Raw genomic sequence first — 144179 nt, 5'->3', positions numbered from 1 at the left:
AAGGAGAGACAGCAGTATGGTTTAAAACACTATGGTTTGTACATACAAATAATACTATGCTCTTCTGTGAAACATCCCTTTTCCTGGGCCCATTTCTGAAAGAAAGAATTCCTACTAAAATGACTCACGTGTCCTCTTTTCCTACCCTTTTGCACATCCCTCCTTGACTGATCAGTTTCACTAAAAGGACATATATAATTCAACCAATGCTTCTCTTTACAAATCAAACCTGTCTTCTGAATGTATGTGTTCATTGTTCCTTCAAGTTATAAACTCATAGGACCAGACTATACCCCTGCAGACTCCAAGGATGGATTCCACAGTGGATCCATAATACAGTATTGGTAAACTTGCTTGGTCACCGATCTATTTACTTCTATCAGATTATCATCAGTAATAGAGGTAATATTTTTATCATTTTCTCTCAATCTTCCCCGTCTGCTCATCTCTCAATTATTTCTTTAGAAAGAAAGGAGTTGTTTCTCGTTTGTTTTGTTTTTATTGACTCAACTGAAATCTTAGTTTTTACCAACTAGGAACATTAAAAAGTAGACAAAAGCTGTAATTTGAATACCAAAGTACATTATGAAAATTGAGGTTTCTGGTTTTCTCAAAGCTTTAAATTTTTTACCTTGATTTGGTTTTAGTTTGGCAAAACTAAAACATATGTGGGACTTAACGAACTATTGTAAGAAAAATACACTTTTAACCACTACCCAGATCCTGCCCTGGCCTAGTTAATAAAACTTTGTCAGCCATCCCAAAAGTCATCCATGTGTCCTGTCCTAATGACAGATCTCTTCTGTGCATCAAAAGAAACAAACACCAATTTGTATAGTAATTATTTTCTTTCATTTATTTACTTTTATATTTGTCTAGGTATACATGCATAGGCATTAATAGTATAGTTTTGCCCATTGTTTTAATTTCATATGTCTTTTAACTTTTTATTAACATATAGATTCTTCTTTGTTCATTTCTCTTTTTTGACTTTTTTTTTTTTTTAGAGCAGTTTTAGGTTTATAGAAAATTTGAGTGGAAAATACAGAAATTTTCCATCTACACCCACTTACCACACACATATAGCCTCCCACATTATCAACATTCTCCACCAGAGTGGTACATTTGTTAGAACTGAACCTACATTAACACATCATTGTCATCCAAAGTCCACACTTTAAGGGTTATTCTGGTTGTACATTCTATGGGTTTGGATCACTGTCTAATGACATGTGTTCACTATTATAGTATCACAGGGAATAGTTTCATTGCTCAAAAAATCCTCTGTGTTCTGTTCCACTCACTGTCTCCTAGAAAACACTGATCTTTTTACTGTCTCCAAATTTGACTTTTCCAGAACATCATTTTGTTGGAATCTCACAATGTGTAGCTTTTACAGATAAACTTGCTAAGTAGTAATACGCATTTAAGCTTCTTCAGTGTCTTTTCATACCTTGACATTCATTTCTTTTTAATGCTGAGTAATATTCTATTGTCTAGATGGAATAATTTTTTAAAATATATTTACCTACTCACGGGCAATGAAATTTGTTTATTTATTTACCTATTCAAGCAAGCAAATTTATGTTTCCAAGTTTTGGCAATTCAACATAAAGTTGCTCTGAGTCATTTTGCTCAAGTTTTTGTGTGCACATGTTTTTAACTCCTTTGGGTAAGTTCAAAGGAGTGATTTCTGTATCACATGAATACAGTATCTTCCATTTTGTGAGAACATGACAAATGTCTTCCAATGTGTTTGCACTTTTTTCATTCTCATCAGCAATAAATGAGAATACCCCACCTCCTCGCCAGCATTTGGTTCTGTCAGTGTCCTGAATTTTGCCCATTCTAATAGGTATATAGTGGTATCTCATTGTCACTTTGGTTTACACTTCTCTGATAACATATCATGTGGAGTAAATTTTAACATGGTTATTTAGCATCTGTGTCTCTACTTTGATGAGCTCTGTTAATGTCTTTGACCCACTTTTTAATTGAATAGGTTTATTTTCTTATGGCTTAGTTTTAAGAGTTCTTAGGATATTTGTGATAATAGTTCTTTATAATGTATGTCTTTTGCAAATATTTTCTCTTAGTCTGTGGTTTGTTTCCTCTTTTTTTCCATTTTGTTGATAGTCCCCTTCACAAAGTGGATGTTTTTAATTTTAAAGAAGTCCAGCTTATCAATTTGTTTTATTCATTGTGTATTTGGTGTCCTATCAAGACAGTTATCACTAAGCCCCAAGATATATAGATTTTTTTCTATGTTATCTTTAAGGGGTTTTAGAGTTCCTTATTTTATGTCTTATTTATGATCCATTTTGAGTTAATGTTGTGAAGAGTGTAAGTCTATATCTGGATTCATTATTTTGGCATGTGCATATCTAGTTCTTACAGAACCATTTATTTAAAAGACTATCTCTATTGCATTGCCTATATTGCCTACACTGCATTGTCTATATTGCCCATATATTGGCTGTACTTTTTATGAATCTATTTCTGAGCTCTCTTTTCTGTTTCATTGATATATATTTTCCATCACCATCCTTTTTGATTACTGTATATTTATACTAAGTCTTTAAGTTAGAGTTAGTCCTTCAATACTGTTCTTCTTTAATATTCAGTTTGCTATTCTGTGTTGTCGACATTGCCACATAAACTTTAGAATCAGTTTGTAAATACCCACAAAATAACTTGCTGGGATTTCGGTTGGAATTACATTAAATCTGTATATTAAGTTGGGAAGAATTGACATTTTGACAACATGAGACTTATCCATAATCATTGAATATCTCCCACATATAGTTCTTCCTCGATTTCCCTCTTAAGTTTTGTAGTTTTCCTCAGATTCATGTTGTATGTATTTTGTTATATTTATATCCATTTCATTTTGGGGATTATAATGTAAGTGATACTGTGATTTTAACTGTAAATTACACTTGTTCGTTGCTGGTATATAGAAAAGCATTTGACTTTTATGTATTCAACTGGTATCCTGCAACCTTGCTGTAATCACTTATTATTCCAGGCTTTTGTTTTTGTTTTTGTTTGCTAGTTATTCTGGACTTTCTACATAGACAAGCATGTCAACTGCAAACAAAGAGAGTTTTATTTATTCCTTCCTGATTGAGATTCCTTTTATTTCCTTTTCTTGTCTTATTTAATTAGCTATGATTTCTAGTACAAGGTTGAAAAGAAGTGGCAAGAAGGGATGTTCTTATTTTTTTCCTGATTTTAGTGAAAAAGCTTCTAGTTTCTCGCCAGTAAGATGTTAACTGTAGTATTTCATAGATATTCTTAGCAAGGTGAGAAATATTTCTTCTATTCTTAGTTTATCATGTATGACTGTTGGATTTTTTCAAATGCTTTCCCTGCAACTCTTGATGTCATCATGTGATTTTTCTTCTCTAGCCTATTGATGTGTTGGTTTACATTAACTGATTTTTAAATAGTAAACCAGCCTTGCAAACCTGGGATAAATCCTGCTGGTCATAGTGTATATTTCTTTTTATTCACTGTTGAATTCAACATATTAATATTTTGTTGAAGATTTTTATACATTTATAAGAGATAGTGTTCTGCAGTTTGTTTGTTTTTTTCCTTGTCTGCTTTTGATGTTAAGATAATTCTGGTCTCACACAATGAGTTAGAAATTTTTCCTGCTACTTCTGTTTTCTGAGAGAGGTTATGGAGATTTGGTATATTTTTTCTTAAGTATTTGGTAGAATTCACCCATGAATTCATCTTGGCCTGGTGCTTCACTTCACGTTCACTTTTTTTTTGGAATGATGTTATTCAATTTCTTTAATAGATTTAGTTCTACTCAAATTATCTATGTATTTTTGTAGGAGTTTTGACAGAATGTATCTCAAAATGAATTAGTTCATTTTGTCAAGATTATCAAATGTGTGGGCATAGCATTCTTCATAGTGTTTTTTGATTACCTATTTAATATTCATGAGATCTGTAGTGTTGTCTTCTCATTTATTTCACATATTAGTAATATTTATCTTTTCTCTGCTTTGCTTAGTTAGCCTGGCTAAAGGACGATGTACTTTATTATTTTTTTCAATGAACAAGCCTTTAGTTTTTATTGATTTTCACTATTGGTTTTCTGTTTTCAGTTTCTTTAACATCTGCTCTAATTTTTTAAAACTTTCCTTTCTTATGCTTACTTTACATTTAATGTACTCTTATTTTTCTAGTTACATAAGGTGGAAGCTTAAAAGATCAACTTCAAATTTCTCTTCCTTTCTATTAGCTGCATTTAACGCTGTACATTTTCCTCTAAAAACTGCTTTCACTGCATTCTACAAATTTTGTTAAGTTGTGGTTTTATTTCATTCAGTTTAAAATATTTTTAAATGTCTCTTAAAATTTTTTGATTCATGCATTATTTAGAAGCACGTTGTTTAATTTTCAAATATTTTTAGGTTTTCTTAAGGTCTTTCAGTTATTGATTTCTAATGTAATTGCACTGAATTTTGCGAACAGATATTATATTATTTCTACTATTTTAAATTCATTAAGGTATGTTATATGGCCCAGAATGTGCTCTATCTTTGTGTATGTTCCATGCAAGCTTGAGAATAATGTATATTCTATTTTGTTGGGTTAAGTAGTCTATAGATGTTAATTATATCTAGCTGATTGATGGTATTGTTGAGTTTCACTATGTCCTTACTGACTTTCTACCATTCTGGTTCTATCCATTTCTGATAGAAACATGTTGAAGTCTCCAACTATGATAATATATTCATCTATTTCTCCTCGTGGTTTTATCAGTTTTGGCCTCACATAGTTTGATATTCTGTTATTAGGTACACGCACCTTAAGGGTTGTTGTGTCTTCTTAGAAAATTGACACCACACCTTTATCATTGTGCAATGCCCTTCCTTACTCCTGATAACTTTTCTTGCACCGAAGTCTATTCTGTCTGAAATTAATATAGCTATTTCTGCTTTTTAAACATGTGTTAGAAGAGTATATAATTTGTACCATCTATTTACTTTTATTTTATGTGTGTCTTTCTATTTAAAGTGGGTGTTTTGTAAACAGCATGTATTTGGTTCTTGTTTGTTGATCTACTCTGACAATTTTTGTTGTTTGTTGGTCCGTTTAGACCATGGTCATTCAAAGCAATTATTGACCTAGTTGTATTCATATCTACCATGTTTGTTTCTGTTTTCTATTTGAGGTTCTTTGTTCCTGTTTTTGTTGTCCACTCTTTTTCTGTCCTTTGTAGTTTTCATCGAGCATTTTATAGTATTCCATTTTTTCTTCTTTTAGTATGTCAATTACTTTTTCAAATTGTTGCCTTGAAGTTTACAATTACATTTACAATTAACTGAAGTCTACTTGAAGATACTATACTGCCTCATTATGAGTACCTTATAATTAAAAAATTATTAATTTCTCCCTTCCATCCCTTGTATTATTCCTGTCATTCATTTCATTTATATATCGTATTATCCCATTCTCACATTGCTATACAGAAACACCTGAGACTGGGTCATTTATCAAGAAAAGAGGTTTAATTGGCTTATGGTTCTATGGGCTATCCAGGAAGTATGGCAGCATCTGCTTGCCTTCTGGGGAGACCTCAAAAAACCTACAATTATAGCAGAAGCAAAGGGGGAAGCAGGCATGTCTTACGTGGCCAGAGGAGAAGGAAGAGACTGAGAGGGGGCGGTGGTACTACACACTTTTAAACAACCAGATCTCCCAGTAACTCACTCAATATCAGCACTGAGAACAGCATTGAGGGCATGGTGCAAACCCATTCATGAGAACTCTGCCCTCATTATCCAGTCACCTCCTACCAGTCCCCACCACCAACACAGGGGATTACAATTTGGCATGAGATTTGGTGAAGACACAGATTCAAACCATATCATTTATAATCATACATAAGCATATTTATATATGTTTCTATATATACCATACACATAATATTACACATAAGCATACAAAAATAAAATGCATTGTCATTATTATTTTAAACCATTATCTGTTGGATCAACAAAGAATAAGAACAAATAATAAAAGTTTTTATTTTATATTCTCTTATTCATTTTTTATATAGATTTGAGTTTCTGACTTGTTACTTTCCTTTTCTCTAAAGAACTTTTAACATTTTTTACAAGGCAAGACTACTGGCAACAAATTCCCTCAATTTTTGTTTATCTGAGAAAGTTGTAATGTCTCCCTCACTTTTGAAAGGTAATTTCACCTGGTGAATTTTAGATTGATGGTTTTGTTGTTGTTGTTGTGTGCTCTCAACATTTTAGGTATTTCACTCCACTCTCTTCTTGCTTGCAGACGTAATTATTATTCCTATCTTTGCTCTTCTATGGTTAAGGTGTTTCCCCTCACTCCAGCTTGTTTCGGGTTGTGTTCTTTACCTTTGATTTTTAGTAGTTTGAAAATGATATACCTATGTGTAGTTTTTTTTTGTTTGTTTGTTTGTTTTTTTTATGTTGTCATTTATACTGCTTGGTGTTCCCTGTGGTTTTGTGACGTTGATTTTTAAAACTTCTCAGTATTTATTGCTTCAAATATTTCATTTGTATTTTCTTTATTCCTTCTCCTTTTGGTATTATTGTGCAGTTTTACACCATATGTAGTTGTTTCTGTTATTCTCATTTTTTTCTCAGAATTGAGTCTTTATTCAACTATTCAAACAAGTAAGTAAAGGAAACTAAAGAATATACAATGTAAGAATCATTCCTGGAGGGATATTAAGTTAACTATGTACATTCTCCATGACTGGCTCTTTGGTGAATCATCAGGATTAAAATGAAAAATACACATTTAACAGACACTGCTCTTTTTCCTAAGAGAAAGAAAACCTCACTTTTCCTACTCACTTCAAGTATAAACTCCACATTACTAAAAAGTCTTTAGATCACAATTTTTGTTTTGATCCTATTCAATTTCTCTATAGGGTCTCTCAGTCTTTACATTACTTAGGCATTGCTGTGGGTCCCTGGCATTTACCAGTTTTTAGATTAGGCCAGTTCCTTTCCCAATTTCAGCAGCTGTTTTGAACTTGAGTGACTGTACTTTTCTATAAAAACTCATAGGTTATTTTGGAGTTCTCCTGTTGTCAGGTCTGTCAAATTCCCCTTCCTTTCCTCTGCTTTTTTGCATGCAGATGCCAATAACACACAGGTCTTATGGTTGTTGTGTATTCACTGACTTCAGTGTTTATGTTCACGAAGAAAACTTATCACCTAGGTGTTGGTTTTGTTATCTAATTCACTGCTTTTGAATGGGAATCTGAGGAGATTCAAAAATGATCCTGCTACTTCTTTCACTAACCTTCCAGGAGCACCTGCAGTTTTTCATGGCTTAGAAGTACAGCTTATGTGAAGTTTTGAATATAGTGAATTATAGCAGTTTGTTGAAGTTCTATTTACAGAGGTGTTAAAGTTTTACACAGTTGCACAGTTGAATTTTTACTGATATTTACTAAATACATGCCATAATTCTTAATAAGCAGGGATGTTAACCTCTTCTATGAAAAATAATTTTTGTTTTATCAGAAATGGCTGACACGAGGCTTTGATTAAAGGGAAATTACATGAATTTAGCCCCCTAAACCAGTGTATTATTGAAATTTGTGCCAAAAAAAAAAAAAAAAAAAAAAAGAGGCACTTAGATTTTATTACTGAACACATAAGAAAGAACAGCAGGTCTTTGAAATGAACAGAATAGTCCATCTTCTTAGTTTGAGCTATAAAAAATATTTCACTAAAATTATTTCAACCCAAACACTAAGATGTACCTTGAAAGAGATAAAAAATACAGAGTGTTTTAAAAATATACCTTAATCTCTACTGTAAGAAAAATAGAATTTGAGAATTTTTAAAAAGATAGGTTGATGAACTTGAACGAAGAAGAGATTTTCTCAAGACAAAGTCAAAACCTTCAACTTTGACCTCTGTGAAAGAGAAAAAGTGATATAACCTATTTGATTTTAAACATGATACTATAAAAACGGGATATATTTAGACATAACTAGAACAAAATTTACTATGTTCCAAAAACACTTAACAAAAGTACATAGGCAAGATCATAGAGAGCAGATGTGAATGACTTATTAGAGAAATCCGGGTTTTGATGAATTATTTAACTATATCCTCTTAAAACTTTATAATATCTACAGTAGCAATGTAATCTGGTATAATGTGACCCTTTCTATCTTGTCTATTCACCTTAGGTCCCCAAACTGAGAACAGCAAAAATCAAGTAATCTTTGTGTTATAAAAAGAGATAATAGGCAATCTACATGGGACTTCCAAAGAAGTGGACCCAAGGCAAATCCAGTCACCATTAACGCATCATCCACGTTTAAGCTAGAAATCCATTAAGAGGCCAAAACTGTGAATTCCTTTGGACAGATCAGGAAGACTGATCTTTCCCCTGTCCTCTGTGTAGAAGAAAAAAAGGGGAGTACGGCACCCCTTCAGCCACAGAACAAGGGGAAAAAAGTCGGAAAATCATTTGGAGACCTCAACATTTATGATCCCTGTAGTATTATAGAATTATGGACATAGGGACTGTTCCTGACTCATGCTCATTAAAAATCTAAAAAGGGAGTAGTTGGCTGGAGTGCTTAGTGATCATTATAATAGGACAGGACATCATTGGGAAGATCTTTTTGCCCTAAGAAAATTATCTAATCTTTCTCTCCCCTTGCCACACCTTAGAGAATCCAATCATAGAATAAAAAATAGCAGGGGACAGAGCAGTGTGTGGAGACTCACATCATGAACTTTTGCTCCAAGAACTACTACAGAAATATACCAGGAAAACCAAGAGAATCCACAGACCCTTTAGTGGAACTGGATCACTGTTACAGGCTCCCTGAGAGGCTGAAAAACTGTGAGTCTGCTTGCTTTCTCAGCAAGGAGGTTTGTGGTCTGGGGCAAGTTCTCAACCCTGGTCACCAGCTGCCTGGCAATAGATTTAGTGCTGTTGTGTGGGGCACAAGGGGAGTGAGACCAGCCTTTAGAGCTGTGGGCTGCATGGAAGCAGGGTGAGACCTGTGACTGCCACCTTTCCCCCACTTCCCTGGTGACCTGTATGACTCAGCAGAGGCAGCCATAATCCCACTGGGAATATGACTCCATTGGACTGGGAACCACACCCCCAGCCCCCCGAGCAGCTGCAATAAGCCCTGCCCAAGGAGAGGCTGAGCTCAGACATGCTTCCTGCCCCACCTGGTGGTCTTTATCTACCCACCCTGGTAGCTGAAGACAAAGGTCATAATCTCTTGGGAGACCTATAGCCTTGTCCACAACCTGAGAATCCTGAATACTTAACCAAGTGTCCCTAGGGCAAGTTTGCATCCTCCCTATAGCACTGCAGCTGATGCACTCTTGAAAGTGCCACCTTCTGGCTGGAGGCCAACCAACACAAAACCAGCACACTAAACTAAACACAACCAAGAACCTTCACAGAATCTACTCCTCTGTCATCTCCACAGGAGCAGGTGCTGGTATCCATGACTGCAAGACCTGAAGACAGATCACATCACAGGACTCTTGGTAGACACTCCCTAATACCAACTAAGAACCCAGTAGCTCCACTGGGCAGTTAGACCCAGAGGAGCAAAAGTAATCACTACACTTCAGCTTTCAGGAAGCTCTATTCCCAGGGGAAGGGGGAGAATAACACATCAAGGGAGCACCCCATGGGACAAAAGAATCTGAATAGCAGCCCAGATCTTCCCTCTGATATAGTCTACCCAAGTGAGAAGGAACCAGAAGAACAATTCTGGTAATATGACAAAACAACATTCCTTAACACCCCCAAATGATCATGCCACCTCACCAGCAATGTATCTAAACCAAGACAAAGTGTTGAATTGCCAAAAAGAGAATTCAGAAGATCGATTATTAAACTACTCAGGGAGTCACTGGAGGAAGGTGAAGTCCAACTTAAAGAAATCAAAAACACAATATTGGATATGAAAGGAAAATTCTTCAGTGAAATAGATACCATAAATAAAAAATAATCACAACTTCTGGAAATCAAGGACACATTTGAGAAATGCAAAATGCACCGAAAAGTCTCAGTAATAGAATCAAACAAGCAGAAGAAAGAACTTCTGAGCTCAAAGATAAGGCTTTTGAATTAACTCAATCCATCAAAGATGCAGAAAAAAGAATTTTTAAAAAGAATTTTTAAAATTTTTTCTGCAATAAGTTTGAGACTATGTTAAAAATCCAAACCTAAAATAATAGGTGTTCCCAAGGAAGAAGATAAATCTAAAAGTTTATAAAACATATTTGAGGGAATAATTAAGGAAAACTTCCCTGACCTTGCTAGAGAACTAGACATCCAAATAAAAGAAGTTAAAAGAACACCTGGAAAATTCATCACAAAAAGATCATCACCTATGCACGTAGTCATCAGGTTATCAAAAGTCAAGATGAAAGAAAGAATCTTAAGAGCTGTGAGGCAAAGCATCAGGTAACCTATAAAAATATCTCTATCAGATTAACAGCAGATTTCTCAGCAGAAACCCTACAAGCTAGAAGGGATTGGGATCCTATTTTAGCCTCCTTAAACAAAACAATTATCAGCCAAGAATTTTTTATCCAGTGAAACTGAGCTTCATCAATGAAGAAATGATATAGTTTTTTCCAGACCAAAAAATGCTGAGAGAATTCACCATTACCAAGCAAGTATTACAGGAACTACTAAAAGGAGCTCTAAATCTTGAAATCCATCCTTAAATAAACCAAAATAGAGTTTCCTTAAGGCATAAATCTCACAAGACTTATATGACAATAACACAAAGAAAAAAAAAGGTATTCAGGCAACAAATAGCAATATAAATATAATAGTAGCTCACATCTCAATACCAACATTAAATGTAAATGGCCTAACTGTTCCACTTAAAAGATATGGAATGGCAGAATGGATAAGAACTCACCAACCAAGTTTCTGCTGTCTTCAGGAGACTTACCTGACACATAAAGACTCACATAAACTTAAGGTAAAGAAGTGGAAAAAGATATTTTCATGCAAATAGACACCAAAAGCAAGCAGGAGTAGCTATTCTTGTATCAGATAAAACAAACTTTAAAGCAACAACAGTTTAAAAAGACAGAAAAACATTATATAGTAATAAAGAGACTCATTCAAAAGAAAAACATTATAATTCTAAATATATATGCACCTAACACTGAAGTTCCCAAATTTATAAGCTAATTACTACTAGACCTAAGAAATGAGATAAATGGCCTCATGTCCATTTGTTAATGTCCATTTGTTAACAAATATTAAGTCCATTTATGGGGGGGCTTTAATACTCCACTGACAGCACTAGACAGGCCATCAAGACAGAAAGTCAACAAAGAAGCAATGGACTTAAACAATACACCACAATAAATGGACTTGACATTTCTTAAGTCCATTAACAAATGGACTCAGATATTTACAGAACATATTCTACCCAACAACTGTAGAATATACATTCTATTCATCAGCACATGAAACATTCTCCAAGATAGACCATATGTTAGGTCACAAAACAAGTCTCAGTAAATTTACGAAAATCAAAATATCAAGTACTTGCTTAGATCACAGTGGAATTAAATTGGAAATTAACTCCAAAAGGAGCCCTCAAAACCAAGAAAAATACATGAAAATTAAATAACTTGCTCGCAAATTATCATTGAATCAACAACAAAATAAAGATGGAAACTTAAAAATTCTTTGAACTGTACAGTAATAGTGACACAACCTATCAAAAGCTCTGGGATACAGCAAAAATGGTGCTGAAATGAAAGTGCATAGCATTAAATAGCTACATCAAAAAGTCTGAAAAAGCACAAATTGACAATCTAAGGTTACAACTCACAGAACTGGAGAAACAAGAAAAATCCAAACCCAAACCCAGCAGAAGAAAAGAAGTAACAAAGATCAGAGCAGAATGACATGAAATTGAAACAAATTTTTAAAAAATTCAAAAGTTAAATGAAACAAAAAAAGCTGTTATTTTGAAAAGATAAATGAATGTGATAGACCATTAATGAGATTAAACAAGAAGAAAGAAGATCCAAATAAGTTCAATTACTTACAAATGAAACAGGAGATATTACAACTGATACCACAGAAATACCAAAGAGTATTCAATGCTACTATGAATATCTTTATGCACATAAACTAGAAAACCTAGAGGAGATGGATAAATTCCTGGAAATATACAACCTTCATATCTGAAACCAGGAAACTATAGAATCTCTGAACAGACTAATAACAAGCAGTGAGATTTAAATGGTAGCTAAAAAAAAAAAAAAAAAAAAAAAAAAAAAAAAAAAAAAAATGCCAACAAAAAAGAGTCCAGGACCAGACAGATTCAGAGCTAAATTAAATTAGAGATTCAAAGAAGAATTGGCACCAATCTTATTGACACTATTCCAAAAGATAAAGAAAAAGGGAATCCTCCCTAAACGATTCTATGAAGCCAGTGTCACCCTATTACCAGAATCAGGGAAGACATAACAGCAACAACAACAACAACAAAAGAACTACAGATAGATATCCCTGATAAATAGAGATGCAAAACTCCTCAACATCATACTAATGAACAAAATTCAACAGCTTATCAAAAGGATAATCCACCATAATCAAGTGGGTTTCATACCAGGGATTTAGGGATGATTTAACATACATAAGCCAATAAAGGTGAATCACTACATAAACAGAATTAAGAATAATAATCACATTATCATCTCAATAGATGCAGAGAAAGCATTTAACAAAATCCAGCATCCTTTATGATTAAAACCCTCAGCAAAATCAGCATAAAAGGGACATAACCTAAGGTAACACAAGCCATCTATAACAAACCTGCTCCAATATTATACTGAATGGGCAAAAGTTGCAATCATTCCCCTTGAGAACTGAAAGAAAACAAGGATGCCCACTTTTACCACTTCTATTTAACAAAATACCTGAAGTCTTAGCCAGAGCAATCAGACAAGAGAAGGAAATCAAGGGCATACAAATTGGTAAAGAGGAAGTCAAACTATCACTGTTTGATGATGACTGATTGTATACCTAGAAAACCCCTACAACTTCTCCAAAAAGCTCCTAGAACTGGTAAATGAATTCAGCAGAGTTCTAGGATACAGCATTAGTGTACACAAATCAGTAACTCTGATATATACCAGCAGTGGCCAAACTGAGAATCAAATCAAGAACTCAGCCCCTTTCACAATAGCTGCAAAAATAAATACAATACAATACAATACAATACAATACAATACAATACAATACAATACAATACAACACAACACAATACTTAAGAATATACCTAACCAAAGATGCAAAAGATCTCTATAAGGAAAATTACAAAACACTGATGAAAGAAATCAGAGTACAAAAACAAGTGGAATCATATCCCGTGCTTATGGATGGGTAGAGTCAATATTCTGAAAATGACCACACTGCCAAAAGCAATCTTCAAATTCAATCCAATTCCCATCAAAATACCATCATCATTCTTCAGAGAACTAGAAATAAAAAATCCTAAAATTCATATGGAACCAAAAGAGAAACTGCATAGCCAAAGCAAGACTAAGAGAAAAGAACAAACCTGAAGGCATCACATGACCTCATTTTAAACTATACTCTATGGCAATAGTCACACGAAAACAGCATGGTACTGGCATAAAAATAGGCACATAGACCATTGGAACAGAATAGATAACCCAGAAATAAAGCCAAATATGTACAGCCAACTGATCTTCGGCAAAGCAAAGAAAGACATAAAGTGAGGAAAGGACACCCTATGCAACCCATGGTGCTGGGATAATTGGCAAGCCACATGTCGAAGAGTGAAACTGGATTCTCATCTCTCACGTTATATAGAAATCAACTCAAGATGGATCAAAGACTTAAATCTAAGACACGAAACCATAAAGATTCTGAAAAATAACATCAGAAAAACCTTCTAGACTTTGGCTAAGGCAAAGAGTTCATGACCACACACCCAAAAGCAAGTGTGACAAAAACCAAGATAAATAGATTAAACTAAGAAGCTTCCACACAGTCAAAGAAATAATCAGCAGAGTTAACAGACAGCCTGCAGAGTGGGAGGAAATCTTCACAATCTATACATCCAACAAAGAACTAATATCCAGAATCTACAAATAACTCAAACAAATCAGTAAGAAAAAATAAAACAATCTCATCCAAAACTGGGCTAAGGACACAAACAGATGATTCTCAAAAGAAGGTATAATGAATGGCCAACAAGCATATGGAAAAATTCTCAACATCACTAATGGTCAGAGAAATGCAAATAAAAACCACAATGTGATACCACCTTACTCCTGCAAGACTGACCAGTATCAAAAAATCAAAAGATAATATATTTTGGCATAGATGTGGTGAAAAGGGAATACTTTTACACTGCAGGTGGGAATGTAAACTAGTACTACCACTGTGGAAAACCATGTAGATGTATCTTAAATAACTAAAAGTAGATCTACCGTTTGATCCAGCAATCTCACTGCTAGGTATCCCAGAAGAAAGAACAGTCATTATTCAAAAGAGATACTTGCATACATGTCTATGGCAGTATGATTTGCAAATATAAAATATGGGAGCAGCCCAAATGCCCATCCATCAATGAGTGGATAAATAAAATGTGGTATATATTTACAATGGAATACTACTCAGTCATAAAAGGAATGAAATAATGGCATTCACAGCAACCCAGAAGGAATTGGAGACCATTATTCTAAGTGAAGTAACTAAGGAATGGAAAACCAAATACTGTATGTTCTCACTCATATGTGGGAGCTAAGCTATAAGGACTCAAAGGCATAAGAATAATACATTGAACTTTGGGGACTTGGGGTAAAGATGGCGGGTGGCAAGGGATGAAAGACTACACATTCGGTACAGTGTATACTGCTCAGTGATGGATGCAACAAAATCTCATAAATCACCACTAAACAACTTATTCATGTAACCAAACATGTAAACAAACACCACCTGTTCCCCAAAACCTACTGATATAAAAAAATTAAAAAGAAACATTTACTAGTTATTAAATCTTTACTAGTAAAGATTTACAAAACAGAAAAAAATGCAGGGGAGGACTAGAAGGGAAAAATCAGCCGCTGCTCTCATTCACACTTCAGGCTTCCAAGCAAGAATAGAGCCCAAACTGTGAAAGGGTAGTTGATCCTTTGAAAGAAATGAGTGAGTAAAGCCGGGTCTGTCTCATTTCTTCTTTTTTTTTTTTTAATATACTTTAACTTCTAGGGTACATGTGCACAACGTGCAGGTTTGTTACATAGGTATACAAGGGTCATGTTGGTGTGCTGAACCCATTAACTAGTCATTTACATTAGGTGTATCTCCTAATACTACCCCTCCTCCCTCCCTCCACCCCATGACAGGCCCTGATGTGTGATGTTCCCCTTCCTGTGTCCAAGTGTTCTCATTGTTGAATTCCCACCTATGAGTGAGAACATGTGGTATTTGGTTTTTTGTCCTTGTGATAGTTTACTGAGAATGATGGTTTCCAGCTTCATCCATGTCCCTATAAAGGACATGAACTCATCCTTTTTTATGGCTGCATAGTATTCTATGGAGGTATATGTGCCACATTTTCTTAATCCAGTCTATCATTGATGGACATTTGGGTTGGTTCCAAGTCTTTGCTATTGTGAATAGTGCCGCAAGAAGACATTTATGCAGCCAACAGACACATGATACTCATCATCACTGGCCATCAGAGAAATGCAAATCCAAATGACAATGAGATACCATCTCACACCAGTTAGAATGGCAATCATTAAAAAACCAGGGAACAAAAGGTGCTGGAGAGGATGTGGAGAAATAGGAACATTTTTACACTGTAGGTAGGACTGTAAACTAGTTCAACCATTGTGGAAGACAGCGTGACGATTCCTCAAGGATCTAGAACTAGAAATACCATTTGACCCAGCCATCCCATTACTGGGTATATACCAAAGGATTATAAATCATGCTGCTATAAAGACACATGCACACGTATGTTTATTGTGGCACTATTCACAATATCAATTCTTAACATCTACAAACTGAGACTATTAACTACAAGAACAACTAGGGAAAGACACAATCAACTACTTGTAAGAATGTCAGTCTACCAGCCTAGGAAATATAGCAAGGCCCTATTTCTACAAAATCAAAAATTAGCTGGGTGTGGTGGCACTTGCCTGTGGTACCAGCTACTTTGGAGTCTGAGGGAGAAGGACTGCTTGAGCCCAGGAGGTCGAAGTTGCAGTAAACTGTGATCGTGCAACTGCACTCCAACCTGGGCACGAGCGTCAGATCCAGTCTCAAAAAAAAATTCATTTTAATCTTCTAATTTGGAGAATATTTTGTGGCTCTGCCTCTATTATTGAATTGTCTGTAAGCAATGACAGTTTGTTTTTCCCTTTTCCATTCCTTCTGTGTTTTCACTTCTTTTTATTGTCTTACTCTGCAAGGCAAAATCCTCTACAACAATTGGTAGGTGTGATGTTAATTGGCATTCTTATAGGTTTTCTGGAATCTAGGAATAATATTTCAATAAATTTCCCAGAAAGGATGATGTTTTTTGAAGGTATTGTGTAAATACTTTTAATCAAACTGAGGAAATTATTTTATTATGCTTTATTGAATAATTTTTATCAAAAATTTATGTTAAGTTGTGTCAAACAACTTTTACTATCATGTAGATAACCATATAGAATAGTATAGCATAATAAACAATCTGTTATGTGTATACAACCTGAAAACAGGTAGTGTGTGCATGTGCATGTGTGTATGTATATATATATATATAAACACACACATGAATTGTATTCATCTATTTTATATTGATTTCTAGTTTAGTTGCATTTTGGGCAAATATATATACACACACACACATACTACTATATGTACTACTATATATACTACTATACATACTATATATGCTCTACACATACTATATACATATACATATAGGTATATATATACACATATATATGCACACACATATGTATATAATCTCCAACTTCTTATATAAATATTTATGTGCATTCACTAATTATATGTATTATATAGAATATATAACAACATATACTCTAGGTATAATGTAGAGTATAATTGTATATAAGATAATATATAGTCTCTATGTAATATAAAATTGTAGAATATTATCGTTCATAATTATTGGGCAGTCATTTTTAAATTTATTTTAATTTTCTTGTTGAGTTTTAGAAGAAAAGTTATGAAAAAATTTATAAAGTGATTTCAGGGGTGTTTTTAATTTAACTTTACAACTATATTTTTTCTTAAATGTTCACTGGAACCTTCCAGTGAAGTCATTATGGGGCTGAAGTTTTATTTAAGAGAAGATGTTTACAATTTTTATCCTATGTTCATTATGCTGATAGGATAATTCAGGTGTTTTGGTTTTGTTTTGCTTTAGTCTGTTTTTCTACCTTATTTATTTTAGGAATATATTAACCTAATTTATGTTTCATACATACAGTATTTATTCACGGAAAATTTTGCTCTAAAAATGCATTGAGTATATCCCACCACATTTTATACTTAGTGTATTTTCTAAAGAATGTTATGATTTTGTTTTTTAGCTAATTTATTCATTAATTTAGAAATACATTGTTTAACTTACAAAAATGTAAGATTTTCTATTCATCTATTTTATATTGATTTCTAGCTCAGTTGCATTTTGGGTAAATAATGTGCTCAAAATAATTTATTTGAAATTTGTTGAGATTTGGTTTATAAAAAATTATTACGATTTTTGTAACTTTTATGGGCTCTTGGCAGTAATGTATACCCTGCGGTTTCTTGGTTTCAGTTTATAAACTATGTTTAAATCTTACGTATCCTAATAATGTATATGTTCACTTATTCTATCAGTTGTTGAGTGAGGGATATTAATTATACTAATTTGTGAGTTTTCCTATTTTTTCTGTAGTATTGTCAATTTTTCTTTCGTTGTTCTATGCATACAAATTTTAAAAAATTATATATTCCTCGTGATTTAAACATTTTAGCATCATGAAGCTACTCTTTATCTTTGGTGATTCGTTTGCTCTAAAGTTTATCTTGTCAACTTTTCTTTGATTATCATTTCTATGATAGATCTTTGTGACACTTTTACATAAGAACTTTTTTACTTATAGTTTACATTTGTTTATATTAAACAAAATGCAGTTTCTTGTTCACTTGTTCAATAATCTTTGATTTTGATCAGGAAGTTTAAATCTATTTTTATTCAAATAATCACTGTTATATCTGGAAGTAGGATTCTATCATCTTTTATGCCTTCTATTTATGCTGCCTGTTTCATACATTTTCTTCTTTCTTGACTTAATTTGGATTGATAAATTATTTTTCCACTTTATTAGCATACTAGTTGGAAATTCATATACTCTGTTAATTTCATGCATCTTTTTGTTTTGAATTACTGAAGTTTCACTATTATATATGTGATTATCTTTCATAGGTCATGCATGAGATTTTCTGCACTTCTTGAATGTGTAAATTGGTATCTGAAAATTCTCAGACAGTGTCTCTTTATATATTGCTTCTTTCTCATTCTTTTGCTCTCTGCAGGGAAGACTAATTAAACTATTGAAGCATCTCACTTTCCACACAGTTTCTTTGATCTGACATATGAAATTTATATCTTTTTTCAGTGATGCAATATAGATAATATTTTGTGTTCTATATCCCAGCCTAATAATTACACTTCCCCATTTATTTTTTATTTACAAATATAACAATAATAAAATATGCATATAAGTATACAGATAAGTAAATATTTATAAACCAAACACAAACATATCACAATCATTCAGATCAAGAGAAATATTAGCACAAATCTGTTCATGCTCTCATCTAGTCACAATGTCCTCCTCACGTATAACCACTAGAAAGGCTTCTACTAGCATATTTTAGGTTTTTTTACTTGTATAAATAAAATTATACAATTGTTTTCTATTGTATCTGACTTACTTCATTCATAACTCATATGAGATTCATCTATATTGCCAGATGCAATTGTTGATCATTTATTCTCACTTCTGTTGAGTATTCCATAATGAGAATATAACTTACGTGCTCTACTATTGGTGAACATTTTAGTAGGTTCAAGTGTTTTCCTATTATTAATAATGCTGCTGTTAACATTCTAGTACACATCTTGTGAAGCACACACATACACACAGTAGCAAATTCTTAAAATTTTATGTCGCTTCAGCATCCATTTTAAATATGACTTGGACTGTCTCTTTCCAGAAGGAGGGTTTGGTCACCTTTAACACAGTTTCTATTTCTCTGCCTCCCCTCAGTTTCTCAAAGTGGTCAATCCAAATTTTTCCTGTGCATCTGCTTCCTGGTGACCACTTCCCTATATGGAACAGGCTAGATACAACTCACTGGACTTGTCCCACTGATACTCGCTGCATGACCGCAAATACACCATAGTGACCACCTCTCAGTCAGAGCATGCTTCCATGGAGCACATGTCTCTTTGCTTTAAACATACCAATTAAAACTCCCTGCAAGAAGTCTGTTTGCATAATGCCCTGGACCCCTGAAAGGACTTTGGCTGACAGGACCCTCTCTCTCAGGTCCCTAATCACTGATTAATCATATGTGTCCAAGATGGCCTCCCACTTCCTGTTGACCCTGCAAAGTGTGCTACCCTTTTCTCTCAGGAGACCTGTATGTCATAAACTGCTTCTGTCATTTTACGTGTTTTATTGAGTTGTCTCCTGTGTAACTTATCTGACCCACGCAAAAAACCTAACTTCTTTCCTAGTCAACGTTGTCTTAGAGAGTGGCTATCTTGGTAGGAATAAACTAGACACAGGTCAAATGAGAGCCAAAAGGTCATCCACCAGTATAAACAAGCTTCCTGTGAGAGGTAACCCTGGCCATAAGATGGACACTTAAGCATTAGATTATTGCCAGGATAAAGAATATCCCATGAAAGATCATTGTAAGTAACCATGACCAAATCCCTGGAGCCCCATCAGGCCAGAATTAGAGATTACAACCACTCTTGTGAGGGAAACCTCAAGATCCAATTAGAGAAACTCACACACACACACACACACACACACACACTCTCACACACACACTCTCTCTCTTTCACACACACACACACACACACACACGCACACACATTTCCAGTTGAGTATATACTTAGTACTAGCATTGCTAGATCAAAGATTATTGGTAAATTCTGACCAGAAGTTTTCCTGCAGTGCAAGAGTTGAGGCTTGAAAGTCTCCACCCAAATTTCAGAGGATGTATGGAAAAGCCTGGATGTTTGGGCAGAAGCCAGCTGCAGAAGTAGAGTCCTCATGGAGAACCTCTACTAGGGCACTGCCAAGGGGATATGTGGGGTTGAAGCCCTCACAGAGAATTCCCATGGGGGAACTGCTTAGTGGAACTGTGAGAAGAGGGCCACCGTCCTCCAAACTCCAGAATGGTAGATCCACCAGTAGCTTTCACCATACATCTGTAAAAGCTATAGGTACTCAACCCCAGCCCATGAAAGCAAGCTGTGGCACTGTATTCTGCAAAGTCTCGGGGTAGAGCTGCCCAAGGCCTTAGGAACCCACCCCTTGCATCAATGTGTTGTGAATGTGAGACATAGAGTCAAATGAGATTACTTTGGAGCTTTAGGATTTAACGACTGCCCTGCTGGTTTTGGGACTTGCATGGGCCTATAGCCTCTTTCTTCTGGCTGATTTCTTCCTCTTGGAAGGGGAGTTTTTACCCCATTTGCCTATATATCCATTGTGTTTTGGAAGTAACTAACTTATTTTTAATTTTATAGGCTCATATAAAGAAGGTCTTGTCTCAGATGAGACTTTGGACTTTGGACTTTTGAGTTAATGCTGGAATGAGTTAAGACTTCAGGGGACTGTTGGGAAGGCATGAATAAATTTTGCAAATTATATGAGAAGGACATCAGGTTTGGGAGGGGCTGGAGCGGAATGATATGGTTTGGATCTGTGTCCCCACCCAAATCTTATGTCAAATTGTAATCCCCAGTGTTGGAGGTGGGGCCTAGTGGGAGCTGATTGGATCATGGGGGTGGATCCTTCATAAATGGTTTAGAACCACCACTTTGGTGCTGTTTGAGTGATAGTGAGTGAGTGAGTTATCATCATATCTGGTTGCAGCACCCTGCCACACTTCCTCCTGCTCCAGCCACGTAAAATGTGCCTGCTTCCCCTTCACCTTCCATATGACTGCAAGTTACCTGATGCCTCTTCCACCAGCTTTCTGTACAGCTTGCAGAACCATGAATAATCACACCCCTTTTCTTTATAAATTAACCAGTCTCAGCCATTTCTTTATAGCAATGCAAGAATGGACTAACACAGTACCTGTGTAAAATGGAGATGTTTCATAAGAAAGAATAATCTCCTTTTGGTATAAGTTATGTGACCGCAAGCATACTTGGATATCTTAATATTTAATCTGGGCCAGACACATCCTGATGTGTCAAGAAAGTGGCTGGAGAACTGTGTTGGTGGTCCTGGGGCTCTTCCTGCTTCTATTGTGACCCAAACTACTTTTATTATTTAAATTATTAGTAAATCTTGATTTGTGATAATATATTTTACTTGCATTAATTTGATTTGCCATTCTAATCTTTTATTGTATTTCAAGATTGTGGTAGAATCAAGATACTAGCAGTGGCAAGGTAAAGTAATAATTTGTATTAGACTGAAATACGAATGCATTTCACAAAACGAAATCCTAGTAATTTTTTATTGTTTTTAGGCAATGTATATTTAACAACCATAGAAAGTTCAGATCGCATATCTTCTAAAAAAAGGGATTCACTCTTTGTTTTGTTAGGCATAAAAGGGTAAGGTACTAATTGCATCAATCTATGCCATGGGTTCATTGGTCTAAAATGAGCTAATATATCCTATTTGGTAGCATAAGCCAACTAATTATTTTTTTCTGCTCTACCAAATTTACTGCCCATATTTTCAATGAGTTTTTTTTGTTGTTGTTGTTAAATTTAAACTTTAAATCTTTTATGACATTTACATAATTTTTAAACTTTTCTTTTTTTCTCTGTAGCAAGGTAAGCATGAATAATTAGAATATATAAAATATAAGCAATTATTTTTCTACTCTCTGCTTTTATCTGCTTGTTATAACTCTTGGTGATTTGTTTAATTATATGCCTTTTAATCTTTGACTGAATATTACATATGGAGTTTTCTGTTGCCTAGGATAAAAGTTCTTTCCTCGTGAGAATGCTCTTGTTTACTTCTGCCAGGTATTGCGGACACAACTGGTTTGGTACTAATTTCATTGCTTAAATTAATCATGATATCAGCCACTATTTCTGGGGTACAATTTTCTTTTCTTTAAAATTCTTTTATTTTTCCTTCTTTGCTCAATACCACAGAAATATTTTCTTCAGTCACATCTTTGGGTTCAGACTGTTTTGTAAGTTCTCCACTGTTATTTTAGCTCTTTGATACTTTCGAGGTTATTATAAAGTATTTTATTCAGCTTTGCTTATCTATTTCAACAGAAGTTTTGGAAAGACTTGCCTAGTCGTTGCATTAGAAATGGAAGCCTTTAGAATTTTTAAGACAACATATTATCTGAACATAAAAAATTTCTCCTTTACAAGAAAATATTTTTAAAAATACAGAACAATACCAATGAAAATTTGGAATTGTTTCTTTTTTTTCAGGCCAACCACACATTTCAGATAAACTTGACTGAAATCTTAATTTTAACCTCATCAACTTTTATGTTTCTACCTTTTTTCTATTTTTGTTTTATCATAGCAGTTTCACTCCTATTACTAATTTATGCATTTTAAATTTTATTTATTGCCTCTTCTTTCATGCAACAAGAGGACTTTTCTTTCTAAGTCATTTGGTTTTTCTCATACCTAAAACAGTGATTGATATATAGTAGATGCTCAAGTATCACACAGTGAAGACCAGGATAAATATTTATAAGTATTTTGACAAAATTTTCAATCAAGTAAGAAATCATGTCCCCATAAATAAATAAAGATTGTATTGGTTCATTAGAGATGATACAAATAATATAGATAATAAAACTTGTTATTAAGAACATTTATTCTTAAACGGGATGACTGAATTAACATTAACATTTTAATAAGAATAATACCCTTAAAATATGAATTACAGCACATAGTAATACAATAACAGTAGTATCATAAAACAAAATTTTTATCATTATTCTTGAGATGTTTATGTGTGCTTGCAGACCTCTAGAAAAATTATACCAATTAGTGTCAAAAAGCAAACCTATCCTGAAATAAGTATGTGAATAATTTCATGAGGGTTGGGTTAGAACAAAATTATGAAATTGTAAAATATCATCGTACCATAAATGTATTGTTAAAATTAATCACACTTACTTCATAGAAGGTATAAATATATGTTTTGTTCTTCTTGGTTTTATCCAAATACTCCATTAAAGCAAATAAGAGGAATTTATTGAGCAATTATGATAAATTACAAGCAATTATAGCAACAAGCCCAGTGTTAGGATCTAGGAATAGAATGGTGCCTACCCACATGATGACTACATGTCAATAGTTTGGTGACATATGAACCAAAAACAGCACAATATGTAGCTCTAAGTAAGTTAGCTGTGTTTTCACATACATTACATATCACATATATTACATAATATGTTTTCAGATATATTACAAGGCTATATGGAGAAAAACAGAAATACATTCAGAGATGATTTTCTAAATTAGCTTCATATTTCAATATGAAAAAATTAAGAAAATCCTCCAAAGTCTATCACCAAAAACTTTTTTCTACAAGGAGTACACTATAGTTTAATTTATAAGAAACTCCTTGGCAAACCATTTTAGAGGTTAATAAATCTTTATAATCCTAGTTTTAGTAATTAGTATCACATTCTAATAATATCACATCAAGGGAAATGATTATTTTATATTGGCATATTCATAATTGTACCTGAGGCTGCCTTTTGTGTCATTTCTCTTTTTCACCAACTTTATTTGACAATGCTTTTATTTGTGGCTTTTGATGACCACATTAGGTTTGTATTTTAACACAAAGGTCTTTGGAAAGCCTATGAGGATTGCTGTGATACAAGTAATTCAAGAGATGATGGACAATTTTTATTACACTTCATTTAATATTTAAAACCAAACAATTCCATCATATAACCTTTGTTTATCTAATGATATTTTAGTTCAAAAAAAGTAGTTAATGTTTATAATATGTATATCCAAATACTGATTGTCATCAGAGTCACACACAATGCCATTTCTATATGGTAACATACATTCTTAAAACATAAATAAATGTGTATATCAATATTAAAAATCCTAAGTGTAGTAAATTTTCTAAACATAGCTTCTAACATTTAAGAAAGCTTAGTAATCTATGTGGGCAAAATTTCATTAAGCAGTTGACACTTTCAAGTATTAATATTACCATGTTAGTACTTCCTAGGAAGGAGGAAAAATACCACCTTTCTGAACCAATTGTCAGTAGTCTTTTAAAACAGAAATTTATTATCATATCTGGCATTCATTTGTAGATCATTGTTTAGAGCAAATCATTGTTAAGTGTAATAGACTTTGCAGTCATCCATAAAAATGAGGCCAACTCTCATTAACGGTTCTGAACAGAATACCATCCAATGTCACTACAGTTCCCACTGTGGAAATTTGTGATATATGGTTCATGAGATCTCCCATAGTTGCTGTCTTCAGAGTACATTGATTTTTGACTGATATAGTAAAGTTGTGATTTGTAAAGCTGTTACTACAATTTCTTTGAGGGACAGCACATTGTCATTTGTTGAAGTTAAGTGAGTGTCTGAGGTTTACATTTTGATAATGTGGATATGACAAAAAGTAAATTGTCTAAAAAACCATTATAATGTGAGTTTAAGAAATTATTTTCTGAAAAGCTATTCGTTTCGATTATGGGAAAATTTATACATACAACCATTTCAGAATTGTACTTCTAAAGTTGCAAAAAATTAAAAACTTCAGTTTTCAGAATTTAGGTTGTAAATGATCAGCCCAGAGTAATAGTTTCTTCTTTACTTTGTTCAAAACCAGTCACAGCCTAACAAAAATATCCTACCTTGAGTATGTTAACATTTACCGAATTATTCAATGAATAAAGATGTTTTCCCTTCATAACTCATAATTAAATATTTCAAAAATAAATTTTGTTTAGAAAAAATATCCAAAGTTAAAGAGATACAGATATTCCTTTGTGATGCTAGGTTCAGATCATTTTGCAATAACTTTTCATACAATTAATTTTTATATAGTACTTAAAAACTCAAGAAACTTCCATGAGATAAGGTAAATCAAATCTACGATGCAAAGAATCTTTTTATCTCTAAAGCCTCAAGCAAACAATAATATTAAAATACATAATTTAGTAATATATTACCCTCTTCTTTATCTGATTGCCTAAAGGGGATTTTCTTCTTTCCAGAAGTTGTAGGATACTATAAATGAAATGTCCTGAATGAGCAAAGAAATAGAACTGGAAGAACTGTTTGGTTTAAATATTTGAATAACTAGTAATAAGAAATTCAACAACTTAAAATATCTTTCTTCTATAATTTAGGATATTTATCTATTCCTACCATGTGTGACATAGGTTTGTTTTTTTTTTTTTCACCTTGAGATAACTGAGATTTATAACATTTATATAACCTTTATAAGGTTACTAGCTCAAAAGAAATTGACTTAGTTTAACACTGTTTAGTCTTTTCTAGCCAATCCATTTGTCTTAGTCCATTTGAGACATTATAGCAAAATACCATAGACCAGGTTGTTCATAAAAAACAGAAATGCATTTCTCACAATTTTCTTGGCTGAGAAGTTCAAGACTATGTCACCAGCAGATTTTGTGTCTAGTGAGGGCCCACTTCCTGGTTCATAGAAAGCGTCTTCTCACTGCTTTTTCACATGAGGAAAGAGCAAAGAAACTCACTGGAGCTTCTTTTATAAGAACATTAATCTTATTCATGACCTAATTAACTCTTGAAGACCCTACCTTCTAAAACCATCACATTGGTAATTAGGTTTGGACATACGAATTTGGGGGAAGAAAAAAACATCCAGACCATAGCACCATTTGATTATCTCTCTGCCCTGTTCTTCATCCGAGGTTACAACATTTTCTAGTGCTGGTAGGCATTCTTACAAAAATGGCACATTTCAATCTATGCTTTAGTATGTCCTCTCTTCTGCAATACTGAAATGAAGTGATGCAGGATTTTTTGCTCTTTAGCTCAGCTAATCTTGGGTCTTAACCAGCTAATCTTGTCTCATGACCAGGGATAATTAGGCATGCAGACACATTAAAGGATAAGGATGGTGGAATTTATTAAATGAAAAGAAAACTCTTTAAAAAGCGAGGGGTCCTGCAAACAGATTTCCACCTCACAAATTGAATACCAGGGCCACCATACATGAGCCGAAGAGGCCACGCTCATTCCCTGCATGAAGTGCGAGTTCCTGGTGGCTCCACCCCATTCCCCCAGTGCACATGGGCCTCTATGTAGTCCGCTATCGACATGCCCCGGAAAGCCCCCTGGGCAGCTTCCCTTATCTGCACAAGACATTTGGTGTAAACATTTGTGGGGCAGGGTGGAGATTCTCCAGGACCTTTCCTATCTGCCTAGGCTGTTGACTGTCTCCTGCTTCTATCATTAATGTCATTTGTTTCATCAAGAAACCTTCCCCTTCCGTGAACTCTTTAGTCCCATATATGGACTTTGTTTATAGTAATTAAAGTTATTTTGCCCTGCCCAGTTTTAGAAGCTATAGTTCCAAATCCTAGATGTAGTGCCAAAAGATGCCTAGTCCACCACGCTAGCTAAAGCTGAATTCTCTCCAAAACAATCACTGCTACCTCTATTCACAACATTTTTTTTCTCATATCAAATACAGTTTTCACCCTGTATGATTTCTTACTCAACCAGTATCTAGAGAAGCTAGGGATCTCAAAAAGAACCTTCAGATAAATGTCTGGAGATCAGTATTAAGATTTCCATAAAAATGTCATTTGTTTATAGTCTCAATATATCCTTACAAAATAGCAATTGGAAATTACAGGCTGTCAGAGCTTTGGCTCTCAGATTCCAGTTGGCCCACTGAAATAAATTACTGACTCAGAAATTTTCTGTGACAATGTCAGAATTTAGATAACAATAAACCTTGCCTGTTTACCTATATTGCTTAAATTAGAGTTACAAATGCTCAGAACCAAACTAGAATCCTGGTTTGGAAACCACAATGCTCTAATGTTACCATAGAAGGGAGATTTCTATATTAGTTCTAGTTTCATGCAAAAAAATGTCCAAGTATGCCTTGGAAAGATTACTCCAGAGAAAAACCACAAGTCTAGTGTTCTGTAAAGTAGCATGCCCTTTTATAGCAGTGAAGTGAACATAAGAGCAAAGCTGTAGAGTGTTAGGATGGATTGTCTCCGTATAGTAACCTAGTGATCTTGGAATCTTCTAGTCTGTTTTGAGGTTTTAATATAATGATAAGACTAGCATATCTAGGTTATTTTAGGTCATCATTGCTGGAGAAATTTATAAAAATTTTAAGTGAAATTTTTCTTAAATTGCTCAGATGTCTCAATAGTTTCAGAATTCAAAGGACCCGAGGTTGGAAGCCTAAAATGCTTGTAGTCACAGAGTCCACATTTAAAACACTAATTATTTCTTTATTTAGCCTAAGGTCAGGGGCATGGAGTGAAAGCTATGTTTGCTATAGGAAAACACGTTCCAGGCCGGGCGCGGTGGCTCACACCTGCACTTTGGGAGGCGGAGACGGGCGGATCACGAGGTCAGCAGATGGAGACCATCCTGGCTAACACGGTGAAACCCTGTTTCTACTAAAAATACAAAAAATTAGCCGGGCGTGGTGGCCGGCGCCTGTAGTCCCAGCTACTCAGGAGGCTGAGGCAGGAGAATGGCGTGAACCCGGGAGGCGGAGCTTGCAGTGAGCCGAGATCGCGCCACTGCACTCCAGTCTGGGCGACAGAGCGAGATTCCGTCTCAAAAAAGAAAAAAAAAAAAAAAAAGAAAAAGAAAAAAGAAAAACACATTCCAGCTGGGCGCTGTGGTTCATGCCTATAATCCCAGTACTTTGGGAGGCTGAGGTGGGTGGATCACTTGAGCCCAAGAATTCGAGACCAGCCTGGGCAACACGACAAAACCCCTTCTCTACAAAGTATACAAAAATTAGCCAGGTATGGTGGCACGTGCCTGTGGTCCCAGCTACTTAGGAGGCTGAGGTGGAAGGATCACTTGAGCCTGGAAAATCAAAGCTACAGTGAGCTGTGATCACACCACTGCACCCCAGACCCGGTGATAGAAGTCAGACCCTTTTTCAAGAAAGAAAAGAACGTGTGATGGAATTCCGAATGTATTTGAGGGAGATTGAGTGTAATAATCCTTCAATTCCTCTAGGAAATTTCCTGGCCAGAGATTAGTTGTCATAGAGAGCAGATACCCAAAGATGTTTTTTCAGATAAGAGACAACCAAATTCCTGGTAGACTATATTCAGCATCTTAAATAACTTCCGTTGATTTGCTAGGATCTGGTTATAAGAAATACGACATTTTTTACTGTGGCTTGAGTAAGTCAGAAAATTGAACTTATCATCCTCACTGAGTTGGCCTGATGGTTAATGACGCCTTTGGAAAACATAATGAAGTGTTTTGTTTTAGTACAATTCAAGCTTCCTGGAAGCATACCTGTATTGCACCTGCCAGCCTGCAGTCAGGTTAATTAGCTGGCAGTGTGAATATGTTTCTCAGTCAGTTTAGCAATTCTGATAAGGAGGTGACAGGCACTTTCATGCCTCTATTTTCATACTAAGGTTTATTAAATCTAAAATGCTGAAGAGAGTGAAGGTTGATAGGGATGTTGATGTTTTGCTGAAAAGTTCCTCTTATAACCTTTGAATAATTTTCAAACCAGAATTTACATAAGGACTTTGAAATACTAAAGTAATAGAATGTCACAGTTTGATAGAAAGTGAGGTTTTGGAAGAAAAGCCAAATATTTTCATGGAATTAGCTATTGATTCCCATTATAGACTAAAGATGATACTTAACCACATTGGTCAGCTACTACCAAATTGAAGTACAAAAAAAATAAGCTGTTTAAAAACCACTTGATAACCTTGTATTCCCCCTTATATTACATCCCTTGGCAATGAGAGTGGGCTCAGTTATCAGTCTGTGCTTCCTGACAAGTATGAAAGAAAAATACATATATTCTTCTTCACTGTATAAAGCCTCAAGCCTCACTTTCACGTGTGTGTGTATATACATATATATCTATATGCGTCACCCTAAGCTATACAAAAGATGAGAACTCAGTATTTCTAGTATTTGTCAGCATAAGAAACATAGGATCCTTAAGGAATTTATTTAAAAACAAATTGTGAATGGCATTAGAAACGCTGATGCAAACTGGGTATCAGTCTGTGGCAGTCCTAAGTACAGGTCTTGGAATGCCACTCAAACTCTTGCCAATAATGTGCTAAGTGTTGAACACTGGAGGGAGCCATTGTGTTGGGAGATGTGGAGGCCAATAAATAGAGTGACACGTTCAGCCATTACTTGTTCCTGAGAGTATGTACATGGAAGAACTGTAACAACGTAGGAAGCACAGGTTTTTTGTTTTGTTTTGTTTTGTTTTGTTTTGTTTTCATTTGGGGGGTCAAATCTCTAATGGGAAACAGCTCAGCTAGCTGTTTCCAGGCTTATAAGTCCATGTACAGGATATGCCACTTTGTTCCTCTAGTTGCACAGAGTGGAACGTAAAATTGTAAGATGGTAGTAACTTGTCACAAATATTTACCGATTCAGTGAAAGGATTTTGGATATGTATTATTTTTAGGTGATCATCTAGATTTCAGGGCTCTATAGGCCCCTCTCTCACATATTCCGTGAATTCATTTTATGCATTTTATTAGACAGTGAAGTTTTGAAAAGGAGGGGACAATAATTTAAAGGCAGAAATGAGAAGAGCTAAAAGAAAACCAATACCTTCTATATGCCCTATCCCAGAATTGATAGGTGCTAGCAGATTAAAATTAGGCATGATTAATTTTAGGGGTTAAGCAGGTAATTAATGGGTCAGTACTAGATCGTCATGAATACATGATGGTTTCATTCATGCCTTGGGTGGCAGAGTCATGTTAAGATGGTAAAGGTTGATGGCAGATGATTGTGTGACAAGAGAAAATGTCAGTAAGTCAAAATCTTAGTAAGGAGCAGAGTATCCATAAAAGGGGCACTCTTTCAAATGTTTATAAATAGAAACTCAGGAGAATTATTTAATGTGACTTCCCAGTTCTACATAATGGCACCTGTCGCTCCTTTCTCTTACCTTTTTTTGGTTCATTTTACATAACAACAACAGAACAGCAACAACCAAAAAAGTGTTCTTGAAGTCTTAAAGGCTTTACTGTGTATATGACATTATGTAAATACATAATTAAAATACTTTGATAGCTTACTCATTCATTTATTCAAAAAGACTGACTAAGCAGCTAACAGATATGAGATGTTGTGCTAGGTGATTCAGGTGAAATTATGAACAAAATACCCCATGAATAATCCTTGAAAACTCCCTTTCATACATTTTTTTTTTTTTTTTTTTTTTTTTTTTTTGAGACGGAGTCTCGCTCTGTCGCCCAGGCTGGAGTGCAGTGGCTGGATCTCAGCTCACTGCAAGCTCCGCCTCCCGGGTTCCCGCCATTTTCCTGCCTCAGCCTCCCGAGTAGCTGGGACTACAGGCGCCCGCCACCTCGCCCGGCTAGTTTTTTGTATTTTTTAGTAGAGACGGGGTTTCACCGTGTTCGCCAGGATGGTCTCGATCTCTTGACCTCGTGATCCGCCCGTCTCGGCCTCCCAAAGTGCTGGGATTACAGGCTTGAGCCACCGTGCCCGGCCTCATTCATACTTTTAAAGTATACTTCCTAAATATCTCTCAAGGCCCCAAACACAATAGAATGAAAGCAAATTTAGAAAGAGCAAAAGCAAACATTTCAATACCACGTTCAAGTAAATAAAAGGGAAACGAACCTGGAAACTGGTAGGTAGCCACGGGCCAAGGTAAATAGCCATTTATTGTTCTTAAGGCATCTAGAAATTTCTAAATATGACCTCAGACACTAACTAGCTTGCCAAACCGAATATTAGACATAATCATGATGAAGAGGGTTGAATGGAAAACTGCTAAGCCATTTTGACAGACATCTTCAATAGCCACATAGAAAGAAACGTAAGTAAGTGCTTCTGAGAAACTGAGTTACATGTAATGAACAATATTTATAAAAATCTAAATTTTAGATGCTTTAAAGTATTAGAGTTAGTTAGCTTTTGTTATTGATGTTCCACTTACTGAATTACTAGTGAGAATACAAATAACATCGTGGCTTGAAAGTGTTTTTATTAGAAAAACACAAGTCCCTTAAGATCTTCAATTTCAAATAATTTTTCACAACCAATTTTGTTTCTATGTTATACCTAGGAATTTAATTCCTAATTGAGTTCCCTATTAGTTTGAAGGAATATCTTTCTACAAATATTTCTGTTTTGTTTCTTTAAGGATTTTTTTCGCTTTTCATTCATGACTGAATAGCCTTTCAGATATAGTTCTAAGGCAATATATCCATGTGATAAATCCTTTAAATTCCATAAGAAAATATACAATGAAAAATAAGAGCTGATTTATTCTATATTCATAATTCTCAACTTTGATCCCCAGAGAAAACAGTAGTCATCAGGTTCTTAGGTAGCTACTCTTTTATCTTTTCCTCAACAATATATTTAGAAAATTATTTATCATCAACCTTTAAGAAGTCACTTAAATTTGCATAAAATGTTATATGTTGCACCACTGAAAATGGATACATACTGATGAAGACTATGAGAGGCCAAAAATATTTAAAAGTCAGTTTTACTAAATAATAACATGGTCTTGTTAATAAATTGCCTCACTCTTTTGCTGCTTATTTGATGTTCTGTTTATTGGTTAAGTGGACTGAATACATAGTTTCTTCTAATAACATTTTTATAAGTTTGAGTCTACACAAATTATTACTTTAATACTTATAGCACTAAATTAACTGATTCCAAGAAAAAGCAATGTGAGTTGCCAAATATCTGAATTTGGATCAGTGAATAAATGGTGACTAGATATCAGAAAGTAGAAACAGAGAGATGATAGGGTTGCTTGAACTCAAAGATTGAGATAACTTGTGTTTAGTAAAGCCATTGAAGAGTGGTTCCCTTTGGTAAAGTGCTTAGTGCAGTCTATTTTTATGGCCCAAGAGAAGATACTTCTAACCACTTCACTTAATAGACTGTTTCCCAATCCATCTGATTTAATCATTTGGATATTGCTTCTTTGATAATCAGTCTCACATTTTCTTCACTTAATTTTATCTGATTTCCTCTACTTCTACTCTTTCATCACATTATTCTGGAGGAATAAGACAGACAGGCTTTAATGGATGTGCCTTAATGTATACTCCTAATTTAGGGTATTAAAATAATTAGGAAATTAAAAATATAGAATAATTCCTTATCTGTCTCATTAATTGCCTTAAATATTCCTATTATGTTTTCACATTGGTCCCATGAGTAATGATATAAGAAAGAATTCATTACATTATAGAAAAAAATCCTACACATTTATTAGATTTATACCTATAGGTCAAAGTCCATTACAGTGTTATCCCTGATTAATATTATTTTACTTCCCTGAGTTGCAATTATGCTTTGCATAATGGGTGATCAGAATTCAGTGCAATGAAAGAGTCATGGAGGTCATATTTGAACAAGTGGAATGTGGTGAGTAATAGCTTTGAGGTCTAGAGTGATATTTAATATAAGTCCCATTATTTTTCTAATGTATGTATCCTTTTTTTATCTAGAAATTAGAACATTATTAATGTTCAATGACATTACGCCCCTTTTATCAAATGAAAGTCTGAGACCTTTGCATGGCACACTGAAAGAGTAAAGGCACCAGGTTTCAATACTGTTATATAAGCTTGCACGTGATGAAAAGCTAAATTTTAATTTGAGAAAAAAAAGTAGATCATAAATTTCATGTCTTTGAAATTTTACCTTGATAATCTGTTTCGGTGATCAATATGGCACATTTTTGCAAAAAAAAAAAAAAAAAAAACCCACACAAAACAAAGCACACAAGTATAACTTGTATATGTAATCTATATACAGAAAATAATCTGGAAGAATATATACTCACAGTTCTTGTTTGTAAATAGGTTAGCTGGCCCTAGTTCAGGGACATTTCTCCCCTGTAAGAAGGCAGGTGAGAGCAGTTGGAGGCAGCTGCGAACTCAACTCCCCAAACCACAATTCTTGTTTTATTCTGAAAGTTACTACACCCCTATAAATTGTATCAGATTCCCAAGATAAAAGCAATTAAAAGGACATCTGATTTAATCATTCATTGCACAAAGGATAATTTAGATATAGATTTTGTCAATATATAATGCTACCAGAAGTAAATCTACCCTATGAGATATAATGTGAAGGCAAGATTTCTGGAAAACATTCCAAAATAATCTCCCTATAGAAACAGGAAAAAGTAAGCCCTGCTTTCCCAAGCTTCTTCTATTTGGCGTTACTCATGTCCAAATGCAGTTTTAACTGTACCATATTCTCAGCCAGTTCAGAAACAGAGAATAAATCAGCAATTTCATACTTAATGACTGATTGGGCAGGAAATTTATTGTACCTCTCTTTCCTATCTTGCAATCTCTTCTAACTTTTCCTTATCTAGCAGTTTAGTTCCTATGGACTGCAACTCAGAGGCATTAAGCTCAGTTCCCTTAGCAGCAACACCAATGCCATGACAGGTACTTTCTAATCTTCTGCTTTGGGGTGTTAATTCTCAACCCCTATACCTCCAGTCACAGATATCCTTCTATTAAATGAAAAGATTGTCTGAAATTATTGATTTTTTTAACCCAGATGTTATCTGTTTTTTTTTTTTTTTTTTTTTTTTTTCAAATATAGTTTTCCACAGGCATTACCTATCACAATGGACAACTTTAGGTTTCTGTGATTGGCCAAAAGTTGCCTGAACTTGCTATGAGTATTTGAATATTTTTCCACTGGAATTCTCTGCTGTCCCTCATGCACCCACAGCTAATTAATATTTTTTCCATCCTCTCCTACCTAGAATGACCAGTATGTCTTATGTAGGCACATCATCAGAATAACATTGGTAATAAACTGATATTCAGATGGAGATTGGTACTCATTTTCCCTTACCAATTACTTTGCATGTCAAGGGTTTGGGATTTCTCCAAGAGCAGAAACTTTAAGGAAATCTCTGACTATAGGTTTTGGCTCAGTTGCAGCCATTACTAATTTGGGTGGTCATCAGCTTCTTGTCAGACAGAATCTCTGGGCAAAAGCTATTGTAGGACTGTATAACAAATCTTTCCACAGTGGCACCTTTTTGAGAATAAAAGGAAGTTGAACAGAGGTTAAATTTTCAGGATGCCTAGGTCACCAGTCATAAACCAGGCAAACTGAGTTAATAATCCCTCTGGCTATTAGGTTCCTGGTTCCAGAATCAGGGAATGAATTATTTGCGTACATTTATTTAATGCTTATTTGAATTACAATGTACTAGGCAATTTGCTGGGCCCTCAAGCTACATGGAGATTCAGGAAGACATATTTACGTTCATGGACCTTGTTATCTAATAGTGAAAGCAACTACACAATTATAAGTATGATGACAACTATAAAACAGATAGAAAAATACGATGAGAAAATGTAACTTGGGAGTGTCAAACTAAAAATAAATTTGAGAAAAATATCTCCAAATATGTTTTTATTTAAGACTGAGAAATGAGAATTAAAACTGGAATGCATGGAATGGCAAACCAAAAGTGCATTTGGTGTTGGAAGATTAAATGGAAGTTTTTATTGGCAAAAAGGAAGAGGTTCACATAAACTGCTTAGAAGAAGAGTTCATGGGTCCAGAAGCTCAAAACCAGAGTGTCATCTATTCATTGGTGGAGATGCCATTACTGGGCAAGTGTCATTTTGAGAGCATTGTATCTAAATTACTGCAGTCCTAAAGAATTTCTAGAGATTAAACTTGTCATAGAAGCATGTGTATATGTGCAAAATATGCAAGTCATGTAAAGGAGATGCATGAAGGACATGAAGGGATTTCTTGTGGGGATTTTAGAAAATCCTTGGAAACAGATTTTTATCTCACGCATGAAAGTGTGAGCCTCCTCTGTCTTCATGCCTTCCCAGCCCTATTTTGTCTGAGTGTTATGGCTGTGACTTCATCTTGGTATCTGCAAGGATGCTAGCCTAGCTTTGGAAATTAGGGAGAAAAATTTGGAAAATGGACATATAAGCCAAAACCTCAAAATGAGAGTGAGTCAAAAGTATGCAATGCTGACCAAGATGGCCCCACAGCTTGACTAAATTTTAGACAGGCTTTCTACTGACTCTAGGTCCCTGACCTTTTCTTTGAGCATTTACTTTAGCAAACTGATAATTGCAAATTCTTTCTCTGCCTCCTTTGACATCAAATGTTCTCCCATCCTCTTCCCAGTTTTCCCAAAAAGAAATGTTTTTCTCAAGAACCTAGGAGCCACCCCTTTGCAATGCAATTACCAAATGACATAGTACTCCAATTTATCTCCCAGTTTCTGTGGGAGGGTAGAAGCCTAACTTAGATAAGGATAATTAGCAAACACAGATGGCGTAACAACATTGACTACATCCCACTTGGTGTCCTTTAGTGCTTTTCCATTAGCTCACCTCAGTTTTACAAACCCTCCTGCCTTTTGTTTCAGCTGAGCTGAGTTCGGCCACTCTTCTGTATGACCATAGTCTCTCTTCTCTAATGCAAGAGTTTCAAACAAAGTCTCTCTTGTTTGTTCACCTCTATCCAGTGCAGATTTACATTGACAAAACTCAACTAAAAATGGGCAATGTGGGATTCTTAAGGAACAGAGGGATAACCAGTATCATTGAAGTACAGAGAATGAAAAGGTTGGTTAGTAGTTTTTATGTTGATGGAGGGGGCAGAAAAACATTCATTTATTAAGATACTGTAGAGAAAATAATTCATTTGTAGTTTTCATTCAACTTCTATAATGTAAGCCCTAAATATTTGGTTCTGATGAATTCTTTCTTTACTACCAGGTTTCATTAAACCATTGTTTAAGTTTTAGCCACTTTTTCAACAAAACTAAATTATATATAGCATAAACTATGCTATTTGTATTAGAAAGCAAAGGAAGGAAGGAAGAAAGGAAGGAAGGGAGGAAGGAAGGGAGGGAGGGAGGGAGGGAAGAACGAAGGGAGAAAAAGAAGGATGGAAGAGAGGGAGGGGAAAATGGAAAATATAAAACAGTTAAAGGGACACTTTCTGACTCTTGGAATTTAAAATTGAAGTGAGGCATTTATATAAAAATATCCCGAACAAATGTTCAATGAGGGACCAAGAAGACAGATATTTTCAGGCTGATGTTGTCTGTTAAAATATATTTGAAACTCATACCGTTTCTACTTGTTAAGTATTTTTAATTATTGGTCAACTTTACAAATTTGTCTACTTACTTCTTAAATTATAGTTTGTTTTTATGCTGTATAATTGTCTCAATTGAATAGAATTTAATAAATTTCTTAAAACAAATAATTTCTCTTGACATCACCTGACATTACTCAGTAGCACAGCAACTCTGATTCGAATGGTCACCTCCTTTGCCATGCCCTCCTTTCTCTCTTCTGAATATTAAGATTTGATCTACTTTTTTAAAAGCATCCATTTAGTTAATATTTATTGATATCTACAAAGTATCATTATGGAAGATCCCCAACATTTTCTCCCCTCAGCCCTACTTCATACTTCAAGAAATAAAATAAAAATACTGCTATGACTCTATGAGTAGGCAGTTAACGAGAATGTGTTTGCTATTGTAATACAGGAGAGGACTTTCATCTGTGAAATGGAAGAGTTAGGTTCTAATTCTCAACCCTGGCTTCCAATTAGAATAACAAGGAGGACCTTTTTAAATATCAGAGATAATGAGCCACATCTACAGAAATACAGTTGGAATTGTTTTGTGGTAGAGCTGGGGTATCAACATTTTAATTTCATACAATTATTCCTTGGTATTCAAGAGAAATTGGTTCCAGAACCCCCTCAAATACCAAAATCCACGGATGCTCAAGTCCCTTATCTAAAATGGTGTAGTATTTGTATATAACCTATCCACATCCTCCTGTTTACTTTAAATTATCTCTAAATTATTGATACAATGTAGAAAAATTATACTGAGTATCTAATACAATATGAATGCTATGCAAATAGTTGTTATACAGTATTGTTTAAAGAATAAGAAGAAAAAATTCTCTACATGTTCAGTACAGATGCAATTTTTATTTTACAAACATTTTTGTTCCACAGTTGGTTGAATGCACAGATGTGGAGCCCACAGATAGAGGGCCAACTGTATATATGTTTTTCTATTTCCCCAGGGGAATCTAATGTGCAGTCATGGTTACACACAACCATGTGTCTAAGAGTCTATGTAAGGTAATCTCTCCTGATCTTTGTTTATTAGGAGAACCCTGTGCACTCCTCCTCATGGCTTTGTAAGAGGATCTTCTCCCTAGTTCCAACCTGGGAGATATTAGGGAGAAGAATTTAGTGTTTTTCTTTCCTCATTACTAATTGCTTCCACAGCAGGGAAGACTGGATAAAGATATGGTATTCATTAAGCATATCTCAAATACTTGCCTGGAGTTTGTTTTCCAGCCAGTTGTAGCTCTTTGCCCTTTAGATTATCATGGCTAAGCAAAGTATTTATTTCTCATTGTAGTCTAGCCTAGTTTATTAAAGTTCTGTAAGTTATTTATGGCAAAAGTATCTGTAGGTAATAACTTACTCTTTGCCAGCATCATTCTATATAGATAGATTTCTCCCGTTTACATGGGATGAATGGTTCAAAAGAAAATTTGTAATCCTGGAACCCTTGGTTAAATATCATATTAATGTTACCTGCTCTAATATCGTCACATAAATTTGCCTATATCAAGGCAATTCTGTCTAAATCAACTCATACCCTAAATATGACATGGGAAATATTTTATCATAATTAAAATAACATGATAATACTATTAAAGATAATATTGGTGATATCGTTACCATCAATACTAAGAATTTTTACTTATTATAGCTTCACTTTATTATTTTAAATTTATATTCATTTTCTTATTTAATCTTCACCATAAATCTATGAGATAAATAGATTAGACCCATTTTTACATGAGAAAATTGAGGCTCAAATAGTTTAGGAAATAAAGCTGGAATTTGAAATTAAAACTGTCAAACTCTAAAACATGATGTTCTTAGTAAATATTAAATTAAGTATAAATGTTCACTATAGTAAATATTAATAGCTACTATTTATTTATTCCCATCATATGCATGATATTCAGCAGATGATTCCTGATTCTCACATTACTGCTATAAATTAGACAGTAATATTTACATATTACAGACAAAAAAATCTGAAACACTGGTAATTTGCATAGATTGCCCAAGGCCTCCTCACAATTTGGTTACACATCTGAGTCTGCTATCTCTAAAATTCATGAAGGAATAATGACTTGTTAAGGAAAAGGAATAGAAATGCCTGTAGCACCAGGCACAAGCGTAGGAGAATATAAAGAGATGAGCCAAGAAACCATATGATACCAAATTATGGAAAGTCTTTTACAAGTCATTTTTTCAAGTTTGCATAACAAATAGCCCCCCTTATACAACACTTTCATGTACTATAAACTCTTCTAGATGCTATATATATATATATATATATATATATATATATACACACACACACACACACAAATAAATATATATATGTATAGTCCAACCTCTTTATTCCATCACTCTCTTGACCATTGCTTTTCATTTCTGGCATCATGTATTCTGCATCACATAAATTTTTACATAAAAACAAAGAGTAAGTATTTATCTAATCTACATGTCTGAAAGGAGAAATATTAATCTGATGACTTGTCTTTTAGGCGCCCAGAGAGGTTGAGCTCATACAAAAGGAAGATGTGTAAATTTTAAGTTCTTAGTAATTTTAGTTTTTGTACACATTAAACCATGAACAGGGAGAAATGAAGAGGAAAGAGTATATATTTTTTTTAATTCCCTAGATGACTCACTACAACTGAAAATCAAATCCATTTCCAATCTAAAGCATTGCAGAAAAAAACAGGATAAAGTACACCTATAAGACATGAGATAAGAGAACAACTGGGTTCCACATGCCCATAAAACTGAGTCAAATTTTATACCAGAACATGAATAATAGAAAATTACAAAGACAATTAACTTCTGGAATGCAAGAGTTACTCCTTGTGTCTTCTGTTTCTCGGTCAGCATTTTCAACAGTGAGTAGTTAGATGCTCAGTTATTGATTCAAAATTGCATATTTCTTATATTATACTCAACTAATTATAGAAGGACATTGAGAAAAGTATTGTTTTAAATTTTCCCATAAGCGCTAAGGAGTGACAAATTAGGTCATCTCTAAAGAGATTCTTCCTTGAGTATCCCATATATGCAGGTGCCCTCACTTAATTCTTGTATTATTTTCCCTTTCTAGCACCCATTGTTTTCTTTGTAAAACTCACTTATAAGCATACATTTATTTGTTTGCTTCTGTACCTAATACCTGTTTTCCCCATTAGAAAACCAGTTTCACAGAGCCAAGAAGCAAATCATTTTGTTCACCAGATAATTGCCTCGCAATGTACCTGGATATAGAAATGTTCTATAAAATGCCTTGAATAGGTGATTAATCTGTTATCTTCAATACATGCTACCTCTGTATTCCTCTAACATTAAAGTAGATATGAAACAAAGATACGAATGGGACAATAAATTAACAAATGTAATTAAAATATCTAAATAAATACATATGCCACATAAAAGGTAAAGGTGAGAATTAAGTCATTAAACAATTATCAGGGTAATATGCAAAGGATATGTGTACAATATTTATTATTGTTATACTACCAGAAAAGTTAAAACTGATTTTTGAATGCATTTAACTGACTTCTGGGTGACAGCTCATGGGTAAATTAAATCTGTCAAAACTTGGGAAAAATTCCAACACTGGAAGCTAAGGAAGAATGCTATTGAGATAAGAGGAACTGAGAAATTAGTGCTTGAAAATGCAGATGTGACCAGACTAAGAAAAGCCACCACTTCCATTTCTAAGGAGATACCAAGTCACTGAAAAATAAGAAAGTGAAAAATCTTGGTGGGATAATTGAAAACTCGTTATAGAAACTTGGCCCATAACCATAAAATTAACTCAGGTTTATCAAGCCAAAGCAGAAGGTGTAAAAATAAATAACAGAATAAAAACACTAATATTTACTGGGATAATACTCCTAATAATAAATATAATAAAATAACTACAATAGTGAATATAATAGCTCACAGGTATTGAACACTTCCCACATTCTGGGACTTGTGGCAGTTTGTACGTATTAACTTATTTGTGACTTGCAAAAACTCTTTGAAGTAGATGCTATTGTCATCAATATATTGCAAATAAGGAAGCTGAAACACAGAAAGGTGAAGTAATTTGCCTAAGGTTTCATAAGCAGTAAATGGAGGATGAAGGTTAAACCTAGGTAATACCTCTCCTACTATTACTCTCAGGCTGAATTGGTAATAAAACTATATTCCAACCAGCCTTCCAGCTTAAGATCTGGTTGAAGGATATGGATAAAAATGTGGTAAAATGTAGGGTATTGATGTATTACAAGAGAATTTATTTTGTTTTGGTAATGATTTTTTAGATATGACACCAAAAGCTCTGTCCATGAAAAAAATTAAATTAGAATTTATTAAAATTAAAAAAAAAAACTTTTGCAGTGTGAGAACATTGTTAATAGAATAAAAAGTCACAGGCTATAGAAAATATTTGGAAAACACATAAAAAATAGAGAACTTCAATCCAAAATAGTTAAAGCACCCTTAAATTTTTACAAAAAGAACCCAATTAAATATGGACAAAAATTTAACAGACACATCACCAATTAAGAGATACAGGCTTGGCGCAGTGGCTCACATCTGCAATCCCAGCACTTTGGGAGGCCAAGGTGGGCAGATCACCTGAGACTGGGAATTCAAGACCAGTCTGGCCAACATGGTGAAACCCCATCCCTACTAAAAATAGAAAAATTAGCCGGGCGTAGTGGCACATGTCTGTAATCCCAGCTACTCAGGAGACTGAGGCAGGAGAATCGTTAGAACCTGGGAGGTGGAGGTTGCAGTGAGCCGAGATTATGCCATTGCACTCCAGCCTGGGCAACAAAAGTGAAACTCCATCTCAAAAATAAATAAATTAATTAATTAATAAAAAGAGATAAAAAAGGCATACGAGCATATGAAAGGATGTTCAACATAACTTAGGAAATTGCAAAAAGAAAGCAACAACGTAATACCACTGCATATACCATTAGAATGGGTAAAATCCAAAAATCTTTACAATATCAAATGTTGGAAAGGATGTGGAGCAACATGAATCTCATTCATTGCTGTTGTGAAAGCAAACTTGTATAGCCACTTTGTAGGATGGATTGGTAGTCATTTAGAAAGTTAAACATATTCTAATTACACAGTTTGTCAATTGAGCACCTAAATATTTACGCAACTGATTTCTTGAAGTGTATGGCCACACAAAAATCTGCATGTGAATGTCTATAGCACTCTTATTGATAATTGCCAAAAACTGAAATTAAAATTTAACAACAAAGTGGGATTTATCCCCAATAATGCTAGTCTGGTTCAACATTCAGAATGTAATCTATCATATCAATAGGCTAAAGAAGTAAAATCATATGATCATAACAATACATGCAGAAAACATTGACAAAATCCAACACTCATTCATGATTTAAAAGAAAAATCTCCCAGTAAACTAAAAATAGAGAGAACAATACCCACAATTTATTAAAGATTATCTACGTGAAAACCTGCATCTAACGTCATACTTAATTTAAGTGAGAAACTAGAAGCTTTCCCACTTAAAATCAGATGAAAGACAAGGATGCCCCACTTACCACTGTTTTTCAACAATGTAATGGAAATCCTAGCTAATGTGATAAAACACAAAAAAGAAATAACATGTATATAGATTGGAAGGAATAACTAAACTGCTTCACACAGTTCAAAGATGACATGATTCTTTGTAGAAAATGCCAAAGAATTAACCATAGGAAGGGTGGTGACTCACACCTGTAATCCCAGCACTTTAGGAGGCCAGGGCAGTGAAAATAGTCTATATGACAGTATAATTACAAATAGATGTCACCATACATTTGTTCAAACCCATAAAATATACAACACCAAGAATGAACCCTAATGCAAATTATGGTCTTTGGATAGCAATGATGAGTCAATGTAGGTTCATCAATTACAACAAATATATTTTGGGGGATATAAAAATGAGGGTGACTATCCATGTGTGGGACAAAAGACATAAAGGAAATCTCTGTATTTTCCACCCAGTTTTGTTTTGTACCTAAAACTTCTCTAAAAAATAAAATATACTGAAAAAATCTTAAAGCAAGAGAAATGTCCTTCAGCAGAAGAATGAATATACATCCATACAGTGGGATACTCTTCATCGATAAAAATAAATGGGCTATTAACTCACAAAAACATGTAGGAATCCTAAATGCATATTTCTGAGTGAAAAAATTAACATCAGTCTGAAAATATCATATACTATATAATTTTAATTATATAATATTATAGAAAAGGCCAAACTGTAGAGGTAGTAAAAAGATTACTGCTTGCCAGTGGTTTAGGGTTAAATAAGCAAAACAGGAGATTTTTAGGGCACTGAAACTATTTTATATTCTAATAATGTATATATGACATTATGCATGTATCAAAACTCATACAATTTACACTACAAGAGATGAACTTTATGCGAATTTTTAAAATAATATAGGAGGTTGGGGATCCCGGGAAGAGATGTTCCATATGACATGAAAACCTTACTGTGTTACAGGTATGTAAATAAACTCAGTAAAGTGAATTGGGGAAAAAGTGCTGACCTACGTAACTTTGGTAATAAATAGAATATGTAAGACTGAAGTAAAAAAAGACATACACATAAGCCTGCATTCCAGTTGATAAAGTTTCTCCCCACAAGAGTACAGCTTATTAATTCTTGTATTGTTTTACATGTATGCTGGAATGGAAAAATTAAGTAAATGACTGGCAGATACTGGGAGCCAGGTTTCTCACTGTTGGAGCTGGAATTTACAGATAAACAAAGGCAGGAGGCTAGAATGATCCATGTGGTGATATATTAGAGTTGGAGACATCAGCATGAACATGTTTGGACTAATATAGATGCTGACTACATATAGAAACATATATAGATAAGAATCAATGCATGAATTGATACACATGTGATGTATTTTCTTGCTCTGTCAAATGAAAATGCCTAGAAGCAATGGTACTCCAGTAACAATCCTAGCACCCACATCCTAGTTTCCAATACCATTTTTGAATGGAAGCAACAAGGGATCCTTGGAGAAATGGTTGATTCTAGACTAAGGGAGGAAATATATAAAATGACACTGGAGCATGTTGTAGTGACAGAAAGCAAATATGGTCTCCAAAAAAAAGTCCACCAAACACAAACAAACGCACAACAAGAAGAAAGCTTGCATTGATGTGGATATGTCAGAAGTCAGAGGGACATAGGGGCCAATAGAAAGGGCTCCCAATGGCCAAAGCCAGTACAATTTAAGCAAAAAAAAGAAAAAAAATCCACAACTATTAAATTAATATTCGATTATAATATAAAATATATATCTATAAAGGCATAATAATATAAAAACCTGTTAAATAAATGAGGAATAAGAGACAAATATCTCTTACAGAAAAATTTCAAGTAATTGATATAGATACCATATCCTCACAAACAAGAAGCATAAATCTAAATTTTTTAAGTGTAGGATGTGCATAGTAATTCTTTCTAAAGCATGTAGAATGGAAAGGAGGCAAAATATTAAATTTACATGAGAAAATCTGACAACACTACCTCAGCCAGATGGCCAATATCAATATAAACAGTGATAAATCGAGGGGCGGAGCAAGATGGCCGAATAGGAACAACTCCAGTCTCCAACTCCCAGCGCGAGCGACACAGAAGACCGGTGATTTCTGCATTTTCAACTGAGGTACCTGGGGTCATCTCACTAGGGAGTGCCGGACAATCGGTGCTGGTCAGCTGCTGCAGCCTGACCAGCGAGAGCTGAAGCAGGGCGAGGCATCGCCTCACCTGGAAGCGCAAGGGGGAAGGGGATCCGTTTTCCTAGCCAGGGGAACTGAGACACACAACACCTGGAAAATCGGGTAACTCCCACCCCAATACTGCGCTGTAAGCATACAGGCATTCCAGGAGAATATATCCCACACCTGGCCGGGAGGGTCCCACGCCCACGAAGCCTCCCTCACTGCTAACACAGCAGTCTGCGGCGATCTATCCGCAAGGCAGCAGCGAGGCTGGGGGAGGGGCGCCCGCCATTGCTGAGGCTTAAGTAGGTAAACAAAGCCGCTGGGAAGCTCGAACTGGGTGGAGCTCACAGCAGCTCAAGGAAGCCTGCCTGTCTCTGTAGTCTCCACCTCTGGGGACAGCGCACAGCTGAAGACCAACAGGGGAAGTAGCGGGAGCCGGTGCAGACGCGAACGACTCTGTCTGACAGCTTTGGGGAGAGCCGCGGATCTCCCAACGCGGAGGTTGAGATCTGAGAACGGACAGACTGCCTGCTCAGGTGTGTCCCTGACCCCTGAGTAGCCTAGCTGGGAGAAATCCCCCACTAGGGGCAGTCTGACACCCCACACCTCACAGGGTGGAGTACACCCCTGAGAGGACACTTCCAAAGGAAGAATCAGACAGGTACACTCGCTGTTCAGCAATATTCTATCTTCGGCAACCTCTGCTGCTGATACCCAGGCAAACAGGGTCTGGAGTGGACCTCAAGCAATCTCCAACAGACCAACAGAGAGTCCTTCTGACTGTCAGAAGGAAAACTATCAAACAGGAAGGACACCTATACCAAAACCCCATCAGTTCGTCACCACCATCAAAGACCAGAGACAGATAAAACCACAAAGATGGGGAAGAAGCAGGGCAGAAAAGCTGGAAATTCAAAAAATAAGAGCGCATCTCCACCTGCAAAGGAGCGCAGCCCATCACCAGCAACGGATCAAAGCTGGTCAGAGAATGACTTGGACGAGAGGAGAGAAGAAGGCTTCAGTCCATCAAACTTATCAGAGCTAAAGGAGGAATTACGTACCCAGCGCAAAGAAACTAAAAATCTTGAAAAAAGAGTGGAAGAATTGACAGCTAGACTCATTAATGCAGAGAAGATCATAAACGAAATGACAGAGATGAAAACCATGACACGAGAAATACGTGACAAATGCACAAGCTTCAGTAACCGACTCGATCAACTGGAAGAAAGAGTATCAGCGATTGAAGATCAAATGAATGAAATGAAGCGAGAAGAGAAACCAAAAGAAAAAAGAAGAAAAAGAAATGAGCAAAGCCTGCAAGAAGTATGGGATTACGTAAAAAGACCAAATCTACGTCTGATTGGGGTGCCGGAAAGTGAGGGGGAAAATGGAACCAAGTTGGAAAACACTCTTCAGGATATCATCCAGGAGAACTTCCCCAACCTAGTAGGGCAGGCCAACATTCAAATTCAGGAAATACAGAGAACGCCACAAAGATACTCCTCCAGAAGAGCAACTCCAAGACACATAATTGCCAGATTCACCAAAGTTGAAATGAAGGAAAAAATCTTAAGGGCAGCCAGAGAGAAAGGTCGGGTCACCCACAAAGGGAAGCCCATCAGACTAACAGCAGATCTCTCGGCAGAAACTCTACAAGCCAGAAGAGAGTGGGGGCCAATATTCAACGTTCTTAAAGAAAAGAATTTTAAACCCAGAATTTCATATCCAGCCAAACTAAGTTTCATAAGTGAAGGAGAAATAAAATCCTTTACAGATAAGCAAATGCTTAGAGATTTTGTCACCACCAGGCCTGCCTTACAAGAGACCCTGAAGGAAGCCCTAAACATGGAAAGGAACAACCGGTAACAGCCATCGCAAAAACTTGGCAAAATGTAAAGACCATCGAGGCTAGGAAGAAACTGCATCAACTAACGAGCAAAATAACCAGTTAATATCATAATGGCAGGATCAAGTTCACACATAACAATATTAACCTTAAATGTTAATGGACTAAATGCTCCAATTAAAAGACACAGACTGGCAAACTGGATAAAGAGTCAAGACCCATCAGTCTGCTGTATTCAGGAGACCCATCTCACATGCAGAGACATACATAGGCTCAAAATAAAGGGATGGAGGAAGATCTACCAAGCAAATGGAGAACAAAAAAAAGCAGGGGTTGCAATCCTAGTCTCTGATAAAACAGACTTTAAACCATCAAAGATCAAAAGAGACAAAGAAGGCCATTACATAATGGTAAAGGGATCAATTCAACAGGAAGAGCTAACTCTCCTAAATATATATGCACCCAATACAGGAGCACCCAGATTCATAAAGCAAGTCCTTAGAGACTTACAAAGAGACTTAGACTCCCATACAATAATAATGGGGGACTTCAACACTCCGCTGTCAACATTAGACAGATCAACGAGACAGAAAGTTAACAAGGATATCCAGGAATTGAACTCATCTCTGCACCAAGCGGACCTAATAGACATCTATAGAACTCTCCACCCCAAATCAACAGAATATACATTCTTCTCAGCACCACATCGCACTTATTCCAAAATTGACCACATAATTGGAAGTAAAGTACTCCTCAGCAAATGTAAAAGAACAGAAATTATAACAAACTGTCTCTCAGACCACAGTGCAATCAAACTAGAACTCAGGACTAAGAAACTCAATCAAAACCGCTCACCTACATGGAAACTGAACAACCTGCTCCTGAATGACTACTGGGTACATAACGAAATGAAAGCGGAAATAAAGATGTTCTTTGAAACCAATGAGAACAAAGATACAACATACCAGAATCTCTGGGACACATTTAAAGCAGTGTGTAGAGGGAAATTTATAGCACTAAATGCCCACAAGAGAAAGCAGGAAAGATCTAAAATTGACACTCTAACATCACAATTAAAAGAACTAGAGAGGCAAGAGCAATCACATTCAAAAGCTAGCAGAAGGCAAGAAATAACTAAGATCAGAGCAGAACTGAAGGAGATAGAGACACAAAAAACCCTCCAAAAAATCAATGAATCCAGGAGTTGGTTTTTTGAAAAGATCAACAAAATTGACAGACCGCTAGCAAGGCTAATAAAGAAAAAAAGAGAGAGGAATCAAATAGATGCAATAAAAAATGATAAAGGGGATATCACCACTGACCCCACAGAAATACAAACTACCATCAGAGAATACTATAAACGCCTCTACGCAAATCAACTAGAAAATCTAGAAGAAATGGATAATTTCCTGGACACTTACACTCTCCCAAGGCTAAACCAGGAAGAAGTTGAATCCCTGAATAGACCAATAGCAGGCTCTGAAATTGAGGCAACAATTAATAGCCTACCCACCAAAAAAAGTCCAGGACCAGATGGATTCACAGCTGAATTCTACCAGAGGTACAAGGAGGAGCTGGTACCATTCCTTCTGAAACTATTCCAATCAATAGAAAAAGAGGGAATCCTCCCTAACTCATTTTATGAGGCCAACATCATCCTGATACCAAAGCCTGGCAGAGACACAACAAAAAAAGAGAATTTTAGACCAATATCCCTGATGAACATTGATGCAAAAATTCTCAATAAAATACTGGCAAACCGGATTCAGCAGCATATCAAAAAGCTTATCCACCATGATCAAGTGGGCTTCATCCCTGGGATGCAAGGCTGGTTCAACATTCGCAAATCAATAAACGTAATCCAGCATATAAACAGAACCAAAGACAAGAACCACATGATTGTCTCAATAGATGCAGAAAAGGCTTTTGACAAAATTCAACAGCCCTTCATGCTAAAAACGCTCAATAAATTCGGTATTGATGGAACGTACCTCAAAATAATAAGAGCTATTTATGACAAACCCACAGCTAATATCATACTGAATGGGCAAAAACTGGAAAAATTCCCTTTGAAAACTGGCACAAGACAGGGATGCCCTCTCTCACCACTCCTATTCAACATAGTGTTGGAAGTTCTGGCTAGGGCAATCAGGCAAGAGAAAGAAATCAAGGGTATCCAGTTAGGAAAAGAAGAAGTCAAATTGTCCCTGTTTGCAGATGACATGATTGTATATTTAGAAAACCCCATTGTCTCAGCCCAAAATCTCCTTAAGCTGATAAGCAACTTCAGCAAAGTCTCAGGATACAAAATTAATGTGCAAAAATCACAAGCATTCTTATACACCAGCAACAGACAAGCAGAGAGCCAAATCAGGAATGAACTTCCATTCACAATTGCTTCAAAGAGAATAAAATACCTAGGAATCCAGCTTACAAGGGATGTAAAGGACCTCTTCAAGGAGAACTACAAACCACTGCTCAGTGAAATAAAAGAGGACACAAACAAATGGAAGAACATACCATGCTCATGGATAGGAAGAATCAATATCGTGAAAATGGCCATACTCCCCAAGGTTATTTATAGATTCAATGCCATCCCCATCAAGCTACCAATGAGTTTCTTCACAGAATTGGAAAAAACTGCTTTAAAGTTCATATGGAACCAAAAAAGAGCCCGCATTGCCAAGACAATCCTAAGTCAAAAGGACAAAGCTGGAGGCGTCACGCTACCTGACTTCAAACTATACTACAAGGCTACAGTAACCAAAACAGCATGGTACTGGTACCAAAACAGAGATATAGACCAATGGAACAGAACAGAGTCCTCAGAAATAATACCGCACATCTACAGCCATCTGATCTTTGACAAACCTGAGAGAAACAAGAAATGGGGAAAGGATTCCCTATTTAATAAATGGTGCTGGGAAAATTGGCTAGCCATAAGTAGAAAGCTGAAACTGGATCCTTTCCTTACCCCTTATACGAAGATTAATTCAAGATGGATTAGAGACTTAAATGTTAGACCTAATACCATAAAAACCCTAGAAGAAAATCTAGGTAGTACCATTCAGGACATAGGCATGGGCAAGGACTTCATGTCTAAAACACCAAAAGCAACGGCAGCAAAAGCCATAATTGACAAATGGGATCTAATTAAACTAAAGAGCTTTTGCACAGCAAAAGAAACTACCATCAGAGTGAACAGGCAACCTACAGAATGGGAGAAAATTTTTGCAACCTACTCATCTGACAAAGGGCTAATATCCAGAATCTACAAAGAACTCAAACAAATATACGAGAAAAAAACAAACAACCCCATCAAAAAGTGGGGAAAGGATATGAACAGACATTTCTCAAAAGAAGATATTCATACAGCCAACAGACACATGAAAAAATGCTCATCATCACTGGGCATCAGAGAAATGCAAATCAAAACCACAATGAGATACCATCTCACACCAGTTAGAATGGCAATCATTAAGAAGTCAGGAAACAACAGGTGCTGGAGAGGATGTGGAGAAATAGGAACACTTTTACACTGTTGGTGGGATTGTAAACTAGTTCAACCATTATGGAAAAGAGTATGGCAATTCCTCAAGGATCTAGAACTAGATGTACCATATGACCCAGCCATCCCACTACTGGGTATATACCCAAAGGATTATAAATTAGTCTACTACAAAGACACATGTACACGTATGTTTATTGCGGCACTATTCACAATAGCAAAGACTTGGAATCAACCCAAATGTCCATCTGTGACAGACTGGATTAAGAAAATGTGGCACATATACACCATGGAATACTATGCAGCCATAAAAAAGGATGAGTTTGCGTCCTTTGTAGGGACATGGATGCAGCTGGAAACCATCATTCTTAGCAAACTATCACAAGAAGAGAAAACCAAACACCGCATGTTCTCACTCATAGGTGGGAACTGAACAATGAGATCACTTGGACTCGGGAAGGGGAACATCACACACTGGGGTCTATCATGGGGAGGGGGGAGGGGGGAGGAGGGAGGGATTGCATTGGGGAGTTATACATGATATAAATGATGAATTGATGGGTGCTGACGAGTTGATGGGTGCAGCACACCAACATGGCATAAGTATACATATGTAACAAACCTGCACGTTATGCACATGTACCCTAGAACTTAAAGTATAATAAAAAAAAAAAAAAAAAAAAAAAAAAAAATATCTCATAATAAAGTTACTGGCACGTAGTAAGTGCCCCGTGAAAAAAAAAAAAAAAAAAAAAAAAAACAGTGATAAATCATGTGGCTGGTGTAGCTCTTTGATATGATGGGATTAAAATGGTACTTTAGTCATGGGTCTTCTTCCACAAACCCACAACATCAATCTTGTCATGAGAAAACACCAGACAGATCTCATGAGAGGGTATCTCACAAAATCCTTGGTCATCAAAATTTGTCAAGGTCATCAAAAACAAGGAAAGTTTAAGAGAAACAGCTCATAGGAATTTAAAGAGACATGATAAGTTAAGTGTCAGATCCTGGATAAGATCTTAGATCTTTTTAAGTAAAAAGCCTTTATATAAAAACTAAAGAAATACAAATAAATTGTATACATTTATAAATAATAATGTATTGATTTTGGATTATTCTTTGTAACAATTGTATCATACTAATGTAAGATATTAATAATAGGGAAAACTGAGTGAGAGGGTATTTGAGACAGGAAAAATATTAATGATTGCTAGTGGGCTAGGATTAAATAGCAAATACATGGAAGGATTTTAGGGCAGTGTAAGTATTTGTTTGACATTGTAATGGTATACATGACATTAAGCATGTGTCAAAACTCACTGCTAACTCCTCGATTTTTTTCTTAAATTTACAACTCTTCTAAAATATCTTTATGGCCAGGCATGGTGGCACACACCTGTAATCCCAGCACTTTGGGAGGGCAAAGTGGGAGCATCACTTGAAGCCAGGAGTTAGAAACCAACCTGGACAATATAGTGAGACCCCTGTTTCTACAAAAAATGAAAAAATAAAACAATAGTCTGGCATGGCGACTTGTGCCTCCTAGCTACTCTGGAGGCTGAGGCAGGATTATCACTTTGAGACCAGGAGTTCAAGGTTACAGTGCGCTATGATGGTGCCACTGTACTCCAGCCTGACAGAGTGAGACCCTATCTCTAAATAAATAAATAAATAAATAAATAAATACATAAATTTAAACTGTTTTTTTTTTTTTTTTTTTTTTTTTTTTTTTTTTAAACTAACGTTCTATTTCAGGGGAATGGTCTCTGTATATTCACAGAATTCACCTCCCTACCTCATACAATAACTAGAATGTCCCTGGAGGATTTCAGTGAACTACCACACTGGAATAATAAGTAGCAACAATTGTAGCCACCAGTGGCATCTTTGCTAGAACAGCTCAATACATTATGTAGCTATTGAGCTAAAATTAAAAAAAAAAAAACTCCTTATTTTCTATTCTTACAAGAAAAGAAGATTAGTAATGGTTTGCATGCCATTAGAATAAAAGATATTATCCATTTAGTTTTGGCATGAAGCATGAGGCTATATTAACTCTCCCATCTTCTGTCATAATGTAGTCTGAGAAGATCTGGACTGCCTGGATATCCCTGCATTCTCTTCCTGGTGCTGCTGTAATAAATTATTACAAACGTGGTAGCTTAAACAACAGAAATTGATTCTTCCTTAGCTCCAGATGCCAGAAGTCTGAAATCAGGATGTAGCGAGAACACACTCCCTTGAAAGGAGGAGAGTCGTGAAGAATCTGCCTTGTCTCTTCCAGCTTCTTGTGGCTGTTGACAATCTTCAGCTTGTGGCCACATCTCTTTCTCTGCTCCATCTTCAGATTACCTGTCCTGTCAAATCTGCTTTCTGCTCTGTCTGATCCATTTCTGCCCCTCTCTTACAAGGATGCACGTGATTATATTTAGAATCCACCAAACTATCCAATATAAATCTCTCATCTAAATATTCTTAATCATGTATTTTGCCACGTAAGTTAGTATTATTATATATAATATTATACTTGCCATGTGAGTTTATTAGTCAACTTTCACTCTTTGGCCACATAAAGTAATATTTACTGGTTCTAGGGATGTTGACATGCCCTTGTGGCTATCATTCAGTCTACTGTAATCCCACAGATTATCCTATAAATTACTGTATGAGTGGCATCATATTAACCAAAGTAGATGAGTAGGAACTAGCCAGGAAATTAGATGCTTCCTTAGTTTCATGTGCTCCAAAGAGTTTAAGATAACCACATGATAATTGAGGGACCTACTACATAAGTATAAATGTAAAGATCTGGTGATCTTGGGTAAAAGATACATCTCCTCTAAGGTAAAGAACAAATAAAGAGGATTCTAGAGAAAAAAGAATATTATTAGCAGACCTGCAATCTATTCTCTCCTTTGTCCTTAAAAAGGAAAATATGGCCTAATTAACAGCTCTTGTATACAAGCTAATGAAATTCCTCCATATATTATGAACTCTGGAGACAGAGTTCTTGCCTATAAGATACTTTCAGCCAGACATACGTGACCTATCTGTGTTGCTTATTGTAATTAAAATTAGTATATTGGGATTTATGGAGTAGCACTCTGGAAAATGTCATATAAGCTATGTAATTATCAAAGTATAAAATGCATCTTTTGGTCATGGAGTTAGTGAATAAAATAACTCCTATGTAATTATGTTCTCTATGTATTACTTGGAAACTGCATCTTACATCAGTACAGGTGCTAATGCAGCAAGGAAAGATCTGGGGAGCAGCATTAGCCGTAGGTCCCAGTAGTGCACTTCTCTACATTGTGCCTGAGCCTTGTATTATTGTAATTGTCTATAAACTCTAGCACTAGGTATATTTTGGATTTTTATTAGTCTGATTTGGACAATGTGATCCTTTGTATGTTTCCAGGAACAATCATGTAAGGCATACAAAATAGCTTAAATCAATACTATTTATTTTTATAGTGCCAGGACTTTAACATGTGAAATACATGGGTCTGGAAACCAAGTGGTGGAAATAAGGATATTCTTGCTTACCATCATCCCCAGTGTACTACCTTGGGTGACTGCACTTATTATCTCTACAAGTCTGGGCTCTGCAGTGAATGAAGGTACCAGGTTTTAGTTCTCAAAGGGGGAACCCTTCTACCAGAGGATACAGCAAGAGTTTCAATCAATGGTAGCTACAGCTTCCACCTAGGCATTTTGCATTCCTGTTCTAAAAGAACAATAGAGAAGAAGGGGATTCACCATCTTGGTAATTGTAAGGAATACAGACTACCAGAAGGTGATAGGGCTGCTGTGATGCAGTGGGAGCAGGAGGGAAAATCTTTTTTTTTTTTTTTTTTTTTTTTTTTTTTTTTTTTTTTTTTTTGAGACGGAGTCTTGCTCTGTCTCCCAGGCTGGAGTGCAGTGGCCGGATCTCAGCTCACTGCAAGTTCCTCCTCCTGGGTTTACGCCATTCTCTCGCCTCAGCCTCCCAAGTAGCTGGGACTACAGGCGCCCGCCACATCGCCCGGCTAAGTTTTTGTATTTCTTTAGTAGAGACGGGGTTTCACCGTGTTAGCCAGGATGGTCTCGATCTCCTGACCTCGTGATCCGCCCGTCTCGGCCTCCCAAAGTGCTGGGATTACAGGCTTGAGCCACCGCGCCCGGCCAGGAGGGAAAATCTTGATACCCAGGTTACCCACTTACGTTCCTCAGAGTACTCTTTTGTCCACTTTTGACAGTTAATGAACAAAAGGACCAATTCTGGCCTGAGAAAGGCACTATATGTGTGGACCAAAATACCCGAGGATCAAGGGTCTGAATCACACAAACAGGTGAGTCAAAATGAACACCAGAGGTGCTGAGTGACAGTGGGGGTGAACAAGACTAGCCAGAGATGAGAAACAGTGATTATCACTTCGGGCTTTAAAACAGCCTTTACTGCAATTCATCCCACCAACTTTCCATTCCGAAGTCTCTTCTGGAAGAAAGGTCCATTGGAATCCTGGAGTGTTTTTCCAAAATCTCTATGAAGAGCAGCACAAAGGGTGAGTGGTAATGGATGCTGAGATAAAGTGTCGAGTAAGCCCTTCGGGTAAAAAGGAATTACCCTCCCAGTTCCTAGCAGTCCTGGAGAAATATGGCCCTCAACTGTCAACCTTCTTTGGGGATTGTCTCAACTAAAAGAAGCTGCCTCACCCAAACTCACATCTCTTACCAGGGCAACCCTCATCCAATAACAGATGTTGACGTCAAAAGGTCCAATTGCTTCATCCCAACTGAGATAATCACAGTTTGAAAGCTCATGATTAGATCCATTGTAACTTTCTTTGAGACAACATTAGCACTTCAACTTGTCCCTCTGCTCAATCCTGCTTCCTTCCTCTCCTTATAAGTATTCTAAATACTAATGTCTATTTCAGAATCTGCTACTGAGGAAATACAACTTGCAGCAACATCCAAACCTTATCCAAAAATACAATTTATTTACGAATGAGTGTGGTTGTAAACGAAAAAAAGTACAATCCCCCCCTTATAGTTTAAAATTGTCCATCTTTCTTCTCCTCCCCATGCCTATTTCTAAAAGGTCAATATAGCCATGAAATTTAGAATCTCACCCAATCCCATTCTAATTTTTCTTCTCCAAATGGTCACTCTGACATTAATATACTATTTGAATGCGTTTCACTTTTCTCTTTTTGTATGACACACTATGTCCATATATGTGGTATCCATGGGATTATTAAAGTCATCAGAATAAATAAGATTGGAGAGAGAACAACAGAGGCAGAGAGGCAAGGAGTGAGGGAAGCAGAGAGGCAGAAACAGGGACAGAGAGACCGAGATAATAGAAAAAGTAAAGAAAGAAGGAAATCAAGGAATAAATACTGGAGAATTTCTACTGTTAGGATAAGAAAGAAGGAAGGGTGAGAGCTAGTTTTCTTCATTTGCAAAATAAAAGTCTTGGAAAAATTTTCTATTTAAAAAGCTAGATGGAAGAGCTAATATAACAATCCAAAGCCAAAAAATCAAAGCTCCAGGAGATGAAAATAAGTGTGTGTAATATGGATATGCTTCTACAAAAATTATGACCCAAAGGAAATGACACTTTCTGAATTCTTCTAAGATTGCTTTATCCAAATATTCCATGGTTTAAGAAAATAAAATACAGAGCAGGTATCTTCATCTGAGACAAGCAAAAGTTTTGCTTTTGCTTTCATAATTAAAATCTGGCATTTTGTAGTATTTTGAAATGTATTTGAGAGAAAAATACTGAAAATATTTGATTATCAATTTGAAACTTTGTTGAGAAACTTACAACCTTCATCCCTCCATCTATGCCATCATAATTCACTTTTATAGTCATTATGAAGTTCCCATTTATGTGTCCATTTTATTAGCAGCACACTGTATTTTAACCTTCAAAATAAACTATAAACATTTACAGATTCAAATTCCCATAGGTATATTTAAATCTAATTTATTTTTTCTAGTGTTAAATTGCAGATTTTCTTATTTTCTAATAATATTTCCTGGGTAATGAAACTTTTATGCTTCAGTGTTTTCATTTTGCACTTATTCAGTGAAATCATTTGGAAAGTCCTGGTGTGCACTCAGGCTAATTAATGCATTTAGAGGCTATTATTATAATTTTAAACCTTCCTATCAGAATAAAAAGTGGACCCTCTCTCTTCAAATACTTTCTAAATCTCTTTCCTGTTTTATTTCATCTTAGCATTTGTAACTATTATAAAATATTAATGCATAATTTTAAATAAATATATTAAAATGTAATATATAATTTTAAATAAATAACTTTTAAATTTAATATAATTTTAAATAAATACATATATTTGTTCAATATGGTGTTGTCTATCTCTTCCACTAGAAAGCACTCTCTATGGGAACAAGAGACCAGTTTTGTTCCATACAACAGCACTTAGAAGAACAGAGACCAGCTTGAGTTAAGCACTCCATACATACTCCTGAATAAATGTAAAATCATATTTCTGACATATATTTAAAACTAGCTTCATCTTAAGTTCACTTTTCTTGTTTTATAAAGAATCCTATATTAGTACCATGGACATTTTTCCAAATTCAATTAATGTTAATGAGCTTTAAGAGAAAAACTGAATAATAATTTTAATCATAAAACTTTCTTATATGTACAAAACATTAATTTAATTTTGTGAGAATTAATTTTATAATGTAAATTTAATTTACATTAAGTTTAGGAAAATAAGAACCCTTAAAATTGTAGCAATATAAAAGTTATTTGAATAAGTAGAATTGCATTCTCTAACTATCCCAAATTAGCTTTCATTCATGACTCACCACAATCAAAATTATAATATTTATTAGATTAAGGGACTTCTCTTTTGCTCTGACTTTTTTTTCCAGGAAGAAACTAACATGATTTTGTTTGTTATTAGTTTACATAATTTCTACACTTAGAATTTTTAATATCTTCTTGCAAATATATTTAACTGCTCTGGGCAGCAGGTTGTACTTTAATCAATTTCTCTTATTCTAGACTTTTTAGTTTAGTTGAGGTAACAGGAAGACTAAGTTAACAAGTATATAGAAATCACTGATTACATTTATTTAAATTATAATATTAATACAAATAAGCCTGAGGTTGCATTTTGATCTGGTTTCCTAAGAACTTGACCAAATTATTAAACTTCATATATATATATATATATATATATATATATATATACACACACATATATATAAAATAAACCAGTATTTCCTAAAGTATATTCTATGAGACTCTAGTCATACAGACAAATAGTTGAAAAAAGGTTTTCTAAAAATAAGTTTTGAAAAACATAATTTTACATATAAAAATGTGTGTATATATATTATAATATCTCTCTAAGAGATTGAAAAGTCTACATTGGCATATTACAAGTTCTACTATAAATTCTACAGTTAAATAAGCCTATTTGTTGTATTTTAATAAATATATGTTCTGCATTTTAATGACCACAAAGCTCTTTTTTATATAAAATATTAAAATCTCTGAAAAATATTTTCTCCTAAATACACTTTGAAAAAGATCTATTGGACACATTGGATGATCAATATATATTTGGACGTTTTATTTATTGATTAAAAATTATCTATTGAATATCTACTTTGAGACACTGAGTATATAATGAATGACATAATTTATTATAATAATATAACAATTTATAATAATACATAGTAATGTATTACAATATATTATATTATGTATTATGATATATTATATAATTATAATACATAATAACATAATAATTTATCCATTATTATAAACAAATACAATAATAACTTCTTCTAGCTTCTCTCATAGAATGAAATTTTCATATTTTCCACATACTCTCCTTAACAAAGAATATGACTTTCAGTGTGACTATATGAATGCTATCTGTAAAGAATATAAGCTGTCAGTACAAAATTAATATGGATATCTGAACATTTTAATATATGCATACTTGTTATATACTTATGATTAGTCCTCTCATAAGAAAAACATTTGCATTAAGTTCAGAAATATTTCTGATTCAGGAGTCAAATCACTCTTTGTAGCAAAAATGAGAAGAAAAATCTCACTTGAGGCAATTCTTAACATTATTTCAGCGTGTGGAAAGAAATTTTAGGAAACCCAAGGTCACATTTTAGTGTCACCAAATGGTAAAGATGCAATTTTTATCTTTGTTGGCATTTTACTAAAATGCTTCTCTAAATTCTACTTGTATTAATGGATTATAATTTTAGAAATAGCATTAAAAATATGCTTCTTACAATATACCCTCATAATGGTATCTAAGATAAATATTATATTTTAATTTATGCATATTACATCTAATTTTATAAGTTTCATAACAGAATAAACATTATAATACCAGCCAGTAAGGTGATGTACAATCCTGTAGAGTGTCCTTACAATTCAAACTCTGATGCCTATTACAGAAAAAACAATGGAGTCCTCAAGAAGTCTGTACATCAGGGTTGAGCAGATTTAAAAATTGAGTGATCAATTCCAGTTCCACTAACATTTATGGAATTTGCAGTTAAAACTATTCTATCATTTTTTTCCTGAAATGTGTCTAAACTTAGGTAACATAACAGACGTCTGACAACACATCTTCTAACCTATTAACTTATATCCTCCAATGTTTTTTGGTATTTTCAATGCCTTAGATCATTTAGCTTTTATCCTTTGTTGATATTTTCAGTTTATGCAGTTGCTATTGGTTAATCTGTTAGTATTTTAAATGACGGGTGCCCACAGTGACATCTTTGGTGCCAAAATATTTGATTAGCTCATAAATTTTACCAAATGTCAAGAATTCACAAGCAGAAGATAGAACAAAATTTTCTGAGGCAAATATTTTGGAATTACATGTAAGAGTTGATATGTTAAGATATTCATATTAATTTATGTAAGAATATTCCTGACTGCTCTGGTAATAGGAAAAGGCTAAAATTGGAGAGGACTGTAGATTATACCAAAGCAGTGGAAGAATTTAATATGCCATATAGGAGCCTTTTTGAATGCAGGCTTTTAAGTTCTGTCCTAAGATGCCTCAGGCCAAGGGACATTAAAAAAAAAAGTAAATAAAAATAATCTGTAAACCAGGACTATGTTATTTTATGCTAACTCTGGGTCCCAGTGTGCTAAAAATTTTGAAAATAAAGTTTACATTTTTAAGTACATACTTATGTATATGAAGTGCTACCATGTGCTATAATCATAATAAACAACTAGTGTTTATTGAATCTCACAATGTGTGTGATACTCTTTAATCAGAAAGACTGAATCATGAAAATTTCATTTTGGATAGCAGATTAAATTAAAAGTCAATTTAGAGTGAAACAACTTGTATCATTTATCTATTTTCATTATTTTAAAAAGGAGACAAAATAGTGGTAGTAGGAGTAATATAAGGAAGAAGAGGAGAAAAGGGGCTAAGGAATCCAAAAGGATAACACAAAAAAGCCTGTGAAAAGGCAAATGATGCGTAAGTGCCTACAACTATCTTACCAACAATTAAAATGAAAAATGGAAAGGGGAAAAGTCCAGACAGTTCTTACTAATTAATTTTCACTTTGAGAGGACTACTAAAAATAGAGAAAGAGAAAAAGACTTTTGGAGTTTCCAGTCCTTCTATAATGAGTGGTCTGTAGAAAAAAAATGTTAACTTCACAAGGATCGGTGTTCAGTAACATCAGCCGTCTAAAATTCCCTCTGATAGAGAATTCATGGTGGTTATTATCTCCTCAAAAAAACAAACAGCTATCAGTGAAGCTGAGGAAAAATTTCCAAACTGGAATACATGCAGTATTTCAGTTAATGTATTTCCAGCTCCTAAGCTATCATGTTCCTTGGGGACATGGAGAAATATTTATAATTAAAAGACCTTCCCTTTTTATTATTCTTTGGCATTGGCACTTCTGGAAAATAGGGTTCTCTTCATTGGTGTTTCTTTTCTCTACGTATTAGGCAGGGGCATGTGAGTGATGAAAATTTCCTGCTAGGTGACATTAATCCTGTCTGTGTGCTTACATCTAGCTTTGGGAAATGTGGTGTAGTAGAATGCATGCTGTCTAGTCCATTTTCTGCTATGTAAAAGAATATCTAAAACTGAGTAATTTATAGTGAATAGAAATGTAACTTTTCACAGTTCTGCAGGCAGTCCAAAATTAAGGTGCCAGCATCTTGCAAGGGCCTTCATGCTATTTCATCACAAAGCAGAAGAAGGAAGGGCAAAGAGGCAAAGGGGGATGAAACCTGACCTTTTACAGCAGTATGAATTCAACCATGAGGGCAGACCCCTCAATACTTTCTCACCTCCCAAAGGTCTCACCTCCTAATACCACCACAATAGAAATCACATTTCAACAGGAGTTTTGGAGGCCACAAACGTTAAAACCATAGCATTTTGCCTCTATCTCCCCCAAATTCAAGAGCTTCTCACATACAAAATGCAGTCATTCCATTCCAATAGCTCCAAAGGTCTTAAGCTGTTCTGGAACCAGCTCAAAAGCTCAGAGTCTCATCTAAACATCATATCAATGAGACTCAAGTTACAATTCATCTTGAGGCAAAATCTCATTCATCTGTGAGCCTATAAAATCAAAACAAGTAATGTGCTTCCAAAACACAATGATGGGATAAGCAAAGGATAGTTCTGCCTTCCATAGAGTCCTTGATCATTGGTACAATACAGCCAAGTTCTTTGCCATTTCATAAAAGAATGGTCTTTTTTTAGTTTCAAATACTTTGTTCCTTACTTTTGTCTGAGACTTCATCAGAATTGCCTGAACCATCTATGTTTCTTCCCAACATTCTGATCACAGTCACCTAAGTAACCTTTAATACTTCCTACAGCACACCTTTTTTTTTCAGCCCTCACCAGAATTGCCACTAATTCTGCATTCACAGCAATATAGGCTTTGTCTAGCATTCAGTTCTAGAAAAAGTTTCCTTTTCTACCTGACGCTTTTCCAAACTCTATCCATTACCCAGTTCCAAGGTGGCTTTTACATTTTCAGGTATTTGTTATAACAACATCCTACTTCTTTGATGCAAATTTCTATCTTAATCTGTTTTGTGCTGCTATAACAGAATATATAAAACTGGGTAATTTATAAAAAACAGAAATGTACCGCCTCACAGTGCTGGAGGCCATGAAGTCAGAGATAAAGGCATTTGGAGTTTTGGTGTCCCAATCTCCACTTTCAAGATGGCACCTTAAATGCTATATGCTCTGAGGAAGGGGAATTCTGTTCCTCACATGGCAGAAGAGAAGAAGAGAACAAACCCACTCCTGAAAGCTCTTTTTATAGTGGCATTAATCTATTCATTATAATGGATGCTTTTGAACTACCTAAACAACACCTCTTAGGCCCTACCTCCCAAAACTGTTGCATTGGGAATTAAGCTTCCAATACATGAATTTGGAGGGGATAAAAATGTTTAAACCATAGCAATAGTATACTGGGTTGTCCTGTGATATCAATGATTGCTTGGATGCTCCATCTAAATCTCTTTTCAGAAGGGCGCTCATTCTCCTACAAGCCAGGAGAGTTGACTACTGATCGTTCATAGATGAGACCCACTTTGGGAATGGAAGTCAGCTGAAGGAAGCTTGAACCCAATTTGGGACAAACGAGTAGGGCCTTCTCAAGTGGAGAGCTTCCCTTGGAGCTAACTTACATCCATGTCCACAACTACGTCTCAGTCCACCCAAATGCTCTGCCTAATCTGGCTTCCTTTACTGACTCAGAGCTTTCTTCCCTAGAACACTTCTCAATAAACTTCCTAAATGCAAATCTTAATCCAAAAGCCTGTTTCCCTGGGGACATACCTCAAGACAGGCCTCAGTTTCCTTAACAGTAAAGTGAGAGTCTTTGGTATGGTCATCTTTAAGATACCTGCTGGATTTAGCATTCTATATTTCTTTTTTAAAAAATTTTCTTTTTTATTATTATTATTATACTTTTAAAGCATATTTCCTCAATTACCTTTCACAGTTACATTGGCTTATTTTATTCTAGTATGGACTAAGAAAATTAATCATATTGATTATAATCACTAAATAAAATTTTATTCTTTAAAGCTGTATAAACTATACAAAATTTTTAATTTGCATACATTTAAGGGTTACAAGTTCATTTTTGATGCATGGATATATTGCATAGTGGTGAAGTCTGGGCTTCTGGCATAACCATTATCTGAAGAGTGCACATTGTATCTATTAAGTAATTTCTCGTCTCTCAGTCTCCCATCTTGATGTTCTACTAGGTGAAGAGTGTGACTTTTAGTGTATAGGTTTTTAGTTAACATAGGCTGTACATAGAGATTTTTTTTTTTAATTACTCCAGATTTTGGAGTGTGTTCTGGCTAATATGGACAGTGGATAATGACTATAAAATAATTACAATTTATGTTGAACACAAATACTGTGTAAATGGTAGGAAATAATATTAAATAGAAACATCTACGCTAACAGCTTTCACAATTTAGAAAAGACATGCTTAAAGAACTTTCATGGAAATTTCTCTGACAAAAGTGGTAATATACAGGATAGTACAATTATGCATTCAATATTAAGAATATTTTTAGTTATAAAATTTAACATTTTATAAAGTAGGAAAATAAACATAGAAATAATTTAAACCTTAAGAATTGAAACAATTTTTTTTGGGGGGGGGGTAAGTAAACACACCTAGAACAAGAATATTCAAATAATGAAAACATTTTATTTTTAGACCATTCTTAACGAAGATGTTTAATATTTTACTGAATCTCTAGAAAGTCAGTGAAAATATGGAGAAAGGACCCAGAGAGGGTTTTTAAAATGTAAGAGAGGTTCAAAAGTACACCTGATATATATTGTAGAACCACAATATAAATGAAATACATAGCCTCTTAGGAAACCACTTTTCTTAAAGTTTGATGAATAGTTACTATAAATTTCAATTTTTTAAGATGCATTTAAGGAGTCTAGTGAAGTTTTACAGGTTAGATTATATTTTTCCAATCATATCAATGATAGAATAATTCACAAGATCTTAAATGTTAGATGCTACCTTCCAGTATAAATGTTGATATTTTAAAGTCATTTAACTTCTAGAAAAGGCTACTTTCAGAGTAGTCACACTTCCCAATGCCTCTTATATGGATTTTAAGTACTGTAGTATAAATGATCCATTGCACAAAAATGCCACAGGCTCAGGAGACTGTGTGAATTCCAGCAGCCATCAAAAGTTTTACCTGCTAAAATGATATAACTAGAGACTGATAAGTTCCAGGATTAGGGACAAATACAGAAAATATATTATTGCTTTTGAAAAGGACACATTCAAATGATAAATCTAACTCAATCAGCTAAACTATAGTGACCCTATTCATAGGTTCATAGGTGACAAGAGGATTGTCTACATAAGACATATGTTACTGGTCTATTTTAAAATATGCAAACAAAATCAACAGTTATTTTTATTTGAGTAAATAATGTATCCTCCAAAAAGGGAGACCAATATGATTATGGTTAGAAAATAAAAATTAATCTTACTCTAAGAATTATAAATGACAGGAAATATTTATGTTGCTTATGAAAAAAGTATTCTAAAAAAGCTTGATTGAATTTAATCTGTCAAGCATATATAGATCCTTCATGAAAAACAATTTATTTTACTTTTCAATACCTTTATTATTGAGATAAAATAATTTATCCTGGCCATAGATACACTTTTATTTTTAAATCAACTTAGAATATTGCCATACTCTGGGATTTATTGTATTTTGTGACCTTCCTGGAGTCTTTTTGATAAAGATTTTCTTCATTTAGTCTGAATGTACTGATAATCTTAAAGTACAAACTAACTGTCAGAAACTTGGAAGTAAAACTTCAGTAAAAATAAAACAGAAAAACTTCAACCATTTATCATGCAATTTCAAAATAGTTTCAATCTCAATTTTTTAAAACTGGATACTATCTAATAAATATGAGGAGTCTTGTTTGCTTTTTTTCTGTCTTTTTCTTTTGTCTTTTTTGTCACTCAAAAAAAATGACACTAAACATAGAAAATTAAACTGTTTTTAAGAGTTTTAAAGCTGTAACTCAAGTTGAAAACACAATACTTATAATTGTATTTTTATCAATTAACTTCAAAAAACCATAGATACAAAAATAATATATGTCATATAATCATTACGCAGTAATTTTTGTTGAATGAATGAGCAAATGAGTTTAATTTAGTATAGTTTATATTATACACTTTAATGATATTTATTAGTCAAAGGAAAAAATATTTTTGTTGACATTTTTTACATCAGGGTAATATGATGTCTATATACAAAAGCTACTCCTGTTTGAGAAATAGATTAAATTTTTATATTAAAGGCATTGCATTTCTCAATTGGGAAATCATTCCAGAGATATCAAAACAAGTAACCTCTGTCATTTACCCAACTTCGATCCCTCAGTCCCCACCATGATCTTTCCTTAGTTCCACAGATGGATGAGCTCAGAGATTTTACTATGTCTTCCTGAGACTCATTGTTCTCACCTTTAAAAAGTAGATTGTTAACACCTGCTGTGCTAATTACCAGTTTATTGCCTCTCAGTTCCAAGTTCATGCTACATTGCCTTTCATGTGAAAGTGTAACTGGGCCTTTTAAAATCGCTTACCTTTGCCAGCTGCTAGTAAAGAGTGCTGGAGAGATGTTGCAGAAGGAATGGGTTTTGCTTATTGGTTCTAGTGTGCCTTTCTACAGGCTCTTGCAGCAGGTGTAGCTCCTTCACTGCTCCAGTTCCTGCAGGCACCACACTTTCTCAGGCATCTGGCTCTTGCAGGGGAAGGCAGCCAGCAGCACCGGGTAGGTTCCCATGGCATCCTCTCAGAAAGTTTCATAAATTATCTCCAGTAAGACATCTCCACCTGAATAGTTTTTTCCTATCATACAAAAGAACAAATCTTCAGCAAGTTGCATCACCCTGATATTACTACAACTTTTCAGCTATTCAGTGAACAGAACTCTCACTGGAAAGTTCTGTATATCTCAGCCCTGGAGGCAAGGTTCTTCACTGGGTGTCTTTCTTAACCATGGAGGTGGCAGCTTCTCATTATATCTGTTATTATTATATGTTTTGGAATTCTCTGTATTTTTACTAAATAACACATTTTTATTTCAGTGTCCTGTTCTACTGAATAATCATCTGTATTAAACTTGGACTCAGACTGACATCTATCTATTACTTAAGAGTTATGCCTACTTAGCATATGAAACCTCTGATGGGTAACAGGTGTTCCACAACTACTATTTATCTTTCTGTCTTGGATTTTAAATATCATTATATCCATCTCAAGTTTATCCTAATCAAAATTTACCTTACTAAATATTAGATATTTTACGTTTATGCAGAATGGCAGAGTCTGTCAACGTGGATTAAAGTTTCAGTATGCTGGCAAATGAACAGTAAGGAGGACTCCAAGGTGAAGTGTGTGTGAACAACTACACTTTAGAGTAAGATTCTGATAGTTTAATTTTATATTACTAATATTTTTCTTCCCTGTCTATATTCATTCATGACACCTACTATGTGTCAATCATTACTGTAAGTACCAGGAGAATCAGATTAAGAGGGAACTCAGTGTGCAATAATATTAGAGAAAAGTAAAAATATAAATGTAATGTAGTACGATTATTAGAATAAGGGAAGCAATAATAATTAGGTAAATACATGGAAAGTTCTCCCAATCCTGCTTTTGCATGTGAAAGATAATGGTGGGGGGCAGTGAGGAAAGGGTTAGCTCAGAGAAGCCTTCCTAAAGAAGGAATTTTCTGAAATGGAATTTTCTGAATTTTCTTAAATGGTAAAGATAGGCTCAGTCACCTGAGTACTACTGGTCTGCCCTTCTAAGTTGTCTGGATTTTCAACTACAGGGGAATGGCACAGGCCAAGGATATCAGCATAGAACATAACATCATAAGAGTTACATTTTCAGAAGATTATAACAGTAAAATAACAATAAATAAGATAATAACACATTTTTGGAGAGTCACACAGAGGGACCCAGGAAGTAGAAGACAGAAGATATACAACAAGAGTAAGGTCTAAAGTAAGGTAGAAAGTATAAAGGAGGGGGATTAAAGAGACATTTAGGAAATAGAATCAAAGCTGTTAGTTAACTATTGGATGGAATAATGGAGACAGGAAGGAGTCAGTGATGACTTCTATGATTGTGATTTGGGCAATAGGTAAAATGATATCAGGTGGGAGGGAAATTGAAAAGAGGATGATTTGTGTGGATGGTGGGAAAAAGATGATTGGTTCATTGTTGAACTAGTTGTTTGAATATAAGATTTTTTTTATACTCAATAGGCATTTAGAGATTTTTATTTAACATTCAAGAGATGGTTTAGGTGGGTCTATATGATATTTATTAATTCATCATGAGTATGTTTTATGTAGGTGCAATAAAAAATGTTCATAATACAGTCAGCTTTCTGTGTCATTGGTTCTACATCCCATGGATTCATCCAACTGTGGATAAAAAGTATTCAAATAAAAAATCGATTGTTGTGTCTGTACTGAAAATGTTCAGACTATTTTTTCTTGTCCTTATTCCCTAAAGAATGTAATAACTATTTACATAGTGTTCACATTGTGTCAGATATTATAATCAGTCTAGAGATGATTTAAAGTATAAGGGATGATGTGTTCCATGCAAGTTTAAAAAAGGGACTTGAGAATCTGTGAATTTTGATATCCACTGAGGTTCTACAACCAATCCCCCACAGATAAGGAGGAACAACTGTAATTTAGAAAACTGGGAGAAGCTACCTGAGCAGACTATTTACACAATAATACTGCACTAACAACCTGATGAATTTAGTGGTTTGCAACAATAGCATTTATTTTTGGCTCTTGAATCTGTGGAGGAACTAAGATTCAGCTGATACAGGTTTTGCATACTTGGGATTGCTCCACGATGCAGATTGGATCTGGGGGCTGCTTTATCTATCTCAGCTGCTTTAGATCAGTGGTTAATCAAAGCAGGTGTTCCTCATGGCAAAAATCAGGAGTGAAAAAAGGTAAGCCCAAGCATGAAAGCATATTTCAAGGCTCTACTCACATCATAACTCTTAACATCATGATGACCAAAGCAAGTCTTGTGGCCAAACTGAAACCAAGAGGCAAGAGACACTATGGAAGCTACATGTTTTACCATGTGGAAGGAATAGGTAATTCACTGCAGGTAATTCATCGTTTTTGGTCAGTTGAATTTTTGCTGGGCCTAAGAACAAAGTTAGTAGAATGGAGGCTTGAAAAGTGGGGTAAAGCCTAAGGGATAAATGGATCTTGTTCAAGAGAACTTCTTACTCTGAGGAATAAGAGACAGGTTGAAATCTAATTTAAACATCCTGTGGATCTGTGAGTCCTGCTCTGACTTTGGTAAATCTTTATAACCCTTGAACTCTTGTTGATGTAAGTTTTTTTGCTTAGTACTATTCTTTCAGTGCTTGCATATATTGATTTGTATTACTTGTGGTTGTATGTTAATATTCTCAAATTGCAGCTACATTATAGACATCTTGATAATTGAGACTGAGTTTCACAACAATTTGTTACACCATCGGTAACTTGTCCTTACTCCTAAGGATGTTTAATGATGTTTATAGCACCCATTAAAAATATAATGAGATAATGTAAACAAGTACTTAGCGCAATGTGTTGTAGAGAATAGTTGTTCAATAATTCTTACTTTTCTTCCTCATTATACCTACAGATATTACATCAAAGAATAAATGGAGGAAAACAGGGTACACAATTAAATCAATGGCAATTTAGTTTTCCTATGCCTAACTTTTATTATTTCATTTTGAAGTAGAAAATATGATAATTTAATGTAAAAACAAAACAAATTAGAAAAATGTGTTTGTCTAGAAAAAACACGCTTACATAAACTTAAAATGTACATTTACATAAACATAAAACTTAAAATTTTACAGTCTAAAGTGATAATGTATATTGCTCAAAGGATACATAGAAAAATATTTTTTAAAGACACATAATAACTAGAACAATTTCTTCTCTCTGAGAAGGGAGGAAAAGAAGTAGAAATGAGGCAGGACATGGATACAACTGGCTTGGTATGTGTAGTATTTTATTTTTTAAAAAAGGTTTCAACAAATATGGCATTTATAAAAAGCTTACATTTGTTAAATCTGGGTGGTAGACATGAGTTTTCCTTGTATTATTATCTCTAATATATTAATCAAAATAATGCTTCGTCATTTTCAAAATTGTAGCAAAGTCATCCAAAACAATAAATACATAAAATAAGAGTAAAAACTATTTTAGAAAGGCAAATTTCAAATGAATTGTTTCTAGCATTTAATACATACCCTATATTTTTTAGAACTTTAATTACCTAGGTCCTGATGTTAGTATTATGAAATTTTTGCTTTCAGATAAGTGCTAAAGAGAAGAATACAATAAAAAGATTAGAGATTTCAAATATTTCATTGAGATTTTAGCTTAATCAGTTGGTGAAATTTGATCAGCTTTAATAAGATTAAAGTATGTCAAAATGCCAGAAAAAGTGTTTTATTAGTTTATTTAGTGTGATTAGAATATCAACAAAGATATTTATGTAGAGAACCTCAAAAAAAATTCCAGTCAGTATTTATTGATTTAATAAATCATGTGTGAGCTTGCTTGAATTTTACTGCGTTTTTAACTGAAGAAAAATATTTACACAGTAAAATATATAATTTTAACTATATAATTTGATATTTGAGAAATGAACACACTAATGTAATCAGCACCTCAATCAGACATAGAACAGTTCCATCATCCCAGAAAGTTTCCCTATATCAGATTAAAATTAATTTCCAACCCCTTAAAGGCAAGCCCTGTTCTAATTTTTACTACCAGGGGTTAGTTTTGTCTGTTCTGGGACTTCATATAGAGTAATAGAGTATGCACTCATTTTTATCTGGATTACTTTGCTCAGCATAATGTTTTTAAGAGTTACCTATTATGTGGCATATATCAGGAGTCTAATATGTAATGTCTAAGCAGTATTCCATTATAGGAATATATCACCATTTGTTTATGCATCTCTTTATATTTGGTTGTTTCCAATTTTTAGTTATTATGAGTTGCCACAAACGTTCTATATGTCTTTTTATGTACATGTTTTCATTTCTCTTGAGTAAATAAGTAAGACTACAATTCCTGGGTGGATTCAGTTTTAAATTTATAAGAAACTTCAAAACACTTTTTCAAAGTGGATGTACAATTTTACATTTCCACATAGGGTGAAAGATTTCCAGTTGTTCTTTATTATCTCAACATTTGGTCTTGTTAATATATTAAAGTTTAGTCACTCTCATGAATGTGTAGTGGTTTCCCACTAGAGGTTAGTATTTATCTTATTATATTTCCTCATATATTCTGTTGTGAGATATCTCTTCTATTCTTTACCCAATGTTTTAATTTGATTGTCTTTTTACTGATATTTTATTATTGATATATTGTTATTTCAGTATAGAAATTCTTTGTCAGAATAGGTACTAAAAATATGTTCTATCAGTATGTGACTGACTTGACTTCTAATTTTCTTTAGGACGTCTTTCGATGAGAAGAATTTCTCGATTTTTTTTGTTGTTGTTGTTTAATTCTGTCCCTCAGGTTGGAGTGTAGTGACATGATCATAGTTTACTGCAGGCTCCGTCTCTTGGAGTGAAGTGATTCTCCTGCTTCAGTTTCCTAAGCACTTGTGACTACAGGCATGTGCCACTGTGTCTGGCTAATTTTTTTTTTTTTTTTTTTTTGTAGAGACCAGTTTTGCTATTTTCCAAGCAGTTCTCAAACTCCTGCCTCAAGCTATCCTCCTGCCTCAGCCTCCTGAATAGCTGGGATTACAGGTACGATCCACCAAGAGATTTTAATTTTGATGAATTATAATGAATCTCTCTTTTTTTTCTGTTTATTTTTTGTTTGGTAACATCTGTAAGTGTATATAAAGTTTATTTGTCACAGAAAGTATATATCTGGGTCTTTTTTCCAGTCTAAAAATCTCTGCTTTTCATGTGGAGTATTTTGCCTATATATATTTATATTTTTTGTATATATATTTATAATATATATATATTATATATATTTTGCCTATATATATTTTGCCTATATATATAATGGTTTATGTGGTTGGATTAGGTCTGTCATCGTGCCAGTCAACTTCTATTTGTCTTATTTTTGTGGTTCTTGTGCTGTATTTCTCATTTCATCATTCTTTAATTAAATAGTGTGATATTCTATTTTAATTCCTCTACTAGTCTTTTCACTGTATATATTTTTATTATTAGATTGTTTGTGGGTACTTTAGGAATTATAATATATGATCATGTCACATAAAATTTAAGAATTTTCCAAGTAACTGCCGCTTGCCTTCTGGCCTTTGTGTTAGTTTCTGTATATTTTACAACTATCTATCTAATAAATCCTATTATAGTGTTATGATTTTTATTTGGTTTTAAATAATCAGTTTCCTTCAAATAAAATTTAAGGATAGAAAAAAGGAAGTTTGTTACATTTATCTGCACATCAACCACTACTGTAGAAAGAGTTTTCATCTAGTAGTATTCTACTTTATTTTTAAAAAGAGGGCCGGGCACGGTGGCTCAAACCTGTAATCCCAGCACTTTGGGAGGCTGAGGCGGGCGGATTATGAGGTCAGGAGATCAAGACCATCCTGGCTACCACAGTGAAACCCCAACTCAACTAAAAATACAAAAATTAGCCAGACGTGGTGGCGGGCACCTGTATTCCCAGCTACTCGGGAAGCTGAGGCATGAGAATATCGTGAACCCGGGAGGCGGAGCTTGCAGTGAGCCGAGATTGCGCCGCTGCACTCCAGCCTGGGCAACAGAGCCAGACTCCATCTCAAAAAAAACAAAAAAGAGATTTTTCTTATTGTCTTTTGAGATGGAGTTTCGCTCTTGTTTCCCAGGCTGCAGTGTAACGGCGCAATCTCGGCTTACTGGGTTCAAGAGATTCTCCTACCTCAGCCTCCCAAGTAGCTGGGATTACAGGCATGTGCCACCATGCCTGGCTAATTTTGTAATTTTAGTAGAGACAGGGTTTATCCATGTTGATCAGGCTGGTCTTGAACTCCTGACCTCAGGTGATCCACCCGCGTGGGCCTCCCAAAGTGCTGGGATTACAGACGTGAGCCACCACGCCTGGCCTGAGGTTTTTCTTAATTGTAGAAGTCTTCTTTTAATCAATTATTTTAGCTTTTGTTTAACGTATATATTTTCCTTCATTTAAGATTCATAGTCCTGTGTTGGTTCTTGTTCAATGCCTAAAAAGAGTTGAATCATTTATTTTATCCAGATTTATGAATGTTTTTAATGGAGTCTAGTCTGGGTGCCAGTCAGGGCTGGTCATGGCTGGAAGTAGAATACATCATTTTTATTTTATAATCACAAATTATTCTTATCACTTTACCGTAAGAAACAATGGTGCACGCGCACACACACACACACGCACACACACACACACACAGAAAGAGAGAGAGAGAGAGAGAGAGAGAGAGAGAGAGAGAGAGAGAGAGAGAGAGAGAGAGAGAGATCTGCAAATGGCCCTGGAATTCTAATTCTAAAGATTACATATGAATTAATTATTGGATCTATGTGTATAAAAAGAGGTTAAGTTAATTTTTTTTTTTCCAGTAAGAAGTGAGATAAATAATTTAGGCATACTTCTTTTTATAAGATAAATGAAACTTGAGTTCCTGTTATTATATCCTTCTACAAAAATAAAAGAATTCTTTTTTTAAGGTTATACATGGACTGGGCGCGGTGGCTCACGCCTGTAATCCTAGCACTTTGGGAGGCCAAGGTTAGTGGATCACGAGGTCAGGAGATCAAGACCATCTTGGCTAACCCAGTGAAACCCCGTCTCTGCTAATAATAATAATAATAATAATAATAATAATAATAATAATAAAATTTAAAAATTACAAAAGATTAGGCGGGTGCGGTGGTGGGCGCTTGTAGTCCCAGCTGCTCGGGGGACTGAGGCAGGAGAATGGCGTGAACCTGAGAGGTGGAGCTTGCAGTAAGCCAGGATTGCACCACTGCACTCCAGCCTGGGCGAAAGAGCGAGACTCTGTCTCAAAAAAAAAAAAAAAATAGATTATACATGACTTTCTTTGTACAAGTCAGACAATGTATCACAGGAGGCAGTTTTCTATCTACAAAGGATAGGACAAGATTAATATTACAGAGAACAAGTGTGGGCCAGGTTCTGAGCTTGATAAATGTTGCGTATTTTAAGTCACTAAATTTTTAGAATTCTTATTTTATGTATGAGAAAATTGAGGATTGAAGATGTTCACAATCTTTTCTGGTGACTAATTTATAGGTGTAAACCTGGAATTAGAAAGACAGTCACATTAAAATTAAAGTACATTTGAAACTAGTCTACTGTGGATAATGATATTGTAACTATGCAAATGCTTTAGTTAGGATAGAACAAGATTACAAGAAAAAAGAGAACTGAGACATTGACCTGTGGTTATAAGAAAACATTAAAGCTTTAGTTAAGAGTTGCCAATTCAGATTCCTTCATCGTCCAGGAAAATGCAAGCCTACATAAATGAAAACTTTTTTTTTAGTATTAGTAAAGAAAACAGGTCCACCTGTAGCCATTTTGCCTTCCATTGGCTGGTACCTGTTTCATTCTTTCCAAAGTTTAATAGTTTTCAAACAGTTCTTGATGGAGACAAAGTGATGCTGAGAAATGGCCATAGTACAGGTGCTAAGAGGCAAGGTAGAAATCCCACTTTTTTTTTTAAATAGACCTGCTCCACTTTTAACACTTATATATATTTGATATTTTGCTCTTTTTTTGTAGAAAGAGTTTTGCTGCTTAAAAAATCAAAACCACTGAACAATGGAATCAAGGGGTTTTCAGATACCTCAGATCCACTTCTATGGTTGGCCCCTACTAGCTCAATGGAAGTATTCTGGGAGGTAGCAGTGGCTTGGCAGAAGGAGGTCAACCAGTGTGAAGTCATTTTATAAAGCACTTCCTATTTTAAGTCATAGAGAAATATGGCCTGTGAGGTCAGATAATAGGCTTCAAAGAGCTGTGCTACCTACAGTAAGTGAGTGACTACTGCAGGAAGTAAGCTGGTTGGAACACCAGGATATCCTGTCCTAAATTAGTATTTACAACCACCTCCACCCTTTAGCAGAAAATAATAATAATAATATTAAATATTTTATAATATCATCTTCGAAAGCAGAAGACTCCCAGGTATGTATTTTTAAAATGGAAAGTTTTCAAAACTATTTATAAGAAAAACTATGCCACTATACACTGGAGAATATTCAGGATACAGCTTATTTGTCTATCTGCTCAGATTCTAGAGCAAATTAAATTTTCTAACTTGAAGAACATAGAGCTTTCTGAGAATAGGACAACTGAAACATGATTTTCCATTCTAGACCTAAACTTCATGTGGTTGTTTTATGTTTTGCTTTGTTTTGTTTTTTGAGACTGCACCATCTTAGCTCACTGCAACCTCCACCTCTTGGGGGTTCAAGCAACTATTGTGCCTCAGCCTCCCAAGTAGCTGGGATGACAGGCATACACCACTACGCCTGGCCAATTTTTGTGTTTTCAGTCGAGATATGCCACAACACCCAGCTAATTTTTTATCTTTAGTAGAAATGGGATTTCACCATGCTGGCTAGGCTGGTCTTGAACTCCTGACCTCAAGTGATCCACGTGCCTTAGCCTCCCAAAGTGCTGGGAATATGAGCGTGAGCCACTGCACCCAGCCCGTGTTTCTAATTTCAGTTACTTCAATGTATACACTTAGTTTAGTGATTATTATTTACATATTTTTGAATATATATCTTTAAAATATGAATTAGTTTGACAATAAAAGATATTACGTTTCAAGATGCATAATATCCCTATTATCTGTCCTGTTTTCTGTACGCTTGACATTTAAAGCCTTCTCTAAACTCTGATTAAATTACTGAAAACTCATTTACTGTACTTTTTTTTAGACCTGGGATTATCTTGCATTGTGAAAGCCTGTTATGGTTTCTGGCTGGGCTCCAGGTACAAGATAAATATTTTTATTATCCTGTCTTCCAAAGAGATGATATGAGTAACAGGACATGAATATAAGGTTAAAAGTTTTCTTGGTTAGTTCTTGATGTACTTATGTTTGGCAAAATTGCAGAGATCTACAATTACGATAATTTCCTTGAGAAGTGCCTCAGTCTCTTTTCTCTCTTTCATTATCCTTTCTTTCTACCTATTAGAAGTTATGTATTGCTTTGGGGGCAAATAATACTGAGAGATTTGTTATGTTCTGAAAGTAGGGTAAAGTTCTTTTATCATCTCACCTCTAGCATTTTCCAAAGCACGTTGTAAGTAATAGTGCTTGGTGCATTTTTGTTTAAAATTGATAGATTCTGGCTCAGGAAAGATAATAATAGTTTCATATAAATCTAGCATAGAATCAGGATAACAAAATAAATTAAAAACTTCCTGCAACCTGTCAGTAGTGAATCTATTATATTAGCAATGATTCATGAAATTAAAACGTTTAATTTTAAATTTTGAATTTAAAAATTTTCTATTTAAAAAAATTTAATTTTAACTGATAAGTAAATTTTGATGATGGCAAAGAGTAAGTAAATAATTTTCATCACAGTTTTGCCAATTAATAATTCAAGAATTTAATTAAATTCATAGTATACAAATCTCTACGCAATTTGCAGGAAATTAAAAGAAAACAAACTGTATTTGTTTTGGGAGAAGGCTACAGATATACTTAGAGATAGACATGCAAAGATATATTTACAGTACAATATAGACATTTCTGTATAAAGGTGTACATATACAATAGTAGACTATGAAGATACGAAACAATGAAGTCAACCCAAGGCAGTCAACTGAGCGTTTCCTTGGGAGGATGCTCTTGAATAGAAATTAGAAGAAGTAGGAATTATGAGTATATGTAAGGTAGTGAAAGTTTTTTAAAACAGAGCAAGTTCAGAGAACATGTAGTAAAGAATACCAAGAATAAAAAGAAAAGACATTCAGTAAAAGAAGTACAAACTATGGCAATGCAAATGAGAATTTAATGAAAAAGCAGGGCACATGTTATGAAGGACCTTATAAAATATATAAATTTGATATTTTACAATCATGCAATGCTAATTCATTCAACGGAAAATATTTTAATACAGTTTTTTTGTATGTAAAATGCCGCCGCTGAAGATGAATAAAAAAACCATATGAACAATAATAATTAATGATAAATTCTTAAAACATAAACAGTTCCTGACTTACAATTGTTTGACTTACTGATTTTCAGCTTTACAATGGTGTGAAAGGAATACACATTAAGTAGAAACCACACTTCAGGTACCAGTACAAAACTTTTTCACTTTCAGTACAGTATTCAATAAATTACATGAGCTATTCAATACTTTATTATAAAATACACTTTGTGTTAGATGATTTTTGCCCAACTGTAGGTTATATATAAAGCAAGTATTCTGATCATGTTTATGGTAGGATATGCTAAGCTACGATGTTCAGTAGATTAGGTGTATTAAATGCATTTTCAACCTGCAATATTTTCAACTTACAATGCGTTTATCAGACTATAACCCCATCATAAGCTGAAGAGCATCTGTGCTAATTAGAATTTGGGGACAATAAGACCTTTTTCCTGAAAGAAAAGTTGAAAGGAAATTGAATTAATGCTTCTTTTGTAGTTTTGTTTCCAAATGCATGAATTTCTAAGCAAATACACTTTGATCAAACAATTTATTTCATCTTCATTTTCAACCGGTCACTGTGAATCAATACCTAGCATTTCCCCTGATCCCAAAGGAGTGAATTAAACATTGCAAATAACTGATTGCTCAGCTCACATGAACTCAAATTATATTGTAAAATGTTAATTTGACTATTACTGAAGATGCTTATAATGTTTTATTTGCTTCAAATATAAAATTTATGCCACAAAAATATTAAACCTTTTTTTACTTAGACAATATCAAAAAATTAAATATTAGGCAAAGCAAGCAGTACTTAAATGCTGCTAATCTAGAGGTAATAATCACTATTATTTTCATAAAAGAAAATTCTATTTTACTCTTAAAAAACCCTAATTTATGCAAAAATATGATAATTCAATGCTGTTTTATAATTAGATATATGTTATTAACATTATATGTTAATTAATTTTCTTGACCATTAAACATACCTCAAAACATAATTTAAAGTAATTGCTTAATATCCTATTATATTAATGTAATAATCCTCTGTTGTAGGTTACTTAGTTTATTTCAAAAATATCACTCTCTTAAATATAGCTTCAATGAAGAAATCAGTAATTTTTTTTTTTTTTGGAAAAAAAATTCCACAAAAAGAATTACTAGATATTTAAGTGTTTAAACTTTTGATTTTTTTTTGCCAAATACTCCACAGAAATACAGCACCAATTTACATTCTAACTACCTTTATCCCTTAGTTTTATTTGAACTTTAAAAACAAAAAATTGCATCATTAGTAGATGCTAAAACTAGTGGGTTATCATTTGATAAGAAATCAGGAATTTAAAAATTATAAAATATCCCTCTCCAAATTTATATGTTAGGCCAAAACAGTAATTTCATAAAGAAAAATCTGACAGATATAACTCCAACCAAGAACTGAAGTTAACATCACCAGTAATGGGATAAAACTATAAGAGTCAGTAAAAAGCCCAGTCTCAATTCTATGGTATTCCTACCAATAATACGCCTAACCTGAATATAATCATGAAGAAATATCAGATCAACCCAAATCAAGTGACATTCTTCTCAACAAACTAGCTAATAAGGTTCAGAAATAGCAAAGTCAAGAAACGTAAAGGAAAGAGGAGTGTAGGAATATGGAGAAAGGCAGATAGAGGGAAACAGAGACAGAGAGAGAGAGAGAGAGAGAGAGAGAGAGAGAGAGAATGATTATAAAGTCAATGGAGAAAAATGTAAACAATGGCCAAATATGGGTGGAAGACTTTTAGCAGTTACTTTTACTATTGCATGTTTTCTGTAAATTTAAAATTAAATCAAAAGTTAAAAGTACAAAAAATGATCAATGTGATAGAAGCAAACCATACTTAAAAAAAATAAAAAGTCCAATCTGGTTAAATATGTTCTACATTACAGGTGAGCCTCACTTTGCCCGGTGTTGCAAGACCTTAAATTAACCATGCAAGCTGAAGACATGCAAAAAATTCTTGATAATCAATGAAAAAAAAATTGTGATTTTTCCATGACCCTTAAACCTTTTTCTCAAAACATTAAAAACTCCTTTACTACCAGTTATACATACATAGGCAAATAAAAAAACTAAACTCATATTTATTTCAGAAATATTTATAAAATTTAACTGCAATTTAAAGCATTAGAAACATTGAGAACTAAAGTATTTACTTTGTAAAAACTTAGCAAGAAGTTTAAAAAGTGTTTGCCTCCAGCCTGGGCAATACAGCAAGACTCCATCTCTAAAGAAAAAGAGGATGGGTGGATGTTTGCCTGTCTATGATTTTGCAAGTTATAATTTTCTTTTCTAAGTTTGGATTACTTTCTAACATTTTATCCCTTGCATGTACTTTCAATGCCATGAAATATCTCCAAGTGTTCCATCAATGTAAAGATTTTTGCTGGCATCTTTGCCTCTGGGATATCTTCATCATTTTGTCATGACTGCTTTCCTCATTTATGTTGATAATTTCAACTTCATTAAGTTCCTCTGGTTGTATATCTAGAGACTTTTGAATGATGACAATCAACATTTCCAGAGCCATGTATCTCTTCTTTGACAGCATATTCATATTCTATTCAAATTGTACTTCCAGCACTATCTTGTTTCTTTACTAACACTTTCTTCTTTACTGGAGAACTTTTTAGTTTGATTATTTGTTTAATGTCAAATGGATTTATCTTTAGGAGACAAGGAGGCAACACAATTGCATGTATTGTTCTCTGCACGTGAACTAAATAAGAAATGACAATGACCAATCACTGACAGACCTAGAATAAAGTGGTTGGTTACTGATCAGAATTTGTATCTGTTATAATTTGTTGACTAAAGAGATAGCAGAGAAGTTTGTACTTTACACATTTACTTAGTTATTATACTGTGGTAACAGAAATTTGAACCTTGATTTTGGAGGACTGGTGCTATTAAACTAAAACCTGGCGACTTGAGTTTGTGCATATCCAAACCATACAAAACAAGGACTGCCTTTACTTTCCTTTATGATGTTAGTAGGGAAATGGCTTTACTTTGATGATAATGGAATTTTTAATTAGATAAAAATATTTTGAAAATTATTTGATATTACATGTTTGAGTTCTTACCACTTTTATGTGACTACTATGGGTTTCCAGAAACTCAATGTGGTTCAGAAAACCAAGGTTTTATTTCTAGTCCTACTACTAGTGCATCACATTAAATATGACAAACCACATAAACTCCTTTGAACTCTTAAATGTCTATGAAAGAAAAACTGATACACATTTTTTTCTGTCACAGTCTTATTTAACTCCTGTTTTTCTGGCATTGTTATTTATACGTACCTTTTCACTGTCAAAATTGTACTGATTTTGGGAATAAATTATATAGCTAGGACCCACTTTATTCTCTCTGTGTCAAAAGCTTTGTGTCTCTACGCTAAACTAGGAATATTATTTTTGACATAGTAGCATTGGCATTGCAATGCTATAACTGCTATCTACAATTACAAGGACATTCAACATGCTAGTTAAAAAGTAAAGACAAATTTTCTGCATATTGTATATTTTTGCAGGTCATATGAATTTTTATAGACAAAAATTAATCTTTTATCACTTCTCAAACTAAACTTATTTTTATCACTAAAAGGAGCTATGTGTAAGTCACCTGTATAAGTATACCTGACTCTGTATAAGTCACCTTATATTAATAAGCATAATAAGCTTATAGTACACATATAATATCCACCAGTGACCTGCCCTATGTGACAAAGCCACCAAACACATATACAAAACTTTTGTACCTTCCTGATCATCCCTGTTGACAGGTCTAAATTCAGAAACACAATTGTATCCCAGTGTATGAACTGAATCATGTTTTTAAGAAAATATTTAGATATTTTTATGTTGTTGAGAAAAATGAGGTGATAAGTTTAGGAGAAAGAGGTTTACTTTTATATATAAGAATCTGCTCTAGTAATTTTATTATAATTATTGCCAACATTTACCTCAAATGATAAACATTGAATAAAACACTAAAAATCTTCCCACAGATCTCAGGTTTGTAAATATGAATTTTTAACACAAATACCCCCAATTATATACCTTAACATTCACTCTAATCAACATTCAAGCTGAGAAATGTTGTATGTAATTTGTGTACAACTCATAACAAATTTAAGCAAGATATCTACATTAAACTTTAACTTAAATCCTGAAAAACAAACCAAAAAAAAAAGTGTTTATCTGAATGTCTTTATTTCATATCTAATGTTTTAATATATTTAAGGTGAGACACCATCTTTCTGGTCTTTCTAATCAAATGTAAAAATTTTAAATACTGGATTGAAAGTCAAAATAAATGACATATGAACAGATTTTCTTTTGTATACTTTATCTCCTGACAAAGCACTCTTACTTTGATGTGAATTTATTCATAAGATAATTTAGAATTTTCAAGTGCTGCTTAATTCAACATATAAAATTATCTTTAATAAATAGAAAAAAGTTATATGGACATTGATATGTCCTGGAAATTCCAAGTTACATATATCTTATAATATTTAATGTTATAATTTAATTTTTATAATTTAAATTTAGGGTCAAGATTTAGTATATTGTTTGAAGTTATGACCCATATTATAGTAACTATAGTATACTTCAAATATTTTTTTCAATGTCACATTTTGACAAACATTTTTGGTTGAAATATTTCAAATACTTTAAATAATATTTCTTTAATATCACATTTTGGCCAAACTTTTTGATGGAATACACACATATACATGCAATATATTGCAAATCTGGTAACCTTCAATTATCCGGCCAGGTGTGTTTACCTCAGGTGCGTTTATCTTTAAATATTTGGTCTGACATCCCTTATCACAATATTTCAGTATTTTTAAACAGTGGATGTTACAGAAAAGAACATCATACATTCACATTGCCTGGCTTGAACAAATCAAGTAGCTTTTCTCTGACTCTTGTCTTCCAAGTGTTAAAATGGAGGCATCAGATTACATTATTTCCAACGTTCCCATATTCTAAAGGTTTGTAAGAGTCTCAGTGGCATTCCCAATTCCTACAGTTACTAAGGAGTTATGTATGATCATTATTATTTTGTGTTAGATTTTTATTTTTTAATGTATTTATTTATTAATTAAAAATTCAGAATTCTTGCATATTTTCTCTAAATATTACCCAGTGTCTGTGAGAAATCATATAAAAAGCTCAATTTTCTTAAGGTTTACTATCAGCAATAACATTGTATTGAATAGTCTATATGACTTACATTGTCTCTCTGTTTTGTTCAATGTTTTCAGTGATGGAAATATAATTTTTATCCCCATTTTATAAAAATTAAAAAGACGGAAAATAAAAAAGAAAAAGAAAATGAAGCATAGAGAGGTTAAATAATAGATTTGATGTCACATAGCTAGTAAGTTGCACTGTGAGGACACAAGCCCTTAAACATGGAATTACAATATGTGGGGTGGGAGTGATAGTGAATAGAAGATTTTAATTTATTCAAGAACATTTTTAATATATTTAAAAATATTAAGGCAATTTCCTCTAAACTCATGTATTAGTCTATTTTATGCTGCTAATAAAGATATACCCTAGACTGGGTAATTTATAAAGAAAAGAGGTTTAATTGACTCACAGTTCAGCATGACTGGGGAGGCCTCAGGAGACTTACAATCATTGCAGAAGGGGAAGAAAACACATTGTTCTTCACAGAGAGGCAGCAAGGAGAAATGCCTAGCAAAGGGGACAAAGCTCCTTATAAAACCATTGGATCTCATGAGAACTCACTCACTATTACAAGAACAACATAGGAGTAACTGCCATCATGATTCAATTACCTCACACGGGGTCCCTCCCTGACATGTGGGGATTATGGGAACTACAACTTAAGATGAGATTTGGGTAGGCACACAGCCAAACCATATCAAGTTGACTTTGATATGGCATCCATATAAAAAATATTACATATTATATGTTCGGTTTCACAATACAACACCCCAAAATATAACTATATTATCCAAGAATATACCACCCCAGAATATACCTTTTAGGCATATTTTAAGCTGATTATTCTGAGAAACTGCAGATAAGAGTGGCTCTGAAAAGCTGTCCATTTATAAAAGAAAGCTAGATCTATAAAGGAAACAATTGCCATGAAAATCTCATGAACTAGAGAAGATGTTATCATGGGAGAGATTACTGAAGGACAACACTTAGCTCAGACAGACTTTGTCACAGGCTATTACAGATTCTTCTGATAGACTACTCTGAGACAACTTTTAGTACCTGCGAGGCTTTTTATTTGCATAACAAGACAGCATTTGTTTGCCATACGTTTCCTTCCCATGACCTGTTGCCACCTCCCCCACAGAAGTCACAAGCTCCTGTTTCTCTCTAGCTCAGAGATATATACACCTCAATCATCTGGCTCTTCTTCAAGTCTCATATTTTGTGAGATGTCAATGCATATGCACATAATAAATGTGTGTCTTTTCTACTGTAATGTTTCTACTGTCAGTTTATTTCACAGCCTCAATAACTGAACCTTCAGAGAGTAAAGAGAAAGATTTCCCTCCTCCCTACAGATGCTTTCTAGCTGCCCAATCTGGGATATCACAGAAATCTGAATAGTGAATTCAAGTATTACATTTATTGTATCAATAGTTAAGCCAGTGCAGTTTTAAAAATGTGAAACTTCTTAACATAAATACATTTTGATTATCTAAAAATAAGTTAAAACTTACTTCATGTCAAATAAAAATGATGAAAAGAAGGGCTAATTTTAACAGTGTAGTGCTTTCAACTTACAAAATATTCAATCTGGGCATAATTTTTAGCAAAATCAGTTTTATCAGTAGCTGAGTAAACAGATTGCTTTAAGAATTGTAATAACCACTGAAATCCAGACTTTGCTTATTGCTATTATTACATTTTCTCCTAGCCTCAAATTATTGTCCTATCTTAAAAAAAAAAAAAAAAGAAAACGAAAAAGAAAAGAAAAAGGAAAAACCCCTATTGTACTTCTAGCGAATTAATTTGTTAAAAACATCAAACAGGGCAACACACCTTCATCTATGGAACTTAATTTTACTGGGGAAGACGGATACTACTTTTAAAAATAAATAACTTTAGACCTATGACCTTGGATATGTTGCCTAATAATTCCATGTCTTAAAGTGAAACTACTAGCTATGATTCTCAAAACCTGCCACTTACCCACAGTCAACATCCTACTGAATGGGCAAAAACTGGAACCATTCCCCTTGAGAACTGGAGGAAGACAAAGGTGCTCATTCTCACCACTCCTATTCAACATAGTACTGTGAGTGTTAGAGCAAAAGAAAGAAATAAATGGCATCAAAATAGGGGAAAAAAAAGAGTTCAAACTATCTTTCTTTATGGACGGTATGATTCTATACTTAGACAACCCTATAGACTCTGCCAAAAGGCTCCTAGAACTGACAAAAGACATCAGTAAAAATTCAGGATATAAAATCAATGTACAGAAATTAGCATTTCTAAAACCAGTAATATTCAAGCTCAGACTCAAAGCAAGAATGCAAACCCATTTACAATAGTCACACACACAAAAAAACAAGGAATACATCTAACCAAAGACAGATAAGATCTCTAAAAGAAGTACAAAACGCTGCTAAAAGAAATCATAGATGACACAAAGAAATGGAAAACATCCTATGCTTATGCATTTGAAGAATAAATATTGGCAAAATGGCCATACCACCCAAAACAATCTCTAGATTCAAGACTATTCCTATCAAACTATCAACATCATTTTTCACAGAACTAGAAATAAATTCTAAATTGTATATGGAACTAAAAAAGAGCCCAGATAGCCAAAGAAATCCTAAGCAAAAAGAGCAAGCTGGAGGCATCACATTGCCCAACTTCAGACTATACTATAGGGCTACAGGAAGCAGAATAGCATGGTACTGGTACAAAAAAAAAAGGACACATAGACCCGTGGAACAGAAAAGAGAACCCAGAAACAAAGCTGCACAACTACAGACATCTGATATTCAACAAAGTTGACAAAAACAAACAATGAGAAAAGGAAAAGGACTCCCTATTCAATAAAAAGTGCTAGGATAGCTGGCTAGCCATATGCAGAAGAATGAAATTGAACCACTACCTATCACCATATACAAACATTGACTCAAGATGGATTAGAGATTTAAATGAAAGACCTAAAATTATAAGAACCCTAGAAGAAAATCTCAGAAACACCATTCTGGACAATAGCCTTGGGAAAACATTTATGACCAATTCCTCAAAAGCAATCACAAAAACAAAAATTGACAAGAGGGACCTAATTAAACTAAAGAGCTTCTGCACAGCAAAAGAAAACTATAAACAGAGTAAACAGATGACCTAAAGGATGGGAGAAAATATTTGAAAACGATGCATTTGAAAAAACTTTAATGTCCAGAATTTACAAATAAATTATTTCAAAAAACAGAAAACAATCCCATTTAAAAAAAATGGGTAAAAATGACTAATCAGAGATATGCAAAACAAAAACACAATGAAATACCATCTCACACCAGTCATTATACACTGTTGATGAGAATGTAAATTAGTTCAGCCACTGCAGAAAGCAATTCGAAAATTTTTCAAATAACAAACAGAACTACCATTTGACCCAGTAATTCCATTACTAGGTACGTATCTCAAAAAACACAAAAAGACATATGCACTCATATGTTCATCACAGCACTATTCACCATAGGAAAGACATAGAATCAACCTAGGTTCCCATCAATGGTGGGCTGGGTAAAAAAGATGTGGTACATATACACCATGGAATGCTATGCAACCATTAAACGTGAAATTACATCCTTTGCAACAACATGGATGCAGCTGGAGGCCATTGTGCTAAGCAAATAAGAGCAGGAACAAATAAGAGCGGGAACAGAAAACCAAATACCACATGTTCTCACTTATAAGCGGGAACTAAACACTGGGTATTCGTGGACATAAAAATGAGAATAATAGATGCTGGGGACAAGTAGAGTAGGGAGGGAAGGGTAGAACAAGGGTTGAAAAGCTACCTTTGGGTACTATGTTCACACTTGGATGAGAGGATTATTTGTGCCTCAAACCTCAGCATCACTCAATATGCTCAGGTAACAAACCTGAACATGTACTTTCTGAATCTAAAATAAAAGTAAAAAAAAAAAAAAAAAAAAAAAAAAAAAAAAAAAAAAAAAATTACTGCAACATTAAATACTTCCACTCAAGGAAAGAATACTGAATTCTTGAAAGAGGAATAAACTTTTCTACTTTTATTCATCCCAAATCCCCAACAGGAATGCCCTTCCTGCGCTATATATAAACTTGCCTATCTTCCAAATGTATTTGAGCACTATCTCTTTGGTAAAGCCTTCATTGAAATTATTATATTTCTTACCTTTTGGCATTGCGTTGTTTAACTTGCTATTTTATTAAAAACACTGTGTAGTATATTTCTTAAAATAAACAGAGTATCTCATAGGATCTTGTGCTTATGATAGTTATTAGTATTTAAAAATAAAATCCTAACAATATGACAATGCTAAAATGGACCGTGAGTGCTAGAAGCAATGACAGAAATTTATTCAGAAATAATAATTATATTATTTTCTTAAACTCACATTTTTATAATTTTTAAAGGAACAGTTTAAACAGCATACTGCAATTATTTGAGATTCCTGAAATATATATTTTCTATGTCCCACATCCATGATTGTTCAGAGTCGTTTTCTCTTTTTACACATTCTTCTGTCCTCCCTAAGTCAAATGCTTTCACTTCCTAAACTTACAGTATATGATGTAGATCTAATGTTCCTGGAAGGAAATCTCAAAACAAATTCACAAATCAAAATTCTCTTTATACTTCTTCAGCTGATGTTGATTACTTGCTTGAAATATGGTCTCTGACCTTCTTGATTAGAGTCAATAACTGTTTTCAGAGGAGGTAATTGAGTCTCATCTGTGTAATAGCTTAGAATTAGATAGCTTAACAGCATTTTTAATCCAGAAAACAGTAAAAATACAACGGTTCAACTTTTTTATACATCAGTATCATAGCAAGAGCTTTTATAGTTTTTATCGTTCAGTAATTTTCAAAAGATTCAGAGGACCCCAGGCCTGAAAATCTCTTTTTCCATTTTAAAATGTGTTATTTTCATTTGAAGAGACTTTGCAGACCTATTTCTTGTTAGGGAACTTGGAAATATACATGGAGACCCCTTGGAAGCAAGAAGTCGAATAGCAAAATGAAGAAAAATAGATGAAATCAGGCTGCTCTGCTTAAATTCTGTATTGAAGTACCACAGTAGCTGGACAGAGCACAGTGACAAAAATGTGAGGAGGAAATACTGAGAATTCAGGGCACATATATATGTCTGAAAATCTGTCCATAAATAGCAGGTAGCAAAATTAAGGACCTGAAATATATTCTGCACCTTATGTATCAGATTCTGTTATTTTTCATAAATATGCAACAACAATATGGCTATTACTATGCTTATTTTCAAGTAAAGATGCTATCCTAGGGAGGATACGTAACTAATGCAATGTCTCGCCAAAGTTAAATGGTATCTTCTTGCTATCAATTATGTATTTCCCTTAATAAAGAATTAGCTGGTATTTAAAACAAGGTTAATGTGACTTCAACACACTGGCCTTTTTATCCTAGAACACCACCTACATATCCGTTGGTGTTAGGACAGACCTTCCATTCCTAGAAATAACATAGACGTGAGTAAAAAAGTAATTCAGTGATTGAACATGTTATTGGAGCCAGAATGCTTCCTTGAAACATAAGTCTAATGCAATCCAGTTCTATGAGATTTTGCATGATTTTTGTTTTGTTCATTTCTGAAATTTTGTCTGGTTGTTGTTACTTTACAACTGAACTCTACCACTCTCCTCTATATTCACTATGAAGCACTCTTACAAATTCTACTGGCTGTTAATAAGTTTTCCCAACGTTTTACTCAGTGCTGCATGCATGATGGATGTTTCCCAAATGTATGACACACCTTTATGGATAAATATCAAGTGAAGATTCAACCTTCTACTCGATATCTAAGCAACTTTATAGACTTTTTATGGAAAAATGTTGCATCTTAAAATTTGCAACATTATTTAAATAAATTTACAATTGGTAGTTTAGATGTCTAATAAAAAGCCAAGCATTAGTCCTGTGTTGCTTTATAAATCCATTTCTTTTTTTATCGTATTTTCTTTTTTTATTACATGTTAAGTTCTGGGATGCATGTACAGAATGTGCAGGTTTGTTACATAGGTATGCATGTGCCATGGTGGTTTGCTGTACCCATCAGCCTGTTATCTATATTATGTATTTCTCCTAATGCTATCCATCCACTTACCCCCCACCTCCTGACAGGCCCTGCTGTGTGTTGTTCCCCTCCCTGTGCCCATATGTTCTCATTGTTCAACTCCCACGTATGAGTGAGAACATGTGGTGTTTGGTTTTGTGTTACTATGTTAGTTTCCTGAGAATGATGGTTTCCAGCTTCATCCATGTGCGTGCAAAGGACATGAACTTATTCTTTTTTATGGCTGCATAGTATTCCATGGTGTATATGTGCCACTTTTTTTAATCCAGTCTAACATTGATGGGCATTTGTGTTGGTTCCAAGTATTTGCTATTTTGAATAGTGCCACAATGAACATACGTGTGCATGTGTCTTTATAGTAGAATGATTTATAAACCTTTGGGTATATACCCAGTAATAGGATTGCTGGGTCAAATGGTATTCCTAGTTCTAGATCATTGAGGAATCGTCACACTGTCTTCCACAATGGTTGAAATAATTTACACTCTCACCAACAGTGTAAAAGCATTCCTATTTCTCCACATCCTATCCAGAATCTGTTGTTTCCTGACTTTTTAATGATTGCCATTCTAACTGGCGTGAGATGGTATCTCACTGTGGTTTTGATTTGCATTTCTCTGATGACCAGTGATGATGAGCATTTTTGTGTGTGTGTCTGTTGGCTGCATAAATGTCTTCTTTTGAGAAGTGTCTGTTCATATTCTTTGCCCACTTTTTGACGGGGTTTGTTTATATATTTTATTGTAAATTTGTTTAAGTTCCTTGTAGCTTCTGGATATTAGCGCTTTGTCAGATGGGTAGATTGCAAAAATTTTCTCCCATTCTGTAGGTTGCCTGGTCACTCTGGTGATACTATTGATGAGGAGAGACATAAGAACTGATTGTATCACAAATTGGGTGAGATTTAGACAGTCCACTTCCACCCCTTTCACACACACTTCTCTAAAATTACTGATTCTTGAGTTCAAAAAAACAAGCAACCTTTACCAAATGCAAATTAAGCAAAGATGGGACTTATTTTTCTCAAAGATATTTATTAAAATGCTGAAAAGGGAAGACTCATTACAAACTTCCCTTACCCACCCATTGTATATTTTGGTTATGTTTTACAGTCAAATACAAGTATACTGAACAACTCTCAATTCAGGTCATCATTTCCTACTATGACCAAAACACACACACACACACACACACACACACACACACACAAAGTGACACCTCATGAATGCTGCATTCTTTCTTAAGTGCTAAAAGTTTTGATAGCAAGCCTGGATATATTTATCTCATGCCATAGTTTAGAGGTTTTGATTTTCTTCTTTCTTCCCTAAAGAGGGAGAGGTATGTATTGACTCATCTTCAGCCTCACAACAGTTGTCTCATTTTTTATGGTTTCTCAAAGATAAATAACTGGTGGTTCTATAGTGACAATGAAAAGCTCTTTCAGTATACGATTAATCTGGATCTAGATACATGAACACATCATGTGACTATACTTTCCCCTACTATTTATCACTTAATTTAGTAATAACTATTCTATTTTATTCTATTTAAAGATAAATCTTGTTTCTTAGAAATATAACATAAAAATATAATTAACTATTTCTACATTCTCTGATACAAGAATGAGGACTCTAAAGCCAGATTTCCATGCTTCAAATGCTATTTCTGCTACCAATAGCTGTATTAACTTTGAACAAGTAACTTTCTTATTTTATATTATTTTATTTTGGTGTATTTTATTTTATTTTAAGTTCCTGAGTACATGTGCGGGATGTGCAGGTTTGTTACACAGGTAAATGTGTACCATGGTGATTTGCTGCACCTATCAACACATCACCTTAAACCCAGCATGCATTAGCTATTTATCCTAATGCTCTCTCTCCCTACTACTTTTGACAGGTCCCAGTGTGTGTTGTTCCCCTCCCTGTGTCTATGTGTTCTCATTGACTAGCTCCCACTTGTAGGTGAGAACATGCAATGTTTGGTTTTCTGTTCCTCCATTAGTTTGCTGAGGATAACGGCTTCCAGTTCCATCTTTTTCCCTGTACAGGACATGATCTTCCTCCTTTTTATGGCTGTATAGTATTCCATGATGTATATGTACCACATTTTCTTTATCTGGTATATCATTGATAGGGATTTAGGTTGATTCTATGTCTTTGCCATTGTGAATAGTGATGCAAGGCACATGCATGTGCATGTATCTTTATAACAGAAGGATTTATATTTATTTGTGTATAAACCCAGTAACGAGATTGCTGGGTCACAAAGTATTTCTGCCTCCAGGTCTCTGAGGGATCACCACACTGTCGTCCACAATGGTTGAATTAATTTACATTCCCACCGACAGTGTAAAAGTGTTCTTGTTTCTAGGCAGCCTCACCAGCCTCTGTTGTTTCTTGACTTTTTAATACTTGCCATTCTAACCAGCATGAGGTGGTACCTCATTGTGGTCTTAATTTGTATTTCTCTAATGATCAGTGGTGTTGAGCTTTTTTTCAGGTTTTTTGGCTTCATAAATGTCCTCTTTTGAGAAGTGTCTTTTCATGTCCTTTGCCCACTTTTTAATGGGGTTGTTTGTTTTTATCTTGTAAATTTGTTTAAGTTCCCTGTAAATTCTTGATATTAGACCTTTGTCAGATGGACAGATTGCAAAAAGTTTCTCCCATTCTATAGCTTGTCTGTTCACTCTGATGATATTTTCTTTTGCTGTGCAGATGCTCTTTAGTTTAATTAGATGCCATTTGTCAATTTTGGCTTTTGTTGCCATTGCTTTTGATATTTTCACCATGAAATCTTTGTCCATCCCTATGTCCTGAATGGTATTGCCTAGATTTTCATCTGGGGTTTTTATAGTTTTAGGTTTTATGTTTAAGTCTTTATTCCATCTTGAGTTAATTTTTGTATATAGTGTAAGGAAGGGGTCCAGTTTCAAGTTCCTGCATATGGCTAGCCAGTTCTCCCAGCTCCATTTATTAAATAGGAAATCCTTTCTTTATTGCTTGTCTTTATCAGGTTTGTTGAAGATCAAGTGGTTGTAGGTATGAGGTCTTATTTCTGAGATCTCTATTCGGTTCCATTGGTCTTTGTGTCTGTTTTTGCACCAGTACCATGCTGTTTTGGTGACTGTAGCCTTGTAGGATTGTTTGATGTCAGGTAGCATGATGCCTCCAGATTTGTCCCTTTTGCTTAGGATTGGCTTTGCTATGCAGGCCCTTTTTTGGTTTCATATGAATTTTAAAGTAGTTTTTCCTAATCATGTGAAGAATGTTGATGGTAGTTTTAATGGGAATAACATTGAATCTATAAATTACTTTGGACAGTATGGTCATTGTCACGATATTGATTCTTCCTATCCATGAGCATGGAATGTTTTTCCATTTGTTTTTATCCTCTCTGATTTCCTTGAGCAGTGGTCTGTAGTTCTCCTTGAAGAGGTCCTTCACTTCCCTGCTTAACTGTATTCCTAGTTATTTTATTTTCTTTGTAGCAATTGTGAATGACAGTTCATTCATGATTTGTCTCTCTGCTTGTCTGTTGTTTCTGTATAGGATTGTTTGCATTTTGAGTACATTGATTTTGTATCCTGAGACTTAGCTAAAGTTGCTTATCAGCTTAAAAAGCTTTTGGGCTGGTATGATGGGGTTTTCTAGATAACAGATCATGTCATCTGCAAACAGAGACAATTTGAGTTCCTTTTTTCCTGCCTGAATACCCTTAATTTCTTTCTCTTGCCTGATTGCCCTGGCCGGAATTTCCAGTACTATGTTGAACAGGAGTGGTAAGAGAGGGCAACCTTGTCTTGTGCTCGTTTTCAAGGGGAATGCTTCCAGCTTTTGCCCATCCAGTATGATACTGGCTGTAGGCTTGTAATAAATGGCTTTTATTGTTTTGTGGTATGTTCCTTCAATATCTAGTTTATTGAGAGTTTTTAATATGAAGGATGTTGAATTTTACCGAAGGCATTTTATGTGACTATTGAGATAATCATGTGGATTTTGTCTTTAGTTCTGTTGATGTGATGGATTACATTTATTGATTTATATATGTTGAACCAGCCTTGCATCCCAGGGATGAAGCTGATCTTACCATGATGGATAAGCTTTTTGATATGCTGCTGGCTTGGTTTGCCAGTATTTTACTGTGGAATTTTGCATTAATGTTCATTAGAAATGGCCTGAAGTTTTCTCTTTTTTTGTTGTATCTCTGCCAGGTTTTGGTATCAGGATGATGCTGGCTTCCCAAAATGAATTAGGGAGGAGTCCCTCCTTTTCAATTGTTTGGAATAGTTTCAGAAGAAATGGTACCACCTCCTCCTTGTACCTCTGAAAGAATTCAGCTGTGAATCTATCTGGTCCTGGACTTTTTTTAGTTGGTAGGCTATTTATTAATACCTCAATTTCAGAACTCATTATTGATCCATTCAGGGATTCAGCTTCTTCCTGGTTCAGTCTTGGGAGGGTGTATGTGTCCAGAAATTTATCAACTTTTTCTATATTTTCTAGTTTATTTGCATAGAGACATTTATAGTATTTTCTGATGATTGTTTGCATTTCTGTGGGGTCAGTGGTGTTATCTCCTTTATCATTTTTTATTGTATCTATTTGATTCTTCTCTCTTTTTCCTTTATTAATCTAGCTAGTGATCTATTTTAATTTTTTCAAAGAAACAGCTCCTGAATTCGTTGATTTTTTGAAGGTATTTTGTGTCTCTATCTCATTCAGCTCTGCTCTGATCTGGGTTATTTCTTGTCTTCTGCTAGCTTTGTGGTTTCTTTGCTCTTGGTTCTCTATTTCTTTTAGTTGTGACGTTAGGATGTTGATTTCAGAGTTTTTTTTTTTCTTTTTTTCTGTTTTTTTTTTTTTTTTTTTTTTTTTTGGCGTGGGGGGAGTTGTTTGTTTGTTTGTCTGAAATGGAGTCTCACTCTGTCACCCAGTCTGGGGTGTGGTGGTGTGATCTTGGCTCACTGGAAATTCTGCCTCCCAGGTTCAAGAATTCTCCTGCCTCAGCCTCCCCAGTAGCTGGTATTACAGACACCCTCCACCATGCCTGGCTAATTTTTGTATTTTTACTAGAGACAGCATTTCACCATGTTGACCAGGTTGTTCTCAAACTCCTGACCTCAAGCTATACACCCACCTCAGCCTCCCAAAGTGCTGGGATTACAGGAGTGAGGCACCACACCATTCTGATTTGAAATCTTTCTAGCTTTTCAATGTGGGCACTTAGTGGATAAATTTCCCTTTTAATACTGCTTTAGCTGTGTCCCAGATGCTATCTCATTGTTCTCTTAGTTTCAAAGAGTTTTTTGATTTCTGCCTTAATTTCATTATTTAGCAAGGAATCATTCAGGAGCAGTTTGTTCAATTTCCGTGCAGTTGTGTGGTTTTGAATGAGTTTCTTAATCTTGAGCTCTAATTTGATTGCATTGTGGTCTGAGAAACTGTTTGTTATGATTTCATAAGGAAGTAACTTTCACTTCCTATGTCTCATCTCTCTCTATAAAAATTAGAATAGTAGTATAATATATCTCAATTATTGCTAAAATAGAAGAATGTAACCTAATGCTTCATATGAAGCAATTATCATTTTGTATTATTACAAACTTTACCCTAAGCCATAATTTTCTATTTAATTTTTACTCAGGAATAGTATTTTTCAACTCCTTTTACATATTTAGAAAAAGTATATATAAATTATATTAAATATATTAATATATGTTTGTGTTGTATGTTGACATAAATATATTATTGTAAAATATTTTAAATAATTCTAGACTATTAAACACTCTTCTAATAGTTTGTGGCATATCTTTTGCACATATGCTTTAACATTGACCTGATTAGAGTGCTGGCAAAAGTTTCCTTTAGTTCATTATCAATTGTAATTACAATTTATATACTTAGAATTGTGTCTTATAATATTGGTTCATATATTCAATTAAATAATTATATTCAGAACCCATTGACTTCTAAATAATAATCTAAATAAAATATATGGTTTAGCATCAGTAAGCATATTTGTTCAGCTTAAGTGAATTCATCTATTTGACTTGTATTTCTTTTGGCTGGGATTAAAGCTTCAGGTATAACTTTTTTATAACTTAAAATAATGGTGTGATACATCTTTTTCTAAGTCAAAATTTTATAAATTCACTGCTTATTTTTAAAGGATAATTTTGGTATTTCTCCTCTCTAACAAAATTCCTCAAAATATCAGAAAATACCATAAAAGTAGAATTAAATTAATAACAACACAGAATAATAAGGAAGGACAGTTTCATTAAGTTCATTTTGATAAATTCCGGGAACATAGAAAGCAAAATGGATGGGATTGATTAAGGAATAAATGTAGAGAAAACTTCAGCTTAAAATACCCATGAAAGAAAATTGCTTCAAAGATGACAGTTCCAGAAATAACACAAGCTCAGTTCCAACAAATCCACGGAGCACAGGGGGTCATGAGGTTTTTAGTGTAAGAAAGTCAAAAACCATAATATATAGTAACTGTAAGAACTATAATATATAGTTTAAGGAAGTTAAGAAATATAAAATATACAAATAAACTGGGCTTTGGATCCCAAGAATGATGCCGAAGAGCTGCTAGGGGAAGTATTCTTCTTCCCAAACTGACAAAGCTGCAAATAGTATCTATAAAAATTAAAAGATCCTTTAGAGATAGCATCTAGATGAAAGACTAGTGTTGGAGATAGTAGCAAATTTTTTTTTCCTGGAAATCCACAAAGATACCTATGAAGGAAAAATCAAAGGAGATCAACTGACTTCTTCTAGTTGAAAATTATGAGGATTGTTCTCCAAAAAAGAAAAAAAATCAGAGTTTTCCAGAGGAGCTGGGATTAGAGGTGCAAGGCAGTGTCCTCAAATAGAATTCCTCTGTAGACCTCGAAAGAGTTGTTTAGAAATGAATTCTCTCTCTCTCTCTCTTAAAATCCATTTCAATCAAGACTTTATCCATACTATTCTGCTCCACTCAATGTCACCAATAACCCCTACATCACCAAATAGAATATTTGGTTATTTTTGCTCTCAGCAGCATTTGATCACTGCTGTGATCATAATCACTGTCTATTGTTGGAAACATTTTTTTCATTTGACTTCTGAGATATTAAACCCTCCTGCATATCTTACTATCTTACTGCTCCCTACTTTGAATTTTTCTCATCTATATCTACAGTCATTTGCTAGGTGACTTGGTTCATCTCATGACTTTAATTATCAACTAAGAGATAATGATTCCAGACTTAAATCCTGCGAAGACCCTCCCCATGAATTCCAGACTCCTGTACAAGTCTGATAGTTTACATGAAAACGTCATGTAAAAGTCAATTAGGCATCACACACTTATGACATGCAAAACCAAAATATTAGTTGTTCTACAGGAACCTGGTCATATCTTAGTGTGTTATGCATTTTAGTAAATCATCCTAACTTTAACATAAAGTGCTTAAGCAAAATACTTGAAATTATCATTGACTCCTTTTTCTTTTATGATTCCCAATGTAATCAATTACTCCTGTTATTTCTGTGCACATTTGAAAAGTGGACTAATTCTCATTAATTTGTTATCACTATTTCATTCCAGCCTACCATATCTCAGCTTGATTGGTATAATTTCTTTCTAACTCTTGTCTCTCTAATGCTTTATATTTCAAAAAGTAATCAAACAGATCTTTTGAAAATATAAGTCAGATTATATCCTTCCCTGTCACTCTTAGAATAAATAAAATTCAAAGTCCAATCATTGCCTATAGGATATCTTGTAATCTAGTTTCTGACTACCTCTCTGAGCTCCTTTCCCACCATTCTTTTTTTCTTCTTTTCACTCACTGGGCTTCAAACTCAGTAGTCTCCATGGCTGTCTTCAAGTTTGCCGAAGTTTTTACCCAGGACTGAAATTCTGTTCTTCAGAGAGTGAGTGGTTTGCTCCTTTCCTCCATTCAAATTTGAAATCACGTGTCACATCTTTGAAAAGACCTTACTCAGACATCCTATGAAGAATAACACACTTCACTTATGTCTTCTTCTGTTACATCTGGTGTTTTTGTTGCCATATTAATGCACATTGTCAGGAATTATATATTTTTTAATTTACTTTTTACTATTACCACCTATAGAATATGAGCCCAAGAAAGTAACTTTGACATATTTTTTATTTTTGTAGCAGTGACTCCAGGAAGAACTGTCAAATACTATATGTCTAATATATTTGTGTTAAACGAAAACATAAAATTATTACTTAGTTTCTTGCAAAATATTTAACATCTTGTTTTCTCAAACTATATACTTCATATTTTCTTTGAACAAATGTTTTAGAATTCTAGATACTTGGTATTATAAACAGATTTGAGAATAATTTAAACTTAAGAAAAATTCATAATTATTCTGCTAAAATTTATTTATTTTTTATATACTTTTTAACAGAGATAGGGTCTCCCTATATTACTCAGGCTGATCTTGAACTCCTGGGCTCAAGGAATTCTCCTACCTTGGCCTTCCATAGTGCTAGGATTACAGGCATGAGCCACTATGCCGGGCTGCTGAAATTTACATTAAACTAAAAACAACTTTTCCCTTTCATGAACAAGTTATGTGCTTATTTAAATTATTTATTTTATATGAAAGTATGTGCATTTTTATATAAAAACCACACCTCCTTATTTATATACACTTAATTTTTAACTTTCTTTAACTACTTTTAACAAGTAAGAATTTATTGAATTTTAAATTTTATTTTTATTTTCTTCTTTTTGAATTTTTGTTTACTTAAAAAAACTTTGAGGTGATTGTCATCAAATAATGTGCATTTGCTTAAAATGTATAATTTGATGAGTTTAAACATAGGTATACATCTGTGAAAATCAGCACCACAATTGAGATAATGAACATACCAATAACTCCCCAATTTTTTTTCTCCTTGTAATAACAATCTCCACTTGCACTATACTCCTTCTCACATTCCTTGGCAACCATTAATCTGTTTTCTGTCATTGTCCATTACTTTGCATTTCATAGAATTTTATGTAGATAGAATTATACAGTGCCTTAATTTTTGTCTGGCTTTTTTCACTCAATAATTATTTTGAGATTTATTCATGTTATTGAATATATCAATTGTTTTTTCTTTTTATTGGTTTGTAGTGATTCAATGCATGAAAATATCACATTTTCCTATTGATGGGCATAGGGTTGCCAGAATTAGGAGAGAAAAAATATAGTATAACCAGTTAAATTTGTTTTGTTTTTAAACTTTCACTTTAATTTACTTTTACTTATTATTGGAACAAATGTTAAACAATCTCTAGACTTGTATATTTGCCATGCATTCTTTCTATTTTCTTTTAAAAATTTTCTTGTAAGATTATTTGCTACCAGCCTCACAACCAACTCAGTGCATTTTTACAATCTTTTGGCTTAATAAATTTCTTGACAGAAAACTAACAAGTAATTTGTTATGTATCCGGAAGATAAAAACAAACCAACCAACAAAAACTTTTCCTATTCTTTATCCAATTATTTCCTTGGATGCTTTTCCTACAATAAATACTCAAGAAATGTTTGTGGATTATTTATTTCTTTGTTTAATACATCACTCACAGGTCTTTTCTACTTGGTATTTGAAAATGGTAGGGATAGGAATTATGCATGCACAATTTAGAGTTGGTGAGACTCCAATAATATCCTATGGATAACAAAATACACTGCACATAATAAAGGATAAAACCAGTACTTCTATGAGTAAGTTTTTCTAACAAAATTTAGAAATGCAATATTTTTCTTAAGCTGTATTTATAGATATAAGCTTATAGTATATAGTTAATATATGAAAATTGTACACATTTAATATATACATTTTGAAGAGTCTGGACATATGCATATACCATATACACATTATATCACCACAATCAAGCTACTCAACATATTCATCACCTCCAAAAATGTTCTTGTGTTCTTGTGTAAGATTTTTGTTTGTTTGTGGTAAGAACATTTAACACTAGATCTATTCTCTTTGTATTTTAATGTACGTAATACCATATTGTTGACTATAAGTACAATGTTGTATAGCAGATCTTGAAAACTTACTCACCTTGTATAACTGAAACTTTATATCAATTGAGCAACAATTCCACATTTCCTCCTTCCCCTTAGCCCCTAGCAACCACCAGCGTATTCTCTGCTTCAATGATTTCAACTATTTAAGATATCTCAGGTAAGTAGAATCATGCAGTATTTGTCCTTCTGTGACTGACCTCTTACAATTAGCATGATGTCTTCTATGATCATCTACATTATGGAAAATGCTAATCCCAGTGATATTTGAATTTCAGATACTTGGATAAACCATTAGTTTTGCTGGGTGTGGTGGCTCATGCCTGTAATCCCAGCACTTTGGGAGGCCGAGGCAGGTGGATCACCTAAGGTCAGGAGTTCAAGAGCAGCCTGACCAACATGGAGAAACCCCATCTCTACGAAAAATACAAAATTAACTGGGCGTGGTGGTGCATGCCTGTAATCCCAGCTACTTAGGAGGCTGAGGCAGGAGAATCACTTGAACCTGGGAGGCAGAGGTTGTGGTGAGCTGAGATCACGCCATTGCACTCCAGCCTGGGCAACAAGAGCAAAACTCTGTCTTAAAATGTTGACAGAACATTCTTACAATGAAAATTTTCTATTATTCATCTGAAATTCAAATTTAACTATGTGTACTTTTTAAATCTGATAACCCTAAGTCATGACTAATACAAAGAAAGCTGCCATGAACATTCATGTACAAGTCTTTGAAGGGACATTAGCCAAGAAGAGGCAGGAAGATAGCTTGAGCCCAGGAGGTCAAGGATGCAGTGAGCTATGATCATACAATTGTATTCCACAGCCTAGTTGACAGAGGGAGATTCTGTCTCAAAAAATAAAAAGAAAAAAAACAAAAGAATCAATCTGTGTCCATTAATGGATGAATGGGTAAAGAAAATGTGAGGCCGGGCACAGTGCCTCTTGCTAAACTTGGGAAGTTTTCAACCATTATTTCATGTAATAGGCTTATTATTTTCATAGTCTCTTCACCTTCTGGGACACCAAATATTTGAATATTTAGATATTTGGCTTTATAGTGTCCCATATGTCACATAGACTTTGTTAATTCTTTTTTTGTTTTGTTTTGTTTTGTTTTGTCTGACTAGATTATTTCAAAAGACCTGCCTTCAGGTTCTAAAATTCTTTCTTCATCTAGTCCATTTTTGAAGCTTTTGAATGTATCTTGTATTTTATTCAATGGTTACTTCAGCTCCAAAATTTCTGTTGGTTTCATTTTTATGACACCTATCTCTGGTAAAGTTCTCATGCACATTCTGACTTGTTTTTTCCTGCTTTCTTTGTGTTGTTTTTCTGAGTTTTCTTGTATGCCACTGAACTTCTTTAATATCATTATGTTTCATTCTTTTCCTGGGATTTCATTTTTTTTTTCTTTAGAATCTGTTGCTAGAGAATTATTGTGATTCTTTGGAGACATCGCATTTCCTTGCTGTCTCTCTTTTTTTTTTTTTTTTTATTCTTGCACTAATGTCTGCACATCTGGGGTCACAATCATGTCTTTCAAATTTTTTGCATTTGATTTTATAGGAAGGGACTTTCCTGAAGATATATCTGTGGTATTGGTTGGGTAGCATAATTTGGCTTTGATTCTGGGTACATGCAGTAATAATCTTCATATGATTTATTTGGCTATAAACAGCATGAATAGTGTCTGTGATATCCTCAGAGATTTAGGGCACAATTTTTAGTAGAGGCTGTGGTAATTTTGCTGGACAGGAACATCAGATGAGTCAGTCCTCAGAGCCCAGAGGCGGCAGTGGCAGACTGAGTGTGCCTATCCCTGGGCCCCAGAGTTAGTGTATACTGTCACCAATGTTAGCAGTTTCAGATGGGCCAATTCCTGGACCTCCAGGTGCTCCTGGCAGCATGATTGATTGTGTGGTACAAGCTTCTGTGCTGTGAGCCTGCTGCAGAGAAGAGCAAGGTTGCTTTCAGTGGCAGCAGTTATAAACCAGCAGCTGGGGAGTACACATTTCAGTCCCAGGTGACAGCTTTAAGTGGGGAAGCCTTTCCTCGGAGCATTTACAAATGCATAGTGGCCCTGTTGCCAGGGGCAGCAGGGTTGCTGCCAATGGCTTATGCTTTGGCCATGGCTGCAGGTAGGGCATGTCAATGAAACTATGGGGATGTGGAGATTCAGGGTCTGTTGGGCATCAGAACAGAATGCAGCCTTAGGGTGAGGCACTCAAAATGGTGTCTTGTTGTAGCTGTTTAGGACTTGGGAGCTACATGGGTTGCCATCACACAGTCTCCAGGCAGCTTTCTCTGTTAGTCTCAGGGCCCATGTAGGTTGAGGGGCTCTCCTGTGGCTAGAAGACGTACAAGAAATACAAGATAGAAACATGAATTGCTGGGGGTTATTCACTTATGCTTTCCCAACATCAGAGAGCCTCTCCAGGCTCCCAATAAATCCTGGCTGAGCAAGCTGCCTTGCTTGCCTCTCTCCTTGCCTGAGGAATTACCTGTGATTTCTCTATTGAATTTCAGCATTCTCTCTTATGTGCTCTATTGGAAGTATGATTTCCTTTGGTTCTTCTTTATGGAGGAGGTGAGTACCAGATACCTTTGGCAAGTCATCTTGAAGTCTTCATATATGTTGACCTTGGTGGATTATTTGCATCTGTTGATTATTGTTTTACATTAGTTTTCAAGATGCATTTTTGTATCCATAAAGCATACACCTCTTCACTATGTTACACTTCAAAAAATAAATAAATAACCAAGAAATACTTACAGGTTAAATTATTGTATATAGGATAATTTTACAAATGTCCATGTATCTACCAATCAACTGTCAAATCTTAACTTTATGCCATATTAACTTCCAGTCATGTTTAATGGTTTATAAAAATAATTGCATGGCTAGTAGAAATTCCTCAATTTCTGCTTCAACTCCACAGTTATAGCTCTATTTCTTTCTCTCCAGAGATAACCAGTATCCTGTATTTGAAGTTTAAAAGTATCATCCAGATTCTATACTTTTACTATATGTGCTCAAGGTTTTAAATAATAGCAGTATTTTAAATATTAGGTTAAATAGAAATATATTATTTATAAAAATATCATTTATATTGCCTTATAAACTGTTTTATTTAACTTATGATTTTACAGTTTCCTCATGTTCATTCACATAGCCCCAGCTCATTAATTTTTACCTGCTAAACAGTATTTCATTTTATGCATGTCTATAATGTATTTCTTCCTTCTAATCTTGGGGAGAAGAAATCAGAGAAGTCTCTAAGAAACAGCATTTGATATGAACTTAGAATAATACATAGGCTTTTATTAGAGAAATACCAGAGAAAAAAATAATTTGTTCCTAAAAGGCATTTTCCTTCATTGAGAAAAATATAACCTCAATATTTTTTGCTCTTAAAAAAAGAATTTATCTTTTTTCTTTTTGTTGATGGAAAACAATAAGGTTATTTTCAAATCTCTGGTACATTCAAGGTTACAAATAGAGCAACAATTGCAGTGACCATATTTCTTTCCAGATATAACCCTAATTTAACTGAAAGAAAAAGTCCTTTGCATTTTAATGGTTTTGCTTTGTGGAAAATGAATTTTGTTGAAATAGTCAGGCAAAGCTCCAACAATTAGGGTTTCTGTCACTTTTGTTTTGGTTGAAAGCAGTGTTAGGACTGGTTGTTCCAGAACCACCTCTTTGGAATAATAGGGCCAGCTTCAAAAAATTGTGGGTTTTTTTTTTCATTTAAAAAATAAAAGCTGTTTTACAAACACTTTTGCATCCTTTGTTACTATAAACATTATTTTAGTTGTGAGCTTTTGGGACGGTTATTTTCAGATCATGTTTTCTATCCCCAAGATGTTTCCCCTTAAAATACAGCAGGCTTTCATTTATTTGACTATGTTTGAATTCAAGCAAATTTGATAACATATTAGAAATCAAGTAAATTCAACTACAATCATTTTTAAAGTTTATTAATTCGACATGTCAGATAATGTATTTTTAAACTTTTTTGCTATTAAATTATTAATGTACATCATTATCATTTTACAGTCAAAAGAGATAATCCACCATGTAGACACTAAGATTTAGTTTAAGTTCAAATACTCTTAAGCACAATGAATTGTTTGCCTGTACTCTTTTGGATTCTAAAAATTTCTTTCCTGAAGATGTGTTCTTTTATAAATTTGCTAACGTTTCCTGGAAGAGTTAGAACATCATTCTTTCAGGGATAAAAGATGAGAAATGTAAAAACATGTAGCATTTTTAATTGAAATTGTTTCAATTAAACATTTACCTAATTCCTAATTCTTAAAAAATGTCTTTGTTTATAAGTTGAGGCTTATGAATTTAGTCTGGGTTTGGAAAATGATGTTTGATAAGGATCTAGTGAATACTTCAATAACTTGATTCAGAATTTTCTCTATTTGACTTTAAAAAAATGCCTTTATTTTTCTGCTTTTCTCCTAGTCACTTGCTCTTCTTAGGTTCTGTTGTTTATATATACCACAGAAAATAAGAACAAGCATATGTATATATAATATACAATAACATATCTAATATATAATTTTTTTTTTTTTTTTTTTTGAGACGGAGTCTCGCTCTGTCGCCCAGGCTGGAGTGCAGTGGCCGGATCTCAGCTCACTGCAAGCTCCGCCTCCCAGGTTTACGCCATTCTCCTGCCTCAGCCTCCCGAGTAGCTGGGACTACAGGCGCCTGCCACCTCGCCGGGCTAGTTTTTTGTATTTTTAGTAGAGACGGGGTTTCACCATGTTAGCCAGGATGGTCTCGATCTCCTGACCTCGTGATCCGCCCGTCTCGGCCTCCCAAAGTGCTGGGATTACAGGCTTGAGCCACCGCGCCCGGCCCTAATATATAATTTCTATAATATAATCTAATGTATAATATACGTTAGATAAATATATTGTTTATGTATATATAAATATTTACAAATGTATAAATATATATAAGCCCCCTGGCTTATAACTCCCCTAGCCCTTGTTGTAGTCTTTTGTTATACTGTTGGGTATGTTAAACCTCAGAGGCAGGCCTCGGTAAACAGAATCTCTCTGACCTTCCCCTACCCTCCTTTCACTTGTTCCAATCTTCCCAGCCTTTCTGATAGTGGATCTTAAGAGGGCCCCACCCTATTCCCTGGGGTAAGGAATGCTGACATCATAAAGCTTCAATGAAAACCTAAGAAAACTGGAATCCGAGGCTATACTGCTAAACTAAGAGATTAGTTCAGGATTCTTTTTGTTGTTGTTGTTGTTGCTGTTCTAAATTGATAGGAACAGTTTCTGCACTATCTCCTACATGTATAATTTCCCATGTCTGTTCTTTTAGAAGACATTATAATGTTTTTCTTTATTTCCTAAAAAAGACATTCACGGTTATATGATTACTTAATTAAAAATAATTTAATGTGTTGAATTAACATGGTGTTGAAGGAAGACTGGAAGAGTTACCTGGCAATTGATCAAGGTGTTTTATCTTTTAGGCCAACACTCACGTAAAAATACCTCATAAATCTGAAAGGCTGATTACCACACCAGTAGTGGGAACATTTTTACAAAATAAAATTGAATGAATGAGAAAGGGCTTTTCAATGTAACTGAAACACAGTATTACCGACCTCTTCCTTTTAGAACAGGTATTATTATGTGCGTCGTAGGCATATTTCACTGAATGTTTTTAAGAGAGCAATAAGAACTCTCGAGGTATTTCTCCACAGTATTTTAAAACTAACGTACTTTAGTATACGGATAAACAATAAATATCAAAATTGTTTTACACCTTTTGAAGAAACATATATTTAATATAAGTAGCATAGTTGTGTAATGATTGCTAATGATCATTTGGACATAAATTAATTGAGTGTTTTATAAGTGATTTCACTGGAAGAGTCTCTGTCATTCTGAGGCAGTAGATGGACACGCCAAATAACCAAATTCACGTTGACTATTTGTCTACAATAAATGAGCCAGCTTAATGTAGATGTGTAAATTTAATATATAGCTAAGATTTGATCTATTGTAGTATGACAGCATGATTTACAACTTTGGTGTATTCTACACATCTTTAAAGATAGGTATGTCTTTTTCCTTTGAACTAAAATTTACAAAACTCTACACAATAAGAAACATTTTGCACAAAGAAATAGATAAAATCATCTTTGTAATATCAGGTGTTCAGAATCAACAACTTTAAGAGGACATTTAAAGGGCCATTAGTGCCCTTGATCAATAGACTATATGGCATTGGCTGGATAATAAGAAATAATGAGTTATTGTACATAAATATTCTCTGATAAATACAATTTGCAGGCTTGATACTGTTGGAAATAGAGGAGCTTCTTTCCCCAAATATGCTTTTCCGTTACTTAAATCCATATCTATCCATATAATGAAGCTGAAATTGGTTCCATAATTGCTATTTTTTATGCATTTTTTTATAATTTGATTTAAGAATCAGTCTATGACATTTCTACAAAAATAATGCAAATTAGAATATCACTTACAATTATGCCAGAGACAGTTATAACATTCCTCTGTTACATGGAATTATATATAAATTTATGATATAGAAAGGAAAGGACAGCACAGACTTGTAAATCAATTCCAAAATTCAATGGCCCAGCAATGTTGCTTTATAACAGTGTAAGAAAGTCAAATAGAACTCCTTTATAACAATTTAGTTAGAAGACAAGATAAACACTTGTCATATGATTGTTGATCTATCTAAATAAAAGGACTTATTATAATAAACATTTGTCTGTGTGCCGTGTCTCATGCCTGGAATTCCAGCACTTTGGGAGGCCAAGGCAGGAGTTTAACTTGACTCCAGAAGTTTGAGAACAGCCTGGGTAACATGTGAGATCCTGTCTCTACAAAAAATAAATAAATATAATTAATACTATTTTCAGGATTTATTGCATTACACAAAAAATGGGTAGGACTTATATAGTCCTAGCATCTATTATAGCCCTAGCATCTATTACAGTCCTAGCATATATTAAGTGAGATTAGAAACTTTACAGTTACCACTTTTAAGGTTGACAATATGAAGAAAATATCAACAAATATTCCTATTAAGATTATGGTGGATTTATTGAAAAAGATAAAATACTAGCCTGGAAAGACTAAATTTAAAATGATACACTTTTATACACAAAAGGAAACCACTGAATGAGGTTTTTAAAAAGTATGCTAGTATGCTGGTATAGAAATGTCTCTAAGACATTGTTTTTTGCTTCTATGTTCATCCTTAGTATAGGTTAGCCACTTGGTAAAGGTGCAGAATACAGAATAAAGCTTGTCACAGCAAAAATAAACCAATCTCTAGAAGAACCACTTACAATAACTCAGCTCCTGTGTTGCCACCTCTGAGGCCATTCTACAGTGAGGAGACTGGCCTAAGTGTGTTCTTTAAAAACTTGCAATCTATTTCGATCTCTTTTTGTGTAGAATGTGACCAAGGTACAGAAATGCTACAAGGGCAAATCACTAGAAAAAAATACATGTGTATTAATATAACAAAAGGGTCAAGAGTATTTATCTTTTTGATTGCATGGTTTGCATTCTGTTGTGTCTCCTCTATATTATACTGATTTTAATTTTCTTTGCCCTTAATTTATTCCTTACAGCCAATCAAGTTAATTACAGTTCTGAAAGATGCTTCCTTTTAATGATTTTTCTTTGCATATTTCACTTCTTTCAATTATAGTTACCTAAGGCATTATTCTGGAATAGAGAAGATTATAGCCCTTAGTTGAAACCACGTTTAATTTCAACAGTGGTAGAAATGTGCAGAAGATTTCTTTTTTTCTTTTTTCTTTTTAAGCTGATAGTGTTTTGAGAGCAAAAGAAATATTAGGCAAGACAGGCAATAAAAATTTTATGTGATTTAAGAGCACAACGCTTCTCTACAGAATTAATACGGTTTGCAGCAAATTCCACATCAACTATGAAATATAAAAGTAGAGAGATCTATTATTATGTACTGTTATACTCACATTGCTTCCAAATAGAATATATATTAATTCAGACATCTGACATTGCTTGACATCAACACAGCATGACCTAGCTTCTGAGTTCCATGACTCTGTTTCTTTTGCCAAAATAGATATTTATTTTCTGTATTTTCTCACATGGTAACAACAGAGAAGTTGAGAGAAAAAGGTACACCCACTTCCAAGTGGTCAATTAATTTACATAAGAAAGGAGTAAGTAAGGACCAAGGTACTATTTTGTAACACTTTAATCATCAAATTTAAAAAATAAAACACATTTTCTATACTTAGTGTTATTTTTATCTTGCCTACAAATTTTCTATATATTCAAGGAGAATACTTTTACACTTTAACTCAAGAAAATATATGTTTGTGTTTTATACAAATATAAGCATCTTTCAAAATCATTATTTCACTTGCTTCATCTAGAAATTGTCTTGATGCAGGCAAAAAGTCTGTCTATGCAAAAATTCATTGTTTAAAAATGCATTCTAAGAATTCAAGGTGTTTTTAAAAATTTAGATATATGTTTTATTGCATATAGTAAAATGGTCAATTGCCAGTGAAATTGAACCTTTAAATCTACGTAAGTGTAAAAAAGAGTTAAAAGTCATTCATATGTAAAATCTCACTTCTGGCCATAATATTCCTATATGCAAGGCATGCACCAAGTTTGAAGCTGTTTACTTCTATGTCCAAGGTTAGGGAGAGAACCATATTTTAAGGAAAGATAATTTATGTACATAATCCCTATTTTTTTTCCCCCACAGGATATGATCACATAAGGCAACATTCATGTATCATAAGATCTGAATAACCAACTACAAATTGTTTTATTAAAATGTGAATGTATACATGTTTGCTTGTATGTGGGTTATCTTAAGTAAATTTTTGTCAGAAGCTTCATGTCACCTGGATTTCCATCAGAAGTGGCATGCTTCAGTTTAAGCTCGTCAGACATAGGACTGAGACCAGCAGATCCTTACTAGGAAGGGCATTTGTAACAGTAATTCATTTAGACCTTTGTTGATAAGACGTGAGATCTTGAGAAGACACTGACATTTGATTAGTGAACTGGTGACAGGACCAAAATTGCTTTTTGCAGTATAGCTGTTGCCATTTGGAATATGCTGAAATAAACCTGTGCCCAAGATTTGTTTTTTTTTTTTTTTTTGAGACGGAGTCTTGCTCTGTCTCCCAGGCTGGAGTGCAGTGGCCGGATCTCAGCTCACTGCAAGCTCCAAATCCCGGGTTTACGCCATTCTCTCGCCTCAGCCTCCCAAGTAGCTGGGACTACAGGCGCCCGCCACCTCGCCCGGCTAAGTTTTTGTATTTCTTTAGTAGAGACGGGGTTTCACCGTGTTAGCCAGGATGGTCTCGATCTCCTGACCTCGTGATCCGCCCGTCTCGGCCTCCCAAAGTGCTGGGATTACAGGCTTGAGCCACCGCGCCCGGCCAAGATTTGTAATCATCAGAAAACATGTCTGCAAACTAGTTTCAAATAGTCATAGACACATTTCTTAAATGTTCTGTTGCAAAGCTTATTATTATTCATAGACAGAATTTCTGTAAATGCTTTCACCTGATAGGCCAGCAGAGACTTTTGTCATTTTTTAAATAACTCCTCTACTATATTGTGTTAAAATATTGGACTTCTATTATGAAATAAAGTACATAAAATCTGGTAAATAAACTTACATTTAAATGATTAAAAAATACTTTTTCTATATGATTTAGTAAGTTCGTTTATTTTAAAAAATCATGCCAAAATAGTTTTCTTATTCTGCCTGGAAAATAATAGCATAAGTGTTAGCCAGTGGAGACTGTGTAATTAATTCTTTTTGCTCTATAGTTTAGCTGTATTTTGAATGTGAGAAAGTGGGCTATAATCAAAATAAGAACCACAGTATTAATGTCTATCATGAAAATAAGTGAGGTTATCTGAATGAGATGTCAAATCAATAAATAATTTTTTTGACCTAATTGACTCTACTGTTTTGAATGACCACCATACATAAAGACGTCATGATGTTGGAAAGCTAGTTATCTTTTATTTTACCAGGAAAGAGTGTAAAATAGGTAAATAGCCACCAGGTTAAAGCCAAGAATCCTTTTTCCTGATTTTTTTGCTGCAGCCATAAACAAATACTCAAACATGTAGTCCATTGTACATATCACCTCTAGCTAAGTGATATGTAAGCTTTCTTGTACTTCTGCACTTCTATGAATGTTGTAATTGACATTTCTCATAGACTTTAGATAAAATATGAGAATGGTTCTTGATTGTAGCTTCAGGTTATAACAAATTTAGGCTAAATTTATTCATTAGAGGAGACCCAGTTTAAGTGAAACTGCAAACAGTTAAAAATTTTTATGTATAATTAGCTACATGCTTTAAATAGATCTTTAAGATCTATTATTACAAATCACATAAATCAAAGAAAGATTTCAATTACAGAAATGTAATGAGTTAAAAGGTGATCATGAGAGTTCTGCTTCCAGTACTGCCATGAACTCCTAACAAAACAATCATGCTGCATATAATAACGATAAACTCTTGACAAAACTCCTAGGGAAAACAAAATCCTCTGAGCTACCTGAAGGCACTAGAGAGCAGATTAATATAGGCAGGACTAGAGAGAAGTTGAGACTCAGATAAAGAGAACAGAGCTTGAGAGTTTTCTTATTTTATCACAGTTAGTCAAATTGTAGCCCTTCCAGTATGCACCATGTAAGTTGGTTGGCTAAAACTCTGATAGAAAACACAAGATCATCATGCTGCCTGGCAGAATTAAAGGATAGTGTTCAAGGCACCACAGGCACTAGAAAATGAAGAAGATACAAATCTTTGAAAAGAACAAGCCAGAAAATGGAAACTCAAATTAGGATAACAGCCAAATATCTGATTGACCATTGAACTACACATGCACAGGGTAGACTCCAAGCAGACAACCATATCTAACAAGTTGAACGAAAGTTCACTCTGAAACCACAGAAGGGAGCCAGAAATTGCAGTTTATTTTATCAAAGATAAATACTGTTTACACAATTATTCTTTGGCAGAACCTAACATAATCCAAATTCTCAACAACATGAAATTCACAACATCCAAAAAATAATTCAAAGTTGCATGTCACAAAAAGAAACAAGAAAACATTACCCATTCCTAAAAGAAAAGAAGAATCAATGAAATAAAGAGCAACAACAAAGTGAACTAAATTTTGGAATGACAAAGACAGAATTTTAAACACAATTATAACTGCTCAAGAAAGATGGAGTCAGATTGTAGCAAAATAGAGAGATGCAATAGATATGCAATAAATAAGTATAATAAAATGTTGATTATAGAATCAAGATATTCACTTCAAATGTATGTTAATTTCTATGTATTTTTTACTTTTTCATAACATAATGAAAAAGAATATATATTTTACAAGAATAAAAAGTAGTATAATCCTGAAGATAAATACTTTGTCTTTGTTACTGAACTAAAGTGTATTATGCTAAATTTATCATATGCATATAAATATCTCTGTTCTATTGGCCGAGCTTATTCTACCTAGCTGATAATGTTGGGAAGAACATATAAATATAATAAAAACATTTAATTTTATAAGTGAATAATTGACTACAATCAGGACAAAGAAAGACTATTTTAAAAAGTCAATGTGTACAAGATTTGAAAATTAAAAAAAGATACTACACAGCTGTTATTCTTTTCCCAGCTGACACCATTCAAGTCAGTTTTCTCTGAGCTTATATTTCTTCAATTTATAGAATGTAGCTAATTTTACATATCCCCTAGGATTATTGTAAGATCAAATAAGAGAATACATTTGAAAAACATTGTATCAACTTAGAAGCATGTACAAAATATGATCATTCTATAATAAGTTTAAAAAAGACATTTGACTTATTTCAAAGAGTCTCTTAGTTGTTATGAGAATCGGATAAAGTATATGAGTTGATATGGTTTGGGTTTGCATCTCCACTCAAATATCATGTCTAATTGTAAGCTCAATGGTTAAAGCAAATGCTTGGTGGGAGGTGATTGATCATGGGGGCACATTTTCCCTTTACTGTTCTCATGATAGTACATGAGTTCTCATTAGGTCTGGTGGTTTAAAAGTGTGTGGCACCTCCTCCCTCTCTCTCTTCATTCTTCTCTGCCCATATAAGATATGCCTGCTTCTCCTTTGCCTTCTGCCATGATTGTAAGATTCTTGAGGTCTCTGTAGCCATGCCTATACAGCCTGCAAAACTGTGAGCCAACTAAACCTCTTTTCTTTATACATTACACAGTCTCGGATATTCTTTTAGAAATGTGATATGGTTTGGCTACGTCCCCATCCAAATCTTACCTTGAATTGTAATAATCCCCATGTGTCATGCAAGGGTCCAAGTGGGAGGTAATTAAGTCATGGGGGCAGGTTCTTTTCATGCTGTTTTCATGATAAGGAGTAAGTCTCACAAGATCTGATACTTTCATAAAGGGCAGGTTCTCTTGCCTGCCATCACATAAGACGTTACTTTGCTCCTCATTTACCATCAGCCATGATTGCAAGGCCTCCCCAGCCATGTGGAGCTGTAAGTCAATTAAACCTCTTTCCTTTATCAATTACCCGGTCTCAAGTATGTCTTTATTAGCAGCAAGAGAACAGACTAATACAGTAAATTGGTACTGGGTAGTGGGATGCTGCTGTAAAGATAATCAAAAATGTGGAAGTGACTTTGGAACTGGATAACATGCAGAGGTAGAAACAGTATGGAGGGCTCAGAAGAAGACAGGAAAATGTGGGAAAGTTTGGAATGTCCTAGAGACTTATTGAATGGCTTTGACCAAAATGCTGCTAGTAATATGGACAATGAAATACAGGCTGAGGTGGTCTCAGATGGAGATGAGGAACTTGTTGTGAAATGGAGTAAAGTTTACTCTTCCTACATGAAAAGATGGGTGGCATTTGGCCCCTGCCCTGGAGATGTGTGGAACTTTGAGCTTGAGATAAGTGATTTAGGGTTTCTGATAAAAGAAATTTCTAAGTGGCAAAGTGTTCAAAAGGAAGTAGAGCATAAAAGTTTGGAAAATTTGCAGCCTGAGAATGCAATAGGAAAGAAAAGCTGATTTTCTGGGAAAAAAAAAATTCAAGCCTGCTGCAGAAATTTGCATAAGTAACGAGGAGCACAATGTTAATCACCAAGACAATGGGGAAAATGTCTCCAGGGCATGTCAGAGATCTTCACAGCACCCCCTCCCACCACAGACCTGGGGGCCTAGGATGAAAACATGATTTTGTGGGCCTGGCCCAGGCCCCCACTACTGTGTACAGCCTAGGAACTTGAGTCCCTGCATCCCAGCTGCTCCAGATATGGTGAAAAGGGGATAAGGTACAGCTCTGGTTGTGGTTCCAAAGGATGCAAGCCCCAAGCCTTGGCAGCTTCAATATGGTGTTGAGCCTGCAGGTGCACAGAACTCAAGGATTGAGGTTTGGGTACCTCCCCCTAGATTTCAGGGGATGTATGGAAATGCCTACATGTCCAGGCAGAAGTTAGTTACAGGGTGGGACAGCTCATGGAGAACTTCTGCTAGGGCAGTGCAGAAGGGAAATGTGGGGTCGGATCCCTACACAGAGTCCTCACTGGGGCCCTGCCTAGTGGAGCTGTGAGAAGAGGGCCATTGTCCTCCAGACCCCAGAATAATAGGCTCACTGACAGCTTGCACTGTGCACCTAAAAAAGCTGTTGACACTCAAAGCCAGTACATGAAAGCAGCTGAGAGGGAGGCTGTACTCCACAAAGCCACAGCGGCAGAGCTGCCCAAGGCCATGGGAGGCCACCTCTTGTATCAGAGTGACCTGGAGACATGGAGTCAAGGGAGATCATTTTGGAATTTTTAAGGTTTAATGACTCTCCTATTGGATTTAGAATTGCATGGGGCCTGTAGCCCGTTTGTTTTGGACAGTTTCTCCCTGTTGAAATGGGTGTGTTTACCCAATGCCTGTACCCCCATTGTATGTAGAAAGTAACTAACTTACTTTTGATTTTACAGGCTCATAGGCAGAAAGAACTTGCCTTGTCTCAGATGAGACTTTGAACTGGACTTTTGAGTTAAGCTGAAATGAGTTAAGATTTTGGGAGACTATTGGGAATGCATGATTAGTTTTGAAATGTGAGGACATGAGATTTGTGAGTGTCCATGAGTGAAATGACATGGTTTAGCTGTGTCTCCACACAAATCTCACCTTGAATTGTAATAATCCCCACTTCTCATGGGAGGGAGGCTGGTGGGAGGTAATTGAATCATGGGATGAGTCTTTTCCATGCTATTCTCATGACAGTAAATAAGTCTCATGAGATCTGATGGCTTACTAAAGGGGAGTTCCCATGAGCAAGCTCTCTTATATGCTCCATGTAAGATGTGATTTTTCTCTTCATTCACCTTCAGCCATGATTCTGAGGCCTCTTCAACCATGGGGAGCTGTGAGTCAATTAAAACTCTTTTCGTTATAAGTTATCCAGTCTCAAGTATGTCTTTATTAGCATTGTGAGAACAGACTAATACACAATGTGAGAATGGACTAATATGTGAGTGTATTTTATAAATCATAAAGTGGTAAAACAATGTTATTAGCTAATATAATAACTATTTTGAAGTTTCTTCTTACCTTGATTAACGTAGATATTTTGATCATTAACAAAAGATGATAAAACTGATGTATATACACATATCATACATATGTAATCATATATACATGTAAAATTATGGTTATCTGCTATAAATAATAAACTGTCTACATCTTTATAAAGGGAAATAGAGATTCTTTATAGTGGATTGTTTCATTATGTAAGTACATTTTCTGTCAAGATTAGCTTTTATTTATATAAAATTTGTTTTGGATTATCTGTGCCACATGCCAATCAGATAATAAAGTGACTACATATTATCTAAAATAAAAAATAATGTATGTGTAAGAAAATTTTGGCAACATATGTTTGATAATTTTTGACTTTTAAAAAATAATTTACGAGGCCGGGCGTGGTGGCTCAAGCCTGTAATCCCAGCACTTTGGGAGGCCGAGACGGGTGGATCACGAGGTCAGGAGATCGAGACCATCCTGGCTAACATGGTGAAACCCCGTCTCTACTAAAAAATACAAAAAACTAGCCGGGCGAGGTGGCGGGCGCCTGTAGTCCCAGCTGCTCGGGAGGCTGAGGCAGGAGAATGGCATAAACCCGGGAGGCGGAGCTTGCAGTGAGCTGAGATCCGGCCACTGTACTCCCGCTTGGGCGACAGAGCAAGACTCCGTCTCAAAAAAAAAAAAAAAAAAAAAAAAAAAAAGTCATTTGCAATAAATAAAATTTGTATTCTTAAGTATTCTTACAATATTACATTATCATATATATACACACACATATATTCTATATGTGTTATAACTTACTCTGTAGGAAAAAATCTGTATACTTCATCATATGTGAAACCAAAGGCTAAATCTGATTTTGCCCACCAAACTTAACCTGCCTTGCTGGCTTTTAATCACTTACTTCTAGTTGATCTTAGAACTTCAACTAACTTCCTTATAGATAACACCTCTGATTGTGGGTGACTTTAGTAATAGTTGCTTAAAGTTGTTTTTCAGGAACTAGAAGGCCAGCTCTTGTCTAGTTTAATCCAGTTGAGACCACTATCTTTCAATTGACGCCGTGCAGGTGCCTGAAGAGTGACCTTTGGACATCAGGGGACCAAAACCTTCACACTCATTAGATGATGCTAATACCACGATTTTCTGCATACAGGTTTTATGACAAATCATATCCTCAATTACGCTTATACAGAAACCACTATTACCTCACTTTTTTACCCACCAACCACCTTTCCCATACTTTAGACCCCACTTTCTATTCCATAAGCATGTCTCATCACTATTTTCAAGGGCATGAATTTGAGATTTGTTCTTCCATTTTCCTGCATGGCAGTCTTGTAAATAAAATCTCTTTAACACCAACCTGTTGACATGCTAATTGGCTCATTGCTTGCAGGCAGAATAAACCTGATTGCTAACAGATGTGTGAAGTTTTCTCCTCACACAAAGCAATTATTTAATTTTCTGTAAATACCCACTGGGTGTCCTGGCATTTAACTCAACTCTGACATTATCTACTTGGAGTAAGCATCAGATCTCACAGAATAAGGGCTCAGTTCCACAAGACTGCTGCCTCCCTACTTTCCAACATTAGTCACAAGTCAAGGTCATCTCCTGGAAAGCTGACTGGCTATAAATTAGAGGCTTATAAAACTCCCTCCTCTTGTTCCACTATTTGCTAGAAGGGCTCACAGGACTCAGGAAAGAGATGTACCTAATATTACCTCTTAATTATAAAAAGGTACAACTCCTGGCTAACAGTCATAGCTCATAACTGTAATTCCAGTGTTTTGGCAGGCCAAGGCGGGAGGATTATTTGAAACCATAAGTAGGATACCAGCCTGGCAACATAGCGAGACCCCATCTCTACAAAAAAATAGTGACAATAATTTTAAAATAAAAATTAAAAAGCAACAACTCTAAAAAAGCCAAATGGAAGAGATGAATTAGGCAAAGTATGGAGAAAAGGGAATGAAGCTGCCATGTCCTCTCTAGGGTACCACCTTCCCAGTACCTCCATGTGCTCAGCAACCTGGGAGTTCTTCAAACCTATCCTTTTGAGTTTTTATGTAGTCTTCATTAGATAGGCATAATTGACAAGATTGATAAATCATTGGCCATTGGTGATTAATTCAATATTTAGCTCTTCTCCCCTTCCTGGAGGTCAGCTCACAGCTGAGGATGAAAGCTCCAACCCTCAAATCACATGATCATTTCCCCTGATAGCCAGCCCCCATCATGGGGCTACCCAGAAGTCCCTAACCATCAGTCATCTCATTAGCATACAAAATGACGTATCACTATGGAGATCTCAAGGGTCTTAGGAGCTGAATGTTAGGAAACAGAGACAGAAATCAAATATATATTTCCTATTATTTCACATTACTGCTAACCATGACTAGTTTCAACTAATGAGAAGGTCATATGACCTGGGTAATAGGCCTATACACCATTTGTTAGAACTGAAAATTGACCATTACTGGTCTGCACTTCCAGGTCTCAGAAGGGCTCAGCAATAGACAGTATAGGACAACAGAATAAGACGCATTCATGAAATCAACCACAATGCTTTCAAGAATGAGCCAGGACTATAATTTGGGAGGCTAACCTCTGTGGCTTTCAAACCTGGTTAATCTTAAAAATCATCTGGGCAAAATTTTAAAAATATAGTTTCCCAGAAGCTATAAACCTAATAAATCATCTTTGGAAGTTGAGACCCCTAAATTCTTTATTTTTTTTTTTGAAGCTCTGTTGATTATTATGGTCATTAAAGTATGGAAAATACCCAGTACTATATTTACATCATTTACATATTCTAAATCCCATGTTATTAAATAGAAACTGTGTCAAGAAGAATAACATCTTCAAAGTTCAGATCTCAAAAACAAAACAATAAAACAAAAGTAGAAGCCGGTTTTTTCAAAAAGATGATATAATAGTAAGTTTATTTAAAAATAATAAATAACAGTTATTTTAAAACATATTGCCTGTTATTGAGTACCCACTAAGTTTTTTTCCATTTCTCTTTATTATTTCTAGGTGAGATTTTTTTGATTTATTGACGAGGTGTTCCTAGGAGGAACTAGTAAAGGAGTGGGATAAGTAAGACCGAACAGAAAGACATGCAGGCTGATATTTCAGGAACAACCTAAGCCTGATTATGCAGAAAGCTCTGGAGCATTAATTATACTTTGGAGTTGGTTCTGACTTGAGGCAAGGGAGTTGGGCATTCATTTTACTGTACTAGTCAGTCATTGGCTATGACTGTTGAAGTTGGAGGTAGGGGAGAAAATGTAAAATCCCAGGCAGCTTTCAGCATTCCAGTACATATGGGTAAAGCAGGTCCAGTACACAAAGGTAGTAGTTGCATAAGCAAATTGTTGAAACAAAAGCATGCAGAAACTGAGAGATAGTTAAAAAGAACCAGTAAGTGGTTTAAAACTGTCTGGGAGGAGGCCTGACAGTGTTTAATACATCAATTTAACAAATACTGATTGAAAGCATGAGCTGTGTCAGATCCACCATTTTAGGCGGAAGATATATCAGTGAAAAGGAAAAAACAAACAAACAAAAAACAGACAAAAGCCACTGTCTTTATAGAAGTTACATTCTAATGGGTTACATAATTTTGCAATAAATCAGAATAAGAAACAAAGACTTAAGTAAAAAGCCTTTATAGGGGTGGTAATATATGAATCATCAGAAGCACATTGATAACAAGAAAAAGCCTGTATCACGATATGTTATTGAGTTGGCATTTGCTAGAAAGAATTAATTAATCCCATACATTCTCTTGAAAAACCCTATAAAATTTATTCTAGAAGCATCTGTTAGAGCAAGTTTGTCCAACTCACAGGTGCAGGCCACCTGTGGACCAGGATGGCTTTGAATGTGACCCAATACGAATTCATAAACTTTCTTAAAATATTACGAGATTTGTTTTGCATTTTTCTTTAGTTCATCCACTATCATTAGCGTTAGTGTATTTTATATGTGGCCCAAGACAATTCTTCCAATGTGGCTCTGGGAAGCCAAAAGATTGGACATCCCTGTGTTAGAGGATAAAAGGCAAGGGAGGCATTTATCTATAGGCTTCCATATTCTATTGGTCAAAATTTCACCCCACAAGGATAAACTGTGCTGCACCAGCAGAATGTTTATGTTTATGCCAAGAAGTTTCTTGTAGCATCCTCACTTTGGCAGCCACTACTGTGTTACCCTTGAGTAGGCCAACAGTAAAGAACAGAAAAATAGAAAGCACAACAAAGAGCTCATGTGAGATACTCTTAAAGCACATCCAGAGCTGATTCACAACAACTATGACTAGAGTAAAAAACAAATGAGAACAATCACATAAGATGCCATGCACAAGAAAAAAAACAACCCAATCAAAAAGTGGGCAAAGGATATGAACAGACACTTCTCAAAAGAAGACATTTATGTGGCCAGCAAACATATGAAAATAAGCTCATCATCACTGGTCATTAGAGAAATGCAAATCAAAACCACAATGAAATATCTCACACCAGTTAGAATGGTGATCATTAAAAAGTCGGGAAAAAACAGATGCTGGCCAGCATGTGGAGAAAGAGAAATGCTTTTACACTACTGGTGGGAGTGTAAATTAGTTCAACCATTGTGGAAGACAGTGTGGCAATTCCTCAAGGATCTAGAACCAGAAATAACATTTGACCCAACAATCCCATTACTGGGCATATACCCAAAGGATTATAAATCATCCTACTATCAAGACACATGCACACATATGTTTATTGTAACACTGTTCACAATAGCAAGAGTTGGAACCAACCCAAATGCTCATCAATGATAGACTGGATGAAAAAATGTGGCACTTATACACCATGGAATAGTATGCAGTCATTAAAAGGGATGGGTTCATGTCCTTTGCAGGGACATGGATGAAGCTGGAAACTATCATTCTCAGCAAACTAACACAGGAACAGAAAACAAAACACTGCATGTTCTCACTCATAAGTGGGAGTTGAACAATGAGAGCACATGGACACAGGGAAGACAACATCATACACTGGGGTCTGTCAGAGAGTGGGGGGCTGGGGGAGGGATAGCATTAGGAGAAATACCTAATATAGATGATGGGTCGATGGGTGCAGCAAACCACCATGGCATGTGTATACCTATGTAACAAACCTGCATGTTCTGCACATGTATCCCAGAACTTAAAGTATAATAAAAAATAAATAAAGATGTCATGTACAAGCATTATCTGATGCAGATCACCCCTTGTACTGCACTTTTCCATATGTTTCTTCCCTTAAATCAAATCCAACACTGAGTCACTATGAAGATTATGAATCACGGAAATTAAAACATCCCCATACATTTAATAAAATCAGTTGTCAGAAGTTTCTGACAAAAACATCAACTTAGAAGAGAGTTACAGCTTAGTATTAACCATTAACCAACTTACTCTTTGGTTTACTTTCTTACAGTTTCTTACTGCCTGTAAGTGAAACAGACAAGGTCCCAAGGTACTAATTTCCCTTAATTGTTTCTATAGATAACAACTTTAATGTTGAGAAACCTCAAGTTTCCCATTTGAAATATTTTTTAGATCTCGCATTCCAGTGAAACTACCAATGCCAATTAGTGTGAGGGCCCTCACCGAGGCACTAACTCAGCCGAAGAATGCAGTTTTCACATCCTAATGATCTCTTCCACCTCACCCTGATCAATCAATGACCCCCAACTCTTCAGTCCCTTGCCTACAAAAATCACCTTAAAAACCCTAGATCAGAACCCCCGAGGAGGATGGATTAGAGGGCTCCTCTCATCTCTTTGTTTGGCTGCTCAGTGACTTTTAAACTCTTTATTGCAACCCCTCCTATTCGGTATATTGGTCTGTTACTGTACAGTGGGCAGATGAGACTGGTGGTCCTGTAACAAATTACCTGCAAAGTCTTGTGGCAACAAAGTAAACCACAATCGACACTACAGCCACTAATCTTTAGGTCATATTTAATATTTATTAGATATAACTTTCAACATCCTTCTAACTTTCACTCACCCTCGGTCATCAGCTTGGCTGCTCTGAGTTGTTACAAGACCCAAATTTCCAAACAGTATCAGCTCTTCTTGGCTTTGACATTGTCAGCCTATGGTTGCTGTAATGTGCATTCAAATTTATCACTAGTCCCAAAAGTCTCAAGAGACTCTGAAGAGAGTATCTTGGATTCCAACATATTCCTCCTCCATTATTTAACAACAATCCTAGTTCTTCATTTTAATTGGAGTCAATTATCCCTGATAGTATAGTAATTTCTTTCTTTGACTGACAGTCTACCAGAATGAAAAAAAGCAAAGTGAACAGGTGATAGTGTTAATTTTCCATATAACAAAGAGTGATTCCCCAAGCAGAGGCATTTTTCACATCCTCAGGAACCAGGAAGTTGACTCTAGCAGAGTCAAACATGCTAGAGACAAAAGTGGTACTACGGTAAAGAAAGGTAAACCCAAATACGAAGTAGATGTCAAATGTATAATCCCTGTCCCTTCTAGAGTGGGGTTTGGGCCATAATCACCAAAGATGTCATAACCCTGAATGTTGAAATTTTGAAAGATCAAAATTTCTAAAGTCTAAAATTCTGAAAATTACAACCCCAAAATATCAAAATTTGAAAAATATAATTATAGAAAAAATTATTGTAAAAAATTATTTTAAAAGACATTCATTTACATTTTTACAGGGAGATGTAATCACTTCTCAGCCTTTTGGCTAAGATCAAGTATAGTATCTGTTCTTATCAGTAAAAGGGAATTTCTTTGAAATACATAAAAACACAAGGGAAAACTCCATAGGCCACTTCACACAGTAGAATAGACAATAATCACATACATGCTTGTTAACCTAAAATAATCAAAAACTTCAGAATCTAGTTTAAAGAGAGTTTGTTCAAGCAGAAAGGTTAAGGATGGCCACCTGGGAACACAGATTCCAGTTGCCCTGAATATACACTCCAATTAGCAGCCCTGATAAGTAGGTTTTTGAGGAAAAAAAGAGAGAATGTTTATAGGTTGTTTACCAAGAGTTTACATTTATTAACATAAGCTATTGGTTGGCTATACAGTGTTCTTTGTATTACAAATTCTAAGAACATGATGATAATGGGTGAGGCAGCAATTCAGGAATAAAAATGTTTCTAAACAATTGCCTCTAGGCATGGGTACAGGAATATTATTAACATCCCATACTCATGTCTCTCTGGACCTGATAAATTTTGCATACCTCAAATAGCTCAGACAGCTCCAAGAGATTTTTCTTTTATCCTCTCCCCACTTTTCATCAGGGTTTTTCAAAGAAAGCATTGTAGATGAACTCAAACAATTTTGGCTCCTTTTATGTTCAGGAGCTTAGTCCCACATCACTAGAAAAACTCATTCTCAGATGGTCCTATCCCACATGGGTAATGGGGGAAGAGTGTGTTTCAGTGAGGAATTGTAAAAGCAACAAAAACCAAATTGTGATGGCATCACAGGGTGACAAAAAATGAGATATAAGTAAAGTCACTGATGTATAACTGCTGTCATTTGCCAAATCATCTCTTGTCTTCAGGATACCGTGAGTATAGTTTTTTTTCTAAAGAAGTAAAATAACAAGAGATACATAGTAGAAATATAATGAACATAGAGGTTACAACAAAAAGAATTTGCATTCTAAACAAACAAACAAACAAAAAAACACACTATTCCACTGGGAATCAACTAAAACTATCACACAAAAAATAAAAAATAAAAACCGAGTCATTCTTTAGAGACTTGTAACCAAGAAATAATTCAAGATTTAGTCTAAATTGTAGGAAAATGATAAAAACTCAAAAATGATGGACAAGGTTAGAATCTAACATTTTGCTTCTAAAATATAATTTTTCTCTCTCCAGTTTCCCAAAGAAAGATGTTAGTAGGGCAAATTTATTTGCAAAATAACATTTATTATTATGCTTTGCCTGATTATTTGCATAAAGTGAAACAAGAGTAATGAATGGCCACATAGGCCCTTTTAAGTTGGATTTGCTGCATTTTTTTCTTTTTTAGATGATGTCTCACTCTGTCACCCAGGCTGAAGTGCAGTAGGCACAATCTTGGCTCACTGCAACCTTTGCCTCCTGGGTTCAAGCAATTCTGCCACCTCAGCCCCTTGCGTAGCTGGGACTATAGGCATGCCACTACACCCAGCTAATTTTGTGTGTGTGTGTGTGTGTGTGTGTGTGTGTGTGTGTGTGTGTGTGTGTGAGTATTTTTGGTATGGGCGGGGTTTCACCATGTTGGCCAGGCTGGTCTCAAACTCCTGACCTCAAGTGATCCACCTGCTTCTGCCTCCCAAACTTCTGGGATTACAGTCACAAGCCACCTAGCCTAGCCCCTACTTTGCTAAAAATTTTTACAAGTAATCTCAGATAAGACTTTTAAAGCTTCTTGAGACTAGGAAGCAAAAACAAGAATTCATCATCAGAATATGTCTGTAATAGCTGTAAAAATGGGGTAAATTCCTTTTTTCTTGAGGACCTAAAATATCTTGAAATAGTTGGTCCTCTCAAAAAGTGACATTCTTTACTACAGCAAGGTCAGGAATGTTGCAAGGGAACTTTGCAGAAAAGGCACCAGGGCAGTCTTTACAAGGATCATTTTATTGGCTCTAAAAGTTAACCTCAACTAATTAAAGCAGTCTTGTTATATCTGAAAATATGCCACTTCAGCCAAAGCATTGGTAAAATAACCAGTGTATCTAATTTTGTTCTGTTATAAATGAAAACAGATTTTTAATGAACTTTTGTAAATAACTATATTGCCATAATTAAGAATAGTAACATATAGTTTTCAAATTCTGCATAACTCAGAGAGAAAGGCATATGTTTCCATTTTGCTCACAAAAGTGTAGTTTACTCAATTACTATAAGCTATAAGTAACTCAAAAAGAAAAAGTTTTTTGACCTTGGAAAATAATAAGAATCAACAATGTTCCAAACAAAAAAATTATGAAATCAATTTAGTCCTCTATCAGCTCAGTCTCAAGTAATCAATTCTTGTACTGTTTGATGTTGGGTTTGCAATCTTCATGAACACTTCAGTTTTATATTAGAGTTCTGGAAGTCTTAGGCCAATGGTATGATCTCTAAAGTTATCAGAGACCTATATTCAAGAGTACGTGCCAGAGTCTTTTTTCATGAATTTTCTTAAAGAAGCAAATTTTGAACTGTTTACTATATCTAATTATAAACCACTTTTGAGAAGAATTGAAGTAAAATAATTATCTGTGGATGACAAAAGGCTTAGAACAGCCATGCAAAATTGAGGCCAGGCATGGTGGCTCACGCCTGAAATCCCAGCACTTTTGGAGGCTGAGGTGGGCAAATTGCTTGAGGTCAGGAGCTTGAGACCAGCCTGGCCAACATGGTGAAACCCCATCTCTACTGAAAATTAAAAAAAAAAAAAAAAATAGCTGTGTGTGCTGGTGTGTCCCTGTAGTCCCAGCTACTTGAGAGGCTGAGGCACAAGATTTACTTGAACCTGGGAGGAGGAGTTTGCAGTGAGCTGAGATCATACCACTGTACTTCAGCCTGACTGACAAAGTGAGACTCTGTCTCGTAAAAAAGGAAAAAGACACAATTGATAAATTGATAATGAAGTAATAACCATAATTAGAACTGAAAACATATACTATTATTTATATAAAAAGTAAATTAGTAATTATTACTAATTTTCCTTTATTAGGCTATATCAAATAGAAAGAAAATATCAGATTTATTTAGCCAAAGTGACAATTCAAGGATTTTTAAAAGCCAATACTTCTGCCCTTTGATAAAAGGAGACTCAGTTTCATAAGCAATCAAAAGACCCAATGAAGACAGCATAAGATAAACAAAATTTGTCTCTCTCTTTCTCTTCTTTCTCTCTTTTTTCAGTTTACTTAAAGGTTCAACAAATTTTTTTTTACTATCTCTTATTAATACTACATGAAAATCTTGTTCAAAAGACACAAATTTTACTGTTATAGTAGTGTATTATCAATACTAAAGATAATTTTAATAAGATCTTATAACAAATCCATCTAATCTCAGCTTTGACCACACACAATAAGACTTCCGTAAACTTTTTATAATATCTTATAATTTTATATTAAAGAGCAAATCAGTTGCACCAAAAAAAAAAAAAAAAATACTATCCTTTCAACACAGGCAACCAGTCTCTGGCATTGCATCAGTGTGATTTTGAAGCTAATGCTTAATTTTTAGAAATGTATAAATAATTCTGTTCTAATTTTGGCCCACTTGGTAAAAAAACAAAGTTACTTTTACTAGATTAATCTTCCACAAAATTGATTCAACTTGCTTAATCCTTCAGTTTTGCCTTATGCTTTCTTTCTGTATTGACACTTTACCTGAAAACAAACGTATACTTTACTTTCCCCGTTATCACTTTGACTACACTGTGAAAGGAAAATAAATCTTGGAAATCTTGAGGCCCCAAAATCACAAAACTAAAGAGAAAAGTCAAGGTGGGAACTGCTTAGGGCAAACCTGCCTCCCATTCTATTCAAAGTCATCCCTCTGCTCCCTGAGATCAATGAATATCTGATTGCCTTCTTTGGAAAGGCTCATCAGAAACTCAAAAGATTGCAACAATTTATCTATCACCTACCTGTGATCTGTATGCCTCTGCCCTGCTTAAGTTGTCTCATCTTTACAGATGGAACCAATGCACATCTGACATATATTGATTGATATCTCATGTCTTTCTAAAACATGTAAAACCAAGCTGTGCCCCAACCAACTTGGGCACATGTCATCAGGTGCCGTGTCACAGGTGCATGTCCTCAACCATGGCAAAATCAACTTTCTAAATTCACTGTGACCTGTTTCAGATTTTCAGGTTCACATTTTGGTACCCACAAAGGGATTCTGAGTGGAGATGCCCCTGACCTTTGATAAATCTTCTATTGGTTCTTAGTACCAGCATGAGTTAACTTTATGGTTCAAACCAATAGGACAACTTGCTGAGGTCTGAGAATTCCCTCTCTAGAGAATCCCTGATGTCCCAAAATTTGGTCAAGATCTAGAGTTTATTTTGCTATACAATTCCTGTTTATTTTTTGGAGTTTTACTTGCTTCCAACGAGGAAGGCAAGATTTTCTGTTTCCATGACGATGGGAAGAAGGTAACGACTTTATAGAATTTGAGCTTACTCCCAGCAGGGAAGACAAATTCTAGTTTGTTTGTTTGTTTGTTTGTTCCTGCTTCTAGGATGATAGAAAGCAGTCTTCAGCCTGAGAACCATCCTCAGGTAAGTAGCTAAATTGGGGTTTTGTCTTGGCTGAAGCTTAACAACCAGCTGGTTTTCGTTTGTCCTTACCAATAGAGCACTCACTGATCACATTGTTGGGGTTTTGTGTTGTTGTTGTTTGCTCTGGTCTTTCTCCCATCAGACTTGACAAATTCTACCTGACGTGGTCAAATCCAAGTGAGAATTCCAAACTATAGGTAAAAAAGCCTCTCTAATTTGGCCAAAATCCCTTGCAGCTTCAAAAGAGGAAAAAACAAAGAAAACCCCCAAAATCATGCGCTTGGTTTCTATGTTTGCTTCCTGTCTTAAAAACAAACAAGAAAAAACAAAAAACAAAAAAAAAAACAAATGTTCTCATTTACTTTTTTCTACCTGATCTCTCCTTCCTCCTTCACAATCTGCAGTACCAAAAATCTAGAGAAGACTTCTAATGACTTGAACCCCTTTAAAGAATTCAGAGCAAAGGCACCCTCACCTCTTTTGCAGTGTTCTCTTTGTGGAGCTTCAAAAGTCACAAGCAGATTCTTCTTATGTCTAAAGCTCTGTTTTCCTGTATTGCATGACCTGTCCTCTTCGGCTTCAGAAGTACCAGAGATTACCTTGTACTCTGACAGGATTTGACCTTAGCATGTGTAATGGCAGATGAGAACCACAAAGTAGGGGTGGCTGAGCACAGTTTACAGGAATTGGCCTTGGCTGATTTTTTTTTTTCCTTTCCTAGAAAGCTGTTGTTTAAAGATTCTAATTCTAGTTTGGAGAAGCATTCTAAGGTGCCTTCTCTATTGATTTTCTCCCAAAATTAATCCCAATTTGTCTTGTCGGTGTGCATTTGCATGAGGAAATGGACTGTTGTTCTCATAAAGCTAATAAGAGACTGAGATTTCTCAGCTCCAAAGAGAAAGGGCATTTGCTCCCCTCAGCCAAAATGCACTTCTGAGTGATCAGGGGCCTCATGAAAATGCCCGGGGGGTTGATCCCCTGTGATGTGGAGCAGCCCTGCAGGGGAAATTCCTAACAAAATTTTTTTTTTTTTAAAAAAAGCTCATCCAGGAAATGCACATAAGGGCTGATCACCCAGCATTTTGAGCCCTCTCACAGGTCAAAGAGGGTGGAAATGACCCAGTGGTGACACACAGCAGACTCCTGCCCACAAGCAGCACACATTGATCCATTATATTAAAACCCTAACCTACAACTCATTTCCTACTTATAAGAAAAAAAGTGGGAAACAAATAACCTAAGAATGAGGAAAAAACAAGGAGGATGATCCCCTTGCTAGCACTCCGTAGGTTTTATGGCACCTCCACCTGCAAGAGTTTATGTAAAATTGAAGTAATATGGTCTTTGTGCACATTTACATTAAAAAAGAAAAAAAAAAAAAGAGCCCTAAGCCCTAAGGTCTACATGCAAACTATAGAGTTCCTAAGTTCTCTTTTTCTCTATTTTCCTTTCTGTCTGGTTTAAATCTGCTATTTTTCTATTAACATAAAACCCACCATTTGGATCCAACAAGTGTTTTTTGTTTGCAAGCTGGTGAATTTGTATTTATCTCATGGCGAAAGTTGTGAGGTAAAAGCTATAGGATCTTTGTGTGTGTGTTTATGTGCATGTGTGTATATATATTTTAAATGCCCTTATAATTTCTATAATTTTATATTTAATTTGGCAATTAAATCCATTTTAATTTCCCTCTAGCACACCAGACTTTTTCTCTTCATACTTTATGAGGTAAATTTTCTTATTTGATTTTCATCTGAGTTGTTTCTTTTAATATGCAAAATTAAAGCTATTTAGCTGACAACTGCCTAAGGTTATCAAGTATTGATACAGGTTACCTATTGAAACAGGTTATCCAGAAGTTAAAAGTTGTAGATGGGAAAAAAAGTTTTTTATGAATCTATAAGATGTACTTGTATCAGCATACCTAATACATCTACATGTTTATGTGCTGTGTACACAATGTGGCATTACTTAAAATATATAGATAGGCTCTAATTAATTGGTTTAAGAAAATGAAAGTGCTTAAATAAAATATTTTATCAGAAAGAAAGACTAGTCAAATGCTTTTTCAAGTTCATGTAACTTAAGTAAAATCTTTAATAAATAACCTAGCTTTAAAATTATTGGTAAAGTATAATAATATTAGAAATGTCTTAAGAATTGCCAAAATACATTTTTGTTTACATTTATAAATCAAGCAATTTTATACTTATCTATGCCAAATACTATAAGGTGTCAAAAGTTGGAATAGGGGTTACAAAACTGTAAACCCAGCCCCAAACAGAGTGATCTTTGCTTGTCTAATTTTTAATACATTTTTAATAAATAAGACATTGATATTGGCATAATGAAAATAGCTACATCTTGAATTATTTAGTAAAATTACTATAACTTCTAATCTTGTGGCCTTTTGGTAAAGGAGTGTTATCATCTTTGTTTCAAAGCTAAACTATAAATTAAGTTCCTTCCAAAGTCCAGCAATGAACAAGAACGGCTTGGATGTTAGAAGCAAGATGGGTTTAGTTAGGTCATATCTTCTTCACTGTCTCAGAATTTTGCAATGGCTAGTTTTATAATTTTAAATGATGACTATCACAGTTTCCATAAATAATCTAGGTAAACAATTAAAGTGAAGTAATTCAGTAAATGTAACAAGATAGATAAATACTTGTAGACAAACTTGTCATAATTTAAAATATAAAACTATTAAATTAAATAATATATATTTTATTATTTTGGTATTTTCAAATAAAAATATATTGTTGAAAAGCATTATTTCTAAAAAAAAGTCTTTTTAAAAAGGTGAACAATTTTTGTCTAACTTAAAGCTTATTTAAAGATTACACAGGTATAAAATAAGGTAAAAGGACCCAGAAATAAGACAGATGTAAAGAAAGTTATAAAAATATAGAGGTATTTTTTGGTAAGAAAGTTTAAAGATAAATAATTTCATATGAAAAAATAATCTTGTATGGTAAATTTAGGCCCAGAAAAAAATGAGTGGTTGTTTAAGGAAGAGGAACGTACAGGACAAACCAGAAAGTCCAAGTGTGTCATGAATGGTCTGTATAAGGCACAGTAAGAGGATTTATTTAAAAAAAAACAAAAAACTTATATGATCAAGTTGTCTATAATTAAAGGTAGATTATAGTAGTCTTACTAGAGATTGGGTTTGATGTAAAAACACATACACTAAAGAATTGATTAGAACAATAAAATTTTCTTAAGGGATTGATTTACTCTTAAGAAATTATAAGTGATTTTCTTAACCCAAAGTTCAACTTTTATTGCCTCTCACTCTTTTCGGTTTTCTTTCATCTTTTAAAAGACAAGCAATAGTCATGATCTCCTTGAACTCATTTTCAGCTCATATAACTTTTTTTCCCATCAAGTTCTGTTTGTTTTGGCCTGATGCTAACAATATTTTTTTGAAGAACTAAAGGAAACTTTTTCTTCTTACATAATATTCTGTGTACTGCAGAAGGTCTTTTCTCTTACCTTTTGGTAACTGGCCTAACAGATTTATTTTATTTTATAAAAATAAATTTTAAGCCATTATTATAAAGTTTTGGTTTGCTTAGAAAAAAATCGAGATAAAAATTTAATTAAGATTATTACATCTATGTATCTTTCTGTATGTGCTTTTAAAGTCCTTGTGACATTGAGGTAGAGGGCTTTGATTCCTGGATCTAAAAAGGATACCAAGTCCTGCTAAATCTTAAACAATGACGGCAATTAAAGCCTCATCTTCAGGTCCCATAGAAAATGCCAATCAAAATAAACTGCATTCCTGAGACACAAGTCCAGAAATTAAAGTTTTTCAACTCCTCAAAGCCCAGAGACTGTTGCGGAAGAGGGGGACATGTAAGATTGTAAGAGACAATTTTATAAGATGAAGTAAGTTCAGTTTCTCTATAAATTAACCATTAATATCAAAGGCACACAGATGCAAGACAAGAATATGGACCCCTGTGTCATATTAACAAGGTTTTCTTGAAGGATTAACTGGCTCCTTAATAAGTTTATCAAAGACGTGTGGAAGTTATATCTTATGCTCAAGATTAAAATTTTATAGATTATTTATAAAATTTTGGAAAACAAATTTAATTGGCCTCATGCTGTTATTATTAGGGCTTATTGTTTGAAAACTTAAGTCTTCTCTCTCAAAGAATGATGATTTTTGCCTTTTTTTGAAATTCTTAAGTTAGCACCTTGGATAAATGAATGACTTATTTTACAATGACCTGTGATCCTTTTTTTTGTTATATCAAGTGTTTTAAATCTTTGATATTTGACAAACTTTCCAAAATCAAATTATACATATATCTTTTACCGACCTAATTAATCCTTTAAGATATTAGGTTCTGTAAAGTCAAAAATGACATATGTCTTTTTTGATATAAAAATTAAACAAGAGGCATTTTCTAATGTGAAAGATTAAACATATAAGTGTTTGGTTTTCTTTAACTGTATTTATATAAATATATTATTGATATATGTTCCAAAATTATGACAAATTCATATAATTCTGATATGACTTAAGATACATTATTAGTAATAATTATAAGTGTTATGTTAAATTATTGTGTGCCACAGAGGTAACAAATTTACTTGTGAATTGTGTCTTTGACTATGGCTGCTCTAAAGCTTTTTGTCATTTTTCTATAATTCTCTTGTTTTAGTCCTCTTTAGAAGGTGGTTTTATAATCAGCTGTAAAGCTATAACAGGTGCTCTTGAATCAGACCTCTGATAACTTTGGAAACTGCAACATCAGAACAGAGGAAAAACTTTCAGGACTCATGGAGAGCTGAAATGTCTATGTATATTAAGCAGAACAGGAATTAACTGCATGGACTAAACTAATAGAAGATTGAAGTAATCTTTTTGACTTTTTTCTGAGTCACTGAAACTTTTCTTTTGAGCTATTGACAGCTTTTAACAGTTAAGTATACTCCAATGAAGAAAATTTGGATCATATTTGTTTCTCTCTACCTGATTTATCTAAAATTTGGAAATTATTTGTGAGTAGTCTTAACTTATGGCAATATAGCTATTTGCATAAATGCAATAAGAATCTCTTTTTATTTGTAACATGACACAGTGAAAGAAACTGGTTATTTTACCAAGTCTTTCATGGAAATGTTGGGCTTTCCTTTCAGGTATTAAACTTGACTTATAGAACCAATAAAAGCCCATTGGAAAAACTGGCCTCATACCTTATTTACACAGTCCCTGTACAGGATTTCTAACCTGTGGTAAGTAAAGAATGTCACTTTCAAACAGGCCCAGGGTCCAAAGTTATCTTGCGACCTCAAGAAGAGAATTCACCCAACTGATAGGCATTTGATGATATAAATCCATGGCTGGGCTTGGCTTTACAAAGCTCTATCTGAGATTCTTTCTATGAAACAAAATTTCATCAAAGCCAATTTAAAAAACCTATGTAAAAAATAATTATTTTTGCTTCACTTGAGACAAATAATATGGCCGAGTATAGTAAAGAAAATCAGTCCTACCATGATGTATCTTTAGTAAAAATAGAAAACCAGAGAGATAAAAATGTTTCAAAAACTATAATATATCTGTTGTTAGATTCTATTCTTGCCTAAAGTTTTTCAGTTTTTATTGTGTTTTACCGCTTGGACTGAATTCTAATTTTCTTGGCTACAAGTATTCAAAATAGTGTTTTTCATTTTTTTCCTCCTTTTTTCCCATTTTTTTTTTTCTAATTTAGCATCACTGAAAACTAAGCTGTGCTTTCATAAAGCTCTGCAAAGTGAGAATAGACAACTTAAACTTCAGAGGAAAATAACAGCACCCTTTTTTACATACATAAGCCACTTTTATACGTGCCTACTGATATATGGACTTCAGAGTGATGTGGCCTATATTGATTTTCCAGGATTGCTCTTTTGTTTGTTGGTGTTTTTCTCCCTTCCCCTATTTTCTCTTCATAGGACATGAGACTTCTCAACCTGATAGAAAGGAGCTTTCCTAGTAACTTGGGACCTACCCATCTAGGAATAAACCATCCTAGCCATGACAGATCAGATGAAACCTGAGATCAGAGACTCATTTTCTTCTATAATGTTTTCTCCAATAGATTTTAAAAAGGAAAAGTAGGGAAATGTGAAAGAAAAATAAATGCTGGAAATCTTGGGGCCCAAAATCACTAAGCTAAAGGGAAAAGTCAAGCTGGAAATTGCTTAGGGCAAACCTGCCTCCCATTCTATTCAAAGTCATCCCTCTCTTCACTGAGATACATTCATATCTGATTGCCTCCTTTGGAAAGGCTAATCAGAAACTCAAAAGATTGCTACCGTTTGTCTCTCATCTACTGGTGACCTGGAAGCCCCCTCCCTGCTTGAGTTATCCCACTTTTCTAGAAGGAATCAATGTACACATTACAGATATTGATTGATGTCTCATATCTTTCTAAAATGTATAAAACCAAGCTGTACCCCAACCACCCTGGGCACATGGCATCAGGACCTCCTGAGGCTTTGTCATGGGTGCACATCCTCAACCTCAGTAAAATAACCTTTCTAAAGTAACTGAGACGTCTCTCAGATACGTGCGGTTCACAACACAAAATTCTCTCTCAAGCACAAGAGAAAAAACACTATGTGTTCAAGTTTCTTTATCAAAAATCCATGTTACTTTTTTGTACACTTTCTGCATATTTTTTTCTTATTTCTAGGAGTTTTAATTACATATATTAATTAGAATTTTTAATATACGTAATTTAAACTCTCAATAATTTAGTTGTTTGTGAAAACCTAGAAATTAAGCAATTTGAACTGTCACATCAATATTTTATAAATATACATTTCATAATTTTTAGAAACATGTACTCTCTCATAAAATAAAACAAAAATGTTTACTAACAGATTCAAATATATTTAGCTTCTCTATACTATAGGGGTGAAAGGGCAAATGTCCCCTTCACTCTCTTAAGTTTCACTGGAAGTCAACAGAAAAAAGGAAAATTAATACAATAAAAGGAAGACAAATTTATTGTGCATGGGGGGTGAATACCTCAATTCCCCAATGCTGCACAGGAGCTTATATACCCTTTTTCATACAGAAGGGAGGATATGGAGAATGTAGATAATTTTCTGAGAGGCGGTAAATGGTTATTAGGGAGAACGAACAGTCCAGGAAGAAAAAAAAATAACTTTTGATTCTCTTTGAATTTTTTTTTTTTAATTTTATATTTCAGAGGCAGGGTCTCACTCTCTCACCCAGGCTGGAGTACAATAGCACAATCATAGCTCATCGCAGCCTCGAACTCCTGGGCTCAAGCAATCTATCACCCCTCAACTTCCTGAGTAGATGGAACTATAGGCACACAACACCATGCATGACTAATTTTTAATTATTTTGTTAGAGATCTAGTCTTGTTTTGTTGTCCTTGCTTGTTATGAACTTCAGGGCCTCAACCCATCCTCCCAAAGTGCTGAGATAGCTATTTTGAGCCACCATGCCCTGTCCATCATTAAGATTTAAATGAGTACAGGAGACAGGCATTATATTATGTAAAAGTACATCCAGCGGTGCTTGTATTCCTCAGTATTCTTTTCCTAAACAGATCATGACATTTCAGGGAGAGGAAATTGTGTAACTTTTACAAAGAAGCTTTCCTGGTTAAATTAGAAAATTCTATAAAGAATTTTCCCCTGTACTAGGGGCAGAGATGAATAAGACAAGGTAAAGGGGATCTTGAGTTTGAGGCTTATTTCTGAGGTCTTTTAATTTTCAAAAGCACTCTGCATTCTTAAGCACCATATTTTGGGAAATAATTTTCTGTACCCCAACAATACCACATAAAAAAAGATGTATATAAACTTTAATGTATGCTTAATGTTTTATATTATAAAGTTATGTATTACAGTTATTATAGTTTGTTTTAATATTTTTACTTATTTATGAATGACCTTGACATTCAATGAGTATCTATTATGTAATTTCACTTTAAGGTTTCAAATTACCAAAAAGATTTCTGAAACTATGAAGAGTTTGTTTATATGTATTTGCACCTGATTTACTTATTTTTAACAACCATATAAACTATTCATTACAATCTTATGAGACATTGAATAAAGCTAGGCATTATCTTTAATTATTTCTGGGCTATTTTTACAGCATATAAATGTTAGAAAGGAGCCACCTAAAGAAGAACCCTAAAGTTAAATACATGAGTATTTTGCTACTCTGAGGACACAGCTATTTTCATTAAACTGACAATATTCACTAGTGTTATTTACCAAAGATTTATCTAAGTCACTAGCTCAAAGGCATTTAAGTTACTTTCTACTTTTCTGATAAAGTATTTAAGTGCTTTCTTTTAATGTAAGCCAATTAATTAAAACTCTTTGATATATTCTGGCAACGAAATATCACATATACATTACATATGTAAACATACAGATGCAGAGACAGCAGGAGATTTTTGTGGATTTATAAGGTTCTTCATTTGCTAGTCTTCAAATAGTTACTCTTTCTCTCTTTACCAAATTCTAAACAATTGTTAGCCGGCCAGATGCAGTGTCTCATGCCTGTAATCCAAGCAAGTTAGGTGACTGAGGTGGGAGGATCGCTTATGCCCAGGAGTTTGAGACCAGCCGCAGCAATGTATCATGACCTAGTCTCTACAAAAAATAAACATAATTTTAAGAAAATTGTTAGCTAGGCAACTCTAAATTTGCACTTCTAAAGGGATGACTCTGAGGATAAAATTTACATCTCAAAGGCATAGAATATGGATCTAAATTTCATTATTTACTGAGACAAAAAAAAAAAAGGGGGCAAGTGAAGCTCAGTCAACACAAGGTTGTCAGCTGGGCATGGTGGCTCACTCTTGTAACGTGAGCTACGCTGGAAGCTTTCTTGAGGCCAGGAGTTTGATACCAACCTAAACAACATAGTAAGACCCTGTCTGTTAAAAAATCTTTTTAAATTAGCTAGCTGTGGTGGCACACACCTGTGTTTCAGTTGCTTGGGAGGCTTAGGTGGGAGAATCCCTTGAGCCCAAGACAAGGCTGCAGTGACTTATGTCTGCAATACTGCATTCCAACCTAAGGGACAGTGACATTCTATCTCTAAAAAAACAAAAATGCCGTGATTTTCAGGAAGAGAAGATAAGGTTTTTAATGTAAACTTTAAGCTAATGTCTTCTCTATTGTGAAAGCTTCCAGATGCTTTGTTGTAGGAAGATACCCTTAAAAATGGAGATTTTCTTTATAGAGGTGAATTTCTTTTACAAAATAGCCTGGTGAATGCCAGAAAGCCATATTATTGGAGACCAATCTAGCTTAATAGGTGGTCTTTTCCACTTAGCTTGTTTATTGATTAGATTACTGACTTCAGGGTAGAGTCATTTAATGAATAAGGCAAAGAAAATTTTTGCAGTTTCCAGAACAGTGTTTAAATGTAAGAAAACCAGGCACAACTGAAAGACAGTACAACTAGATCTTTAAAAATCAAGGATCTCACTTTTACAATGAATCCCAGGTCCTCCCAAATAGGGAAACACGATGAGACTGGGTCACACAAGCTTTCACAGTATACCTCACTACAGAGATATTTCTCCAAGGCTGGTGGGCAGCGCATGCGAATCAGCCTACTCTGTAATTAACCTGTTGCCAAGGGGAGTCGTATCCCTTGGTGGTAAACAATCTCATGGCCTTCAAATATTCAAACCTGCCTTTATATCTAAATGTGCAAAGAAATGAGTAGCCCCTTGAAGTAACAGCTATTCATTGAAACCTCTCTCAGCCAACTCTAAAACTGCAGCTGTAACTGCTCCATAGGTTCACCTTGCCCGCTTCCTATACAGAGGTAATTTATTAAGACAGGGGAGCTGCAGTGGAGAAAGAGTAATTCACACAGAGCTGGCTGTGTGGGAGATTGGAGTTTTATTATTACTGAAATCGGTCAACTCGAGGATCAGACTTTTTAGGGATAATTTGGTGGGTAGGGGGCCAATGTATCAGGAGTGCTGACTCGTTGGCTCATGATAAAATCATAGGGAGTTGAAGCTCTCCTCTTACGCTGAGTCAGTTCTAGGGTGGGGCCCACAGAACCAGTTGGCAGGTCCAGGTTGGGTTATCCAGTTTTCAGAAATGCAAAAACTTGAAAAGACATCTCAAAAGGCCAATCTTGGGTCCACAATAGTGATGTTATCTTCAAAAGTAATTGGGAAAGTTGCAGTTCTTATAATCTCCAGAAAAATGGAGTAAGATTTAGAATTCCAGCCCCTCTCATCCTAACTTTGTGGCTGGTGGCCTTTCATTCATTTTAGGAGAACAGTTTTGCTTTGGGGAAGGGCCATTATTTAAACTGTAAGCTAAATTCCATCCCAAGGCTAGTTCAGCCTATGCCCAGGAATGGGCAAGGACAATTTAGGGGTTAGAAGCAAGATAGACTTGGGAAGGTCTGATATCTTTAACTGTCATAATTTCCTCAGTTATAATTTTGCAAAGGCGGTTTCACAGCCTTTGCCAGTTACACACCAGTCATTGAACACATATAGGTGGTCTTCTCTCAGCACAGAGTAATCCCTGGCACTCAAAAAGCCAAAGAGATCAAGTAACATAATTCAAAAGGGAGCAGAGTATTAGGCCTGAGAAGAATGTGTCCATGACTCTTTAGATTCCGCAGGAAAACAGAATACCTCAAAAAGAGAGTGAGTGGTACATTTTTGTGTGTTAACTGGTCTGAGTCATTAGAAATCTCTAAATTTCTTCATGTGTTACTGTAGACAGAAAAGAGGAAGAAGAAGCTTGAATATCAGCTTTTAATTAAGCTGACCTTTGACCATGGAGTTCTTAAAAAAAAATCATTTCACATATTTTATTGTCAGATTTTTGCTGGACAAAACAGCTTATATTCCTGGTTTTCCATCTTTTTTTTTTTTTTTTTTTAACAAAACGTACCTTTTGAAGTGACTCACCAAAATCAATAAGCCTTAGCCAAGGTTATGAATTAACCAGGGATGCATGAGGCATCTCCAAAGTGGTGTAACACAGTCCTCACAAGATGTAGAACCATCACAAAAGCAAGACAAAAAAAGTTTTGCTAGTTGTAAATGGAGTACAACTCACGTTTTTATCTGGTGATGTTTTTAGGATCTCAGCTTCCTAGCTGAGTACCTATACATGAAACCCAAAAGCCCTGTATGCCCCATAGGTGGAAAAAAATTAGGAAATCAAAAGCTGTTTATTGTAAGGGAAAGGGATCAATAACAAATATTTACTCCAAGTGGTTGAGTAAATAATTTAAAACAAATAAGACTGAATTTCCAAGCATGAATTGAACCTGGGTGTAGCCATGAAAGCACAGAATCTTAGCAACTAGACCACAGTGTGGAGGACTTTTTTGTAAATTCTGCAGGGGATCAAAAGCAGGCAGTTTGAGTATTTAAAGGATTTCAACTTGTTTCAGATCAGATCTCAGCTGGAATGCTGCTTAGCTAATTTCCTGGACGTTCTCATTTCAAAAACGTGATAGGATGTATATCTCCAAGGAACTGCAGGGCAAATTTAAAGGGTATGTCTGATATTGGGTCAATAAATCAGTGTTATTTATGTGAGTTTTTGTTTAAAAATTGTCGAAACTATATATTTATAATCTCAGCAGTTTAATTCTGTAGTTGTTCCATTTGTTCCCTCTCTTCCAAATTTAAACATATTTTCCTCCTTTTGAGAGAAGGAAATAAGTGCATTGTGACATTTCAGAAATCTGCCTAAGAGATGTGTGGAAGCCAAGGAACAAGTAGAAAAGGAGACAGTTGTAGGCGAAGAGTGTATCTGCCCAATGGGTTCTCCTTGCCCACTGCCTACACAGAGCTGATTTATCAAGACAGGGAAATTGAAGTAGAGAAGGAGTTTAATTCATGCACAGCTAGCTATATGGGAGACCAGGTTTTATTATTAGTTAAATCAGTCTCCCTGATAATTTGGGGATTGAGGTTTGTAAAGATAATTTGGTGGGTAGGAGCCAGTGAGTCTAGAGTGCTGACTGGTTGGGTTGACAATGAAATCTTAGTGATTTGAAGCCTGCGTGGCGGCCACAAAACCAGATGAGCCAATTCACCCATATGGGTGGTGCCAACTAATTCATAAGGTGTAGAGTCTGCAAAATATTTCAAGCTCTGATCTTAGGTTTTACAATACTGATGTTCTTCCCATGAGCAATTTGTAGCCTCCAGCTACATGACTGCTAAACAATAAATTTTAATATTGTGGCTAAATTGTAAGTCCTACAAAGGCAGTCTAGTTTCCAAGCAGGAAGGGGATATGTTTTTGGAAAGAGCCATTATTATCTTTGTATCAAAGTGAAACTATAAACTGAGTTCCTCCCAAATTTAATTCAGCCTATGCCCAGGGTGAACAAGGACAGCTTGGAGGTTAGAAGCAAGATGGAGTTGGTTAGGTCAGATCCCTTTCACTGTAACAGTTTTCTCATTTATAATTTTTCATTGGCAGTTGCAATCCCTTCCTTTGGCTTTTATAACACTTTATTCTTAAGGTGTGGACTATGAAGATGGGAAAAGGCTGATGATCATTCAGGTTTCTTCCTGCTGAAAGGGGGCAGAGTGGAAACAGAAGTTGATCTCAAGGTGAGAAGAGCAGAAATGCTTTGCAGCTAGCTCTCTGATTATACTCTTGCACGCTGGGCTGGGATTGTAAGACTTTCGTGGCAAACACGTTAGTATTCTCATCTATAGTTTTAGTACAGAATTTACACAAACAGCATAGTATAAGTAAAATAATGAGTCCTAGGATAAGAAGTGCAATTACCAGGTTTAAAAGTAAAAATTTGAAAGCATTAGTTTGGGGACACAAATGCCCACAAAGAATTTAGGATTTAGTCAAAATTGCAGAAAATAATAAAAACTGAAGAACAACTAAAAACAGATGTACTATAATTTTTTGCAACATAATTTTTCTCTCTCCAGTTCCCATTTTTATTAAAGACAAATCATAGTGGGACGAATTTATTTGCAAAATAAGTTTTAGTATTATTATACTTGTCCTGATTATTTGCATAAAATAATAACCACGGATGCATGAGTTTTCTAAAAGAGATGGTAAGCAGTTTCTCTCAGACACACGCACTCTTTTTAATTTAATTTTATTTTTTACAAGATTTAAAATCTCCCCATAGGTAGTTCAGAGAAGGGAAAATTCAAGACAAATCAGAAGCTGTCCATGGGGTAAAAAGAATCAATAAACGGCAAAACTTACACAAATAATAAACCAGAAAGGATTTGTTTCATAAGGTGGGAATAGAACCCAAGCCACTATTGTGAAGGTTCAGAGCTTTAGCTACTGAGCTAAAGCACAGGATTGTTTATTGTTGCTCTCCCCAGGAGTCTAAGGCAGCCGTTTTTGAGCTTACAAATGAGTTTTAACAGCTCAAGATAATTTTTAAGACTACCTGTGACATGACCCCCAAAATTCCTGTCCTCTGGATGGCAGAGATCAAGAGGAAATATTCTCCACATTATCACAACATTAAGTTCTCAAGGACATAAAACAAGACAAGAGAGACACTTATTCTGGCATTGGTTTCAGGGCCCCTCATCAAACTTTGTAACTGCCCAGCCTTCTGTGCTGTCTTAAAAAGGGGTATATAGAGGTCCTAAGCCCATATTCTATCCTATGATACCAATCTCTCTATTTCAGAACAACAGAGAAAGACAAATTTATAGAACAAAGCACGCAAGATTCGCTACAACCTAAGACTAGTCTCACAAATCCTTTCTTCTATTAATCAAACCTTTGCATAGGAGGCAAACTGTGATGTTTACTGTGTCATACACACACACACACACAGAGGCCAGAGGCCTGGCTGGTAAGAAGTGTTTATGCTTTTTGATGGCGTACCAGGTTTCCAGGTTCCCTTTCTCTGCAGCTTCCAGGAGAATGAACAGTCACCCTGAGTCAGGCCTATTGAGCTTCTTGTAACAATTGTTTCAAGATTCAGTGAATGTAACTGGCCCAACTGGGAGAACCTACTGGATTTCAATCCACAATTTCTTCAGAGATCTCCTTTACATATACAAACACACACAAGAAAAAGACAAGAAGAATACTTTCCAGACAGAGATTCCAGACAAATCACAAACTAAGAGTGTTCCTTCAAATAAGTCCTCTATTCTCCATCCAATTAGTACAGACTTCCAGTGATGGGGAGACAGAGAGACATCCTATGACGGGGCTACAGACACCTGGTGATGAGGCTATAGATATGGGACTCTCCCTGAGAGTATTTTTTCATTGAAATTGAATCCGTCCACACTGGCACTACAGTAGCCCACTAGTAGAGAAGATGCCAGAGACAGCCCCTAGTCCAAGAGAACTAGGCGACCACTTGGGCTGGCTTCTGGATCCATCACCAGAGGAGGGCTACTGAACCACAGGCAGCTGGCCACAAGGGTGATCCCAGATGACCACCCAATTTTTTAACTGCCCAGTAGGTTCTCCTTGCCCACTGTCTAGACAGAGCTGATTTATCAAGACAGAAGAATTGCAATAGAAAAAAGGGTTTAATTCATATACAGCTGGCTTTATGAGAGACCACAGTTTTATTATTACTAAAATCAGTCTCCCTGAGAATTGGGGATCAAGGCTTGTAAAGATAATTAGATGGGTAGGGGCCAGTAAGTCAAGAATGATGATTGGTTGGGTTGGAACTGAAATCATAGGGACTTAGAGCCATCCTCCTTCACTGAGTCAATTCCTGGTGAGGGGGTGGGGGGTGGGACATGGGGGTGGGGCACAAGACTAGGTGAACCAGTTTGTTAATCTGGTTGATGCCAGCTAATCTATCAAATACAGGGTCTGCAAAATATTTCAAGCACTGATCTTAGGTTTTACAATAGTGACATTATCCCCGGGAGCAATTTGGGAGGGTCAGAATCTTGTAGCCTTCAGCTGCATGACTGCTAATCCATAATTTCTAAACTTGTGGTTAATTTGTTAGTCCTAAAAAGGCAGTCTAGTTTTCAAGTAGGAAGGAGGTTTGTTTTTGGAAAGGGCTATTGTCATCTTTGTTTCAAAGTTAAACTGCAAGTTCCTCCCCAATTAGTTTGACCTATACCCAGGAATGAACAAGGACAAGTTGAAGGTTAGAAGCAAGATGGAGTGGGTTAGGTCAGATCCCTTTCACTGTAACAATTTTCTCAGGTGTATTTAATAATTTTGCAATGTGGGTCTCAAATGGAGAAAGCTTTCAAAGTCTTTTTAAATGTGTAAATAGTTCCAAATATCTTTTTGTTTATTTCTTTAATGAAGACAATGCTTTTCTTTCAGAATTCTTTTAGAAGCTTCTAGGTGATACTGGACATAAACCTCCCATTCAATTTGTCTTGTTCTAAAACAAGATTTTTCTAATTGTGCACACAGAAAAATTAATGCACAACTTCTAATTGTGCAACACAGATAAATTTCAAAGGAACTACGTTTTAGCCATTGTAATCTGCAGTTATCATGAGTTGTACATTACCGGTGTTCTAAATATTTGCATTTAGAGATTTTGTAAGTTTTTAACATAAATCCAGCTGGTGTTTATAATGGCTGATTTTTTTCTTAAGGAAGAAAATTTGGTTTTAGAGACACAATTGCCCATAATTTAGATATTCTTTCCCAAGTGGCCAAAATCCCAGTGGACCTCATAAATAGTCATATATTATTGTGGTGTCTCAAAAAGAATTGTTTTAGATTTGTCAACTGAACCAAGATTCAGATTCTGGGCAGTTGTAAATATATACATATATATAAATCAGCTATATATATATAAGATAAATATATGTATAGCTTAAGCAAATATATATTTATAATTTAGCTATATATATAAAATAAATATATGTTTTGTTCCTTAAGTTACAAACATTTTACTTTCTCTTATCAAAGAGAAACTCTTTTCTCTTTGACCAAATTTTGAACAAGAGAAAAGGTTGTGAACTCCAACAGGTGAAACCAACAAAACGTTAACCTCAAAGAAAAGTGAAAATCACAATTCTGCTGTAAGCCGATTCTCTAGAGAATAACAAACAAAACTCTTACCTTAAAGGTTTAAAGTAGAACTGTAATCTGCCTTGAGCATGGAATCAGGTCACTTGAATAGAGTATGAATCTCAAACCAAAAGATCAGGGAGATTTGAAATCCAGGAGGAGACTCAACAGATACCCCTGCCAGCTCATCAAGGTTGGGCGATCAAAAGTTTGTTCATGCTTGCCAGAGATAATGAATTCCTCTTCGAAGGGTTTAACTGTGTAATGTTCTTGTTCTTTGTTCAGAGGCTCAATCTTCTTGTACTCTCCTTTCTCTAGCCTGCAGACAGCCCTCCCACTCTTGCTGTGCCCTAATGTGCCCATACATGTCTCAACCTCACTCTACATGCCTTTCCTTATTTGGAAAAAGGTTAGCCTTCTCATTCTCTATAGGAAACCTTCTTCCCTTTCCTCCTTCTCCCCCATCACATGCCTATCTTATCTAGAAGATTTAAGTGTTTAGCCAATTGGGACTAGTTCAGGTTGTGTGGTCTGATTCTAGCCAATGGGGAATGACATAAAAGCAGGGACTGTGTTAGGAATAAAAATCTTTGCTGTCCTTTGTTCACGGATGCTCTTTGCAATCATTACTGATGCAGGCAGCACCCTTCTGCAGAAGTAAATTGCCTTGGCGAGAAATCCTTTGTTCCACTGCTGGTTCTTCTTTGTGGCACTGAGCACTTGTTTCCAACAATCTTGGGGACTCATCGGGGATTTCCTTTCTCCTCCAGGGAAGGGTCCCTGATTGTCTCCCATTAGGAGATGTAGCATCCCACTGCCTTGTTGCGGTGGCCTCAGGGACAAGGGGGTTGGGACCTCCCCCAGCATGACACATAAACCCAGACTCTTAGCAACGCAACTAGAAAGGATCCTCACCTGTGATACACATAAAGCTAAAAACCCCTGGGGAAGTAGTAAGAAGAAAACAATATCCCATTCCCCTATAAGGCAGAATAGGCTTGAAGCCCATAATTGAAAGTCTTACTCACAATGGGCTCCTTGAACCCTGTGTGTCCCCTTATAAAACCCCAATACTGCCTGTAAAGAAATCAGACGGGTCATACTGACTAGTACGAGACCTCAGATCTATCAGCCAAATAGTCTAGACTATTCATCCCGTTGTGCCTAACCCTTATACCATCCTCAGCAAAATCCCATATGACCATCAATGGTTTACAGTAATAGACTAAAAAGCTGCCTTTTGGGCATGTCCCTTGGCTGAGGACAGTGGGGACATATTTGCTTTTTAATGAGAAGATCCTCATTCTGGATGGAAGCAACAGTACCGATGGATACTTTTGCCCCAAGGGTTCACAGATTCCCCTAACCTTTTTGGCCAAATTTTAGAACAAGTTCTAGAACAACTTCATACCCCAGAACACATATGTCTGCTCCAGTATGTGGTGCTCTTCTAATATCTGGTGAAGATGTAGAGAAAGTAGCTGTTTTCTCTACAAACCTTCTTAACCGTTTACAAGGTAAAGGATTAGGATTACAAGTTTCAAAAGAAAACCTCCAGTTTGTAGAGCCTGAAGTTAAATATTTAGGGCACTTGATAAGTAAAGGTAAACAAAGGAACGAGTAGAAGGAATCATATCCTAACCTTTGCCTCAAACTAATCAGGAGCTCAGAAAATTTTTAGGATTAGTTGGATATTGCTGCTTACAGATTGACTGATATGCTCTAAACACTAAACTTTTATACCAAAAACTTACCTAGTGGAAATCTGACCATCATCTGTGGACTTCTGAAGAAATTCATCAATATGAAGAATTAAAACATATGCTTATAAGTGCCCCTGTTCTAGCCTTACCCTCCCTAGAAAAAAAATTCCACTCTTTTGTTAACATGAATAATGGAGTGACTTTGGGCGTGCTTACCTAGGAACACGGAGGCTGCAGGCAGCCTGTAGCCTATCTATCAAAGATTTTAGACCCAGTGACATGTGGATGGCCCAAATGCATTCCATCCATTGAGGCAACCATGTTATTGACTAAAGAAAGCAGGAAGTTAACCTTTGGGGGAAAATTAATGGTAATCATGCTCAAGGAGGTGGCTCACTGACTCAAGGATCTTAAAATACAAAGCTATTCTATTAGAAAGAGATGATTTAACACTAACCACTGATCACTCACTCATCCGAGCAGGTTTCTTAACAAGGACTCCAAACCTAAAAAGAGAACACACATGTTGAGATTTAATTGACTACCAAACAAAATTCAGACTAGATTTAGGAGAGACCCCTTTCAAAATGGGGTGGCATTTATTTATAGATGGCTGCTCTCAGGTAATTGAGAGAAAAAGACATAATGGGTATTCAATAATGGATGCAGAAGCTTTAGCAGAAACAGAAAGGTTGCCTAATAATTGGTCTGCCCAAACTTGTGAACTATTTGGATTGAGCCAGGCTATAAAATACTTGCAAAACTAGGAAGGGACCATTTATACTGACTCTAAGTATGCCCTTGGGGTAGCTCCTACTTTCCGGAAAATTTGAACTGAATGAGGTCTTATTAACAGTAAAGGCCAAGATCTCATCCACAAAGAGTTAATCACCCAAGTATTAAGTAACCTCTAGTTACCAGAAGAGATAGCTATTGTCCATGTCCCAGAACACTAAAAAGGTGTTTCCTTTGAATGTCAGGGAAATAACCTTGTAGATCAGGTAGCCAAACAGGCTGCTATTTCCTCGAAGGCACTTGTTTTTCACTTAACCCCTTGTCCTACTGCACTCCCCATTTTCTCTCCCACTGAAAAGGAAAAATTAATAAAATTAGGAGCTAAAGAAAACCCAGAAGTAAAATGTGTATTATCAGATCAAAGAGAAATGTTATCCAAACCCCTCATGAGGGAAGTCTTTTCTCAGCTGCATCAAGGGACCCACCAGGGGCCCCAAGCAATGTGTGACACAGTCCTTAGAGTTTATGATGGGTGTACAGAAATTTATACCCTGGCCTAACAAGTTATGGATAGCTGTCTAATATGTTAAAAAAAAAAAAAAAAAGAACTAATAAGCAGGCTTTAAGAAAATCACCCCTTGAGTGAAGAAATCCAGGACTAAGACCATTCCAAAGTGTTCAAGTTGATTACACAGAAATGCCTCCAATTAGTCACCTGAAATACCTATTAGTAATAGTGAATCATCTCACTCACTGGGTAGAAGTTATTCGCTATTCAAATGTGACTGCTAATAATGTAGTTAAGACATTAATTGAAAGTATTATAACCAGGTTTGGATTAATAGAAAATGTTGATTCATATAATGGGACTCATTTCCATGTACATGTGATTTAAAAAGCTAGGCCAAGCATTAGAAATAAAATAGAAATACCATACCCCCTGGCACCCACCTTCATCAAGAAGAGTAGAAAGAATGAACCAGCCTGTGAAGAACCACCTAAGCAAATTAATCCTAGAGACTCGATTGCCATGGACTAAATGCCTCCCCATTGCCTTGTTAAGAATCCGAAGTGCCCCTCGAAAAGATAGTGGCTTATCTCCTTAGGAAATGCTATATGGGTTACCTAATTTACACTCCATTGCTGGTATTCCTATGTCTGAAACTAAAGATCAGTTCCTCAAAAGCTATATACTCGGTCTGTCTTCTACTTTTTCTTTGCTCAGAACTAAAGGCCTTTTAGCACAGACACCACCTTTGGAGTTCCCAGCACATCAGCACCAGCCTGGGGATCACATCAAAAGCTGGAAAGAAGGAAAACTCGAACTGGCTACGGAAGGACCCCATCTAGTGCTCCTGACGACAGAAAGTGCTGTCCTCACAGCTGAAAGGGAATGGACGTACCACACACGAGTGAAAGCAGTGACTTCTACAGCCAGAGAAAAATGGGCCAGCACCCCAGAGTCTACCCCCACCAACTTAACTCTAAAAAGAGCTTAATAATCACTTGTTTATTTTCCCTTTTCTTTCTAACAGAAAGTCACCTTGTCATTAATATGATTCAAACTAATCATCCCTTAACCCTCCAGTTTGACACTTGTTCAGTCATCCCATGTGAAGATGAACGAGTTCAAAGGCAGCTATCAAATGTGGATAAGAATGTATGTCCATACCATAGTGAGTCAACCAAGTATAAGTATAGAACCTTAAAAAGTCCCTGTGGTGACTGGACAGTTGTTTGGTGGACCATCTAATATGGAGGGTGGACAGCCAGGCTCCCTTCTTGAAACAAGTTTTGAGGACTAAAACAGAAACCCTGACTTATTTGTGGTCCCACCCCACCAAATTGTAAGTCATTACAGTATAACCCCTTATTGCTAATTATGGATAACCCCCAATGACCCAAGAACCCTCCATATTTGAACGGTATGGCTTAGGAGCAGATGTTACAGGATGGGACCCCATAGAAATCTTCTCTCTGAGGTTAGCTAAACCATCAGCTAAAAACAATAAAGAAATCCAGATCCAGAGTCCAGAGAACGTATGGAACCTACCACTCTTCCCAAACATATCAGGCTCAGTGATCTCCTATCTCCAGAACGACCCAACTAAGGTAATGGTTATAGAGTTAAAGAATTTAAGGCAAACTATAGCTCTAGAGATGGGGTACAAAGACGCAAATTCCTGGCTGGAATGGATTAAACATTCCATCCATAAACAAAAGCAATAGTTACCCTTGTGTGCACAACAGGACAGAGGCCCAAATTGTCCCCTTTCCACTTGAATGGTCCTCTAGCAGGCCAGGCATTAATTTTTTGGTAGGTCTCTTCCAGCACCCCACAGCCTGGAGTAATGAATTATGTCAAGCTCTCTCTCTGCTATTCTGCCAAAGTCCAGCACCCTACAGGTCAGCCCCCGAGGGTCATCCAGCTTCTGTCTCTTGATGCCAATTTTATCTCGTGCCTCTCAAGACAAGGGGAAAACTTAGCATTTCTTGGAGACCTAAAGGAATGCAGTGAGCTTAAGTCATTCTGAGAGCTAACCAATCAGTCTGCCCTAATCCATCCCCAAGCGGATGTATAGTAGTATTGTGGCGGACCATTACTGGACACTCTGCCAAGTAACTGGAGTGGCACTTGTGCTCTATTCCAATTGTCTATCCCTTTCACCATGGTATTTCATCAACCAAAAAGAATAAAAACAAATAGTCATAAAGCAAGAGGTGTCCCTCATGGGTCCTTTGACTCTCATGTTTATATAGATGCCATTGGAGTCCTGAGAGGGGTGCCAGATGAATTTAAGTCCCAAAATCAAATAATTGTGGAGTTTGAGTCTATACTATTCTTGTGGTTAATTGTAAATAAAAATGTAAATTGGATAAATTACATTTATTATAACCAGCAACGATTTGTTAACTATACTAAAGATGCTATTAAAGGGATAGTTACACAGTTAGGACCCACCAGCCAAATGGCTTGGGAAAATAGAATAGCATTAGACATGATACTAGCAGAAAAGAGTGGAGTCTGTGTCATGATTGGAACTCAATGGTGCACTTTTATACCTATTAATACTACTTCCAATGGAACCATAACAAAAGCATTATAAGATCTTACTGCTTTGTCCAATGAA

General features: G+C 35.0%; 1 pseudogene; it reads left to right on the top strand.

Moving 5' to 3' along the window:
• Positions 1-118005: 118005 nt before the first annotated feature.
• LOC115899313 lies at positions 118006-118106 on the top strand (annotated as a pseudogene).
• The last annotated feature ends 26073 nt before the right edge of the window (positions 118107-144179 follow it).

The sequence above is a fragment of the Rhinopithecus roxellana genome, chromosome 8 (genome assembly GCF_007565055.1).
Source record: "Rhinopithecus roxellana isolate Shanxi Qingling chromosome 8, ASM756505v1, whole genome shotgun sequence".
In the NCBI taxonomy this organism is placed as follows: domain Eukaryota; kingdom Metazoa; phylum Chordata; class Mammalia; order Primates; family Cercopithecidae; genus Rhinopithecus; species Rhinopithecus roxellana.
Note: the sequence above shows the minus strand (reverse complement) of the source record. Positions and strands in the feature narration are given on the sequence as shown.